This window comes from Xenopus tropicalis, chromosome 6 (genome assembly GCF_000004195.4).
Source record: "Xenopus tropicalis strain Nigerian chromosome 6, UCB_Xtro_10.0, whole genome shotgun sequence".
Taxonomy (NCBI): Eukaryota; Metazoa; Chordata; class Amphibia; order Anura; family Pipidae; genus Xenopus; species Xenopus tropicalis.
The window spans coordinates 112,342,505-112,470,791 of NC_030682.2; the positions used below are offsets into that span (position 1 = coordinate 112,342,505).

The window sequence follows — 128,287 nt, forward strand, 5'->3', positions numbered from 1 at the left end:
AATTGGTTGGGCAGTTACTGCTAACAATCTGCATGTAAGTCAACTCTAGGATTAATATCAGTGATTTCAGTCCTTGTCTTGTCCAAACTAAAAATATAATTTGCACCTTGTTGGCAGCTGTATTGGTAATGAAGTAGTAAAAGTAGCTGCAGCTCCTCTTTACTTTGTGTTGGGCTAAACAAATACAATAGTATGTGGGCATCACCATGTAGGGCCAATCATACATGATCCATCAGGTAACACAAACCAGCAGCTTGACACTTTTTTTAAAGAACATTTATCTTTCTCCAGCTCTTAGATATACATTAAAGGGGGCATTTACTAACACTTGATTTTTTCATTTCAGGTTTTTTGGTGCCAAAATACAATTTTTTGCGGAAAAGAGAAACACGATTTTTCACAATTTATTTTGCTACAAAACCAGGACAAATTCCAAATCAAAAATACACCATCAAAAACCCTTTACCATGTAGAATTCAATGGCAACTGGGAGATCCTTCTTTGCTTTGTAGTTTTAGAGGTTTTGGGTTTTTTTTGATACTGTCATTTTTACTATTAAGAAAAAGTCATGTTTTTGTGCAACAATACAAAAAAGTTGCGGTTTTCGTTTTTTTTCCTGATTTTTTTCCTTTGTGCTTTTTCCGTTCAGATCTTTTGATAAATGACTGACATTCTATGGGGCCCCAAGGACTGCAAGAATGAAGGGACAGGGCCATGACAGGCCAAGGAAGTAGACCCCAGGATATAGTGGGCACAAGGGTTTATGGGCGTGTGCAGATTGGTGAGAGGAGAAGGGGGTGGAACATGCAGGCTTCGGTGCCATTTTGACTTTGCAGCCCCATCCACCCTCCCTAACGTTTAGGAGGTTGGGGAGCAGGTTATTTAGTCACAGCCAGGCAAGGAGTGCAGTAAGGACAGAGAGAAAGTGATTAAAATCATGGCGGAAGTTGTTTTGACCTGAGGCTAGGGGTAGTGGATATTAGCCACTGTTAAAAGTGGAGGGGTAATAGGAAAAGGGTTAGCCTCAGGATTGCGAGGTGGGGGTACAGGGGTTCTCCATAAAAGCAGCCTTCAGTGGCTAGTTGTGGGGCTCAGGTTGGATAGTTTGCCTTAATGTTTAATATGTTGTGAAGTGTAATGTATCTGTTCATTTAAGTATGGTTAATAAACCTTGCTGCAGCCTTTTCAACCCCACAAAGAGTTGTTTGAGTGCTTAGTATGGTGAGGTTTGGAGGTGGGAAAGGGACCATGACTTGACACTGCACCTGTCATGGAAATGAGTTTAGTTGTGGATTCAGAAAACTCTAAAACCACAAAAATCCAAATGTTGATTAAATGCCCCCTTCAGTGTTCATTTACAATGGCAGGCAAAGTGCTGCAGGCACCATCAGTGTCCTAGTAAAATTTGCAATGCAATAACTGTCAGATGGGAAATATTACATTGCAAAATGCTAATTTTTGTTCTTATTTCTACAAACTTTATTACATTCATTCCTAAGTGACCTGTAGAAGTAATTTGGAGGATAATGTAACATTCACATATAATAATAGAACTGACATTTGCAGATACATTTAAACAGATTAGTATCAATAACCCATCTAAATACACAAAGCCTTTTCTGCTGGCCTGTGGATGTCAACCCACTATATAAATAAACTAAACTCGGGTACCAGAGGCTGAATTGTACTGACATTCTCCTAAAGTGGGTCATTTATTTTGTGTATAGAGTGATATTTCACCTTTCAGAAAATCTGGAGACTAGGACTGGTACCTCTGAGATGTCCAGCAGCAATGTCCTTCACATTCTGGTATTCTACACTTCCTGCGTACAACAACACAATCATTCTACCTCTTGGTTTCAAGGGGTTACTGACCTAGGAACTAGTTTTTTTAATTTTAAATGGAGATATAAAAATTTAAAATAAATATTTGAATAAACATAAGTAATTCAAGAATAAGATACTAAAGCCCAAATGCAAAGTTGTGGGTTTGCATTCCTCCCCTTTGGATTCTAACTTACTTTAAGTTGTTTTTCATTCTCCTGTCTGGTGTGTATTTGTGTCTCATAATCTTCCTTTTCCTTTTGTAAACGTTCAGTACACCTCTCAACTTCTTTAGTGATATGTTCTGATAAATCTTTTGCATTTTTTAATTTGGCCTCCAGTATATTATATTCTTCTCTAAAAACAACATAAAAACAATCCTTTGAAATATATATTTCTGCTGAAAATTATATAGTGAATAATTTGCCTAATGGCAAACATAAGGATATCTCTCTGGGGTATTCCATGACCATATAAAGGCATGAGGTCGAAGGGTGAGTGCTTTTATACAGATCATGAAACTCCTAAGTGACTTTTAATATACTCATATTATACAACAGGGGGGTACGTTATTTTTTTATAATATACAAGTTTTAGTGAGTCATGTGACAGAATTAACATCACTTAGCAATGATTATAACTAATGACATGACTAAGCACTTTTATAATGATAACTTACAGGATGTTTAATATATATACATATATAATTACAAACAGTTCATAAGCTGCACACCAAAAGTCAAAAAACGATACCTGGGTGCCAGGACAGAGTAAGTATGTAGAGAAACGGAATAGACCGGCACTCACAGGAAATTTCCACATCAAAACATCAAACGGTTTGTAGAAAAGTGAGGTTCTTTATTGATCTGAACTTTCATCAGGGACAGCATATATATACATATATAATTATTTATTTATATTTAAGAAAATATGACATATGTACGGGATCCATTACCCAGAAAACCATTATTTACAAAGCTCCAAATTACAGGAAGGCTATTTCCCATAGACTCCATCTCCCATAGACTTCAATGCAACTGTACGCAGTATTCATTACAGTACTTTTTTATTTATGTATCTGTTATTGTAGTGACCCCTCTGTTGTATTAATTTATTGTTCTGCTGAACAACAAGAAATGCCCCTGGGGTGGCGGCATGGGGAAGGCCATCTCAGAGTGGCCTGGGACCAGAAACACCCCTGCTGCTCTATGAACCTTTTAAAATCTGTGTCTGTGCGTGCTCCATGTTTTGCCATGGCCTGGTGTGTGTGTATGTGAGCACACTGACTCTGACCACTGCCATAAAACCTATACCACCTCCCCAACAAGGCAGTGCTAGCTTTGCTTACCCTTATAAGTGTGCCTTCAATCATATGTGACTATGATGAACATTTACTAAAATGTGTAAATATGTAATGCATACATTAAAATATTGAAATATTAGCATTACACGTGAAATTGAAATGTAATCAAGAGCCATGCAAAAATAAAGCCCTGTGTATAAGATGGGCCCTAAAATATGCAACACAACTTTCCAGGAAATGGAACGGCAAATATCTTACTGTAACTTTGTGACTGACGCTCTAGTTGATCTTTTTGCATTTTCAATTATAATTCCATACTTTATTAAATCTTCTGCTCCCAAGAGGAATTGATCTGTTTTTTCCATAGTATTTTTTATTTGCTCAGAAACCTGGGACAGCTGGTTCTAGAAAAGAAGAATAGGTAATAAAAAATCAATTCCAATTCTTTTTTTTGTTCATTGGTCATTCTCATTTATTCTTCTAAGCTTTCAAATTGTCTTGTAAACAGATTAATTCTATTTAAAAGAAAACACTATAATGCTTTTTTAAGTGTTGTTAGTGTAAAACTGTGCCTTAAAGGGCCTAGCACAAAACCTAACCTCCAGGAAGGACCGATTCAAGGTTCCAGTGGCCCAGGGCAAAGATCTCATTAGTGTGCCCCCACAGTTGTCCCAAAAAATTTGTAATAGGACTACCCTCAAGCAGGAGAACTTAATACAATATGGGAAGACATAAAGAAATAGCCTGTGATTACTAAAGCATGCATGAAGCCCAGGCTTCACACTGGACCAACAATGATGGGTGCAGATAAACTATAATTCCAAATTCAAGCTTTTTATTAAAAATATCCATTAGAAACAAAGGTCTAATACAAAATAAATAAGTATTTAATAATAATAATAAGACATGGTTGTTTGGAGATCTTCTCACTGATTAAAATGAGGGGTCTGCCATTTCTGGGGGATGCTTCAGTCAAAAGTCATAGCAGATGAAATGTCTGATGGAGGGCCCCCAGTCTTGGTGGGCCCTCAACACATGCGCCTTTTGCCTAGCCTCCAGGACCACTTTCAAGGGGCAAAATATCCTCCTTTTCAAAATAGTTAAATGAATATGACTTAAATTAAGGAATATTTACGTTTTTGTGTTATTTCTTGCACTTCACAAAACTAAATCTGCAATTAAAATCAAACTCACATTATCCGAGCACAAAGCAATTCCCTAGCTCACTGAGATCTCTGTATAATCTGCTCCTTATCTCCTTGTCTGTCAGGCTGCAGCAGGAGGAAGGGTAGGATTTGTTTATACTGAGGGCTTCTCAATGGGCCGGTGATTTGTTTTGATTGTACTCATATGAACCTAAAGTAGAATGTGACTTTACTTTCATATTCAGATGTGCAGTGTTTAGTGCACTTAATAATAAAAATATAGATATTGCCAATTAAACAATATGCAAAAATATCTTCAGGACAATAACTCCTATTCATTCCACTTCTGTTGAAAAAGTATACTGACCCTTTAAGAACTATTACTTCTAAAATGATTTAGACTTTAAGAGCTCTATGGCGGTAATTTGTAGATTAGCAGTGCATAACCAGTGCAATTCATATCAAAATCAAATAATTATCCCTATAGCATCAGTTTCTGCCCAGAGCACACTAAGCATGGGAGTGTACTTGACACTTAAAACAAAATACAAGATTGTGCCCCACCCCCGGTGAACAGCTTTGAAGGCCTAAATCCCTACTGTTATAGAGATTGTGAAACTGGTGGTATAGTAAGTTCAGTATATAAAATATAGCATTTCCACATCTTTCTAGCTTTGGGAAGCAGCATCACAACCTTGCCTTCTAGTATTAAATATTTTCAATTGTAAAATATGCAATTAATGGATATTATAGTTAACGTATGTTAACACAAAGTAAAACTCATTGTTATATCATTTTGTGCATGATATATATTTATGGCTATAAATTCACAGTGATTCAGTTTAGCAACTGATACAATCTGATTAAGAACAAAGTGGTTACCATCATTTACAAACAGGTGCCATCTGCTGAGCAAAAGTGTAATAAGCAGGCAATTTCCATTATATGTGAAATCTTTTCTTTTCTGTATTGATTTTTCTATCATTTCCTAAAGCCCTCAAGCAACCTGCTCTAGTTTAGCAAGTGAACAGAAATGCAGTCTCTCTAGTGACCCCAATGTCAATTTGTCTTTTATTTTACCCACTTGGAACCTCCATCGAACAAAAGACATGAAAACTGCAATATACATCTAGGGCAGCTGTGTAGAAACGGCATGCTCCCACGAGACTGAAATATAATATTATCCCAGTTGACTTATACATGTGAAATGTTTCACCTGTGTATCACTTAATTGTTGTTTCAGGGTGTCCCTTTTGTGTCCTAGCTGCTGACTTGTTACATTAAATTTCTCTTTGAAATCCTGCTTTTTCTGTAGTAAATGTTTCCGCTTCTGTAGAAGAAAGAGAAAAAGCACTTAAATTCTAAAGACAGCCTAAGGATGCTATATAGCTTTGTTACACAAAATCATTTGTAGGATAATATCCAGAAAGTATTCAATATGAAATAGTGCACACAGTGCATGTAACATCTAGGTACACGCTAGGTAAGATTGATTTTTAGTTTAGAGAACATGTAAGTTCAAACAAGTGGCAAGAGGAATTAAGTAAAACTGAAAACTCCGGATCCTATGGGCTGTTCTGAAACATATAAAGTATAATGTGCAATTTCAGATTCAAACTGCCATGTTTTTTTACCCACAATGCAAAATTTTCCCCAAAATCCATTGTGGAATTGTGGCAAACCTTTGTGTACTTTTGCCATCCTATCTGTGTCTATATGTTTTCACCATCTTTCTACCTATAGTGCTTCTTACCACAATTAAAGGATGTAGTAAAAAGTAAAGCAAGTCTTATTTTAAAATCCCCTGAAATTACTCTTAACAGCCCCCAGAATAACATATCCTTCTCCCTGCATGCAGATCTTTTTTGTTTCTCTATTACAGAACAGCAGCTTTTTGTTATTTCCTTGTCTAGCATGAAGCTCCACCCCTTTTGCTTTCTGAGCACTCCTTCCCTCTCCAACCTTAAAGAGGTGCCCACTAGGGTGGGGAATATATTTCCAAAACTTCAAACATTAAACCTGTGGGACTGGCTAATAACACAACAATTCTACATTGTAATAAATTTAATTGGCTATTTATTTCATTGTTGTGCGTCAGATCTCCATCAATAAAGCTACTGATTTAAATAAAAAATGCATGTCCTCATCTGAATATCTATTTAAACATCTGAGGAATAAACAGACTGCACAGTTCAAGACAAAGACATATACTTTACTCCACACCCCTTTGCTCTCCGAGACTAATAATGTGATCTTTGTCACTTTTTACTTCTATATTTTACTAAGGGAAGGGTTTGCAACATTACTCAATGACACTGCTAGCTTTAGCTTACACTAAAAATAAACCCCAGTGTTATTTATTCAGCTTTTATTGTTGGGTTGGTTATATAGTGCATAACATTGTTTATATTTTAGTATTTGAAAGTTAGAATATTTTACTTCTTATCTAGTTCTGTAGAGTATGTATTTTCTACCTCAGTCTTTATTGCTTCTGTCTCCAGGTTTAGCAGTTACTTGCAACCAAAGACGGAGGGAGGAAGCGCTGCAGCTACCCCGGGCTGGTGTTGTTCTCTCCTAACAGGGGCACCAGCCCGGGGTACAAGGTAAGCGATTTAAGTCACTTGGGGGTGGCTAATATTTTGGCTCCCCCAAGTGACTCTGTCTTTCCTTCTCCTTTAAATGCAGGGCAAACAACATCAAAAAGCATCAGAGGCATAATAACAAAGGCCTGTAAATTTGTAATACTGGCCCCGGCCATGGCTGGTATTTTATTAGCTAGGCTGGTGAAATACAGGTATAGGACCCGTTATCCAGAATGCTTTGGAAGAAGGTATTCCGGATAAGGGATCTTTCCATAATTTGGATCTCCATATTAAGTCTACTAAAAAATCAATAGAACATTAATTAAACCCAAAAGGATTGTTTTGCTACCAATAAGGAATAACTATATCTTAGCTGGGATCAAATACAAGCTTCTGTTTTTTTATTACAGAGAAAAAGGAAATCAATTTTTAAAATCTTATCTATTTGATTAAAATGGAGTCTATGGGAGACAGGCTTTCCGTAATTCAGATCTTTCTGGATAACGGGTTTCCGGATAACGGATCCCATACCTGTACCAGCCAGGTGGCAACCGTACATCCACCACACTCTTAACTGGACATGAATTTCAAGTCACTGTATTTAATGGGAGCAAAGTCTGGAGTTTAACCCTGTTTATCAGTTTCTTGGAAATCCTCTGGAATATTTGACTTTACTTGACAGTTTTAACGAATGGGAACATCTACCACATTTTTGCTCAACAAAAGAAAATGTTATTCCAATAAACTTTTAAATAACCATTCATTTAAAAAGAAAAATGGTCTTATAGTTATATGTATATATGTTTGCAACTGAAAGCAGTGAAGTATTAGTTTATCCTTTTATGTTCTTAATATAACATTAAAACCAGGGACATAATTTCTAAAGCAAAAAACAGATTTATTGCGAAGTACAGACCCCTTTGAATGTACCCAATCATAAGTAGTGAGTCGACTGTTTTAAGCAGTGGTTTGGATTTGAGTTTTTGTGATTGTGATTCAAGGTTTGTTTGCGTTGAAACCCACAAACTCAAAATAGATTTTTTGAAACTTGAAGATTTATTAAGCTTAAAAAACTTGAAAAAAGCATCTGCAAATGGGCAAGTTAATTCTTCAACAGGAGTTGCCATAGGCAAAATGTAAGCAGTTTTTTTAATTCAAATTTTTAAAGTTTTTCACATTTTTTTGAAAGTTGGCTCATTACAAATGATGAATAGAATGTGATCTTTCAAGTTTTTTTCCCCATGTTTTTAATCAATCAAGTTTCATAATAAATATGCAGATTTTTGAGTTTGGGGAGTTTCAAAAAATTCAAATTTTATGCCTCTAATATTGTAATGCAAAACATGAAGCTCTTTTTATATTCATTATCAAATGTAATCATTTGTGTTCATGTCAATCTATAGAGTACCTTGGTTTTACTTCATTACAATAAGACAGGATATACACAATGTTAAAATACAAGCGCTCTATACAACAATATAATCATACCTGTTTTATTAGCCTTAATGACTATTCTGGAGCAAAAATAACAAACAATACCTCAGACTTTATATTGTGCAGATCTCTTAATTTATGGATTTTGGGCTTCAAGTTAGCAGTGAGTGCTTCAACCTCTTCAACAGCCTTTTGCAGTTCTTCTCTAATTTTCTCACTTTCTTTTTTGCTTTGTTGCATATTTGCCATAATTGCTGTAATCTGTGCCTGATTATAAAATGTTCAAAATGTTAATGCATGCACCAGTGCAAATAAAACAAAAGAGCATCATTTGAACCAAATATATTGTATAAGACTAGTGCCACAGCAGGAGGATTCTTGACCTGCAGATAAACACAGGCTGGGAAATCTGCCCCGTGTGCCTGCTTGCAGGCCCCACAGTGGCTCCAGATGCAAACATATCAGAAAGCAGTTAGGAGCATAGGGGCCCAAAGGGTGCTTCTAGTCCAGCTGCTGAGGTGGCAACACCCACCTCACCCCTCCCGGACAGGGATTCAAAATGGATCCTGGCAATTTAAGAACATAGAGGCCCAAACAGCCCCACACCAGTATAATAATTAGTGACTGTCTATGGCATTTTATAGCAGCCCCCCCTGGCATTTGCCAGAATCCACAGATTGCCAATCTGGGCCTGCCCATATACCATAGAGGCTGGTTACAAATACAGTTATGTCAGAATCCCATCTAAGTCTCTCTAGACCTGTATGCCATATACAGTATTTTTATTGACATCATGGAGTACATGCATCATACAAATAAGTCAAATATCTTGGCTTTTTTTGACTGATTCTATTCAGTATATTTACAGAAAACATTTTTTAGATATTCTTTTACAGTTCATCCTTAAGTGTTAATGGGAAAGGTCACCATAAATAGTGTTTTTGTTCAAGATTAAATTGTACTAGCATTTGCAACTCAAGGTTTTCTTTCCAGAGAGGCAACAAATAAATACAAGTGCCAATGTTACTTTGATCATGTCCATCTGTAACAAAAAGTTAAAGGGGAAGTATATCTGTATACATCTTTGCTAAAAATTAGCACAAAAATAGGACTTGTATTGTACATGTATTCAATTTAATAAAAAAACATATTTTCCTAATGTTTTTGCCATTTTAAAGCTCTAATGGGAAATTGTTTTGTTTATTGGAGAACTCATCCATTCTTTCCCACCTATAAAGAAAGAGAAATATTAACTCTCTGTTTAAACAAGCCCAGTCCTGCAGCTTTTGTTAGGCTTTGAGATAAGAAAAATCTTATTATGTAGAGGAATTATCAAAGGGGTAGTAATTTGTTTTACTCGTGTCTTCTCTGCTCAACAGAACCAAAAAATGAGAAGAAGCCAGAAAATGGTTTAATAGTCACTTAGGTTGAGGGTAAGATCAAAGTAGTTGAGAACTGTAGCATAGATAGTTTTAAAGTATTTACCTATTGTGGGACTATTTTAGGTGAGCCACAAATCTTAGAAACAAAATGTACATTAATATTTCAGCTAAAAAGCCTTTACTTGATAAATAACAGAAATGTACAGAGAAATCAAAGAAAACCATGTAAACTTGTTTCTTATTACTGCACATTAACCATTTATTACCTGGGTCTGTTGGCTTGTTCTGGTTTGATCCATGATTTGTTTTCTTAGTACATCAAGCAGGTTCTTTAAAATAAGAATAATAATCGTCTTCAAAATTACATTCTCAACATCTGCTTTTTGAAATCACGTTGACTGGAATGAGTACATTAAAAATACAAATATATTATTGTTATAACAATATAAAAATGTGTCAAGTATGGAATCTATTATCCAGAAACTCATTTTCCATAAAGCTCAGAAAAATATTAATGCCATGTCCCACATATTTTAAAGGCCATTTTTTGTGCCCACTTTGCTGTGTGTCTGCAATGATAAAACAACACATTAATGGTAACTATTCCAGCATAAATCCATGCTGAGTTTAAATTTAATGTTGTTTAATGTTCAAATGCATTCAAATGATTCTAGGTATATAACTGATTCCAAGTATAACGGAAATAAAAATGGTGCTGCATTAACTCAAACCCAACCTATGTGTGTTAAAATGATATTACTCACATTTTTCACCTCAAACCATTCCACCTTTTTTCTGTTATTACAGGCATGAGACCCGGTGTTCAGAATGCTCAGGACTCAGGTTTTCCTGATAAGGGGTATTTCTGTAATTTGGATCACTATAACATAAGTATGCTGGTACAGACTTAAACACATCCTTTAAACACAATAGGAATGTTTTGCCTCAAAGAAGTATTATTGATATCTTTGCAAAGATCAAGTACAAGGTGCTGTGTCCTTATTATAACGAAAAAGGAAATATGTTTCAAAAATTTGAATTATTTGATTAAAATAGAATCTATGGGAAATGACCCTTCTGTGATTTGGAGCTTTTTTTTTGTTTTAATGGGTTTCCAGCTAACAGATCCCATACTTGAATGAGTGAAAGTAGTTTAATTGCCAGCACTGCTTCTAGTTCTTGTATTAGAAGCAGCTCTCAATATAATACAAATACCAAAGACACACATCCTGTAGCCAGACACACCACAAGGTAGAGAATTATTACATTGTAAAATTAACAAATTTACATGCTGCTTAAACAATCTGAATGATTTCTGAATTGTTTAATCACTTAGCCTCTTTTTATGGGTTAGTCCTTCATCTCCAATATGGAAGCCCAAGGTGAGGAACACAATGGACTGGGACCACAGCTGGGACTCATGACCCTAACAAATGTACCCATAATTTCGTCCTTTTTGAGGGAGTAACTAGAAATCACAGGGCCCCATAGCAAATATTGTATAACCCTGAACCCTGAGAGAATGATCTCTTTTACCTTTACATAGTAAAATGACACATGAACTGAAACTTACTGGGCCCTTCATTTTGTGGCCTTATGTCCATAAACCTCCATAATATATATCCCTAATAAATAACACTGTACTTCATGTTCACAGAAGTGAACAAATATGCATTTTGGCACCAAAATCTACTGTGCGTGTGTGTGTGTCTGCACCTAGTCCATTGCAATGGCTCTAGCTGTAGGAACAAGGAAAGGCTGGTGCCAGCATAAGGGCTAATTCTTGGCCATAGTTTTCCACCGGCTGAGAATCAGCACAATTGGCATTAGCCTAAATGCTTTATAGCACCTTACAGATATTTACATTATGTTCATTCTTTTCTGAGCTACAGGTGATATTATCTGCATGCACATCCTGTAAAGTCATCACTTCACTCCTAATCTCAATGTAAGCAATAATTAGAAAGAAATTAAAATCTGTTAAATGACTAAGCATTTGAAATTAGCAGGATTATAACAATTTAAACCAATTTTAATATCATAACTGACTGCACTACAAAGTTATTTGCATATTTAAACAGCAATAACAATTTTCCAAAATCAAAAGCCTTATTGCAAATACAGCAAATAACCGCTTAGGTGCCTGAAGCCTACCCTGGAAATACAGAGAAACATGTAAAAAACGTGTAGGACACAAGTTTTCTCAGAATTCCATCCATGTTTTTAATAAAGAAGGTATTTTAACTAGATATTTATTTATAATTATTTTGGAATATATGTTTTACAAGCGATTATCACAATATTTTAGGGTTGAAATTCAGGCTGATTTCTGGCTATGGCACATCATCAATAATGCTGCAGATGGCACCCATGATTGTGCAAACAATGCCATCTGAGCACCAGAAAACTCAAATATCTTGAATTTATGAGTTTACAATGAAAATATGCACAGCAAGGCAGTAACCATTGCACCACAATAAGTAGTGTTAGAATAGAATTGTTCACATTCTGCATGGCCTAATTATTCAGATATTAATTTGTGTCAATCCCCCATGAGTGTACAGTAGTAAATTGTAGCAGCAAGTTTAATGACACAATGTTGTTCAATGTTATACTACATTGTAAACAGTTTATTAACTTTAATTTTTAACTTGAATATTTCCTATGCCTTATTTTATTAATAGCGCTTTCTACATTTCTCATTAAACAAATGACATAGCTGTAAGTGAGAAATCTAATCTGATTTAGCATTCAAAATCGAGCTGGTGTGATAAATACAGTAGAGAGAAATTAATTGTGCTCAAGCAGCACTGCCACCTACTGGCTATTTGTACTAAGTGATATTATGAAACATTAAATTAAGGGTGATACTAAATGCAATTCATACATTTTCAGAACTTTATAAAAAAGACACCATTTACTTTCATGACGTGCCTAAAATATCAGAAAAGAAAAGTTGTTTTGTTTTTTTTTAGAAAATAATTTGCGCCTGATAGAGCACCTATTGAACAATATTGAACAATGGTTATAGACAAAACAAAAATCTATGCTGTCTGCAAATGACTAGACAGTGGCCCAGCACACCACAGTCAGGGGTTTAAGCACAGTCAAATCACAAACATTGTGTATTGCATATTATGCATGGTCCATTTCAAATACTTTACCCCCCACATTGTCAATGTACTTCATTTGCCAATGACAAAATCCATTGCGAATGCTTAAGATTTTGATAGGCCAGACTGACTGTATAGAAAGCTCAACACAAAGCACTCAAGGGGCTATTAATTATGGTGCTTAACAAATGTAAATAGTGCCTGAGCATAGGCTAAAACAGCCAGTATATCCCTTGTTTTTCCCTGAGCTAAACAGGGCACACACACACAGGCTAAGTCAAAGCATGCTGAACCCCTATTATGCAGGGTTATTATCTGTGCACTGGTAATCTAATTAACTGCATTTTGGCATAACTTTTTTTCAGTCTAAAAGCCACCCTGCACTGTGTGTTGGGTCATCATTTTTTGCTGGTAACCAGTTTTACCATAACTGATGCGAGAGCTAAAGAAAGTAAGCTATTATAATAAGCATATTTTCAAAGGGGACCTGTCACCCTAAAAAATAATTCCAAATTATGTTTTATTGCGTTTGTCAACCAAAATAAACACTACATACACTATATACATTATTTAGCTTTTATCACACAAGTAGGCAGGCGCCATTTTGTAAGCACCGTTATTAAGGCAAGCTTTACACCATCCCAAAATGTTGAATACAGGACCAAATGTCCATGACCATGCAATGGATGGTGAAAATGGAGGGACAATGTGGGGAGGACAGTTACACCTAGCAAGTGCTGAATGGAAAGTGAAAGTAACTGATTGCACAACTTCTATGCTTAAGGCATAGAGGCGAGGCAGGCAATATGATTGACAGCTTACATTTTTAAATACCTTTGGTATGGATGTTTTAATAAAAAAAAAATGTGGGTTTCATGTTTAATTTGAAAAGCACTTATTATACAGCTTTTTATGTCTGGGTAACAGGTCCCCTTTAAACTTAGTTTTCTTTGTCTTGCTCTTTTGTGTCAGGTTTGGAAGGACACATTTGTAATTTAAAGGTTAAGCTGAAGCTGTAGCACTAAAGACTGCAAAGTGGTCTAATGCTTATTTCTTATGTTGCTGCACTCTGTGTAACACTTATGTGCTGATTGAAGCCTAAGCTGGGACCATGCCACCAGGGGTTGTCCATGTGCCAGCCACTTTTACTTCTCACACTGCAAAATGGTATACTGTTTAATTTATCTTTCACCTTCAGACGTGTCTCTTCCCTAAATGACCGATCTTCTGCATCTGCTAGCAAGGTTTGCAATGCTGTGTGTCTCAGAGACAACTGAGAGAGATCTTGTGTCACTTTTAATATTTGTTCTTCATCTGCAAGGAGATTTTTTTGCATACGTATAATATCTGCTTCATGGTTGGCTCTTGCTTTGGAGCTGTTTAATACAATTCAGACAAAAAATTACATATTTACATATTTAAACATATTTCATGCAGCAATATCAAACACACAGAATGCAGAGATTCACTTTTCAATGGTTAAAGTAAGCGAGAAACCTATTTGGAAAGGCTACCAATAGAAGGCTTTACACTGGAGAACCTATAATTATACAGGGAGTTATGTAAACCTTGTTGTTGAATAACCTATAATTATATAGGCCAGTTCCATTCAACTGGCGGCCTGTGGGTCACTTAGGTGGTACTCAAATAAAGCTACTTTTTAATCAAGAATTCTGCCTGCGTGCCTGCTCATCAAAAAACAGAAATTCCAGCCCTCAGTACCTCGGTTGCATAGCTCTAATATAGGCTGTAATGTCAGGCAGATCATGGAGCTCTAAGGGGACTTATAATATCCTTATATTTTGCAACAAGAGGAACATTATTTTTATAATATACAACTTTCAGTAAGTCCTGTGACCTAAATTTCATCACTATGCACTGATTAGAATTGATAACATCACTAAGCGCCCATGGCTTGAGTATTATATATAAATGTATAGTTGAGTATTATATATACTGTAAATGTATAGTTGTCAATCTATTTTTGGGGAGGTTATGCCTTCCAAAATCTTTCGTATTTCCCCCAATGATTATTTGAGTGTAAAATTTTGCACCATTTAATAAGACATGACATAAAGTTTAGTAAATGCAATGTGCAAGTGGTGGCCATGAACTTTATGCCTGGTTTGTGGCAGATGTAATGTATCTTGCTTGCTCCTCTGCATGCCGTGCCTTGTGCCGAGCGCCTCATCATGTTGAAAGTTACTGGATACAATGGCACTAGGTGCAAGACAATTTAGCTGCAACCGCTTGGTGCATGGCATTTAAAGGGGTTGTTCACCTTTAAATTAACTTTTACTAATTATTTACCTTCTTCTTCTCTTTGCATAAATTGGGGTCACTGACCCCAGCAGCTAAAAAACTATTGCTAACAAAGTCAGTCCATACACTCACGGTTCCTTGTAAACTCAGTCCGTGCAAATCCTCCTGATGCACCTGGCCAGGTGCCTATAGTAATGAGCTACATGCTCTCTTCATCAGTGTGTACTTTTTACACTGATGAAGAGAGCATGTAGCTCTTGAAACGTTTGGTCTGTATGTGCACTCCGCAATAAACAGGTTGGAGGTATTTTTTTACACCAGCAATTTCTTTTGTGTGCTTTTTTCCCCCTCTTTTTCTTATGCTCAAAAAACTATTGCTCTCGGAGGCTACAGTTTTATTGTTATTGTTACTTTTTGTAACTTTCTTTTCTATTCAGTCCCTCTCCTATTCATTTACTAGTCTCTCACCAAACCACTCCCTGGTTGCTAAGGTAACTTGGACCCTAGCAACAAAAAAGCTGCTGAAATTCCAAACTTGAGAGCTCCTGAACTGAAAATGAAATAACTAAAAAACTACAAATAATAATGTTCCCTACTATTAGTGGGACAATATCACTTCAACTCCTTTTTGGCTTTTGAAATTTAGAGGAAATAGACAGACTGTAAGGACACTTATCTAAATCAGGTACATTGTGGGGATTACAGGTCTAAAGACACTTTATTTATGTGGCACAAACAAGTCTACACCTGTTTCTGAGCAAGCAGGTCCCTTTATGGAGCATTTGATGAGAAAACAGTAAAAAAAAAGTATGCGAAATAAATACACTTACGTGGGTATGTAATATAAGGTACTAAGTTTGCCCAGGAGCAGTAACGTATAGCAACCAATGAACTCTAGATCTGCTCTCAGGGAAGGTTCAGTAGAAGATAGTAGCTGTCATGCACATTGAATGGCAAAGAAGGTAGCAGCCACATTATACTCTGGGACAAGCGCAAACTATACCACATAAGGAACATGCTGAACATATACAATGGTATTTCAAGAAAGATCTTTACAAATATGTTGTTTCTTAAACCTTTTTTTAATTTTATCTGGCATCCTTCTCATACCTACAAAGTGATTTTTGTACTAGTTTTCTATAGGTTTGTCTATATATATATATATATACTTAAATAAGCCACATACAGCCAAATCTGGACATTTACCTTACTTGGTCACCCATGTGGTGGGCCAAATCAAGCTGATCTGATTGTTCAACAATCAGATTATAACAATAACCTATGTAGACATTAGCTGTCACCAACTCAGTAGTTACCAGCCAATGTGTATAGGGCAGATCAAGCATGTCTTCAGAATCCATCAGGTGAGGACAACATTGGGCTGGTAATGCTTTTATGCTTGCAATCAGCATATAATGCATCTGTTTTTTGTGATTATAGGTGTAATCTATCAAATAGATAGAAAAAAAGATTCCCATGCTTCTAAGTGACATCACTCAGAAGAAAGGATACAAATAAGAGTGCATAAATTATATGCAAGAAAATAATCTACCACTTCTACAGTGCAAGGAACATCTTCTAAAACCAAGCTCACAAACAAAAGAAAAAATAACCCCCTGTATGTGCACATCTGTCAGTTTGAGAACATCAGTTGTTGTGGCTGCAAAGTACTCAGCACGAAGGTACTGCATTTTATATATACTGTATATATTTTATAAGTCATAAGTCATGATTGTAGTGACCATGTTTCGGTTTTTTGGGGGGGGGGGGAGAACTACTTCCTTACAGCCTAACTCCCTTTACAAAAAGCATCAAAACCACAGATCCATAGCCCCAGATTCATTTTGACTTCAACAATGCAAGGACAAAACCATAGTCAACTGCATTTAGATAACCTGTTTTTTATTTTTGTTGATAGGTCTTCATTTTCCAGCATAAGTGTCCTATTCTGATATTCCAGATCTCTCATGGCATGAAGCTTGTTATGAAGAAGATTTTCAAGATGTGATAGTTGAGAATTAATATCAGATTTCTAGAAAAAAGTATATAATAAAGTTATAGGCGAGCTAATCCTTATAATGATGAATATATGATATGATTATATGAATATCAGTCTTCTACCCAAGCAGCAAATACTACATTTGGGAGAATAAAAAAAAAAGCATATGAAAAGGAGAGGAATTTAATGTCCCGTGGTATACAGCTCTACTGGTTATGGGGATCCAATCGCCTGGAGTATACTAGTGGCTTTTGGGCATCCAGTGTATTGTGGTATACAGCACTTGTAGTTAAAGGGGATCCAATCCCCTGGAGTATACTACTGTCTAATGGCAATCCAGTGCTTGTGTTATACAGCACTGGGCTAATACAGATATAATGTCCCATGTTACAGCACTGGTGGCTACTAAAGTCACTAAGAATATACAGAACACTGTTGCCAGTAATGCTTTTCTATTACAAATATTGTGTTTTCATTAGAATGAATACTTCTCTGCCCAATGCCTTACTGTGAGCTCAGCTTCTTGTGACAGCTTTGAACACTCAGTTCCAAGATCCTTGTTTTTAATTTCTTGTTCTTCTAACTCATATTTCAGATCAGTTACCTGCACAAAAGATGAGAAAAGATAATAAAATTAGGTGTTACACATTTCAAGTACTATAGGATTGTACATAAAATTTCCGAATTTCCGCTTTTCATGTATTTCAGTTTTGCAATCTGTAAAAATGTTTTTTTCTTTTAAATATAATTTTAAGAACAGCTAACAGGTTCAAAGGGTTACGGTAACAATAATACCACCGAGTATGTACACATGAACTGTTTAATTCTGTATGAAGGATAAATTAAAATGGTGACTCTGTGGCTGTACTCCAGTGGAGCAGTAACCAGCAATATCAGCCCAGATATAAAAACAGAAATATTCACTGTGAAAACAAAGTAATATAACTAGCAGGAATCGCTATCGATAAAAAAAAAAGGCAGATAACATTTTGGTTTTAGAATATATTAAGGGAAAAAAGTAATATTTAGAAAACTTTTCTTCTGAGCCTTTGCAATGATATTCTGTATTACTGGCAGATTAACATAACAGTGTTTTAAGCACATTTTAAATTTAATAGCATTAAGGCTACTGTCCCATGGGGCGATGTAGGCCTTTCGCCGGTGGAAAGGCAGATGCATCGATTTAGTTTTCCAAAGTCACGCAAACTTTCTTTCTGCAGGGAACTTTGCGCGTCTTCAGAAACATGAAGTTATGCATAGGCCTTTCCACCTTTATTGCAAGTGGAAAGGCTTTTCATGGAGATTGGTCACCCAAAATAGCAGAGATTTATCGCAGGTGACTGATTGCCCTGTGGGACATCAGCCTAAGGTGACCACACACAGGCCACAACCCATATTGTTCTATGAGTGATCAGCCTGCACACACAAAGGATGACATACGAAGGGACATACATATGTATGGCAGCTTTATTCTTTATGCTGAAAAAAACATACTTTTTTTTCTGGAAAAATAGAGCCCCCTGCCCTGTCCCCTGTCACAATGAGCAAAAGAAAGCATGGAAAGTATCAACAGACCTTTCTGCTTCAGTAAAAATAAGCTAGTAACAATTTGCCAGCCCTTGAGTGGAATAAACAGCAGCTCAGATAATACCTTCATGATATTAGCAGTGTAAAAACAACTATTTAAATGTAAAGCCCTGATTAGAGCTTATTCCTAGGAATAAAATATATACACTGAATCACCTAATGCAGGATACTTAGTGCATCTGGCAAAACACTGCAACGTCACCTTAAACAAATTTTTACTATGCTGAGTACATATATACTGTGAGAAAGAGAGAGATTATAGCCCTTTTACATCCTTTCCCTTGAGCCACCATTTAGTAATGGGCTGTGTGCTCCCATAGAGATCACCTGACCAAAACTAATGCAGCTCTAACTGTAACAGGAAAAAGCATGGAAGCAAAAGACAGAACTCTGTCCATTAATTGGTTGATGTGGCCTAGCATGTATGTGTGCCTTGGCTTGTTTGTGTGCACTGTGAATCCTATGATCCCAGGGGGCGGCCCTTAAATCTTCTATTTAGGATTACCCAATGGCACATACTACTAAAAAAAGGATATTTACATTTAATGGTTTATTTAGATGAAGCAGGGTTTTACATATGAGCTGGTATATGTAATATATTTGTATAGAGACCTACACTGGTTGGGGGGTATAGTTCTCCTTTAACCCAATGGTACTGTAAAACCAAAAAGGAAATTTCTTGTAATACTGTTTATTAAAAAAAAAAACTGTTTTGTGTATCACAGAAAAAAACAAAATTCTGTTCTTCAAAAGGTCCACCGTGAAGTGGAAATGATTGCTTACTGGACTTAATGCCTGTTGTTCTGTACCTAATTTAAATTGGTTCTCAGTCACGGAAGATGCTGTTAGCTGCTTTTTATCCTTCACAGCCAAATTATATAAAGAGTAACTCAATCAGTTGTAACTTCAATCTCCCCTTATTAAGGCATTATACACGTCTTGGGCTGCTGAAGTTGCTTTCAACCTTAAGCCCCAGATGTATTTCAAGGTAGACATTAAACAGGAATTTCAGTTTGTTATATGCCAAGTAAGCAGACTTGTACTTAGTAAAACAAATTAAAAAGAAAAAAGAAAAAGTGCACCTATACAGTAAATCTGTTAACCATAATGTACTGTATCCACTAATAATTTTAGTTCACAATCATTACGCAGGATATGAATAACATATAATATACAGGTTGCCAACATAAAATAACATTTCCACACCCTAAGCTTCTATTAGATTTAATTATAACAGCTAAGGGGTTAAACATTCTATTCAGCAGCTTTCTTTCAGGCATAGCCCAGTCTATTGCAATTTTATGCAAGTGACTTCAAACCCTTTTCAATGTCTTCTACAGTAAAGGCCTTCCACAAGAGCATTCACATCCCTGTAGGCTCCCATACCACTTTATTGTTCCTTAATTAGGCCAGGTTCCACTTCTCTCAAGGACAACTGAATCCTTCCAGCTCTCCTTCCGGTAACCTCTCACCCATAAAATCTTAATTGCTAGTTATGCTTCCCAGTAGCCCTTCCTATTCTCTCACTAGCTTCTTTAAATCCAATCTAAAAGCAAAATAAAATTAACAAAAACCCTATAAACAAAACACAGGGTTTATTGTATCACAAAATTAATAAACAATTAAACAAATGTTATTATAAATCACAAGTAAAGAATCCATCCCTGTTATAAAACAGAGGCAGCAGCATTAAAGGAACCTTAACACACAAAAATGTGTCAAAGTAATTTGAATATAATGTGCTGTTGCCCTGCAGTGGTAACACTAGTGTGTTTGCTACAGAAAGATTACTACAGTTTATATAAATACCCTGCTGTGTGGCCATGGGCCAGGCATTTAAGATGGAAGAAAATGTACAGATTACATAGCAGATAACAAATAAACTATGTAGATTACAATGGTATTTAATATTATATCTGCTATGTAACCTGTGCTTTTTCTCTTCAGGTTGAATGGCTGCCTCATTGGCTACACAGTGGAGTATTTTTTTTTTTAAACTATAGTAGTGTTTCTAAAGCAAACACACAACTTTTACCAGCACAGGGCAGCAGTACATTATAACTTTACAGAACAGGGCAGCAGTACATTATAACTTTACAGAACAGGGCAGCAGTACATTATAACTTTACAGCACAGGGCAGCAGTACATTATAACTTTACAGCACAGGGCAGCAGTACATTATAACTTTACAGAACAGGGCAGCAGTACATTATAACTTTACAGCACAGGGCAGCAGTACATTATAACTTTACAGAACAGGGCAGCAGTACATTATAACTTTACAGAACAGGGCAGCTGTACATTATAACTTTACAGAACAGGGCAGCAGTACATTATAACTTTACAGCACAGGGCAGCAGTACATTATAACTTTACAGAACAGGGCAGCAGTACATTATAACTTTACAGCACAGGGCAGCAGTACATTATAACTTTACAGCACAGGGCAGCAGTACATTATAACTTTACAGAACAGGGCAGCAGTACATTATAACTTTACAGCACAGGGCAGCAGTACATTATAACTTTACAGAACAGGGCAGCAGTACATTATAACTTTACAGAAAAGTAATCACAAATAGTGATGAGCGAATTTTTTCGCCAGGTGTGGATTTGCAGCGAATTTCTGCATTTCGCCTTTGGCGAATTGTTTTGCGAAACTTCCGTGAAAATTCGGAGCGAAAAAATTTGGCGCACAGAATATTTTTTTGTTGTGTGTCAAACTGGGTGCGGTCGCGTCAAATTGGGCACGACCACATTTGATGCGACCGCACACAATTTGTGACGCACAACAAAAAAATATTCTGTGCGACAAATTTTTCTGCTGTTTGTGCACTGTTTGTGCGGTCACGTCAAGAAAACCCCGCAGTTGTGTAAAAAAAGCGCGGGCAACAAAAAAATAGACGCGGGCAACACAAAAAATCGCGCGACAAATGTGTTTCTCAGATTTTTCACCGTTTCGCAAATTTTATGGCGAAACAAAACAGGACAGATTCGCTCAAAGTAAAATTTAACTTTGAAAGGAAATCAGGATTTTCAATCATTGCCATAGCTCATAGGTTATTTTCCTTTACATATTGCACATTTTGCAATAGACTATTGCAGCTTTTACCTCACTAAAAGATTATACAAAACACAAGACCACTGCATTATTAAAAATGGTTAGGTTTACAACCATATGAATTTTCTGCTTCTGGAAAGCTGCCATTCGATGGGAGGACAGACTAAATTAACCATGCGTCTTTCGCTTTTTAAAGTTAATATGTTATTTCAATAAGTCTGTAGAAATGCTGAATATGATTTATATTTATTTCTGGCTAATATGAAATTATCAATCCAAAACTCAAATTTAATGCTTGAAAGGAAGTTAATTCCGTTGAGCTATGCACTTAAATCAGTGCTCTGCAGTCATTTTGTTTTCCTCTTTTTCACACCAGTTGGCATTCAACATTTAATTTTTCGACAGTACCACTGAGAATTTCATGTTAGTAAATCAGACAGATATTAAACCAATGTATCAATAACAAGCTGTGAATACGGTGAACTTTGTTTTGGGTCAGATCCTTTGGTTTTTTTACCACTGATTAATAGATCTTATGGGACTCTTCTGTATAATTAAATTTTTACATACAAAACCTCCACAGGTTAGACAGATGTCAGAACAGTAGACTCCTCCCATTTGTTTCATTTCCTATCTTTTTTGCTTGTGAAATGCTTGACTACATACACAGAGCTAAACTCCACTGATGCAGTCAAAATATTTATTTAACTATTTATTTTATTAATTTCAGTCATGTTGACTGAATTGACGGCTTTTCCTTAAAGTTATAAATATACATATGAGCTATTAGAATTTAAGACACATGTAACTATATAATTATTAACAGGGGTGTGTTAAGCATTCACCCCTTAAAAGGAAAAATGGGCAAAGTACAAACCTCCCAGTAGGCACACAACGTTTTGTGCAATTTTTTTTTTTCGGACCATGTGTGGGTTTGGAATTATCTTCCCGATAATTTTTGTACCAAGGTGAATGGTTGTTTAGTTGATCGCCAGGTTAGGAAATTTTAGTCGGATAACAATAAAATCTGTGCATGTATTGTATATCTGACAATATCTTTGCTGGACCTACAATGCATTTCCAGGAAGTCACTTTACATTTTACATTACATTAACATTTATTTATAAAGCGCCAACATATTCCGCAGCGCTGTACAATAAGTGGGTTACATACATTGGACATACAGAGTAACATATAAAGCAATCAATAACCGATACAAGAGGTGAAGAGGGCCCTGCCCAAAAGAGCTTACAATCTACAAGGAGAAAGGGTTGAGACACAAGGTGTGGGAATGGGCATGACCAGAGTTGTGAGAGGTGGGGCACAGGGTATTGCTAAACTAGATTAGGGTAAGCCTCTCTAAATAAATGTGTTTTTAGAGATTTCTTGAAGGCAGAGAGATTGGGAGAAAGTCTGACAGTTTGTGGGAGCGAATTCCAGAGAAGCGGGGCAGCCCTTGCAAAGTCTTGAATGCGAGCGTGTGAGGAGGGAATGAGAGAGGAGTTGAGGAGCAGGTCAGTAGAGGAGCGTAACAAGCGGGTTGGATGGTACCTAGAGATGAGTTCAGAGATGTAGGGTGGGGCAGAGTTATGGACTGCTTTAAATGTGAGGGTCAATAGCTTGAATTTTATCCTGGATGGTAGGGGAAGCCAGTGCAGGGATTGGCAGAGTGGCATGGCAGAGGAGGAGCGGTTGGAGAGGTGTATGAGCCGGGCAGCAGTATTCATTATGGACTGGAGAGGGGACAGTCTTTGGAGGGGAAGGCCAATTAATAGGGAGTTACAGTAGTCCAGGCGAGATATTATAAGAGAGTGAATAAGAATTTTGGCAGCATCTTGGGTGATAAATGATCGGATTTTGGAGATATTTCTTAGGTGAAAGTGACATGATTTGATAAGTGATTGGATATGAGGGGTGAAGGACAGGGCAGAATCAAGGATAACCCCGAGGCACCGGGCCTGGGAAGATGGGGTGATAGTAGAATTGTTAACCGTTATAGATACCTCGGGAACAATGTGGGCGTTGGATGGGGGAAAGAGAACCAGTTCAGTTTTAGAGAGGTTTAATTTCAGGTAACGTTGGGACATCCAAGTGGAGATAGCGGACAGGCAGGAAGAGACGCGAGTTAGAAGCTCTGGGTTGAGATCAGGAGAGGAAAGATAGATCTGAGTATCGTCAGCATAGAGGTGGTACTTTCTTACGATTGGTGTCTGCCAACTATTTCAAGTTCAGAACATCCTCAGATTCGTTATCTTTAGGGCTTTATCCTACAATTTCAGTCTGAATGTTAGTTTTAGATCGTTGCATTTGAACTTATGATGATCGAAATCTGAAAGATCTGAATGTGTATGGCCACCTTTACTGTAACTCCAGTTACAGCACAGCACAATGCTTGTAATGATATCACTGTCAATGACATCACAGCAGACTCCACGGGGGGCCTGGAGGACCAGGGGATGCCTGGGTCAGAGGGTCTGCTGTGTGGTAGCTCCTTCTTATAGCCCAATCTACCTTCTAATTTTTGGACAGACAGCCAGCAGTGGCATGAGAGGGGCCAAAGGAGAACTCTGCATGTTGGGCCCTGCAAATGTATTTTCTTGCGGGGGACCAGCCCATAGTTGCTACACTACTAATCACTGTGTAGAAATAACCCAAAGAGTTATATAGAGTATCTAGAGACATTTGTTGTTTTAATACCCCCTGTTACTTACTTGCTGGTTCCATGATGTTTCGCTTCCATTTAAAGTCTGCTTTTCATTTGTCAGGTCAATGAGAAGATTTTTACTTTTAGCAATCTTTTCCTCTGTAAATGATATCTTTGAATTGTATTCATCCCATGTTTTCTTAGAGCACATTAAGTTATCCCTGTTTCAAAGAGGTTGTTGATTAAAAAATAAGCAAAAATATAATTATGTTAGGGATGTGCTTAAAGGGTAAGTATACACCTATATACACCTTTTTTTAATAAGAGCTAAGTAAGAACTAATGTTGATAATAATAAAATTATAAAGCAAATTGTTTATATTTAAAAAAAATGGACATTTGCTTAGTTTTTTTTATGAGTTTGCTTTCCCATATACTGTTTCATGTTCTGAAATAGTTTAACTATCCATACTGAGTTCTGTATAAATGATCCTCTCTCCATACTTTACATTGGTTTACAGATAAGCAGAAGTCCAAACATGGCGTAGCTCCCATTTCTATGTCTGCCCTGTAGCTCAAGAAATAACAAAAAAAAACATATTTTTCCTAAATAAAACAATAGGAAAAGGTGTGTTCAACACAAGCCTTATTCATTTTTGTTGAACAAAGGTGTATAATGCCACTTTAAATACATACTCAATATAGAAACTCATAATAGGTCATGTCTAAAATGCTGAAGAGTACATGAATAAATTCTCTGCACTAGTGCCAATATTTATTATGTTCTTACTTGCATGACTGAAGATCTCTCTCCAGTTTATCAAGTTCAGCTCTCATGTTTGTTCTCTCTTTGTTGGCTTCTGATGTAGCTTGGTCAAAGCTCATCAGAGCAGATGTACATTTGTCTTTTGCTTCAAAAAGCAGGACTGTTGCCTTAAAGAAATTAGATACATTATTTGTATTACAGTACAAGGAAACACAATCTGAGTGTTTTTTACATGCAAATCATTAGAGACAATATGAAATGTTGTCCTTTATAACAGTGCTGACAAAATGTTTCCAAGTACTGAGTTGATTATCTGATATACAAAATAGTTGTGAATTACTTTGTAATGCAATGACGATCATGCTATATATAAAAAAGCATGCAAAGCTCTAGGGAAGTCTAAGGCTGATAAACAGTCCTTGAAGGGCCACATCCAGCCCCAGGGCTCGAGCTGAATAACTATGCTTTATAAGACTTGAATTTTCTGAACTGAACTCTTACAGCACAGTAGTTATCTGACATAGTGGAATTCAATGATAATTGGGATGTAAAACAAAGTGTGACAAGCTAATTAGCCAACTGTTGGAGAGATGGAGAATAACTATATGCATATTACAGCGTACAGATTCAGCCACAGAAATATAAACATTAAAAGATCAACAGTCCCATGCAGCCTGCCTAATTAAATCTCTGGGTACAAAAACAAAACTTGCAGTATTACTTGTTGTTGTCTCCAACAGTACCCTATGCTTACCTTAATCTTTCTTATATTTGTTAAACTTCTACCGTTGCCATGAGCAAACTTTAATTACTGACTAACCTTTCATAAAGAGTTTTCTGACATTTTAATCATAGAGTAGTTCATTCAGAGATCAAAATGACAAAAATTTGTATTTATGATCCAGAAAGTTTCTATCTATCTATCTATCTATCTATTTACTGTATCTAGCTATCTATATATCATCAAATTACATATAGACCACAAGGCTCAAAGTACATACAGTATACACCCTATAGTACTTGTTTTGTATCATATTGTATGTGATGGTAACAATATAATGTAATGTTTCAGTATGAAAAGTCATATTTATGTTACTGTAGACCTTCCTTACAATAGTCTGGAACAATTATTTGGTTTTCAGAAGAAAATTTATATAAATGTGAGACGGTTATAATACACTAAACCTACCTCTGCTTGAGCTTGTCTTATTTTATTTATAGCTTCAGTCTCGAGCTTCAGCTTGCCTTCCAGCAGAGGGCTGTGTTTCTTAATAAAGTCGATTTCCTCTTGCATTCTTGCATTGACTGCCTCTGTCTTGGCAGCTTTGCTCTGTGCACTTTCTAGCTCTTGTTGTTTACATGAGATGTGCCACTGTAGCTCAGAGATATCCTGAGCACAGTTTTCATACTCTGAAAAGAAATAGTGATATGTGATTTGTATAGGACATAAATAAATAAAAAAGATACTACTCTAGCCAGTACATACTGTGAGTATATGAAATATCAAGCAGAATTATATGCTTACTAAATCTTAAACATTTCCTTATATCTATAACAAATTCTTTATACTCCTTGTTAATAAATCCTAAAATGTAATGAATAATTTGGCATGTAAATGCAAATTAACATGTAAGTGCCAACTACTGTTACTACTATTAACATGTAAGTGCTAACATATTCTGCAGTGCTGTACACAAACACTAAGGGGCAGATTTACTAATCCACAAACGGTCCGAAGGCGTTTTTTTCGTAATGATCGGTATTTTTTCGACTTTTTCGTCGTTGTCGCAACTTTTTCATATGTTCCGCGACTTTTTCGTCACTGTCGTGAAAAAATCGGATTGTTTTTTCCTTCGTTTACAATCGTTCAACACAAAAAAATCGCGATGGCAACGAAATAGTCGTGCAAAATACAATAAAGTCGCAGCGGCGACGGAAAAGTCGCGACAAATACGAAAAAGTCAAGCCGGCGACGAAAAGACGGCAAAATTTTTGTTTCTAATCTGAATTTTTGCCATTCGGGATTTGAATTCGTGCTTTGGTAAATCTGCCCCTAAGGGTAACAAACTGCAGGTCCCTTGCTCAATGCCCTTCACAGGACTGAAAAGTGCAGTGGTGACGAGACAAAGGGAGCCCAAGACAGCCCTAATGCCAGCTGACACATGTGAAGTCCATGATCCAAAACAAAACGTTGAGCTTAATGAACATGTGCCTTTTCTAACACCTTCCATGAACTATGTTTTATCTCAGCATCAGGATTATCAAAATGGTAGGCCATTATGAAATTATAAAAACAAGTACTCTAAAATAACATGCCTTGACACACATTTCCCTACACATTATCCACACATTTCTGAGCTCAAATCATTTGTAGGAAATTTGTATATGAATATAGAACCATTCTTTTTTTTATTAAAAAAGACCAGTTAATTCAGTGCTTTAACAGTGGGGCCTCCATTATTTATGTGTATAAGTGCTTGGCACAACCTCCCTTATTCTGTCAACACTGTCAGCTTCTCTGCAAAAGCTATAACAAAGTATTTTCTATGGTTGCGCAGAATAAAACATTTCCATGGAAATACATTCTCACTCATTCTCAGTCTAGAGCATGTGCAAGTTGCTTAGCAATACTCATCTACACCTACATGTGTGTGAGCCTTGAACAAAGAAAACTTCACACGCATATATTTTACATTGATTTAAGTTGTTTGATTGGTCAGAATTTGTTTATATTTAATATTTGAAGTTCAGGGCTGTGTACATGGGCCCTTCAATTATGCTGGTGAGTTTTTCTATTTTTGTTGTCATATTGCAGCTTGGGACCGGCATCCCTAGGGGATACAAGGGAGCCCAAACCCAAAGCCAATCATAGTAAGATTTAGGGATGAATGTATGTTTACAGTTTCAGTTATGGCATGAGATTCCTTATCCAAATTGCGTCTAGAGTCTATTGTTAGCAAATATTTCTAATTCTAAAAATGAATTTGCTTTTCTCTTTAGTAATAAAACAGTACATTGTACTTAATGGTAACTAAGTTGCCTGAATCCATATTGGTGGCAAAATACTCCTTGTAAAGGATTTTTAGCAGACACAGTGATCCAAATTATGGAAAGATCCATGATCCAAAATAACTAATTATTTAAGTAGTTTCAGATAACAGAACCTTTACCTACAACTGTGGCATGGAGACACAGATGACTATGTGTCTGTATATCTGTAACCATGTTTTTAGCTTAAGGGTGCCCTAACAACCTTTGGCCCTGATAAGGGTACCTGAGCAATTAAATATATAGTGTACAAATACTAGACTTTTTCTTGCTTCATCGTGGCTAATATGATGTAAGCCTTGATGTGTCCATTTCAACAAAAAGACATATTTACCCTTCTGAACAGCTTCAGGAAGATGACTGCATTTCCACAAAGAGAGTCCATCGATTTTTTCAGTAAGAGCTGTCTGCTTCTTTTTTTCTAGTTTCAACAATGCTTCTGCTTCTTGACGGTCAGCTTCTAAGTGCCAAATCAGTTCTGCAACTTCTGAAATTACATTTTCTGTGTCTCTCCTAAAAACTACATTTCCATCTTGTTGGCAATCTGAAATGGAAGATTTGAAAGAAAACTAAAGCTTTAATTTAATAATACCATATTCTGCTCACGGAATCCAAGTTCTTGAATTTTTTACTTTTCCTTTCAAATACTTTTTGGACTGAACATGCAGGACAAGTGGTAAACTTCCCCACAATGAAATATAGTACACATGGAATACTGGTTATATATGCAACTTGGTACTGGTATGTATATACAGCTTATTATATACATAACAATATCTGAGCAATGCAGTTATTCGCTATATGGCCAAAGGTATCCTAACATCCCTTCTTATTAGTGGAATTTGTTATCTAAGTCACACCAAGTACTTCATTTGGAATTAATCCATTTAACTGTTATCAACAAATACTGGCATTAGAATGGGTTGTACCGATGAATTCAATGGCTTTCAACATGGCACCATCATAGGATGCACTTTTTCAGCCCATTTGTCACTTATCTTCCCTGCTAGATATGTCCTAGTCAACTGAAAAATCAAGTGAAATCCAAGAGTTAAGGTCCCCATACACGGGCCGATAGTAGCTGCCGATTCGGCAGCTAATCGGCCCATATATGGGCACTCCCGACAGGCCTGCCCGACCGATATCTGGCCTGAAATCGGCCAGATCTCGATCGGGCAGGTTAGAAAATCTAATCGGATCGGGGACCGCATCAACGAGCCGACTTTGCCTATGCCTGTCATTATAATTCGATCGCTTGGCCCCAGGGCCTGGATTCTCCTGATATCGCCCACCCGTAGGTGCCCGTGTATGGGGACCTTTAGTCACAAAGTGGTACATCTCACATACAGCCTCACGGAAAGGGGCTGCCAAATGGCGAGCAGTGTAGCACATAAATAACGGCATGGCTACAAAAGAAAAAACACAATATTGCCAAAATCACGTGGATGCAGTGGCAAGTCAAAATTATGCAGGCTCACTGTCAATTACAAGACCTCAGTGCTGACCTACAAAATGTCTCTGGGAGTAATACTAGCACAATAAATAATAATTTGTTTGGAGATTAAAGAGATAATGCCGTCCTAAATGTACTCCCTATTTAATAATATTTTTATTACACTTTTTTTGTGCTTATTTAGTTGGGTTATGTACAAAAGGTGCATAAACACTATCCAAATAAAAATAATATATATATATGCCAGCAGAGAGAGCCGCCCACTTTTCTTGTTTTATTCACTCACTGTGCATTGATGAAAGGAGTCGATGTCTATGGCAATTTAAATGAATAATTTTTTTTTGTATTTTGCCATACAGAAAAATAGAAAATCATAGCACCACACTCTTTCCGTAATTTGGATCTCCATAACTTAAGTCTGCTAAAAATCATTTCAATATTGAATAAACCCAATAGGCTTGTTTTTTCCCCAATAAGGATTATTTATATCTTAGTTGGGATCAAGTACAAGGTACTGTTTTATTATTACAGAGAAAAAGGAAATCACTTTATAAAATTGAAATTATTTGCTTATAATGGAGTCTTTGGGAGATAGCCTTTCCGTAATTCAGAACTTTCTGGATCCCATACCTGTATATGTTTTTTTTCTTTTAAACAGACTGAAAGGAAATTGTAATACTTTGATGAATGATTTCCCAACATCCCTTAGGCTTAAAGTGTAATGCAAACCCTTCCTTGGTTTTTTCCATTGTGAAGTGATGCTTGGACATGACGTTCCTCTGCTTTCAATAAAGATTGGTTCACCATGGCAGCAAGCACTTAAAACCCCAACCCAGGTGTCGCTAATCTATAAATACAGATTGCTGCAACTCTACATAGTGCATAGGGCCTACTTAACCAAGAGTAGGCTACACAAAATTGATGCTAACATCTCTCCCCTATGCAACAGATGTGGGCATGAGGAGGGCACACTTATACACACACTATGGTCCTGTACCAAGTTGAATATATACTGGGCCGAAATTCTAGATTCTCTATCTGAACTACTACAATGCCCTATCCCAAGGTTACCGGAAATATGTCTACTAGGGGTAACAACATCACTAAAACTACCCACAACTGATCTGCAATTCCTGCAGAAAGTACTATTCATAGCCAGAAAAGGGATTACGCGGCTCTGGAAATGCCCTGATCCTCCAAAACACCACCAATGGTACAATTCGGTGGGGGACCTGTGCAAAATTGAAAAAGCTGCTTATACTAAGAACGGAAATTACAATAAATATGTAGCAATCTGGAGTAAATGGAACAACGCATACAATTCTGTGTCATAAAAATCAATGTGTTATAGCTTGCTATCTATGTATAATATGATGAAGCTCTGTAAAATATTACATCTGCAATGCCTATGTTACAAAAACATTCCAAGCAAATGTCCAATGTACCTATGTACCTTTTCAATAAACTTACCTGAGTAAAAAGAAAGATTGGTTCACCGATTCTCTGGAAAGCTGAAATGTTGTTCTAAGCAACTTTCTGTTATACATTTCTTAAAAATGTTAGTGGTTTTAAAATTATTTGTAAATGTAATTGCAATTGAAAGTAGTATTTGCTTATCCATATTAGTAATCTGGCTCTTGCTCTTAAAACAATATAGTTCTGCTGCAGGTCTGTTTATCTGCTAGCTTCTGTTACATTGTTTCAGCAGTCAAAGCCAACAGTTTAGATACAAGATATGCATTCTCCTTTCAATTGCAATTACATTTAAAAAACTGAAAATGAATAGCTAAAATAGCTAAAGGAAATGAAATGTTGGTAGAGGGAGGAGACTACAAGAATAGAGTAAAAAGGACTGATGAGGAGGAAGGGAAAAGAAAATTAAAGGGGACCTGTCAACCAGGCATTAAAAGCTGTATAATAAAAATAATAAAAGTCCTTTAAAGGAGAAGGAAAGGCTACACAAGAGTTAATCTCTAAGAGCAGGCTTACCATCTGTGGTCTCAACGCTGCCCTTAAGTCTCCCCATATCCGGATCGTTTTGGTGCACTAAATCCAAAGCGCTGCAAAAACCACTGAGTTGTGTCAGGAACGCTCCCATGATGCATCGCGCTTCTGAAGACTTCACGACTTCTAATCCAGGCAGCACATGCGCAGTCTGCAGAAGTCGTGGACGCGCTCAGGCAGGCGCGCTCTCCCTCTTCACCCTCTGAACCGGCCTCTAGGAGCGCGCACCATAAGCGCATGCGCAGAAAAGGACGCGCGCCTAGGCTGGGGGAAGGAAGGAAGCTTGCGCATGCGCAGTACAGACGCCGAAGGAACGGAAGAGGGCGAACAACTTCAAAGATGGCAGCGCCATTCTTTAGATAGAGCAAAAAGTTTAAAGTAAGATTTTATAAGTTTTTCTTAATATAATTGGCCCCAAAGTGTAGCGTTTTTGTTTATCAATACTAGCACTATGTAATGGTAGTATTTATAAATTTTGCCTTTCCATTTCCTTTAAAAATTAAATCATCCATACCTATAAATGTATTAGAAATTTGAGCTGTCACTCATATATTGCCTGTCCCGCCTCTATGCCTGAGACAGCTCTAAGTTTTAATTACAAGTACTTTAACTTTCCATTTAGCAGTTCCTATATATCATCTAGATGGCAAATGTATAAGATTTTGGGGTGATACAAAGCTTGCCTTAATAATAATGTACACAAAATGGCACCTTCTTGCTGGCTGTGACTGTAAATTCCAATACTGAAGGAAAAATAAATTTAACAATTTATATTATTATTATTTATATAGCGCCATCAATTTACGCAGCGCTTTACAGAATACAGGGGTACAAAAGACATAACAGTTAACATGTACATATAAAAATTCGCAAAAATGGTTTGCAGTTACATTGGATACAGAATAGAGGGGTACAAAAGACATAACAGTTAACATGTACATATAAACAATTCGCAAAAATGGTTTGCAGTTACATTGGATGAGTATCGGAGACACTAAAGGGAGGGCCCTGCTCGCAAGAGCTTACATTCTAAAAGTAGTGTAAGTAGAGTTTATTTTGCTCTACTAACATGATACAAAAGAATTTGGAATTATTTCTTAGGTTGACAAGAAGTTTTTTGCCTTCGCCAGTTCTTACGGTTTTCTATGAAAAGGTATTTTGGACATTTTGTAAACAAAGCAATTTTGTGCAGGTGACAAAACATCTTTTGTGACTTTACCCTTAATAAATAAAGTCAAATACTTTACATAACATTTTGCATTGTTTTCAGTTAAATATAGACACTCTTTATTCTGATGATAGTGGCCCTTTAGCAACATGGGTTTTTATGGGTAAGCAGCTACACACACACTAACATTACAGTGCACAGTGCCATCATTGCTTGTAATGGTGTAAATGTCACCACCATTGGCCTCAGTAGTAGCAAAACTAATTCTCTGGAGTGGTAACAAGGCAATCTTACCTTTATCACTTAACCCAAATCCTCTAATATGTAAGTATTGAGCCTCTGGTGAACCACTTTTGATACTGTCCTCACAAGCCACATATGAAACACTGTGAAAATGACATAATGACATAATAATAAAACTCCTGGTTTAAATAAACACAATGAATATACTAATATTTTTAGTTATGCAACAAAACAGTTTACAAAAACTTAAAGGGCAATTTGTTATGCATTTGTTATGGCTTTATATATAATATAGTATCTACCTCATTTTATATAAATATGCCACTGTGTAGCCTTGGGGGCAGCCGCTCAAAGTCGGCTATGGGACACACTTTACACAGTACATAATAGGTGAGCTTTGTAAGATAAAAAGGGGTTAACCTATTTTCACTTGTAGCTAAAAAAAATTGTATATTTGTAGGTCCTGGATGATACAAACTTTAAAAGTTAAAAAGATGTTTCTACTTTATGATGAGCCTTTTAAGCTAACGGCACACGGGCCTGTGTCTCTGCTTTTCTCCTCTTGCATTTACTATGCTTTCCCATCCACTCCTTTGTGTATCTGCACTGATACACACTGATACACACTGGCCTGTGTACAGACACATGGAGCTGCTTTTAGAGTGAAAATAAGGATGGAGAAAATTGCAGGTCCCTCAACCCACTCCGAGCTCTATAGGTAGGCACATTGGTGTATTAGGACCACTAAAATGTCCTTGCTTCTGCAAAAATCATTTGGTATTGAGGGTATCCATGTTCCTGAAACACAATATAAAATATAACAAACTCTTACCATTTATTGTCACTTTTCTGTACTCTGTATTCATGCTGTAATAAAATAATTAAAGACTTAAAGATTATCATAGAATTCAATAAATTAAAGGTTTAAGCACTAAAGATTTGTGTATTGTGAGCTTATTATTTAACCAGAAAAGTAAACTAATGTACAGTTATGTGTTATGTCATGCTTAATTTCTCTTACTAAGGGATATTTAATGAGGTAAACATATTTTGGCCACTAACACTTCATTTTTATAATATTCCATTTTATATGTTTTAAAGATAATGCATGCTATTTGCCCTTTGCTGGAACTAAGGGTTGGCACAAGGGGGGGCACTATGCACTTACTTCTTCTGTCTCCAAATCCTCAGTTCAGGGTCCCAGAGGATGGTTAGGTGCACTGTTGTGTGTGTACCACTTACACACGCACGGAGATTTTCGACCAGCATACACACAATAAATTGAAGTGAAAACGCACAATTCTGTACTTATTCTGATATGCGCACACCCGTTTTTCAAGAGTGTGCACGTTTTTAAAAAAGTGAGCACAAAAGTGATTTCTTTGCGCACACAGCTAAGAAGGAACACGGCTCAGATGTCGGAATTTTTTGCAGTTCTCATCACGCAAACCCCCCACTTATCACTGATCAAGGGCAGGTTGCCTTGGGTGCCCTTATTATTATTATTAACATTTATTTATAAAAAAATTCATATTAAATATGAAAATTTCTTCTTCATTTAGATAAAGATCCAGGGCTCCTGCATACCATAACAAATATATAATACAAAAAAGTAAATAATAACGCACTGTGGTTTATTGTTATTCAACTGAAATGTCTTCAGTGATTATTTTATGTATATTATGATATCATTTTATTACAGTTAACACTTTTCACCCCCCAAAACATTAAGATTAATTAATAAAGTTTCCAGCCAACCAGTTTATCTTCCTAGAGAGTATAAAGGTGGCCATACCCCGGCAGATCCGCTCGCTTGGCGATGTCGCCAAGCGAGCGGATCTTCACCCGATATCCCCACCTACGGGTGGCGATATCGGGGAGGCATGTCGGTGAATTCGATCGTTTGGCCCTGGGGCCAAACAATTGAATTCTGCAAGCGGCAATGGGGTAGTCGATTCGGGGACCGCATCAACGAGCTGATGCAGTCCCCGATCCGACGGGATTTTCTAACCTGGCCGACCGATATCTGGCCAATTTTAGGCCAGATATCGGTCGGCCAGTCCGATCGTTTCTGCCCCTACACGGGCCGATAAACTGCCGAGTCGGTCCAAGGGACCGATATCGGCAGCTTCTATCGGCCCGTGTATGGGGACCTTAAGCAAACCAGAATAAATGAGCATCCGCAAGGCTGTTGTAAAAAAGCTAACAGAGAAAGGAAATGTGGAGCACTTATGTTGCCAAGAGCTCCTGTACCCAGTGGCGTAGCGAGGGGGGTGCCGAGGGGGCCATGGCCGGGCGGCGTATCAGAAGGGGCGGCGGCGGCTCCTTCTCTCTTACAGGCAACAGGCGCTTTTATAAGGTTGCGCCCGTGCGTATGACGTCACACGCCGCCGATGGTCTGTTGGGGGTATGTACTATGGGGGAAATTGGGGGCACTGTGTGGGGGCTACTGTCTATGGGGAAATTGGGGCACTTCCCATGGGGGGGGCCAGGTCTTTGTGGGGTATTGTGTATGGGGGCACTTCCTATTGGGGGCACTGTGTATGGGGCAATTGGGGCTCTGTGTATGAGGGCACTTTCTATTGGGGGGCAAGGTCTTTGGGGGGTATTGTCTATGGGGACACTGTGTATGGGGCAATTGGGGCACTGTGTATGGGGGCACTTCCTATTGGGGGCACTGTGTATGGGGGCACTTTCTATTGGGGGAACTGTGTATGGGGAAATTGGGGCACTGTGTATGGGGGCACTTTCTGTGGGGGGGGCAAGGTCTTTGGGGGGTACTGTCTATGGGGGAACTGTGTATGGGGAAATTGGGGCACTGTGTATGGGGGCACTTCCTATTGGGGGCACTGTCTAAGGGCAATTGGGGGCACTGTGTGGAGGGGGCTGTCTATGGGGACACTGTGTATGGGGCAATTGGAGGCACTGTCTATGGGGAAATTGGGGCACTTTCTATGGGCAATTGGAGGCAATGTGTGTGGGGGGCACTGTGTATGGGGCAATTGGGGGCACTGTGTATGGGGGTACTGTCTATGGGGCAGTTGTATGGGGGGACCGTGGCCAGAATAGCGTTAGGGGGGCCTGGCCAGCATAGTGTTAGGGGGCACTGTGGTAGGGTGACCCTAATACTTTTTATGTCTGTGTGTCCTGTACTGATGGGAGGGGCCCCGTGATTTCTGATGGCGGCCCTGCCACCATGGGCAGCCACGGACGCACAGCTGAATCCACTTTTGACAATTATGACATGCGCACCGCATTTCAAATTCAATCAAAAAAAAAAAAAAAATTTAATGCTGCTTTTTTTAATTTGTCTATTTTTTTTAAGAATAACTAAATAGAGGGGCGGCAAATTTCCGGTCGGCCCCAGGCGACGAAAGCCCACGCTACGCCACTGCCTGTACCCCCTGGATACTGGAAGTCCTATGCATATGTTATATAGTAAAAAAATGTTTCAAATTCTATTTATATTCCAGTTAAATGCACAGAAAAACAAATAAAAAAAAAAGTGAATCCATATAAAAAAAAAAAAAACAATTTGCGTATTCAAATGAGAATAATCAATAACATTTTGTCATCAGAAAAAAACATGTTTAACAAAGTAATCAGTAAAAATGATTTGCATTAGAATAAATGATCTGGATATAGAATCCCACTCTGTATGCTAGCCAAGAACTTTTCAAATGTATGAACATTATACAGAAGTAATAACAGTATATACAATGTACCTGCAGAAAGCACTCTTTAATTTTTTGTTCCAGCTGTTCAATGTGAGAAAGAGCCTTAGTCACGCAGGGCAGTGGTGTGTCCACCAGCTCACAGCTATGCCTTTTCATAGGGCGTACAAAAACTCCATTTTCCCTTATGATTGTGAGCAAAGCTAGAAGTGAAATGATAAGTAATGTTCAAAAACCTAATAAATGCAGTAAAGTAGGAAAGGTAAAGTAGTAGTAAAGTAGCATTTAAAACAAAATTGCAGGCAACGTCAACCTTTAAACAGAAGGCTACAATGCAAGAAAAAGATGTAAGGGCTCTGGCGCACGGGGAGATTAGCCGCCCACGACAAATCTCCTGTGTCTCGTGCGACTAATCTCCCCGAAATGCCATCCCACCGGCGAAAATGTAAATCATCGGTGGGATGATTTACATTTTCGCCGGTGGGATGGCAATCTGGGGAAATTAGTCGCCCGAGACACAGGAGATTTATCGTGGGCGGCTAATCTCCCCATGTGCCAGAGCCCTAAATAAGCCACACACACTCAATACTATGCAGGGGGTGCTATCCCTCCCTTTGTCAGGATAAAGAACAAATGTAAACAAATATTTACATTGAATAAAGTCTCGCCTCTAATCAGATAGATTCCAGATGTCTAAAATGAGTCTTGGCACACAAAAATGTAAGTCGCCGGTGGGATGGCACACGCTGCGCAGGCGATTTCGGCAAATCGCAGAAGTTCTCTCGCGAGGCATTTTCGCGCAGCGTGTGCCATCCCACCGGCGAATTACATTTTTGCCGGTGGGATGGTAGTTCAGGGAGATTAGTCGCCCGTGACAAGGGAGATTTGTCGCGGGCGACTAATCTCCCCGTGTGCCAGAGCCCTTAAGTCCATTTAGATGTCATGGATATTTGGCTTCTAACTCATTAGAGGTGGGCCTTTAATTACCATTACCATTATCTTGTATAATGACAATGGGAGGCTTAGCCCTCCAAAACTTTGATGCATTGGTGGTCTTAGGGCTCTGGCACACGGGGAGATTAGTCGCCCGCGGCAAAACTCCCTGTTCGCGGGCGACTAATCTCCCCGAGTTGCCTACCCCTGTCATCCCACCGGCGAACATGTAAGTCGCCAGCGGGATGGCAGACGCGGCAGGGCGATTTCAGGAAATCGCCGAAAAACACTCGCTTTTGCCAGGGGGGTGCCTAACATTCTGCTAATGGATTCAGATTTCCTAGTCCTTAAAACAGACCCTACTGAATGTTGCCTTTGTGTTATATGGAACTTTATGGGTACTAAATGGATATCTATCTGTTTGCCTGTCTATCTATGTATTACACACAGTATAACTAAAATATTGTCTTTGTAAACTGCACCCACTTAGTAACAAATATTTCAAAACCTAGACACTTGGCACCTCCTCCAGCAAGATTCCGTCTATGAGAGAATACGCCGGTGGAAATACGCCTACCAAGAAAGAGAGAATATATTAACTGGGGGACCTAACTTAGTTTGCATAGTGCTGGTGAGGATAATTGTAGAGCAGATTAATGTAATGAAGAAAATACACAGGCAGCTTAGATACAAATTAAAATGCTTTTTCCTTTTAACCTTTACCTGAAAGTGAATCTGAATGGTCACTAGACAGCTTTAAATGCGACATTTCAGAACAAGGATCAGTCTTGTTTACCATCATCTCTTCCTCTGCTTTTGTCTCAAAGCTTAAAAAAAATAAAATAAAAAATGTAGTCAATAAATTCAGCAAGCATTACCTTACAATCCAGCTTTGCAATGTGTTCTTGCAAGCACATATAAACCACTGGTTACTAAAAACAAAACCATGATTCAGTTTAATCATTATTAACTGAAACGCTAATATGAGAAATATATGATCGTCAATATCGACAAACACTCTCAAACATTTTACATAACAACAGTTTAAGACATATAAGAAGCCTGAGAACAAGAAGCAGTTTTATATAAAGCTGACCATATATTTTGAGATGTGCTCATTTGGTGAGGTAGCTATCATGGATCTCTGACAAATTTGGCCACCCCTGAGCTGGGCCAAAGATCTATCATGGGTCACCAGGGCCAACGAATTATATTGCAGGCCTATGGAGACCTGGAGGCCTATTATGTGTAATTTGTATTTGCATTGTTAAACCATTAGCTAATTCCTTTGCCATATTTTCAAGTTTTCAGTTTTTGTGATAATGGCATCACTTCCAGTGTGCCAATGTGAGTGGCACCAAAGATAGCGTTACCATGCCATTTATTAGGTGCATTTGCAAGGGAACCATTGGGCCCCTAGGCCCCGTCTCGGCACATCACCCCACCCACTTTTCCTCTTGCGGCCTTGCCACAAATCCAGGCCTGGCTTGTGGTACTTTGCTCCTTGTGTGCAATTAATAAAAACAGGCTAAACATGCAAATTGGTGTACACGTGAAACATTTATAAAATAGGGCATATTGTCATGATCTATTAGGGTGAAGACACACAGAGCTACTAGTAGCAGCTACTTGTCAAGACTACAAAAATAAACAATGCTGCTAATTTACTTATAAGGGCTCTGGTACACGGGGAGATTAGTCCGCCCAGCGGCAGGACTCCTTGCTCGCGGGGCGACTAATTCTCCCCGTTGTACCAGAGCCCTAATTGTCTCTACGTGTGTTTTAGCAAAGCCAATTCTCACTATTGTCTATGGCTGGGTATTTTCCGGCGTTTAGTAGCTACGTTTAAGTAGCTGATACTAAGTAGCTCCATGTGCCTTAGGGCTCTGGCACACAGGGAGATTAGTCGCCCGCAACAAATCTCCCCGAACTACCATCCCACAGGCAAAAATGTAAGTCGCCGGTGGGATGGCACACGCTGAGCAGGCGATTTCGGCAAATCGCCGAAGTTGCCTCGCGAGACTTATATTTTCACCAGTGGGATGGTAGTTCGGGGAGATTAGTCGCCCGTGACAAGAGCCCCGTGTCCCAGAGCCCTTAGCCCATATATCAGGGGTGGGCAAACTACGGCCCGCGGGCCACATCCGGCCCATTAGCCCTTTCAATCCGGCCCGCAGTCTCCGGCCCCCTTAAAAGAATGACGGGCCCTGATTGGTTGCGCCCCGTGCGTGCGCACAACGTCAGCACGCACGGGGCGCAACCATATAAAAGAATGCACTGGGGAGCCGGGGAACAGAAGGACGGGACGGAGGAAGCAGCGGGTCGCTGGACGAGGGAGCCACAGGTTATGGCGGATGCTGGGGGGAGCTGGTGGGAGGATTTTGAGGAGAAGCTGGAAGATGCTGGGGAGTGGAACTGCAGGATGCTGGGGTGGGGAACTGCAGGATACTTGGGTGGGGAACTGCAGGATACTTGGGTGGGGAACTGCAGGATACTTGGGTGGGGAACTTCAAGATGCTGGGTAGTGGAGCTGCAGGATGCTGGAAAGTGGAGCTGGGGGGGAGCTGAGAGGCCCCATAATTTCTGATGGCAGCCCCGGGCGTAACGCTGTCCCGGCCCGGTCCGGCCCGTCTGTTAGTCAATGTGGCCCCTGAGCCAAAAAGTTTGCCCACCCCTGCCTTATATGCTCTGTAGGCAGGGCTGATTAACAAGTGAGATAACTGCAGCCCCCTAGCTAAACATATCACAAACATTAGGATAATTAGGATTACTTCGGATACTAAACAGATGAAACGCAACCTTGGCCATATACACACCGATATTATCGTACAAAATGTTGTTTCCTACCATATTCGTTGCGTGTACGGTGGCTTGACGAGGCGACTGATATCGCAAAAGGCTGTGGATATCGGTCGACTCGCCCAGGTTAAAAGATTTTGATCAAGCAAAATCTACGTTCAGGCAGAATTCCTATTGTTTCTACCTCCATATCTGACGATTCAGCCCTAAACGTCTGTGGAGGGTGGGAACGATCTTTCGTGCGACCAATGGTCATGTATGGCCACCTTTAGGCTAGTGTCACACAGGGCTGATTCTCGGCCTGTGGATAAACACAGGCTGAGAATTCGCCCCTACACTTGAAGAATCTGAAAGTTGTGGCTGCACCAGGAGTCACTGCTTTGGCCAGGGTGCAGCCACACTAAGAGGAATTCTGCCCAAAAGTGGCTAAGCAGGCTCAAGCAATGAATCTGAGTGCAGCCACAAGTATGTGTGTTTAGCCACTGGCCGAGAATCTGCCCTGTGTGGCACTAGCCTTAAAGGGGCAGTACACCTTAAAATTTACTTTTAGTATGATGTAGAGCTTAGTATTCTGAGGCAATTTGCAAGTGGTCCTCATTTTTTTTTGTGTTTTTTGAATTATTTAGACTTTTGTTCAGCAGCTTTCCAGTTAAGAATTTCAGCAGGCACTTATACTGTAAGGTCACCCACTGTGACCTACAGCACCTACATTCGCCCATTTGTGTCTGTTAGTTACCCCTCCCATATAGATTGTAAGCTCTACGGGGCAGGGACCTCCTTCATCTTGTGTTTCTGACTCTTATTGCAACTGTACCTTGTATTTATTTGTTTGTATTGTTATACTTTGTATTTATCCATTATCTTTAACCCCCTGTCTGTATTAATGAATTCTACTGTACAGCGCTGCGTACATAAGTAGCGCTTTATAAATAAAGATATACATACATACATCTGGTTGCTAGGGTTCAAATTACCATAGCAACCAGGCAGTGGTTTGACTGAGAAACTGGAATATTAATAGGAGAGGGTCTGAATAAAAAGCAAAATAATAAATAATAGCAATAACAATAAAATTGTAGCCTCACAGAGCAATAGTATTTTTGAAAGCTGGAGAGTAAGAAGAAAAGGGCAAGTACAAAAACTATAAGAAATAAAAAATGAAGACCAACTGAAAAGTGGCTAAATATCAGTCATTCGATAACATACTAAAAGTTAACTTAAAGGTGAACCACCCCTTTAAGCTTTGCAATAGTTATCTTATGTTCTGCAATACACCTGAACTCGCATTGCTTAGAATGTATGTATATTTGTTTATATCTGCTACTGAGCTGTGCTAAGCCCTGTGTCACACAAGCTCAATGCAATACACACAAACTGCATGCTGCGTAAACATGCACATGAAAACTACTCAGGCAAAAATAACGCATTATTATTAATCAGAAAACTAGTTTGTATAGCAGCGAGTATAACTTTAACTTGCCTGCGTCTGAGCACATAAACGTACCGGACCCGAGAGAATTGCCTAGCGACCCCTGCGATCCGCACTTGGGCGTACGTGTAACCAGGCAACACACCGCGCATACAAACTCCCGATTGGACGACGCAGATACAATCAAAGCATTTGCAACGTATCAGCCAATCAAGCAAGTCCTTCTGCAGATAAGGTGAACTTGCCAGGGAGCTCGGGTTTTAAACGCATGTTGGAGCCTGAGGAGAGGAACGGCTGGAAATTAGCTGTGCGAACTTGAAGTGGCAAAAGGGTTTTACTGCAAAATAAGAAAACAAATCAGAGCTACTTCTAATCATTTGCTTCTTATAATAAAAGCTTCTGCAGCAACCTTCCAATATACACTAATTACAGATTTTCATTTTTTTGTAAATCTAATTGCACTTGAGAGCAGTGCTGGGTCTGTCTCTTAAAACTTTTGCTATATTGTTATTATAAGTCAGAAATACCAGTGTAGGTAAAAAATGTCAGACCTGCTGCTTTCAGCAGTCTTGGAGGAGTGTTGATGAAAAAGTTGCGCAAAATACAATAAAGTCGTGACAGCGGCACGCAAAATTTTCGTTTCCAATACAATTTTTTCACTTTCAGGATTTGGATTCGTGGATTAGTAAATCTGCCCCTTAGTATAAGGCGGTCCAGTGGCTATGAAGAAGAAGATGAAAATCTTTTTTATGAAACAAAATACATGTGAAATAATTCATTTATAGTTATGGTGCAACTGCAAACAATTTACTGAATGGAAAATATATTAAATAAGTTCACATCCAGAAGAATATTTTCAAAATAGTATACCAAAAATCAGGGCAAGAACTAGGGATAGGCAGAAGAGGCACTTGCCTAAGGCACAACGGTGGGGGGGCTGCCAGGCAGCTACCTCTTCTTTTATCTACCCTTTCCCCCCACTGCAGTGGCCCCATTGGGCGCTTTCTTGCACATGCGTGCGTGCACAGACAGGGAGGGGGGGTGCAAGGGTCTGGTTTGGGCAGCCCAAGCCACCGGCACTGCCACAAATAATGTTAGTAGTGTTTAATTAGAGGGGATTATAGGCAGTTGGGGGATGTTCTTTTTTCCCATAAAAACAATCAGCGCACCAGAGGTCACCCCTATAGATTAGAGGAACAGAGCTTCCATTTGAAGCAGCGTAGGTGGTTTTTCACGGTGAGGGCAGTGAGGCTGTGGAATGCCCTTCCTAGTGATGTGGTAATGGCAGACTCTGTTAATGCCTTTAAGAGGGGCCTGGATGAGTTTTTGAACAAGCAGAATATCCAAGGCTATTGTGATACTAATATCTACAGTTAGTATTACTGGTTGTATATATATAGTTTATGTATGTGAGTGTATAGATTGGTTAGTATAGGTTGTGTGCTGGGTTTACTCGGATGGGTTGAACTTGATGGACAATGGTCTTTTTTCAACCCTATGTAACTATGTAACTATGTAATTTGCTATTTCACTTTTTCTTCTAAAATCTAGGGTATAAAAATAAATTAGTCCATAAGGACATTAGGTTGCTGGGTGGTGGAAATGTATATTATATACTGAACTTTCTGTACTAGACTTGTTGTACTGCAGCCCTATAACAGTTATGATCCATGCAATCAAAGTTGTCCAAAGCAACTCACCATCTTTTGATATTGTTATGCCATGTTTTGAGTTTCCTGTAAAACTAGACATGCTTAGTGTTCTCTAAGCTGCTATTAAGAGGCTAAACACAGTGGTTGTCCGAAATCATGAAATCATTAGCAGAAAATCATGTTACATATGCTAGGGTACATTTGCTATAGAAGCTGTTGCTACAAGGCTGATTATTATTTAATTCTGATGAAGAATGAACTAGTTAATATGCTGCATGAATTAATTACTAATCAGTCTATTACATATACAGTATATTGTGTGTTGGTGCCCAAGCTCAGCTATATAAAAGCAACCCATAACTTATATGGTGATTAATCAGAAAAAGTTGTCGACTAGGAATGATTTATATGTTGTGAATTACAATTTTATACTAAAAATTATAGCACAGTAAAATAATTCAGGTGTACATTTTTAAATCTAAATTGTTATGTTTGTAACTCATGTGAGTAAGACAGTTAAGTCATTTTCTTTAATGTTCTCAATTTTGTTTTACATTTCCTTAAAAAATATTTTCCCCTTTATCGCTCATTTTCCCCTTGTCTTCTGCCACAAATTTCTCTAAATGGACAAAGTGATTTCAAAGACGTTCATTAAAAAAGGTTATTTTCTCTAGGGAATGACGACAACCTAGGAAAGTAAATTACAGTATTGCCAGAATAGAATTGTAACACATTAGAGAACTTTTGATTTTTGAAGTAAACATGGAAGGTGTACATGCCTATTTAGGCAGCCAGAGGTCACTCTCTAACAAGAATTTGAGATGCTGCATATTTTTATCTTCAAAGACAATAGGGCTCAAAAAAGAAAAAAGAAAAGTGCAAAAATCACCCTGTTGTTTACCCAAATGCAGCATCATTTACGAAAATTCCAATGTGTATTTGGGCACCCACCATACCACATTAAATATAATTTACTGACACTAATTTGCTCCCGCGTTGGTACATTGCATTCGTGATTGCATTTTAGCATGCGTCTTTGTTTTTGGAAATTGCATGAGTGCCTGATCCATAATGTGCAAAGCAGTGGCATGTGTAGCTTTACCATGCAAATGCTGCCCCAGAAGTAACAGCTTTTTAAGGAAGGATTTAATTGCAGGGCTTCCTTGCAACAACACCAGTATTTTGGTGCGAGGCACAAGTACAGGGTAGCATGTATTGCCATATGGATCTCTGTGAATAGCATTAGGATGACTCTACTTGGTTATATAGTAGATCTCACATTTGTGTCATACTAGTCATGTCAAGCAGTGAAAACTGGTTTCCCAGGAAACCCCTGCAGGGCTACTATATATTTTAATATAACTGCCACTATATATTTTAATATAATACAGGTATAGGACCCATTATCCAGAATGCTCGGGACCAAGGGTATTCCGGATAAGGGATCTTTCCGTAATTTGGATCTTCATACCTTAAGTCTACTAAAAAATCAATAAAACTTTAATTAAACCCAATAGGATTGTTTAGCATCCAATAAGGATTAATCATATCTTAGTTGAGATCAAGTACAAGGTACTGTTTTATTATTACAGAGAAAAAGGAAATCAGTTTTAAAATTCGGAATAATTTGATTAAAATGGAGTCTATGGGAGATGGGCTTTCCGTAATTCGGAGCTTTCTGGATAATGGGTTTCCGGATAAGGGGTCCCATACCTGTAGTACATTTGTGAGCTACAGGGAACATGACTTAATGCTTGAACTGATGTAGGTTATGTTCACTTCTGCATCAGCTTTCAGCAGTATTTAGGCACTGCAGTTGATAACTCCAGTTTGATAAGCCAGATGGCCCATTGGGACCACATACAGACCAAAGAACACAGAATTTGGTCATAAATAACATAAACATCAGCATTTGTGTGGCTGGCAAAAAGTAAGCCAACAGTCCATGGTGGATTTGATTTATATATCCAAGGGAATGTGTTGCCATTCAAAGATCCTTGACAAAACTGTTGAATTTAAAAAATAATCCACTTTTTAAAACTGTAATGTGTCTCTTACATAGGCACTAATAAAAATCAAGTTTAAATAGAAAAAAATGATTGTATATATAAATTATTTAAATTAGCATCTGTACCCTTGGGACTACATGTATGTCACATTAGTACTTTTGGTCCCACTCAGGTGGCATTGTGCAGCAGGTTTCCAGGAATGGCAATTGACTCTTAAATCTTAAAGCTACGTTTGCATTTTTGAAAATGGAAATTTGGCACTCCTAATGCAGAGAATGCTATTGTGATGGTGGTGGGGGGGGCATATGCCATCCCACCAGCGACTTACAGTCTTGCCGGTGGGATGGCATTGCGGGGAAGATTAGTCGCCCGTGGCAATGAAGATTTGTCTCGGGGTGACTAATCTCCGTGTGCCACTGCCTATACCATAAGACATTTTGAAGTTGCCTCAAGAGGTAACTTTGGGCTACTCTGCAAAGTAGCCCAACTGTGTATGTTTTACCACCGGTTATTTTTATTATTGCCAGTGGGAAAGCATTTAAAGGAGATTAGTTGACTATGGTAGACGAGATTTATCCTGGGAGACTAATCTCCTCCTTTATAATTGCCCTAAGAGTGATTAAGTGATTAAAATAGAACATGGCTAAGTAAAGCAATTATTTTTGTCTTTGTTTAGTAAAGGTTTAGTTCCAACAGCCAGTGGGTAAGCTGGTACATGATCTGGCAAAAAAATTACCTATACATGTGCTTAATGTGTAACTTGAGTATTTAGCAAGATGCTTTTGTTACCTACACTTATCACATTGTATGTGCACATGGAAAACCAAAAGATCCTGTTGCACGTGTGGTAATAGGACTGAATGGGAGCTTCTTTCACTGTGCACAGTGCAGACTTCAGCCAGAAAAGCAAATTACATTGTGTGACATTAGCCTCAGTATGCACTTCTTTTTCAAAACAAAAATTGTCTTCATTTAGAAAGTGCAAGCTTAACTACGAGCATTAAAGTTAAGTAATGGGTGGCAACAGTTTTGGTACTTCAGGTGGCAGAAGTTCACCTCTGTTTGTTTAAAATCATTTTCTCTATAAACATTTTTGTTCAAAGCTTATTTAGTTATTAAAAAATTATGTATCATCTTTTAAAGGTAAGGACGAACTACCCTTGTGCAAAGCTAGGGTCCTGCAATGAGTTTATAGCAGTAACAGGCCAAACCAGCTAAACTGCCCATCCCGCGTGCAGGCAAAGTGACAACAGGGGGAGTAGTAAGTGATGAGTGGTGGGGGGAACAAGGGCCTGGACCAGGGATGGGCAGAGAGAAGAGATATTTCAAGTACACCTAGCTCTGGTCCTGGCTTATAGGTTCTTGCCAAGTATGACTGACGCCTGGCCAGTATTTCACCACCCTGGTTGGTAAAAATGATGCTTTATGTTAATGTTTTTATAGGGAATAAAGATAAAAATATAGGATGTCTGTTATTTTTTTTCCAGAATAGGCAGAAAACCTGTCCTTGAGTCTGAATAGGTTTTCCCTCATCTCTAAAAACATACAGGCTCCTGATAATAAATGACACAGGAATCTTGCGTAAGCAATGAAAAATAGCCACAAATTATCACAGCAAATAAAGAATAACAAAAAATGAAAGTAATGAAAGGGCAAATCCTATTATACATTTACATAGCCAGGGAACAGGGTACTGCTGGCAAATCACGAATCCTAGGCCCCTATCTAGGATGGAATAGATAAAGCAGAGCTAGTCATGCCCATTCCCACACCTTGTGTCTCAACCCTTTCTCCTTGTAGATTGTAAGCTCTTTTGGGCAGGGCTCTCTTCACCTCTTGTATCGGTTATTGGTTGCTTTATATATTACTCTGTATGTCCAATGTATGAAACCCACCTATTGTACAGCGCTGCGGAATATGTTGGCACTTTATAAATAAATGTTAATAATAATAATAATAATAATAGCCAGCCTGCAGTATCACCACCTAGTACTGCACTTGTGCTCCCACTAGCCCACTGTCTTCCTTGGAATGCGGCAAGTTATATTGTGACAAAAATCAGAAGGCTGCAACTTTGCAATCCCTATTATATATAATGAAAACACCACACACTTGTTTATTACATATTGGTCACTTTTTATTCTGCAGGCCCCAGGGGCAAAATGCCCTACACTAAAATCCGCCCCGCACACTTACTAGCCACCCCCCAAGCTCTTTGTGTAAGGCACACTTGGCTCGCCGCCCGCACGTAGCAATACGGAAGTGAAAGGAAACAGAGGCAGCGTGAAGCCGGCTGGAAGTGGGTGGGGGCAGGGTGGGATTTGCGCAGGGGAAGCCCCGGCATTGCGTGGAATTCCTGGCCCTGCTGTGGGAGAAATCGCGAGATTTGGCATCTCTCGCGAGAGGAGCTGGTCGCCATTCTGCGTGACGTCACTGTGTATTGTTGTGAGGGGGGACGGGAGCATCCCAGAGCTGTCAGCTGCCGAGTCTTACCGCCACCGCCGCACTCGCTACCTCCGTAGCTGTTCCACCCGCTGCCGCTATCAAGGAGGGAGGTGTGTTGTTGCACAGGGCGTCCCTGCATTACTCTCAGCCATTGTTTTCATTCGAAGCCCCCCGAGTGCCCGTGGAACGCCCACGTCGTAAGAACCATCAATGAGATGCAAACATGAAAGACAAGAGGAAGAAGAAGGACCGCACCTGGGCCGAGGCTGCCCGCCTGGTATGTACCTCGCCACCCGCAAACCACTTCGCTCCTGCACCTATGCAAGGATTTGTCATAGATGCGGCTTTGTTGTCAAGTACTTGTGCAGCACTCACTAATGCTCTAGCATTCATTGTAGCACTACCCAGAGTGCATTGCAATATAGTACAGCAGGGCCAGGGAACCTTGGGCTCTGCAGCTCTTGCAATTGGGATATATTACAAGTTGCAATTCTGCAAACTAGTCTTTGTGTATCCTCTGTGCAGCTAATAATAGTGCAGGTAGATAAGTAACACTGCTTCCCCTCACACATAATATTATAGTGTATACATACATACAACTTGTATCATGCACTGATCATTAGGCATTTGTTCCTACTAGTCAGTTATTTGTGAGTGTACTAAAGATGCACACACTGGCTGAATAGATGGATACCATATGAGGGCCCATACGCAATGTAGCCACCTCTCTATTGTTCTGTTCATTCAGGCCAACAGCCCCAACAATCAGAACAGCAAGTGAAGCGGCTCATCTGGCAGTGTACCGTATATTGGCCAATTTGGTGTATCACCTAATGAAGGTTTCAAACTGCTGGGTGTGTCGAACAGTATTTCTGGTACAGAGTTATTAGTTGGTATTATGGCCTCAACATACAGGTAATGAATATTCTATAAAACTTTTTGTATGATTTTTTGTGCCTGTATGTTGGCCAGTTCAGGATAACATGATTTTGATTTGTTTGTTGATGGGACATGTTAGAAAGTTCAATTGCTGCATGTATGTCCAGCTTTACTGGCAGCAGTGATTATGTACTGTATGCCATGCATTTTGCTTTCCAGTTTCTTCACTATACATACAGCAAACTACAGGGAGGCTTTCCCCTTAGCCTGATACTGGAGCATTTGCCTCTAATCATAAAAACTGATTCTACACACAATTACTGTGGGTTTATGGGCAATGTCACACAGGGTGTTGAGTCCGCTGCTGCTGCCATCCAGCGGCAAGCAGGTGCAAACAAAATGTTGCTGTCCACCTGTCACTGTAGGAGTAATAGAAGTAAATGAAAAGCACCGTACTGACTGTACATGCAGCTGTGACAGAGGGATCTCTGCACTCCATATATGTTCAGTATGTCACTTTTCATTCATTTCTGTCAGAAGTGTTGTCAAATGGAAAGGGGCATTTTGCCCACAGCTGTTCTCTACTGGAGTACAGCCACAGTTAAAATACACTTGCCTGAGTTGAGTTCATAATCTGAGCTGCACACTAGGGTCTTTTTTATCTGTAGTCAATTAACTGTATGTTTTTAAAGTGCCCAGAGGAAACTCACACAGACAAAGAGTTTTTGTCAGGAATTGCCTAGGCCAGAGTTGAGTCCTGTTTGAGTGAAGGTCTCTCACCACTTCATGTGCTTCTCATTCTGTAGCACTAACTAACAGACAGGGGCATTTTGACCTGCTTTTTTCTACCAGTGGTAATCAAAACACTGTGTGTCATAGGCAATGGTCTCCTCGGGGAGTGATGGTAACTGGTGAATTGTAAGTATAAATTTTGTTCAGGGAGTTCAGAGTTGCAGTCATATTAGGCTTTTAGAGAGTAGTGGATCATGTCATCAGGTTTTTTAAAACGGACTAGGTAGCAGAGGTTTTGTGACTGCAGGAGTTCAGGGGTATAAGGCTAGAAGACAAAGGGGTAGCTAGTATGTAGCTGTCATTGAGGGCATATGGTATATATTTATTACGTATAGCATATGGTGTATATTTCCTAACTGCAGGAAAGCAGTGAGGACAAATAACTAGTACTCATTTATGTTCTAAGAAGTACTCTCCACTCTGCATCAGTCCAGTGTTTCATGAGCTGTAATTCACAGTGGTTGGTCACTAACTTATTAACCGCTTTACTTTATGGTGGGAGACATGGATGCTGAAGGCAAATTAAATAAAGGGGTAAATAGATTAAATCTGTCTTTACATCTGTCTATATGGCACTGCTAGTGCCAAAGGGGATGATTTTTGGCCTTCAGAAAAAACGCAGACCATAAGTCAGCCCCTATGCTGGCACCAGCCTGCTGCCTTGCCTACACCTGGAAGCACTGTCTGCACCCGGTGCAGGCAAAAATGGTGGATATCGTCAAAGAAATGTGAGGGTTTGCATTTCAAATCTGATTTCTGCTGCACCTGCCTGCACTTCCCTGCACCCAGGCAGAGACAATGCTTCTGGGTGCAGGCTGTTTCCACAGTCTGAAAAGGGCCCATTTTTAAATTGCCCAAGCTTTAGTGTTCATGTTTGGTTTGTGCCGAAAAAAGCTATCATTAATAGACCCCTAAAAGTTAATTATCATGATGTGTATCTCAATTACTTTTTTTTTTCTCGAAAAACTCTGATTTAAGTCATGTAAAATTTCATATGATTTGATTAGGCTGGTTGTGACAGGTAAATGCCCATAGTGTGAAAGAGGACTAAAGATTAGGGCCTGGGCACTTGGAGCATTTGGTCTATTTCTTTTAGCCTGTGTTTTTCTTCAAAGTGAGAGAAGCGGATCTGCTTTCTGAACTGAGTGCAGGTGCACAGAATGGAGTTAAGGTCGCCCCAAAAACGCATGCTTTCACATTTTTCTGCCCGAACTCGGCTTAGTGCAGGCACATGTGGAGGATTTTGGCGCAGAAACATGTGAGTATGCATTTTGCCCTGAAATTCAGTGCCATGCTGACTCAATGGTTCTGGGGCTGGCAAGAAAGAAGGCTGATGCCAGCTATGTACTGATTCTTAGCCTGTCTTTTTCCCCAGGCTGAGAATCAGCCCCATGTAGTATTAGCCTAGGAGGAGGTTGATGGTCTGTAAAAGGGACTCTGATCAGACATGAGAGGGAGCTGTGCTGCAAAATGTCATAACCGTGAAGCATTAACCTTTCCATACACTGGATTGACATACAAGGCCATTCCACCGGACCTTTTCACCGATATATCTACCCAAGGTGGACGATATTGGCATTATCTCGGCATAGAAAATTCAAATCTGCCCGATCGTCACCTGAACAATTATCGGCTAGATATCAGTTGTGTAGGCTTTTTGGGGGTCCCCATACACAGGCAGATAAGCTTCCGAATCGGTCTGAAGGACTTGAAACGGCTACTCGAATCTGCCTATTTATGGCCACCTTTAGCTGATCAGTCTGATTTAACTTCACTTTGGTAGGCCTTGCTTTCATCTTGCTAGTTAGAACACAGTGAGTGGAGTGGAAAGAAACCCAAAGATATTGTCATTGTTTTAGTTCTGTTGGTTGAACTGCCCCTTTTCCCCTAGACCTTTAGGGCTCTGGCACACGGGGAGATTAGTCGCCCGCGGCAAAACTCCCTGTTCGCGGGCGACTAATCTCCCTGGATTGCCATTCCACCGGTGAAAATGTAAATCGCTGGTGGGATGGCATACGCGGCGCGCAAGTTGCCTCGAGAGGAAACTTGCGCGATTTCACTGAAATCGCGCCACTGCCGCTGCGTATGCCCTCCCACCGGCGATTTACATTTTCACTGGTGGGATGGCAATCTGGGGAGATTAGTCGCTCGAGACACGGGAGATTTGTCACGGGCGACTAATCTCCCTGTGTGCCAGAGCCCTTAAAGAAAATGAAGAAATACAGAGGATAAGGTTTAAGTACAGAGAACAGGAATAAAAATCTCCATTTTTTTTTTAAATACATACATATTCAGCTAAATCAAATGCATTTCAGTGATAACACCACAGTATTCAATGTTCCTTAAAGGAATATTGTCACGGGAAAACATAATTTTTTCCAAAACACATCAGTTAATAGAACTTCTCCAGCAGAATCAGAATCCTCCTTTAAAATCCATTTTTTAAAAGCGCAGATTTTTTTTTTTATATTTCATTTTGAAATTTCACATGGGGCTAGCCATGTTCTACATTTGTTGGTTCAAGAGTGAATTATTTGCTATGTAAACACTGTAATTTAGAAATAAAATGTACACCATAAAAATAATTTATTAATTAAGCAGGGTATATGCACAGTGCAAAAAATCGTACTGTGCTTGCCCAGGATGGCATAGGGAATGCCTGGGAAAGCAGAAAAAGTTGACCGCTCACTGGGCTGGTGATTTTATTTTTTAAGATGAAGCTTTGCACCAGGTAGCAGGTTACCAATTAGAATCTCTGGAGGAACCTCACAAATTAACACCACCTCTAGTGATCATATCTTTACTTTTACTCTAAGGGCTCTGGCACACGGGGAGGTTAGTCGCCCGCGACAAATCTCCCTTGTCACGGGCGACTAATCTCCCCAAACTACCATCCCACTGGCGAAAATGTCACCGGTGGGATGGCACACGCTGCGCAGGTGATTTTGGCAAATCGCCGAAGTTGCCTCGTGAGGCATTTTCGCCCAGGACTCATTGGGCCATAAATAAAAGGTGCAAAAATGCATTAAATATGTATTCCATTTATTGCACAATATTATCCAATCAGAATAATTATATGTAAGAAAATTATGTAATGTACATAAGTTCTTAAGCAATTACTAACTCAACCACATTTTTACCATACATTTCAATAAACTCTGCCAAGTTTTTTGTCTATAATTTTGTGCATTCAGAATAACTTAAGCATATGCACCTATAAATAGCTCACCCAGAACTCTTACTTTCAGAATTTACCCTAAAGGCAAATCTTGTTTAAGTTAAAGCCTTCCAATCTCAACTAACGTTTAGTACAGTTACCTTTTACCTTACAAGCTACAATTCTTACTCATCCTTTTGGATTTCTTCACAGCCTTTGGTACAGTCGATTACCCACTCCTCCTCTATAATAATAATGTTTACGCGCTTGGTGTTCGTTACTTTGCTCGTTTAGATCTTATTTTTCTGACTGTTTTTTTAATGTAGCTTTTTCAGATTCTGCCTTCAAATGACTTCCTTTCTCTTTTCTTAGAAACAGCCAAAACACTTATGCTGTTATTATTTTCTGAAGCTCCACTTTGGACCTTCAGGGTTGTGCGATCCCTTATCTGATAACCTTTTATCCAGAAAACTTTGAATTATGGGAATCGCCCATCATGATTTCCTTTTTCTCTATAATAATAAAACAGTAGCTTGTACTTGATGGTTGCTAATCTGCATTACCAATATTGGTGACAAAACAATCCTGTTGGATTGGAAGGTGTGAATCAAACTACGGAAAGATCGCTTATCTGGAAAACCCCAGGGCCCAAGCATTCAGGATCGTAAATTCTATACTCATAATATACAGAGATGACAGCACCAGTTTGATGCACAGCTAGAGCATGCCATGTCCTTGCATAAACCACAATGGACTGGTGACCTTACCCTTGGGTTACCATTCTGCCATAGATAATAGAATATCTAGTGCAGGGCTGTCCAACTGGAGGCCTGCAAGCTGGATTTGGCCCTCCAAAGGATTTTTATGGCCCCCAGTCTGCTCAAAGGCTCATTTTAATTCAATTTGGCCCTCAAACATGCTATATGAGGAATAATTGACCCACTACATGTAATAAGTTTGGACAACACTGATCTAGTGTTAACCGTCAATCTCAACCTATTTGACCATCAGTCTGGGCTTTCAGGTCTATATATGAGATAAAAAATACATCCTCCCTCAATCTCACCCTAAATGACCTTCAGGATGAGCCCTCAAGGTAGGCAGACTGTAATTCCTTTTTTTATTTTGTCCTGCATTGCTTTACTTGTTTTTGCCCCATGACAGTTTTGTGCTCTATATTTTCATTTAGATGCCTCACTTAGTTTGTAAAATCTATGCATATTGGGCATCGAACTGTTCAAAGACCCCTGGGGGTCATATTTACAATTTTTTATACTGGTACTTTATGTACACAGCATATAATGGGGTAGAATAGATTTTCAAAAATGTCAAAAATAAACTGCAATGTTTAAGCTTTGCAGTAGAAAGATATATTAACAGTTTTGGATTAGTTTATTCTGTGCAGTTCAACTGTGCTTGTGGTCGTAAATGACCCCTAATATTTTGATAGTTGCATTATCCAATCAAGACAAACATTTTTTTTTTTTTTTTATAGTTTGTATTCTACTGTACAGGGCTGTGTAGATAAGTAGCGCTTTATAAATAAAGTTATACATACATAGAATATTTGCCCCTGTAATCCTCTCTGTAGCCCACTAAACAAGTTTTTGGAGCCACTGATGCAAAGATCTTTTCATTCTTCTCTATTTTGATAGAAATACATTATCTTACTATCTAAAATTACCCATTCATGTACATATGTAAGTAAAGGCTTTTTGCCTTTAAGCACTTGAGATTACTTTAATTTGTCTGCTAGACTAAAAGTGGAATTTTGACCCAAGACGACCGGCCAGCCCAATCACGTTCATGAAGTTTTCATTGACTTAACATGGTTTAAATGCACAGAGAGAAACAGAATTACGTCTGTGTGAAATGTAGCACATTTTTTCCACTTAACCTAAAGCGTCTTTGTCTAGAAAGACCAATCAGTTTCAGTAAAGGGTACAAAGAATTAAATCCTTTGACCCTCTGAATTTAAACTCATTAAATATCCCTTCAGGTCATTCATTGTATTTCAACTCTTGCTGAATTAACATATAAACCAATAAGTTAACCTGATTCAGGATTTTTTAACGGCTTATAAACTGTCTTTGTCATCAAATTACATTAATACATGAAATTACATTATTATGAATTCCCATCTTTTGGATTGTTGTCCAGTGCTGTATATATATATATATATATATATATATATATATATATATATATATATATATATATATATATATATATATATATATATATATATATATATATATATATATATATATATATATATATATATATATATGACATCATCAAAAAAAACCACAAAAGGGCATCCATAAGGCTGCGGATCACAGTAATCTCTTTTAGAGCCACATACTACATAAGGATGCTGTAAATATTACCCCTTCCAATTCATTTGGACCTTAAAGAAGAAGGAAAGTCATTTGGGCGTTTTAAAAAATATATTTTTTTCTGCAGAAGCCATTAACATAAACAGCTATAGAAGCTTTCTCCCTTTGCTTAAGATAGCAGCTGCCATTTTAAGTAGCTTCCTGCCTGCAGCTCAAGCCTTTATAGCTGAGATCACACATTCCTAAGGGAGATGGGAGGGAGTTCTTAGCATTCTAGTGGGAGGGGGAGCAGAAGATAGGAGAGAAATGCACAGACTCTGGCCACAGGAATTAAGGATGTTTCTGAGAGAGGAAGTAAACAAAAGGAATTTTTTGTTTGCTTTTGTCTGTATGAGGCAGTCTCCTCAACCTTATTTATTTGTTTGAGAGAGGAAGTCAGACACTGGGACATCATGTTTACAAGAAAAGAGACCAGAAATCCTGTGTTTCTTATTATAGAGGACTAGTGCAGCATTACTGTAAGTGCTTATGGCTGTATTTGCCCTTTCTGATAAAGCTTTCTTAGTTTTTACATTTTCTTCTACTTAAACATATCACATTCACACACGATGGGGTGTTTTCATTAGAAGCCCATTAACCTGCCTGCATGTTTTTTGAAATGTTGGAAAAAAAAAACCCATGGAGAGCATACACACTTCTTGTAGATCTTGTCTAGGCCAGAATTGAACTTAGGACCCCAGTGCTACAAGTCACCGTGGTGCCCATCATTCAAGCATGCAGTGCTACAGTGCAGAGTACAGCCTTTTTATCTTGGAAGTGAGTTCCCTTTAAATTGTATTTTAACTACATGAACAATAAAAATGGCTTTTTTTCCCCATTAATGTAAATATTTTTCCTGTTTATGCAAGATTTAGATAAAACAGTAATTAAGCAGTGTCTATATTTCCCTCAGTGTTTAAAGTGCTTAAAACCATTGTATTATATGCCTGTGCAGTATAGGTATGGGACCCGTTATCCAGAATGCTCGGGACCTGAGGTATTCCGGATAAGGGGTCTTTCTGTAATTTGAATCTCCTACCTTAAGTTTACTAAAAACAATTATTTAAACAGTACTTAAATCCAATAGGATTGTTTTGGTTCCAATAAGGATTAATTATATCTTAGTACAAGGTACTGTTTTATTATTACAGAGAAAAAGGAAATCATTTTTAAAAATGTGACTTATTTCATTAAAATGGAGTCTATGGGAGATGGCCTTTCTGTAATTTGGAACTTTCTACATTATGGGTTTCCGGATAAGGGGTCCGATAACTGTGTCTAGTTTTTTTAAGCAATATATTTACATTTTGTTTTGAAGAATCACCAAAAATATTTTGCATTCAGGTACATTTTACAAAGGTTGTCTATGGGAAAGTGACATTTAAACTACCGAAACCCCCCCGAGTGAAAACCAAAAATTCTTTAATCAAATGCTGGAAAACATCTAATCTTCTGGACTGGGGGAAAGATTGCATAAAGTTTAAAATTTCATAAATGGAGAAAATTAGTTGCCTTATGGGAATGATTTTTTATATAATATTGTGAGACAATTTTAAGGTTGATTTTTTTTTATTTTGCATTCTATTCGGCATAAATTATATGTAGCAAATTACAAACAAATTTCAAATGGTCAATTAATTTTGAATCAGGTCCACGGTACTTGCTGTGCCAATAAATTCCCTTTTTTGACAAATAGTCTCTAGCATTTCTGAAAGAAAGCATTAAATGTAGAACTCAGGTTAACATAATTGGCTGGGAACAGATGTAATGTTTCTACTGTTGTACAGGTTATCTCTTCATTAATACCTCATAGTATTACAGCTTTCTGGCTTGGCCTTGGGCATCCACTGCACACTAATGCTGAGCTGATTCACTGCAAATGTTAATTATATTTTAGCCATTCCACTGTGTTGCTGTATTTTTAATTCATATGTAGGTACCATCTGCTGCCCTCTGGCTAAAGCAAAAACGCAACTTGTGTTAGAATTCATTTCTGGCTTCCTGTGATTTTGTTTGCATTGCAGAAGCTAGCTTTAAGCAGAAAAGCAGAGATTTTAGTATATATTGTCATTTGACCGTTAAAGGAAAATTGTGATTTTATGTATATAATTGACAAGAGAAAACCAGTCATTCAGGTTACATGTGTCTGCTTTACTGTATAACCCATCAGGCACTGAAGAAAGACAGAGGCTTAATTATCAGATATTAAGTTTGTGAATTTTCAAATGGTTTTTAATTAGTAAAAACGTTGCCATCTCGAATCTTTGCTTTTGCAAAGTTTTGAAAAACTCAAATTGAAAAACGTTTGATAGTGCAAAAACTCTAATTTGAGAGTTGTCAGTTTTAGCACAAAAAAACTTGAATAGCAGTAAAAACTTCAATTCAAACGTTGATAAATCTGCCCCAAATGTATTGCAGGCACATAATTAACTGGTGGGTATGAGTTAACTAACATTTCAAAGTAGTTGTCATATTTTTAGGTGTTTTAGGAACATTAAAGGGAAATTAAACCCAGAATCTATTTTTTGCAGAATAAAAAAAGGTAATTCTAAGCAACTTTTCAGTACACTGTAATTTAGACTGTTCAATGGCTTTGACGTTATTTGTAAATGTAATTGCTATTCAAAGCATTATGTTTATTCCTTTCTTGTCTCTCATTCTGAAACTTAAAATATGTAGTAGAAGTCAGTGCTCCTCAAGGTTGGTTATTTATGTTGGCTATTTGTTTGGTTTCTGATGCCTTGTTTCAGTAATTAGAACTAGCAGTGCAAAGGACATGAACAGCCAGGCAGGCACTGTTACTCATCAAACACACAGAGTATACACTTCACTTAAAAAACATCATGTAAATACATTAATTAGTTAATCTCAAAAGGCAGGTTAAATAAGAAAATAAATTTCACCATTTTACTGTAAGGGTGGATCCCTAAATACTTTGGCTGCATAAACTGGTAGCCAAATGGGTTACTACCAGCCCAGTTTATCATTTGATGCTAAAAATGGTAGATATTGCTGGAGAACCCACCAACCTCTACCTATCATCCATCCATCAGTCATCTATCCGTGTTCAGAAGAAGCCACACTCATTAAAAAAGCACAAATAATTTACTCATAGCTCCCAATTGTCCCAATTTTCGCGGGACAGTCCCTCTTTTGACTGCTCAACCTGCAGTTCCGGATTCTAAGGGCTCTGGTACACGGGGAGATTAGTCGCCCGCGGCAAAACTCCCTGCTCGCGGGCGACTAATCTCCCCGAGTTGCCTTCCCTCTGCCATCCCACCGGCGAACATGTAAGTCGCCGGCGGGATGGCAGACGCGGCGGGGCGATTTCGGGAAATCGCTGAAAAAGCCTCGCGAGTCTTTTTCGGCGATTTGCGCGAAATCGCGCCGCCGCGTCTGCCATCCCGCCGGCGACTTACATGTTCGCCGGTGGGATGGCAGAGGGAAGGCAACTCGGGGAGATTAGTCGCCCGCGAGCAGGGAGTTTTGCCGCGGGCGACTAATCTCCCCGTGTACCAGAGCCCTTACTGAAAAGACCCTCATTTCCCTTTGATCTCCTGCACTAAACGCTAAAAAAGATACAAATTTAATTAAAAAGTAACTTTTGTCAGAGAGTTAACAAGCTTCAGCTGCGCTTAAAAACATTGGTTCTCACATTTAATTTAATTAAATAAGTGCCCCCCCTCCGCACTGAGATACAATTGTAACTAATAAACTAAACAGGTCTCTTGGGGGAACTGAGACTTGCAGTTTAAAGAGACAAATCTCCCTGTTCGCGGGCGACTGATCTCCCCGAAATGCCATCCCACCAGCAAAAATGTAAATCACCGGTGGGATGGCATACGCGGAAGCACCATTTACATTTTCGCCGGTGGGGTGGCATTTCGGGGAGATTAGTTGCCCGCGAACAGGGAGATTTGTCACGGGCGACTAATCTCCCCATGTGCCAGAGCCCTAAAACCATAGTAACATAGTAAGTTGGATTGAAAAAAGACATATGTCCATCACGTTCAACCATAATGACTATATATAATCTGCCTAACTTCGAGTTGATCCAGAGGAAGGCAAAAAACCCCATCTTGAAGCCTCCCTAATTTGCCGCAGAGGGGAAAAAATCTGACCAGTCCCTGGATCAACTTGTACTAAGAGCTATCTCCCGTAACCCTGTATTCCCTCACTTGCTAAGAATCCAGCCCCTTCTTAAAGTTATATAATGTATCAGCCAGCACGACTGATTCGGGGAAGGAATTCCACAACTTCACAGCTCTCACAGTAAAAAATCATTTCCGAATATTTAAACGGAACCTCCCTTTTTCTAAACGGAGTGGGTGCCCTCGTGTCCGTTGGAAGGACCTACTGGTAAATAAAACATTAGAGAGGTTATTATATGATCCCCTTATATATTTATACATAGTTATCATGTCACCTCTTAAGCGCCTCTTCTCCAGTGTAAACAGACCCAACTCGGCCAGTCTTTCTTCATAACTGAGACTTTCCATACCCTTTACCAACTTAGTTGCCCTTCTCTGGACCCTCTCTAACTCAATAAGGTCCCGTTTGAGCACTGGAGACCAAAACTGAACAGCATATTCTAGATGGGGCCTTACCAGTGTTTTGTAAAGGGGAAGAATAACCCCCTCCTCCCGTGAATCTATACCCCTTTTAATACAGCTCAAAACCTTGTTTGCCCTTACAGCTGCTGCCTGGCATTGCTTGCTACAGCCAAGTTTATTATCTACAAGGACTCCAAAGTCCTTCTCCATTATGTATTTGCCTAGTGCAGTCCCATTAAGAGTATAAGTGGCTTGCATATTTTTACATCCCAGGTGCATGACCTTACATTTATGCACATTAAATCTCCTCTGCAAGGATGCCATATCCTGGATAGAATTGACTGGTCTGGAGAGTTTTGTGTCATCTGCAAACACTGATACATTGCTTGTAATACCCTCCCCTAAGTCATTTATGAACAAGTTAAACAAAAGTGGACCCAGTACAGAACCCTGAGGGACCCACTGAGAACCTTACTCCAAGTAGAGAATGTACCATTAACAACCACCCTCTGTACCCAATCCTGTAGCCAGTTTTCTATCCATGTGCAAACGACTTCACTAAGACCAATAGACCTTAGTTTAGAAAGCAGTCGTTTGTGGGGAACGGTATCAAATGCTTTGGCAAAATCCAAATAGATTATATCTAATGCATCCCCGTGAATAAACTCATCTCCACTAAACCCAATTAGAATTATTTTGCGCTTACAACGGGAAAAAATTAAAACACTGAAAACCTCCAAGACCACTAATTAGAAAGAGGTTGTTACAATTTGCCTGGCAAAGTTTTTTTTGTTTTGTTTTTTTTTCGCTTAATAGATCAGATTTTCATGTAATTAGTAAAAGCTGACATTTTTAGTGCTAAAAACCATGATTTGTGAAAATTTTCAATAAATACGAATGTTAGTAAATGGGCCCCTTAGTAACACTAATTATGATCTTAAAAGCTTTCACATGAAGCACTGATGCTCTGTTGTAAAGTCCATTAAGGCCAATACATAATTAAACAATGCATGGTGCATTGTAATATCGTTTAAGTATATGACTGATGTGATTAGTGATTACATGAGCAATAATTGCTCTATTATAGCCCCTATTAGATGAATATACTGCTATTTTTACAATGCTGTAATCTGCAGTGTATCATTCAAATCTAATGTCATACCAGGTGGAGAAGATGCAGTACACTGTTACCTGCCATATGGGCAGTTAGCATAGACAGGAAAGGTATCTGTACCAGTTATAGCCTGCATTTCACATAAAATGTATTATATACAGGTATGGGATCCATTATCCGGAAACCTGATATCCAGAAAGCTCTGAATTACGGAAAGCCTCTCTCCCATAGGCTCCATTTTAATCAAATAATTCAGATTTTTAAAATTGATTTCCATTTTCTCTATAAAAATAAAACAGTGCTTTGTATTTGATCCGAACTAAGATATAATTAATCCTTATTGGATGCAAAATAATCCTATTGAGTTTGATGAATGTTTTATTGATTTTTTAATAGACTTAAGGTATGAAGATCCAAATTATGGAAAGACCCCTTATCCGGAATACCCTTGGTCCCGAGCATTCTGGATAACAGGTCCTATACCTGTACTTTAATATTGATATATGATGTTCCAAAAGATGCATTAAATCCCTAAAATATGATGGTTATTGTGTAAATTTGTAAAATATTTGGGTAGATTGACCCCTAGGGGCCACGATAATCATGTGCATTTTTCACTTGTAATAAAGGTACAGAATGTTAAGGAATTGTCATATTAAAAAATATTTCTCACAACTTGACTTGCGTGTGCATACTAAGCTTCAGATGTTCATCCTTTAAAGATATTTAATTTCTGTTTTTTTCTATGCGTGCTGATTACGCTAATGTGCAACATTTCAGCACTCATTGGATTGTCTGTACATTGCTCCGTATGACATGGGAATTTTGCATGTCATAAACAAGACTGCAGTGCAGTCACTGGCATATATAGGTCACATATCCTAGAAATGTTTGTTTGGTATTTGTGGGTGGCTCAGTGTCTTTAGGATATTGTCACTGGAAATATCTCCTCTGCTGCAAAGGGTAATGGCATGTGTGTCCTAATTGTTAATTCCAGGTTGTGCTGTTAGCAGTCATTCTACAAAGTGGCTTATAGATGGGACATCTGATTTGGGCTAAAGCGGCTGAACTCCATTGACAGCTTTATCATTTTAAAGCAGATATTGTTAAAATGTATAACCATGTTTTAAACAATGCAAGCTCCATGGTATCATAATCCTCTATTTTAAACAAACAAAAAATGGATTGTTGCTTGTAATGGTTGGATAGGGCTCATGTCATTAATTTTCTTTTTTTATATTATAAATATATATGTATTAATTTAGTTTAGTAGAGGGGGGATTTGTGAAGTGCATGAGTTGGTGCAGTGTAGCATAGCGTATTTCAATAAAAGCCAATAAATTCTGATGTCCAGGAAATATGAAACCTCAAAGTGGATGATCATTTACTGCTGACCCATTGCCTTGGAGACCAGTGGCCCCCACCATTATTTGTTACTCAATGTACCCCCTTTGTCATATGTCTTAGAACGTTATTAATGTCAAATCCTGCTTGGTATTTTAGGTCTGGCTGTATAGCCTAGTGTATGTATAGCCTAATATTATATTTTGAATTTGGTGTAATCTTTTTTTTTACTGTATTGGTTGGGTTGGAGTTTTATCTGTTAACATTTATTGTTAAAACGAGAAGCATAATAAAGTTTTGTCAAGCAGGTCATGCAGTATAGTGCAAGTTACTAATTGGTCACCATGGGTACCTGCTGTTTCATTTAAGCCACGTGCCAAATGTGGCATTTTCCTTTTTTTTTTTTTTGCTTCCAGTGTAGTATACACTGTTTCTTGGCCGTAGAGCAAATCATTCTAGTGGTATGTTGGGGTCTGTGTTGACATAGTGATATTGTACTTTGCCATGACATCTTGCTAGGTACGTCTTACTAGGTTGCATAACTTGTAAATTTCTTTAATTATTCTTTTCTATTTCTATCTATCAGGCTTTAGAAAAACATCCCAATTCACCTATGACTGCAAAACAGATCTTGGAAGTCATTCAGAAAGAAGGTCTAAAAGAAACCAGGTGTGTATTGTATTACGTACCAACGTGCTGTATTGGAAAAGATCTGCTTTAAAGAGATCAAAGAAAGGGGTGTGTTTTTTAAGGGACTACATAATGAGCAAGCAGTTTTCATAAGTAAAGGTGGCCATACACGGACAATTTAAGCTGCCGATTTGAGTCCTTCAGACAGATTTGGCAGCTTATTTGTCTGTGTATAGAGACCCTCGACGGGCCTCTCTGACCGATATCTGGCTGAAAACTAGCCAGGGGTTGATCAGGCAGGTTTGATTTTCCAGCCACATTGGGGACTGCATCGGCTCATTGATAAGGTCCTTACTCCTATGGCTGCTATACCCGTCATTGTAATTAGATCATTTGGCCTTACTGAATTAGCCTGATATTGCCCACCTTAGGTGGCTAGGTCGCCAAACAAGCAGATCTTAACGTGTATGGCCACCTTAAGTCATAGGGGGCTGCCTTAAATTGACACCATGTAATACAGAATGATACTTAGCACTTTCTTCATCATCATTCATTTATTTATTTATTTATATAGCATCAGTAAGTTCATTTATAACAAACGGGACTTAATTTCACATACAGTTACAGAATAAAATGGAATCAGTGAGACTGTCTACAAAAGCTTACTATTAAAAAATACCTTCAATAAACAAGTTCTTCTTTTGTATTTTACTAAGATATTCTTATTGCATAAAAGGGAAGTTAAAGATTATTGTTTAATAATTCATTTTGAATAAAAATAGACTTTAAAAGCCATAATTCCTATGGCAGGTTCTGGAGTGATCCAAGGATTGGTGCACAACCAGTCGACCAGGTTTAAATCCCAAATGCAGGAGCCGTGCAAAGGCAAAAAAAAAAAAAATTATTGCGGCTGAAGTTTTTAAGCTACTAATAACTGCTCGCTTGTAACATATTTTCATTCTTTTATAAAATGATGTATGATAGGAAAGCAATGGAAATGTGTGCTTTCTCTATTATTCTTTTATTGCATAATATATTCATTCATTGTATAAGCTGCGTTTCTTTGCTTCACTAGCTCCAAGCAATTGCCAGGACTATTTTATCGTAATATGTTGTTCAGAACTGTGATGAGATGGGTTATGCTTGTGTGTGATCTTATTTGTTTTAGAACCAGAATACATGTACAAGTGTAAGGCTTTGTTATACAGAATGCATGAAATCTGGGGGTTTTTGGATAAAGGGTCTGTAAGTAGCACCATAATACCAAAAAAAAAAAAAAAACATTAAAAAATGTTGAGAATGTACAAATTTAAATACCCATGGTATTGTACTGTCTTCAACATGTATGTGTACTAGTTAAGCTAAAGGTGCAGTATATTCCCTTGTACAGGTATGGGACCAGTTATCCAGAATGCTCAGGACCTGGGTTTTCCGGATAAGGGGGTCTTTCCATAATGTAGATCTCGATACCATAAGTCTATTATAACATCATATAAATGTTAAATAAACCCAATAGGATTGTTTTGCCCTCAATAAGGATTAATTATATCTTAGTTGGGATCAAGTACAAGGTACTGTTTTATTATTACAGAGAAAAGGGGAATCATTTTATTTGCTTATAATGCAGTCTATGGGAGGTGGCCTTTACATAATTTGTAACTTTCTGGATAAGGGGTCCTATACCTGTACAAGAAATAGAGCTTGTATTGAGCCAATTTTTTGCCCGTTTTAATTAAGACATATGTGTTGTTTATTTTCTTCACCAAACAGGGCAAAATCAATCAAAATAAGTCAGCAGTACCCTAAGAAACCCTAATGAGCAGCTTCTTATTTCATGACCTGTTACATCAGGTCAGCAAATTGTTGTGTGCTCAGAACAAGAAACTGTCTGATATTGAAAAAAGGGGTCTACTGCTCGGTTAATATCAGGTATAGGGTAGAAGACTTGTTTTTATTTTCTGTCTGGATAATGGATTGCTGGATGTGCGATAATGGCATAGTTTATTTCACACAGACCCAAATATGATTGACGTTTTAACATGTGTAAATTTGTGCCTATGTTGGTAAATGAGATTCTGAACCATAAGCCTTATCTTCATACATTCACCTCCAGATTTATATCTTCCTGTTTCCCCAACTGCAACATACACAGGGCCCTCCTTTGTCCTGCCACAGATTTAGCCACAAGTGTACGGCTGTAAGGTGGGGGATTTTTTTGTTTTTATACATAGATGCTGCTATCGAAATGTGCCCTTTGATCTAAAATGCAACCCTGTGTAAGTGGGAGTTGCCATACTATTCTTAGGAGCATAATGTCAATTGAAAACTCTAACAAAACAGGGTCATCCAGCCCCCTTATAAATTTTCAGTTAAAACTGGGTTGACTTTGTTACTGTAGCTCAAGTCAATTGGGCCTCAACAGTAAACCTTCTTTTAAAGGGGCAGTATACACCCCTTTTCATGAGGAGCTTATTAAGTAGGGCTTCTATTTCTGGCCCTTAAAGGAGTAGTTCAGTGTTAAAATTAAACTGGATAAAATAGATAGACTGCGCAAAATAAAAAATGTTTTCAATATAGTTAGTTAGGCAAAAATTTAATCTATAAAGGCTAAAATGGGAAGGTGTCTAACATAATAGCCAGCAACACTACTTCCTTCTTTACAGCTCTCTAAGCTGTTAGCAGTCAGTAACCAATAAGTGACTTGAATGGGGGACCATATGGGACATAACTATTCAGTTAGTTTGCATTTGAATCTGACCTGCGTGCGCACAAACTAACTGAACAGTTATGTCCCATGAAGCCCCCCTCAAGTCACTGACTAACTAAGAAGTTAGAGAGCTGAAAGCAGGAAGTAGTGTTCTGGCTGTTATGTTAGACATCTGCCCACGCCAGCCTTTATAGATTACATTTTTGCCTAACTATATAAACAATTATTATATTTTGCACAGTCTACTTTACCCAGTTTCAATTTTACACTGAACTGTTCCTTTAACAAGAATATGAAACTGGTTTCCTTCTGGTTCCAAAGAACTTTGAAGGAGCTGCTAAAACTAATTACCTGTCCACTGAGAAGCCAAAATTGCCCTGTTTATAAAGGAAGGGTGAGAGGTTCAATGAAAATAGTCCAACTTTCACATTTTCAAACTTTCAAATTTTATAATGGCAAAACATAGAACATGTTTTTTTTTAATTAAAGCAATAGGCAGTAATTTCAAGAGAAGGCCCATTTGTTGTGCCCAATTTTAGCAAAGATGTTTTTAGGTGTATAGTGTCCCTTTAAAATCATAGGGGGCTCCTTGTTTATCCATGGCAAGTGACAGCAGTGGAGAAAACACATGGACCCTCCCACCACCACCTCCTCCTCCTCCTATTTATACTACTCAGTTTCTACAATTCTCTGTTCAAACTAGAGATTTAGCTAGAACACATTCTGCCCATGCTATTCTGCAAACTGCCCCTGTACATGACAGGAGTGTGTGCAAGCATGGAGCATTGCGTTTGCTTCCTGAGGGTCTATCATGCGAGCGGACAAAGGCATGCAGGCAGACCTTTTCTTGTAGTTACCAGGCAACCAAATTGCTATGTAGTGTGAAACAACTCGGCTATGACATTGAGTAGCGATGCTGCTACAGAATTACATATGCCTTATAATAAACAGCGACTTTATTCCAGCAACCCAGACCTATATCCGAAACCCTGGTTATATGTCATATCGTATTGTAATATATGTCTAAAGAATCCAACAGACTCCTTACTTGTGACCCATGTTTTTATTACAAAAGCACAAATTGTTTCTCTTTTACAATACACCAATATAAGTAAGTCATTGGTACAGGTTTGGGATATCTCACCCAAAAATCCAATATCCAGAAACCTCTGAACTGCAGCAAGGCCGTCTCCCATAGAGTTCATTTTAAATAATATGGATGGGTTGAACTTGATGGACACTGGTCTTTTTTCAACCCTATGTAACTGTTTCTCTTTTACAATACACCAATATAAGTAAGTCATCGGTACAGGTTTGGGATATCTCACCCAAAAATCCAATATCCAGAAACCTCTGAACTGCAGCAAGGCCGTCTCCCGTAGAGTTCATTTTAAATAATAGTGTTAATTATTTCCTTTTTTTCTGTAGTAATAAAACAGTACATTGTACTTGATGGCATCTAAGCTGCAAAAAATCTATATTGGTGGCATAACAGTCCTATTGGGTTTAGTTATAAGGAAAACTCAAGCATTCCAGATTACATTCTGTGTTTTGTCTCAATAAAAAATTTTTTTTTATGTAAAATTACTGTAAAGGGGGAGGGGCTTTAAAATCCATTAGCCTATGGCAAATGCTGCAACAGGAGCCAGAGAAAAACCACATATTTTGCAGGAGATGGCAAACTTTCTGCAATAATGCAGAGCAGCCAGTGGCACTAGGATTTCTGTTTATCTGGTGACATGACGATTGCATTCAAATTGAATAGCATGTGACCAGTTGGATGCAGTTTGGCAAATTTGCACTTGGGCATCAACCCATGGCAACTAATCAAATTTTGCTTTTGAAAAGCACCTTCAGATGGCTAAAAAAAAGATAATCGCTGAATGGTTGCTATGGGTTACTTAGTGCAGAAGTGCAAATTTGATAAATGAGCCCCAATGAATACACATATACCTATCCTAAACATATACCCACAAATACACAAACAAGTATCGCATCACAAAGCATTTATCCCAAAAACACAAAGAAGCAAACCATTTCAGACCAAAATTAATGCCCAAAACTGTTCACTTCTAACTCCCACCATGTGCAATGCATTTTCATTGTTAATAATATACAAGAAGATGAACAATATTATATTAACCAGGAAATGATGTATAAATACAAAAGGATTAATTATAATCAAACATGGTTTAATGCAATGCTGTTAATTTGTCCTGTACAATTTCTGTGGGTGTTTGCTTCAATCTCTTGTGCTATAGCGCCACCTGTGTTGGCTATATAATATTTCAGGTTACAAATGTTTGTAAATTTGCTGCTTTTATCGTATATGTGAGATCAATATTGCAGACTTTCAAAATATTCCAAGTCTGTTTTGTACGTGTGTGTATGAGAGGGGGCCGAGAATGCTTTTATCCAAATGCACCTCACACTGATAGCACTCCTATGGTTCATTGGGTCTGACTTGCTGATCATGTGTACTGGTTTGTGATCTAATGCTCAGATTTTAAAGGTGTACATATGTACTGTGCCTGGCTAGCTGATAGACTGAGGGAGTTCCTTGCTATATCACTAGACATGCATATTACTGTACATAGTGTTTTTTTCTTTTTTGTTGTTGTAGTAAAAAAAAATGTAAATATGCAGGTTCCGCTAGATAGATGAATATAACAATATAATAGCACCGTGTCACTCTCAATGACTTCATATTGCAGTGAAAACATCTAACGTTTATTGTCAATATGATATATATGACATGTTTTGTTTTTTAATAATTAACCATTGTATATGAACTAATGGTGCATTATTTTCTTTTTTTCTCCCACCTGGCTTGGATTGTGGATGTTTTACCTTTCCAGAAAGTAAGTTACTTATATTGCTGTAATTATTTATGATATTCTTGTATATTCATTGATATTTTTCTATGCAAACTGGATTGTCATTATTTGTACTGTGGAAAAAAATGTAATTAAGAAAACAGACATCCTTATTATATTCAGTACTCAAGTAAAACGTACATTTTTTTTTTCCTAACGTTTCAGTGCGTTTCTACTCTTATGTTTATTAATTGGAATTAACACCATGCACACCCTGGAGCAGTTTTGTGTCACACTTATGTTTAACCTTGCCGATTTTGATGAGCTCAGCTACTGTACTGTTCTGCTGATGTTTTCCTCCTGCTGTTTGTTTGATTAAGCAAATACCAAAACAGCAGGTTACATATGAACTGTATTCCTTTATATTTGGTGCAGAAAGAGTTTAGAAAATAAATGTAATGTTAAAGTTGGAGTATATAATCCTATATGTATATAATTTTTTTTTATTGTGCATAATCCCGCACATATTTGTTTAAAACTGCACATGAAAGTGAAACTTCAACATAATTGTTACTTATAGATGGCTAATCGAAAATTATTTCCAGTAATTGGAAACACAAAATCCCTTCATGTCACTCACTAGACAAAAAAGTTCTGTAGTGTATTTGAGTGCATTCAAGAGTTTCTGAAGTTCTAATTGCTCATTCGCCGCTTTTCTAAAAATAAATTTTAATTTGACTATTTTAGCAAAATAATGTTGCTTTGGTGAAGCTCTGTGGCACTTGTTCTCTTCTCTGCTTTTTCTTAGCCATCTGTTTCATTTTTTCCTTCTCATCTTTTTCTCTTTGATCTTCTCTCAGACTATTTTTCTAAAATATATTGTGTTTTTAAGAGCACACTCAGTCCTGTGACTTTCCCTAATTTATTATCTATTTAGTAGTATTCTGCAGTAACAGCTGGCAGTGTTTAACATGGCATCAGGAACAGCAGCAAAGATGGGCACAAATACTACACTAGAATGATTTTAATCATATCACTGAAAAAATATGAGGAATTTCTTATTTGTGCATCTGAACTGCCTTTCTGCCTAAAGTGGTCTCAAAATTTCATATAGATATGGAGGTTATTTTACCTTCTTTTTGTCCACATCTAAGAAAAATAGAAGTTATGGTATACATTACATTTGGTAAGAGCAATGAGAATTTATCTGTAAAGAAAAAAATCATGGAGAAAAAGAGTCAGTTACTCATAATTCCTAATGGATTCAGAAAGGGACAGGCCCCTACTGAAAGAACACGGGTTGGATTGTGAACCACAGTTATGAAAGCCTACAATATACAGTAGGCAGGAAGGTTCCCAAGGGGTTGAAAGCCCATTCAACAAAAAGAGTCCAGGGTCCAATTGTTGAATTTTTTTTTCTGTCTTTCCCCTTTCATCATGTCATCCCAACAAGTAATCCCATTATTTGTTTTCTGCTCTCTTGTTTCCATCCACTTGTTTTACATAAACTTTGCTTTACTTTTTGCTCCTTTTTCTTTTCCATGCTTTCCTTCCTTCTCTCCTATTCTGTCTTTGTCATCTGGATCCCTTCATTTCATATCTATTACATAGATGCAAAATGGTTGGGTTTACAGGAAAGTGCTCAGCAGGCTCAGCCTTAAAGTAGTGATGGCATTTACACCAGGACACCATTGTCATGCAACATTAATGATGTCCACACAGTATTAAAGCTCTGCTTATCAGCCATGGGAGCAGCATTTCTAACTTACTTTATGATTTGTTGTTTGAGGTCTCTGTTGCTGTCTGGTCTTCTGGGAAAATGTTGTGTTCTTGATCGTGCTTAAAGGAAAAGTAACACTAAAAAATTTTAACTAAAAAAATCTATTCTACCCTCCCCCAATAATTGCCCTATCCTGAAAACCATTTGTTATTTTGAATGCTTTAGAAGAAAATACCTGTTAAACGTGGCTTCCGGTCATTTTAACAAAGGCGATACGGCGATGCAGGGGAAGTATTAGGGGAAGCATCAACTATGCGGTGATCGAGCCTAGCCTGACTCCTTCCTATACAGAAGGAAGGCTAGGCTCGATCAATCAATCGCCGCATAGTGGACGCTTCCCCTGAAACTTTCCCTGCATCGCCGTATCGCCTTTGTTCAAATGAGCGGAAGCCAAGTTTTTTACAGGTATTTTCTACTAAAGCATTCAAAATAAGAAACTGTTATCAGGATAGGGCAATTATTGGGGGAGGGTAGAATAGATTTTTTAGTTAAAAATTTTTAGTGTTACTTTTCCTTTAAGAACCCCATCTCCCACAGCAGTAAGAAAAGAAAATATCTGTGCCCTATAATCTTTAAACCCAAGTCCACTGTGGCCTTATGCCAACTCCCTTCCTGAAGAAAACTAGATTATAAATTAGGGCACAAGATTACAGATATCAGCAAACATTGTTATACTGAGTGCTCTACCACTATAGAAAACGAGAACCAAGCGTAACAGTGTTGATGCACATCTATGTATCTTAAAATCTACACTGCTGTCTGTCAAGTACCTGAGTGTCGGTACCATAGATTTTATTCTCTCTCTTTGATCTCTGGCAAGATCAAATTTGTCTGGCAGAAAGCATAATACATCTTGATTCCTGCCAAAATGCCTTTACATGATTCATAAAAGTGTGATTTAATGATATGCCATATGGCTATTTAGAGTATTTATAAAGAAAAAAGGGTCTTCCGCCTCATTAGAAAACATTTTGCTATTGAGGTGGAAAATAGTTTTTTTTTTTTGTTTTTTTTGAAATGCATTAGTGACTGGTTTTCCAGCTGCCTGCTCCCTTAGGACACTTGATGCATATATTCTGTATAAAGTATTTAACCATGTGTCATCAAGGTTTGCAATGCTGCGTATGTTTGCATGATGAATTGAAACTATTGACTATTAAAGTGTCTAAGCTAGGAATGCTAGGGTTTATAATTCAGGAAGATCTGCCAAGTATTACTTCTGTTAAATGTTTCATCTGACACTAGTAGATCATATCTTGGCAGGCTGACAGGAATGGGTGGCTATTGTGTAACAGACAATAGCAATAAGTAGTATCCCAACCGCTGTTTGTAACTTAATAAACTTGTAATTTATCACATTAAAATACCCAGTGACAAGTAATATTTGTGTAAAATTGGACAATTAACAACATAATGGACAAATTGTCCATTAGTTCACTGCAATTATTTTATTGCCTGCTTGAGCTTTATATAGTGCTTCGATATTTGCAGGTGCCTGGGCCAAAAGTTCATAGTAAGTATCTTAAAAATTTGTTTATAAAGGCAACAGGTTTACAATATTTTAAATCCCAGAAACTTTTTTAATGTATCTTTCTCTTTTACTTGTGTTCCCTATGCTGTATACAGAGCATTGTGGGTTGACATGTCATTTTGGCTACCTTAGCATTCAGATTAATAGGTTTATGAATAGCCCAGACACAACTCAAAATCTAGAGTTAAAGATACAAACTTGTAGGAATGTGGTTTTAGCCTTGTTTCATCTTAGGCTGAAGTGGAAAACGCATGAAAACGCAAGAGAATGCAAAGTCTTGCGTTTTCATGCGTATATCGGCTACATGTGCCTGCACCTGAGCGTATTCCATTCATTCGGGTGCAGGCACAAGTAGCAGGCGTTGGGCTGAATTTTCGGCAAGCGCAAAAGCTTATCCGTTATAATGGCTGCACTCACCACCTTGCCCTGCATAAGAAACCTGGCACAGAGAGAAGAAGAAAATAGGGTGAGGAGAAAAACAGGCCATGAGATTGGGGAGAGAATGGGGAGGTGGCAGTGAGGGCACAGAGAGGGGGCTTGAAGATCGAGGAACGGGAAATTTGATTGAATTGATGCTTATTGATATATATTGGTGTATGTGCATTATAAATAAATAGTGTGAATTAGTGTATAGGTGGCCATACATGGGCAGATTTAAGTTCTGATTCAGGCTCTTTAGACCTATTTGGCGACTTATCTGCCCCCTGTATGGGGCCCTCTATTGGGCCTTTGCGACAGATATCTGCCAAAAATCAGCCAAGTGTCGATTGGACAGGTGTGATTTTCCTCTATGATCAATGACAGCATTGGCTCATTGATGCTGTCCTCGCTACAACTGTTTGTATTCCTGTTGGAATGGATCTGCTAGTTTGGCAAGGTCATATCACCAAACAAGCCAGCTTAATAATGACTCTAAAACCTCAAAGGCAGTGTACCTATGTGCCCCTCATGAGCATGTTTTAAAATCCATCAGCATGTTCTGCATCATTGCACAGAAAAGGCCTGTCTGGATTTGTCCTTATCCTTTCACATTTAAAATACAATTCTTTATAAACACCTATTACAGAATGAGCTCTAGGACAAGCAAATTGGTTATGCCTAATCATTTCTTTGGTGAAGCATTAGCGTATTTGTTTGAATGTTCAAAAATGTATTAGGTTCATAATCATAGACAAAATCTCCTATTAATTATTTAATACAAATAATTATCAGAAACCATAAGCAAATTTATCTGCAGTAAAAACGCACATAGCAAATCATTGAATTGTTTAACAGAGTAGTAAATCTTCTTATGTAACCAAGAGTCAAGTTGCAGATTATTTGTCTTGTACATGTTTTATTGTATTGCAGTCGTACTAAGTATTTATTTGTGTAATAGTAAGGAGGCATCTCTACCTTGCAAACAATATCAATCAGCCCAGATTGTTGTACTGTCTGTGCTGCTCACTATCCAATAAATTTACAATTTGTGGTGGTAATTCTTCACATCGTTTCCACATTAGGCATGTCACATATAAAGAATTGCTGAGAGTAATGGCAGTTTACATTTCATTGCAACAGACGTTCCTTGGTATTTCGATAGAGAAGGGATATTGCTTTTCTTTAACCTCTTGTTACGTTGGATATAAATGATCCTGGTGCTGTTGACCCTTTGTTGGCCAAGGTTTGTCTCCCGTGATTTTGCCTCCAACTTTAAACTTTCTGCCTGTGACAGTAACTTAATTCTAGCCCTCAAAGAGAATTCCTCCTCCCCCAAGCCTGAAACATAACCACTTGTAACTTAAATCTCTTCTTCCGGGGCCTTTTCTTGCTGTTCTTTTGTGCCTTTTATCCCACTGGATACAGCTGCCCTTGAACTTGCTTTTTTCCTTCTGATCATTCATGTGCATCAGTCACATTGTCTGCTGCATTTTATAACCTCAGCTTTCCTGTGTTGTTTATTGACTGATTTTACTTAAATATTTGGATTCAGATTTTTATTTCTAAAGTACAGATTTCTGTTTTTTTATGTTTGGTTTTGTTTTTGTATGAGAAAGCATAATTATAATGCACAGACTTTTCCCCTGAAGCCTATGGAGCAGATGCATTTGATTAGGTTTGCCAAAGCTTCTCTTTATTGTAATGTAGATGCTTTCAGGCTCAGAAGAATTTCAGTAAAGAAAAGCATGAACAAAAAAACAGAGAAAAGTGCAAGAAGGCTACGGCATTATAAGACGTACTTGAGTTCTTACATGTTTTACAGTCATTTCATGTGCTTTATTTTGTTATTATCTTGCGTTGTAGTGGTACCTCTCCATTGGCTTGTCTCAATGCAATGCTTCACACCAATACTCGTGTGGGAGATGGAACCTTCTTCAAAATCCCTGGGAAGGCAGGACTTTATGCTCTTAAAGTAAGTTTCATTTTTATTAACTGACAGCATCATATATACTATATTTCGAGTGTGAAAAAAAAGTATCTGAGAGAGGGAGAGAAATGGTTTACTAGCAGATATGCTTTTTATTGGACAGATGTATTTGTATTTGGATCCTTTTTCTAATGAGATTTTTCTAAACATTTTGACAAATTTATTATCCGTGCGTTAGTGTAACCTCTGGCTTTTAATTACAAAATATATTTGTTTTTCTTATTTTTATGGATGATGTTGGTTTGAACAAAATGTTTGTTTTTTTTTTTCTTTTGTGTGCTTCCTTGTTTAGTTATGAGATGAATACACCATTAATTATACACTGTAGTTTAAATTGCAAAGTGCAAATATGCTTTTTAAATATAATAGTTGTTATGCTGATTTAGATAAAATTTTTAGCATAAATTTTAATTACAAATCAAAAGCAAAACATGTTGCATGACAAACACATAACTTTTGTCTTGCATGCCCTGGGCCTGAGTGTCTCAGACATCTGGACATATAGCAGTATGAATGATTTAAATAATACTGAGAACATTTGTATGTACAGGTATGGGATCTATTATCTGAAATGCTTGGGACCTGGGGTTTTCTCTGATAATTTTTTTTCCATAATTTAGATTACCATGCCTTAAGTCTTCTAAAAACACATGCAAACATTAAATAAACCCAATATGATTGTATTGCTACCAATATGGATTTGTGCAGCTTAGTTACCACCAAGTACAAGGTACAGGATTGGGACCTGTTATCCAGAATGCTGGGGACCTGGGGTTTTCAAGATAAGGGATCTTTCCATAATTTGGATCTCCATACCTTAAGTCTTCTAAAAATCATTTAAATATTGAATAAACCCAATAGGCTTGTTTTGCCTTCAATAATGATTCATTATATCTTAGTTGGGATCAAGTACAAGGTGCTGTTTTATTATTACAGAGAAAAAGGAAATTGTTTTTAAAAATTAGAATTATTTGCTTATAATGGAGTCTATGGGAGATGGCCTTTCCGTAATTTGGAACTTTCTGGATAATGGGAACTTTCCAGATAAGGCATCCCATACCTGTAATGTTGTATTTTTAGAGAGGAAAAAGGGAATAAATAAAAAAAAATTGGGGGGGGTAAAAATTGAGCCTATGAGAGGTGGCATTCATGTAATATGAAGCTTTATGGATAATGGGTAATCTAGAACATTTGTTTAAATGACATGGGAAACAATTTTTACTACATCATACATTCCTCCAGAGGCTCCCTTCCTGAACCACGGCACCCACACTCCCCAGTACTTCCTATTTGTGATTAATATAAGACTGAAAAGCACAGCGGAAATGGTAGCTGCCATGTTATGCTGCTTTTTCATTTCCTTTCCCTACCTCTGAGGCAACAATCACTGACTAGCGGAATCCACAGTTGAAGTCAGGACCAGAACGTCTTCATGGCCCGCCAGAAGATTAGGGACTGGGCATGAAGATGCCCCAGCATGGCCACTGCTAACCCTGCTACACTGTTCTGCCTTTTATTACAGGCAAACAAGGCAGTACAGGTATAGGACCCGTTATCCAGAATGCTCGGGACCAAGGGTATTCCGGATAAGGGGTCTTTACGTAATTTAAGTCTACTGAAAAACCAATAAAACATGAATTAAATCCAATAGGATTGTTTTGCATCCAATAAGGATTAATTATATCTTAGTTGGGATCAAATACAAGGTACAGTTTTATTTTTATAGAGAAAAAGGAAATCAATTTTAAAAATCTGAATTACTTGATTAAAATGGAGTCTATGAGAGACCAGCTTTCCGTAATTCAGAGCTTTCTGGATATTGGGTTTCTGGATAAGGGGTCCGATACCTGTATTGGTAAATACGGACCAGTAGGGATCCTCTGGAGGATATATAAAATCTGCATGCAATTTAACTGGAATGTTTGTAGATTACAGTTCAAGTAACAATTCTATTTACTGCTTGACACAGATTTTGCTATTTGTTTTTTGCATTGTCTGTCAGAAAGAAGAATCTGCTTGTCCCTCAGATGGAACACTGGAAATAGGGTGTGAGTCAGAGTTAGAAGGGACAGAAATGGCAGAGGCTAGCAGCAATGGAGAAGAAAATGAAGGTAGGTTTTAAGCCTTTGAATTACACTTGTTCTGGGAAATGACATACCATGTGGGCATAGCTCTAATATGTATGGGAAAAACTCTGCAGATAGATGCTCAATGAATTAAAATAATTGCAGTTGTAGTTGTGTTGTGATAACATCTTCTGGTAGTGCAGCTCAGTTTAACTTTTACCATTTGCCTCATTTCTTTTGCAATGTGTATTTTTTTTAATATCCTAAATTGCTCTTAGAATAACACCTCAATATGAACAGTATTTTAATCTGGGGTTTCATTGATTAAGGCATATACTTCATACAAATGGTCTTTTGCTTGGAAATGCTTAAGCAAATTATGCATTATAGGGTTCCTTCAACAAGGCTCATTTTCCTTCAGAATTGTGACAATAAACCTCATAAATGCTGTACACTTTATTCACTTTATTTAATTTATACAACTGTTAATGACACACTAATTAAAATTAACTTTCTCCTGCATATTGCCGACAGCAGTTCTCTATTGATTGGCTTACCACTCCTCAGACTGTCACCACTACAGCCCATTAGGGCTGTGGCACACGGGGAGACTAGTTGCCCATAACAAATCTCCCTTGTCGCAGTCGACTAGTCTCCTCGAAATACCATCCCATCGGCGAGTATGTAAGTCGCCGATGGGATGGCATATGCGGCGCCGCGATTTCCCCTGATATCGCGGAAGTTGCCTTGAGAGGACTGCCTACACATCAATATTACAACTAAAAAAAAAATACATTTATTGGTTCAAAAATAAAGTTTTAAATGTCCTGTGTAATATAGTAATAAAAACTGTACCATAAAAATCACGACTGAGTACCTTTAATGTTCAAAGCTCGTCACTAGTCTGCCCCACTCATTGCAGTGGTCCAGCACTCTCCCACATAGCTAAACTAACCAGAGCGCTAATTGCCAGTTCTCTTAAGGTGGCCACACACGTGGCGATCTGACGATGTTTCGTGCGACCATCGGCCACACACCGTTCAGGGCTGAAACAGCAGATAAGGAGGTAGAAACAATAGGATTTCTACCTCCTTCTGCCGATTCAGCCCTGACGGCAGATTTTGGTCAGGCGCCTTCTATGGCGCCCGATCAAAATTTTCTAACCTGGCCGATCGGCGAGTCGACCGATTTCAGCAGCTTTCTGCGATATCGGTTGACTCGCCGACATGCCATACACGCACCGAATATCGTACGAAACGAGGTTTCGTACGATATTACATGTTCGCCGTTGGGAACATGTAACATGTTCGCCGGTGGGATGGCGGGTCATGGCAACTCGGGGAGATTAGTCACCCGCGAACATGGAGTTTTGTCGCGGGCGACTCATTTCCCCGTGTGCCAGAGCCCTAAGGGAGTGCATCAGCTTCTCTCTGCCTATGGAAAGAAACTGAGGCACAGCCCAGTATGGCCCTCGGTCTAATCCTCTGCCACAGCATACCTGATTTCACAGATTGAAGAACACCATAATATCTCCAATGAGCTATTTCCCAAGATCCCTTAGGCTAATGCCCCACAGAGAGATTAGATGCTCAGCATCAAAGTGGATCGCCAGTGGAAAGGCATATGTGTAGCTTAGTTTTTCCAAATACATTTCCAGTGGAAGTTGCCTGCAAGAGGAAAACGTGAAGCAACACACATACCTTTTCACTGGCAATGGCGCATTAGCCTTATGCTGAGAGTGTACTGCTACCCCTCACTCAGTTTGTTCCATTGTACTGTACAGTGATGAATTCTGGGACTTGAAGGTTTATGTTCTTTCCATAGTGGGTGATGCATAGATGTTCTGGCAAGCAGGTCCCAAGGATGGGTTGCATTGCAGTGAAACTCTGAGTACGGGTGGAAAAGGCAAAAAAAAATGGCTTTTATGGGGGTTTTTTTTTTAAATGGAATTAAGTATGTCTGTGTTGAAATAAAATACATTAATATTTATTTCTAGAAGTTTGAATAGTGTTATGCATCTTTTCTACATAAACCCAAATGAATGAGCTCATGTCACAATGGGGGTGGGGGGCGGTTTCCTTTAAATAACTTAAGGTAACCCGAAAAGGTAATTGGAGGTTGATAAATACAAGGCATAATAACGGAAGCGTTCTTTAATAACATACTGAAATATTTGTTTTACTATAACATTAAAATAACATTTACATATATTCTAGCTCCATGAAGAAAAATGTATTTATCTGTGTTTCTATAAAGAAGAAACAGGCTTGTCTTGATATCAAAGAAGATAGATTTACCTAGCAGATGTGTCTATGAGAACTGCTTATTTGCTTGCATTCTCAAAGGTTGCAACAGCATTTGTGAAGGACAAGAAGAAGTATTAGAAAACCAGTGCTAACTGAAAATAACCAGTGGACATATAAAAGGATTATGTTAAAAAAAAAAAGAGAGAAATTAATGGATTTCAACCATCAGCTAAACTCTTTGAAATGCACCTTTGCCAGGAAAAAGTTAGATGAGAACCCCTGCTAATTCCAAATCATGTATAATGGATAATAGAGATAAGCAGTAAAAGAAAACTGTACTGATACTGTAATTGGCGCAGAGATTTGGCACCAAATGAACAGATAATCTTAACTTTGCAATTTTCCCAACATTGGGGGGAAGGGTTAGATTTATGTCTGATGAGGCACAAGGCTGGCTATTCTGTCTACTACCGAGTTCAGTGAAAACCACTGGTATAAGTTGCTTTAAGGCCAAAAATGTTATAAACACATTTTGGATCAAAAAACGCCTGTTCCAGTGTTTAAAGAAGTTATCATAGTTGGTCATCCTACCCACATTTTGCTGGTGCTAGGCTATAATAGGAAGCCACCAACTCTCAATTTTTTGACAGTCGCATTTGGAAAAACTGTTTGGAATCAATGTTTATTAATTTTTTTCAAACGTTTTCAAGTTTAACATTTCTGTGAGCAGTTTTTTTCTCAACAACTAGCTTCCATATTTATCATCAGCTACAGAAGTAAAGAAAATAGTCCCAATCCAGTGGATATTTATCATCAGCTACAGAAGTAAAGAAAATAGTCCCAATCCAGTGGACATAGTAATACTACTCTGTTTTTAAAGGAGACCTGTCACCCAGACATAAAGAGCTGTATAATAAAAGTCCTTTTCAAGTTAAAAATGAAACACAAATTCCTTTTTTTTTTTTTTTTTTTTTTTTGTTATAACACACTTATACCCATTATAAAGGCATTTAAAAATCCCAGCTGTCAATCATATATTGCTTGCCCTGCCGCTGACAATAACTTCAGCTTTCTGTTCAGCACTACCTAGATGTCACAGCACATCTCACTTTTCCCCTCCTTCCTTATCGTCTAATTGTGTAGCCAGTGCATGGGCATCAGGTCCCCCCTTCTGGCACATACACAAGATTTTGGCATGATACAAAGCTTGCCTTCATAACAGTGTCCACAAAATGGTGCCTGCCTGCTTGCTGTGATTGAGTAATTCCAAGACGGAAGGAAACAAAATTGATATTATTTATATAGTATAAGTGAATTTTATTTTGCTCAACGAATATAAAAAAAAATTGAAGTTATTTCTTAGGGGGACAGGTTTCCTTTAAATACTTTAGCTGGGTCAAGGTAATTTAGTCAACGGTCATATACCATCTAACTGTTTAAGATCCCAGTGCTTTCCTGTTATACATAAACATCTTTGATTTTTGATGCTTGTTTACTAGGTGTTTAGGCTATGGCAATGAGTCAATGTGACTTTTCTCTATGGGGCACATTTACTAATCCACGAACGTCCGAAAGCGCTGGAATGCGTTTTTTTTCGTAATGATCTGTATTTTTGCGACTTTTTCGCAGCCCTCGCGATTTTCTCGTATTTTGCGCGCCTTTTTCGTCGCCGTTACGACTTGATTGTATATTTCCCCCGACTTTTTTGTTGCCGCCGCGAAAAATTCAGAATGGTTTACCCGCGTTTACAATTGCTCAATACGAAAAAATCGCGACGGCGATAAAATAAATGCGCAAAATACGATAAAGTCGTGACGGTGACGGAAAAGTTGCGCAAAATAGGAAAAACCTGCGACATCGACGAAAAAGTCGCAAAATTTCCGTTTCCAATCTGTTTTTTTCCCATTCGGGATTCGGATTTGAGGATTAGTAAATGTGCCCCTAAGTGTAGTACCTACTATTATATGAGAAAAGAGAACCTAATATTCTGTGAGAGCAAAGATAGGTTATTAAAGTGGAGACCGTGCACTAAATAAGCAGATAAATGCCATTAAATATATCCCCTTTTCTTCTGGCATTTTTGCTGTTCTTTCTTTAGCTTTTTGCTACCTAGTTAAGGCAGACATACACATACAGTGGCTAACCCTTTAGGGTACTCGATTGATCAGCTGTGGGCCAGACGGATGAATGCAAATAGACTGACCATACATGTGGATGGCCACATTCATTTGTTACATTTGTTAAGGCTGACAACTCAAATGATTGGAATTGAAGATGATGGATTGTGAGGGTCTTGTATTCCTCATCTGATGCGCCCACAGACAAGACATATATTATCAGATAAAATTTTGGTTTCAAATGGACCAATTGCAGTCATGCAACAATAAAATAATTACTGTAATTAGATGACACCTAAAGTCATATTTAGTGGGGGAGGGTGCCAATTTGTAGGCATTGCTTAGTTAATTTATTTGCTACCTTTGGACCCTGGACTAGTGCTCTTACTGGCCAAGGGAACATTCTATAGCCGCACTGTACTGTCATCATTGATAAATTTCCTAACCGTTACTTTCACATTAATTCCCTTGTATGCTATTTGGTGGTTTGAGGCTGGGGTGATGTGTTATAAAATGCCCAACAGTCTACGATGCATGCTCCAGTCCTGGAACCGTTGGGAAATTTATTAAAAATTGTATAATAATACTTGCATATTATTTATACAAGTATTATTTGAGTTTTTTTCAGCTAGCACTGACACCACTTAGCAGTATGTTTAATGCAGTAAATACAGTTCAGTTGTAACTGGAACAGTGTCTCAGGGAATCAATGAACATAGATGCCTTACTAAAAGGATTTATGCATTAATATTGTATAGTAAAGAGATTCAGTGAACATGAAGCACATCCCAGAACATCTTGCATAAAGTAAGGCATCAAGAGATCCTTGATAATGAGAGATGATGCAACTAACGTCACTAGATGTGAAGGGCAGCGAGGCAAGGCAGCCAGCTGTGTCCTTTATATCTAGAAAAGATGGGCCCTTAGGCCTTTCTTCTTTAAACACTGTATCCACAGACGGTGACTGACTTGTGTTGGCCATCACCTTTCTGTGCAGCTTGTCTTTCATTTAAACAATCTCATGTTAGCCTGTGAATTTATTTTTACCTCAGCAAACATCAAAGTAAATTTATGGATTAAATAGGATATGCATAGCCCATTCTAGCTCTGAAACACTGTACAGAGCATCATTATGTTAACCTTGTTCAAAACATTTTCAACTGCATAAATAAAGTGGCTGCAGATTGGATAATTTGATGATTGGTCTGAATCATGTTACATCTCGATCCTTACATTTCTTTTGTCTGCAACTAAAAGTCCAGTCAATAATAGACTTAAGATCTGTAGGGTTTTTGTTTGAGGCTGTTTCTCCCAGGTTTCCCCCTTAGCTATGTTTGCATTGAGATTTAACAGTGTTGGCAAAAAACTATTATGTGCATACAAAAATAACTTTGCCTTGCCACATTGCTTAATTTAATTGTGTTCCCTTTTTCCAAACAGATATGCGCTATAAATCAGTAATATTCTTTATATCACACCAACATGTCCTGTAGCTCTTTATAAATATTATATATCATTCACACCTGTCCCCAGTAGAGCTCACACACCCTATGGCCAGTTTTATCAGAGCCATTTAACCTTCCTGCATGTTTTTGAAGCGTGGGAGGCAAATTAAACAGGGAGAATATAAAAACTCCTTGTTTCCTTGTGCCCTGGCTGAAATTGAATCTAGGACCCCGATGACAGAATCCTTGCAATAAACACTTATTAAATGTTTACAATTTAGTGACAATAGTGATGGGGAAAAAGTTATTTACTTGATTGCTTAAAAAGTTATATCCATTTATATGGTACCATAGGGAGGTATATTTTGCACCTTTCTGCAGTACAGACACAACAGCTTATTTACCAATAGGAGGGGGAGGAGTAATAAAGCCACAATGCAAATGTCATCCCCAGAGACTGACACAACCCTCTTGATTTTCTGGCAGACATAACTTGTGCTCATTGACTATTATTGCCCCATCTGCCTTTGCCCTATAGAGCATTGGAAGTCGCGCTGATGCTTTTTTTTTTCTTTTATGGAAGCACGTAGATGAATCGGTGTGTTCAGTAGTGTGAATTGGAGTTTGCTTTAACTGCTATCAGAACAGATTTAATTCTAACCTTCTATGTTTAATCTTTTCTCTTACAGTTTGCCAAAAGCAGGTATCTGAAGAAGCGTCTTCCAACCGAGACTCGAGCCTTAGTAATTCCACAGTGCAGAGCAAGCTAGTGTCTTCCTTCCAGCAGCACACCAAAAAGGCCCTAAAACAGGTAGGGGTTAATCATTGAACTTTTACCTGATCCTTGGTAAAGGTTTTGCGTGTAATGTGTTAGTCAGTGGCTGCAGGTTGGACCTACCTTTTTACTTTGACAATAGGAAGATTTCATCATAAATTATGTTTATATAGAATTTTATGAAATGGAACATCTTATTTTTTTGGCAAAGTACTATAGTATGTGGCTCAGAAGTTTTTTTGGTACTGATTAGCTGCTGACCCTTGACCCGCAGTGTAGAATAAAAGGAAAATCTTTAGCCCTTGATACTCGGTTGTACATTTTCTTGGAATAAACCCTCTTTTAGCATCAGCAGTTGATGTTTGAGAGGCCACTCTACCAAGCATTCTCCCTCTCTGTGCCATAGCAGGTGAACATTATCCTTGTTTTACAAACAGTAGCTTGCTATTTGTTAAACCCATTTACTAGGGGCCAGGTGGGAATTTAATGGCCTTGACCTAGAAAGGCTTTGCCCAGTGCAAGGTAAAACATTTTAACTATTCTACAGCACATGTTGCTAACTGTCAAATTTTCAGTGTTTTGAAAATCCATTGTGTGTTAAAGTATAAAAGTCAGCCTGCAGGTGCTAAAACAGGTTTAACATAATGATAAATTGCCAACAAAAGATTTTTTTCACATTTTAGTCTTTATTTTATGTGAATGTGAGTTTATATCTGCAAATAAAATCTCTTGTGCGGTGTGGTGAAATGCTAACAACATATTGTAACAGATGGATGAGCAGAGATGTAGAACTCATTTTGCTGGAAAATTGTTTGATCTACTACCAAATAGATATTGTTTGTGTTATATAGTGATTGTGTGTACACTTAATTTAGTGCATTTAATTTGGATGATTAAGTTACAAATCCCCAGAAGAATTGCTGGCAGCCTTTGTTTAGTTATAAAGGGTTATGTCTTTTTAGCTCTGAACATGCTGGAATTTATGGGGTATCTTTGAGGGGCAGGGTATGGGTAATATCTATATATGTATTAGTTCCACAAACAGTTATATGGTGCATATAAAGAAATCCAATTAAAGCATTGTACCATACCAAGCAGCAGAGGTGTATCAGTGCTCCATGACTCTGAAACCGTAGTTGCCCTTTAAATGACTCATTTTAGATTGTCAGCTGCTATAAAGCTTTCTTTGCTAATCTATTTTTATCACTTTTGCAAACAGAAAACTATACAATGTAATAATAATTGAAATCATGCTGTACATAAAAACAGACCCCTTTCCCTTTTACAGATGACAGTTAATACACCAGGGAGTTGCACTTCATGCCAGATATAATACATCAGTGTCCACTTTTATATAGAAACAGCTGTAATCTTAGCCGCTTGCAAATTGAATGGACCCTGAGAAAAAGACCATGCACTACACAATAAGCAAGTAAATGAAAATGTTAAAAGATGTGCCTTGTGTTAAAATTTAATAGGGATTGTTCACAATCAAATAATGAATACTTGCATTGGTGGCAACACAAACAATAGCTTTTTATTTTTTAGCGTTATCATACCATTATAAATAATAATTATATAATTAAAAAACTATAGTCTGTAAATATACTATAACTATATTCTGTCACTGTCAATAAAATACTTCAGAGAAGAGGTAATGGCACACAAAGTTATTCTGGCACTTTGATGCTGCTTTTTTCAATAGTCGAAAACTGATTATTTCTATCTAACCAGAATGTGCAAATATAGGTACAATATTTTTTATTTAATGTATAAATATATTAATGTTTTTCACTTATTTAATATAAGAGAAAGCTAATTAATAAGGCCTTTGACCATTGCTTGTTTCCGTGATTAGATGTTTTAAACCCTGTAAAAGTGGCATGATATGGCTTGACTTTGCCTATGACAACTCCTATTGACTTCTATAGAAACTCGCCAACATTTAAACGCAAAAAAACTCAAATTGAGAAAAACTTGACCATTGATAAATCACCCCCTAGCAGTATAAAACTTTTCCCTTCCACATTTGATCATCTATGCACTGGTTATATAATAATCTACTTCCGTTTCCTTATCTGCCCTGTTTATCTCAAGAAATACCAAAAAATAACAACCTTTTTGTGATTAAAACAATAAGCAAAAAGTATATTTGTCACAGGCCTTTTCATTAAACTCAAGTTGAACAAGGGAATATAACATCCCTTTAACTGCTTGCTATTTACTGATTTTAAAGGAACAGTAACATCAAAAAATTAAAGTGTTTTAAAGTAATTAAAATATAATGTGCTGTTGCTCTGCAAAAAAACTGGTGTTTTTGCTACAGAAAAGCTACTATATAAATAAGCTGCTGTGTAGCCATGGGGGCAGCCATTCAAGCTGGAAAAAAGGAGAAAAGGCACAGGTTATATAGCAGATAACTAGTAGATAAGCCCCATATAATGAGGGTTTATCTGTTATCTGCTAAGTAACCTGTGCCTTTTCTCCTTTGAATGGCTGCCCCCATGGCTACACAGCAGCTAACTTATATAAACTATAGTAGTCTTTCTGAGGCAAACACACCAGTTGTACCAGTGCAGCTCAACAGTACATTGTATTGTTTTTACATTTATACACTTTCATTTTGTGGTGTTACTGTTCCTTTAAATTGAAAAACTTGCAGATCCTTTATATTTTAAATGAATGCTTTTGCTTGCCTGGAAATGTCTGACAGCCAGTTGGATCATTACAATTTAGTCATTTGTTCCTAATCTTTTGTGTCCTTGAGGTGTGAAAATATGCTGTTCGTTTTTGTAACTCGAGACCCAACTGGATATTTTCTAGACATTTGTCTTTTTTTTTTTTTTATTATTTTGTATAAAGAAGTCTGATATTTACTTGTATGAATAAAATTGCCATATCTATGTTTCTGTTTTATGGTGATAATGATTAATGTGATGTGTTGTTTGAAATGGCATGCGCTTTTAGCAGAGGTTTTATTCTGAGCAGTGAAACAATGATTACCTCTGTAATTTACAGTTTGTTCTATGCATCTTTATAATTGGTTTGATGTTACAAAATGTGCAATAAAATCAGAGTTGTTGCAATACAAATAATAATAGAACCATGATTGAAGTCAAAGCCATGGTGAATTCATTCTCTTTTTATGATTCTACAAAATGAATGACTGTGCCGTGTTCTTCTTTTCCACTGATTTACTTTCAAAGTACATTGCTCTGTGTTTCTGTTATTTATTTAACATGGAAGAAATTCCTCAGCTAGTTTGAGCTCTTATTCATGTGGCTGGATAGATTGAGTTCCAACTGCTTTGTTATGACTTTTTGTCTTTGATCGGTTTTGTATTACATTTCAAAGGTTATCTTACATGTTGGGAGTTCCAGGATATACCGGTAAATGAACATTTTCTTTAAACCTGGTTTTAAAATGAGAGGTTAACACTACAAAATTGTGTCTTGAAAGGGTTAAATACGTATAAGCCATTTATGATTGGTCTATGATTTATAATATTTATTTTTGTACTATATTTTTTTGTTGAAAGACTGTTGTGTTGTCAGTGCTTATCACAGGTCCATAAAAATAACTGATCTACAACATAATAATCTAGCTGTCAGTATAGTCTTGGGAATGTTAGGGTTTTCTAATGAACAGTTATTCTGTAAGTAATGTGTTTTTTGGTTAGCTGTTTCCCTCTGTAGCTTGAAAAACATTTGTCTGTTCTTTTTTTATTAATCTGTGTGAGTTTTAATATGTGATATTTCATTATGCTGTATTGTTCCTTAGTTACAGTGATTCTGACAAATACATTGATTTGTTGCTGCTTATGTTACAGCTCTAAAGCTCTAATTATCCCTCGCTTGAAGGATAAAGCACCCTATTCCTATTTATTTAGAACTAGATAATGCCACATGTGGCAGTTTGTCTGTGTTTTGTCTCTTCAAATGCCCCAGAGAATTTTTGCAAATCACTTTATTACTATTATCTGCTATTTATATAGCCCCTACACATTTATGGGGCAATTTATATTTATATTGTTCATCATTTACAACAGTCCCTGCCCCAGTCCACAACCTACCACTGGCAGCACTGATTGTGCGTGGTAGTCGTGGAATCTTGGAGTCCCCGGGCAGAATATTTGATAGTTGCCCTAGGTTTTCTAAAAAATATGAAACTTGCAAGTGTTTAACGATATATAAAGGCCTTGCGTGAAAACAAAAGCTTTACAAATGTGAAATTTCTGAAATTGTTGGTGTGTGACTGTGTGCCTATTTTAGTGTTTTTTTTTCTTGCCTCACTATTGTAGGGGACCCAGTTTAATTAAGGGAATTGATTATTCGTTTCTGACCCACAGGTTAAAAATGTTTGTTGTAGGTACATAAGGAAAGTATATTAAAATGCATCAGTTGAGTTCTTAAGGATGATTTTAATGATTGCATTCCTTCACTCAGTTATAGGATTTTGAGGACCTTGAAAGTATGGAAATATTAAATGTATTAAAATACTTTTTGTCAGACTTGGAGCTCAGAGTCTGGATTTCCCTAGGGCATATACATAATTAACCATGCGTATAGTTTGGACTTTTTGGTGGGTGGGTGAATGTAGTGCTTCAGGGTAGCCTTCAAATTTTTAGGGACCCAGAAGTGATTATGAGAGACAGCTGTAATATATACCTTGTTTATTATGGTTTGCATTTGCTCTATTAAGGACTGTAAAAAGGAACCTAAGAAAATATGATGTTTAGAATTGTATTTCTTTAGGATGGTTGCTTATGAAAAACACATGGTAACAAACTGAAGTTGCTTTTACATTATTGTTAAGGGGAGTAGATATTTATTTTTTATTTGTTCTGCATATTAGAGCAACTGTCATACAATATAAATGCCTGTGTTTTTGCAAGATACTTGGTTAAGTTGGTAGATGAACGGACACTACTCTCTGGATAAAATGCAGAGTAAATCTGTTGTTGTTCTTGGTGCTTCTTACATATTGCCTTCTGTAAATGAATCTTGAAAAAATTCTTCCTGATGGTTAGCTTATTGGCTGCTAGATGCGACCAAATTTTGCACTAGTTAAGTACGGTATTAGCAGAGCTTTTGAAAGGTTAGCACATATTTTATATCAGACTATTGTCTCTACTAAACTGATGTTTAACCTGAATCATTTGATCTCATACATTAATACTGTTTTATACTCTTCAGATTTTTAATATAATAGGTAGATAATATTAAAATGAAAATGTTTTGGGTTTTTTTGCCATTAGAATATTCCATTCAGAATAACACAGGGAAGTGCAATCTTGTTTTAATAGAATTGCCTTGAGCTTCTACAGTTTTTATTTGCATTTTTGTTATGCCTTATTTTAATAAACTTTAATTACTTCTTCCTTTAAAAGAAATTGGATAATATACTTTAAAACAAGGTGAAGAATTAAAGGGATACTGTCATGATTTTTATGGTGTACTTTTTTTAATTTCTATATTACACTGTTTACATAGCAAATAATTCACTCTACCATTTAAAATTATATTCATGAACCAACAAATGTATTTTTTTTAGTTGTAATATTGGTGTGTAGGCGCCATCTTAGTGCATTGTGCCTGAGTCTGAGCTTTCAGAAGGAGCCAGCAAGTAAATTTGTGTTCCTCCTTTTACTCTCGTCTCTCTGGTACCAGTGTTTTTTTTTAGCTTGAAGATCCTAAGGCATTGTGATTAGTGAAATCATGTATTTTGAATTTAATCTGTGTAATTTTTGGCCTCCGTTACGCACAGGCCATGCCCTCTTCTCTGCCCCCATCAGGGTATAAATATGGGAGAGCTGGGAGGTCTGATGCTAAGCAGACATGAACCTACCTGCTTTGGTCAGTCTCTTTTTCAGGGGACCTAAATATAGTCTGGAATTGAGCTTAACATTGGTTTAGAATACGTTTTCTCTCATTTAATTACTAAAGAGTATTGTAGGAATAGGCTTTATAGTATTAATCGGATGATAGGGACCATAAATGTTAATTTATTTGATGCACATTATATACCTTAGGGTAGCTATACATGGGCAGATTTAAGTTGCCGATTTGAGTCCTTGATGCTGGTCCTGATCTGCTTGTGTATGCGGACAGCCGATGAATCTACCCAACCAATATCTGGCCAAAAATTGCCCAGGTGTTGATCAGACAGGATTGATTTTGCTTTGGATTGGGGATTGTATCGGCTCATTGATGCATTCCTCACTCTGAAGGTCTTCTCCTATTCCCACCATGTAATCTAAAATCGCCCACCTTAGATTCACATACCGGGGAAAAGATATTCTCGTTTGGGATCTTGCCAAATAAGCGAATCTTATTGTCTGTGGCCAGCTTAAGATTGAGGTATAACTAACAACAAACAGGTGCTTATAACTAGAACTCCTAGTGTGTTGATTGCCTCACTTGAGGATCACGGGGACCTCTTTTTGGGTCCTGGCCTAGGTTAACAATCCCTGTTAGAACCAAGGTAATCAAGTTTTTACTCCCGGTTTCACCCTAATGGTCTTTTAGACTGGTTTCCGTCTTTCATTAACTTGGACCCTCGAAGTGTGACCAGCCTAAGCGTTTGGGAACCTATACTGTAGAAAGGGGTAGGGGTGTATTACTTCTTTCTTACGCAGGTAACCATATATTACAATTATATGAAAAATATATATAATTTTATAATATATATTATTTTAAAATGTAGTGTAGTTTTCCCACAATGTTTGTTTATGTATATTTCTAAGACATAAAAACAGAAAGATAGATTTTTTTTTTTTGCCCATGGTGTGATCAAGGGAAGTATTTAATGCCTCACCTTAGATGCCCCATATGCCAAGCACTGGCAACATTTTAAGGTTAACAGTCATTAATGTTTTTACTAGAACTGGCCCACAGTGGACTTTCTTTTGCCATATTACTAGTACAAAGTTCCAAAGAATATCCATCTTAAACATTAATGGTACTGAAGTGTTGCAGTACTCTTTACTGAATCTCTTGCATATAACAATACATATGGGGTCCAGAAGTTGATCTTCATTGCATTAAAATAAACTGGCAGGGGGTAATTCTTTTTTTCTTTGACAAGAATAAGATCAAATTGTTGCCAGGATGTTTTTTTGAGACGGATTTTGGGTGGATTTTGCTGGGTATTTGATCACTCTGATCTGTAAGCGTTTTGTAACTGCATTTTTGTTGCTTCTACTAGCAGTTACACTTGTCTAGGACATATCATTTTCTATAGAGATACCAGAAGCATTACAAGCGATTGTGGCACATAGAAGTTGCTGCATTCTTCTTCTCCATCCAACCATAAAAATGAATAACATGAACATCAACGCCACTAATGGGAACAGCTCTTTTCTTTTTTTTTTTTTTTTTTCTTCTTAATCTGTGCCCTGTAGTTTATTTAACCAGATTCATTCCCTACTATAGGGATGCCTTAATGTGGCTTTTGTTTTGCTATTGCTGTTATTAGACATCAATAACAATTACATTTTTAATCTCAATGGATTTGTAATTATTATGCTGGAAATCTACCAGATCCACCACAATAAATTAGTCCCTGAAAATATAAAAGAACACTAATGTAGTTTTATTTGGTAAAATGCAACATTAGCCTTCTAAAGACAAAGGAAAGACAGAAAAGGACTCCACCTTTTTTCTAAGGAATATTTTTTTTTCCCCTTCTTGAGATTATCGCGCAGCCTTCCTGCTGGTGCCTCGAAGGTTAATCTCTGGAGTCAAAACAGACAGAAGTGCTGCGAGTATTCTGCGATTAGGAGCGATCCTTCTCTTTCATAGCAATAAACGATTCCTGCCATGTTCAGTGATTTTTGTGCAGCACTCCACACGGCTGAGCGAGTGCATCAATACTGTAGTCCTTACATGCTGTACATACTGATGACACTCTGTTTAACTTGATTGACTGAGCAGGCTACCGGAGCAGATGCACCTGCAAGAGATGTGCACACACATATTTCCAGCCTGGTTTCTAGCACTCCTCGCTTTCTATTTGACTTGGAAATCATGGTCTGAAGTCCTTGATGTGGTGAATCTGAGGTAGTACAATCGGCTACAGATGCCTTTGTTGTCATAGGCTGTGATGCAAATGCAGTAATGTGCTGTCTTGTTTGCCTTTTGAACTACAAGTTTTAATTGTGCTTTTTCTAAGAATGTTCAGTGCGTAATTTATGAGGTCTGGCAGCTGCAAGGCAGATACAAATGATGTGTTGTGAAGATATTTCATGTATTGCTTACACAGTGCTTGTGGTAATGTATTGCTGGCTGATACTGGTTAACCTTACACTGTATTCTGTCTCTTTGTTTAGGCTTTGAGGCAGCAGCAGAGGAAGAGAAATGGGGTCTCTATGATGGTAAACAAGACTGTTCCTCGTGTCGTCCTGACACCTCTTAAGGTGTCTGACGAGCAGTCGGATTCACCTTCAGGTAAAGAGAGAGCGAGAGAGAGGACTAAGCAATTTAAGAGATACCAATGCACAGGCATTGTTAGGGAAAGACAGTGATAAAGGGAAGGCTGCAGAACCACGGGCTATTTCAGCTTTCCTCTTGCCACTGAGAACTGATAAAATGCATGTATATAAGCTATCAATATTTCCATCTGCCTCCTTCCAAGCACAGATAAAAATAGGTGTTAAAATGCAGAATGTCTTGCAGAATGGAAGGACTGCTGCAAATAGATGTAGAAACCCTGGCTTTTGTAATTTAATAGGAGCCCACATGCTGGGCAAATGTCTGCAAATATGACTGTTACACAGTATTTATTCTTTTGTTTGATATTAAATATATTTTTTTGTATCAATAAAATAGAAATATAACATTTTATATGCCTTTATAGTCAGACTGTTCTTAGTTTGGACTATTTTAGAGTGTATTTGGTTTTGTTCTCTTGAATGTTTTAGTCTTTCTGTTTGAGTGTACCAGCCTTTTAAGCTTTATTGACTTATGGGAGTTGTAGTTCAGTAACAGTTGCTTTAATTTCTACCAACTGAAAGAAATGTCCATTGTTACTGATACTGTCCTGGTGTTTGTATTGTCCCTTTAGTTATAATGGTATTAATCATGGTTACTTTTCTGAGTTCTCTCAATTGGAATGGGAGTTTTGTTTACAGATTTCAACACTAGGGGAAAAAAAAATCACTGTTTCAATTGCAGAAAATCTTTTTTCATGTAATTTTGAAAGAACTGAGTGAATCTGCAATGTAACATCACATGCAGAGATTATAGAGCCCTTACTGGGTTAATGTTGATAATTCCAACTTGTGAATAATTTCAAAAGCAGGGTACAGCCTGCCTCTTTGGGGTTTCTCTTCAAAGCTCTGCATTAGCTGAATACTATCTCTCTTATCTATTGTAATGCTCAGCAAGTTATTGATTGCATTCATATCTGATTCAGCTTTCTACTCTTCCTTTTTCTCATGTGTTGAAAGGGGTATTGCTGGGAAAAAAAACAAGCTTTGAGCTTGTTAATAGGGATAAGTGTTCTGTTACTAACTTGTGTTAGTGATATAATAACACAAATATATATATATATATATATATATATATATATATACACATACATACATATATAAATAATATACTTTATTGCTCTAAGGTTCTGAGTCTAAAAACGGTGAAGCAGACGGTTCTGATAAAGAAACTAAGCAAGGGCAAAAATCACCTCCTGGCAAACAAACAAGTCAGCACTTAAAGCGGCTAAAAAAATCAGGCTTAGGTAAGTAGAATTGTTTATTGTATTTGTGTGTGTTTGTATATATTTTGCTGCTTTTTTACTATTATTTTTTATTTATTTCCTTTGTGTCAAACTATGGAAACCCCGGCTTGGTTAAGGCCATAATTGTGGCATATTTTCATTAGGAGCCAAATAAATGCCACTTTTGTTAAATATGTCCTGTGTTTGAACTTTTAACCAAAATAGTTTGTGTTTGTTTTTTCATTATAAAGTACTAATGAATTGCTGTGTTTTTACTGGTATTTCAACAACACAGAGGCCCAAACAGCCCCCCACCAGCCTACTAAATAGGCATTTCTACAGCCCCCCACCAGCCTACTAAATAGGCATTTCAACTACACACAGGCCCAAACAGCCCCCCACCAGCCTACTTAAATAGTGACTGTCTATGGCATCTTGCAGCAGCTCTTTTGGCATTTGCCAGAATCCACAGATTGCCAGTCCAGGCCTGCTGTCTTCTTCATCAGCTTACAGGCTGAATAGACAAAGAGCATTTGAGGGGCCACACACATTATTGGCACTTTGCTTCTGTTCTTATCATTCCTGCAAAGAGCACACATAATCAGAGGTGCAGCAATGGAAGAGGAACTGTGTCTCCTCTTTAATTCCTCATTTGCCAAGGTGCCATGAACTGGGCAAAATGGTGAATCGGCAGAAAAAATTTCAAACCTCTCTTATTCCCAAACTAACCAATACATAGATATTGGACAGGATTGGCAGGCAACCATACACAAAACAACATTAATGGTACACGTATGGCCAACTTAAAAATCATAAAATTTATTCAGTTTTGGTTTTACCGATCTACATTGTCTGCTGTTTTCTGTCTTTCTAAAAAAGTTTATGTATTAATCTCAACTTTTTTTTTTTTTTTTTTTTTGTAATTCTAGGGCATTTAAAATGGACCAAAGCAGAGGATATTGACATAGAAACTCCGGGATCAATTTTAGTGAACACTAATCTGAGGGCTTTAATAAACAAGCATACATTTGCTTCTTTACCACAGCATTTCCAGCAGTACCTTTTGCTTCTACTTCCTGAAGTGGACAGGCAGGTGGGAATGTTTAATATCTCCCCTTTAAAACTATGAATTATGTCCTACTATATAAATGTAGCAGTGCAGTTATGGATACCTGATGCTTGCAGATTTTGTTATTTGATGGCAGGCCACTTGACTGATGGAGCAAACTTTATCAAGACATATTAACTCTCATAATAAAACAAAATAATAATTTGCTCCATCGCTGCTAGACATATGAGACATAGAAACATATCTTTATATGGGCAATCCTGATCCTCCTCCCACCTATTATTGTGTGTAAGCTTTTCTAATGTTATGAAGACAACCCTATCAGTCACGTGCAGACATCCAAATTTGTTTGTTAGCCAAAAATCAATATAAGTTGTTAGTGCCCATTCTACTGCAGTACATGATCCATAAAATGCGGGGATTTCATGCTTATATCAGACAGGCTTGTCACCATAAAACCGGAATGCTATAACCAAAGGCTAATAAGTGTTTTAAAGCCTTACATTTAACGTAACCTCAACGTTTACTTAAAGTGGACCTGTCACCCAGACATAAAAAGCTGTATAATAAAAGCCCTTTTCTTTTATTACCACATCCATACCCATTATAAAAGCATTTAAAAATCCCAGCTGTCAATCATATATTGCCTGCCCTGCCTCTATGCCTTAGGCATAGAGGTGTGGCAGACAGTTACTTTCACTTTCAATTCAGAACTTTTTAGATGTTGCTGCCCTCCTCACATCCCCCCTCCCTCCTTACTATGTAATTTTGTAACCAGTGCATGGACATGGGTATTAGGTCCCTCCATACTGGTACAGAAACAAGATATTGGCAGAATGCAATGCCTGCTTTGATAACAGTGTCCACAAAATGGCCCTGCCTGCTTGCTGCAATTGTGAATTCCAAGGCTGAAGAAACTAAGATTAAAATAATTTATATAGTGTAAGTAAAGTTTATTTTGCTTGAAAACCACAATAGAAAACAATTTGGAATTATTTCTTAAGGTGACAGGTCCGCTTTAAGATTTAGCTTTTAGTATACTATATTGGCCAGTAGGTGGTGAGCGATTGATTCCAGATACCAATACTGTATATAATTATTGTCTGTGAAGAATACGGTATATAAAAAATATGTTGAAAATGCAAGGTTTATTTTAAGCCTGTTAAAGAAAGGAAATTGCCCGATATGGTTAACTTATGTTCCCCCACATAATTTAGTTTCAATGACAAAATATATAAACTTACATAGTAAATTATTCAATCAATGATGTTGCTAATTACATTGCATAAGACATTACATACAACCTGTTAGATATGACCTGCGGCATCATGTACCATTGCACACTGACATCAAGAGCTGTAACAGTAATCAACAAAATGCAGTACAACAAAATAGTTGTTCTTGGACATTTATTTTAAATAACTGGCACACAAAAATGGTTTTATATTTCCAAAAAAAATCATTATAAACAATTCCAGCAAAGCGTTAAGTATTTTGTGCTTAGTATGTACCAGAGTAATTTTGGCCTATTCTTTAAGATTTACTCAAGGTTGTTGGTTTGCGTGCCATTGTAGGGCAGTCACCTTTTCTTTTTTCTTTAATTTTCTTAGTAAATTAGCCCTATTTTTTAATTTTAATGGGTGGAATTTAGTCTCGTTATTTAATAAATTAGAGAATGGGTCATTTTGCATGGCAATGCATTTTGCTGTAAATCCATTTGAGGACAATCTGAAATGCATTTGACTACTAGAAATTTAAACATAACTTGAAGACAGATCATATTTGACAGTACAAAAATATTTTGCATAGACAGCAGCTAGTCATATAATGTGTGGTGTTATAATGTACTGCTAAGCAATAGCAGTTGTATACAGTACAATTGTTTGTATTTAGTTACTGAACTTATAGTTGGTATGTACAGTGTAGAAAATATACTGTTTGTTAGAATTACTGAATATGCATTCATTTTGGCATATTTTTTGTTCATATATAAATCAAGTCTGGCTTACTTAGGTGTGTTAGTGAGAAGTGGTGTCATGTAAATAGGAGAAGCTTTGACCCTCACGTTTTGTTTCCTGGTTACGACTGCGGTCAATATTCTCCATGTGGAACATTTCCAAGCAGCCTGTATCCACAAAGACTAATACCCTTATCACTCACCTTCCTTCTCTGCAGTGTGAAACTGTTGCCAAAGCACAGCCAACAACAGCTCTGAATAGGATAAATACATTCTTCCACAAGGTGTCATTAATTCTATTTGAATCCATTGTCATTGAAGCTTTTTTACTTCCATAACTCTCTATTCATTTTAATTCCTAAAACACAGCATCACTAATACTGCTGTCTAAAGCTGTTCTTTTCTGTATCTTTGTCATCTCAAGAGGCTTTGCACAGTGAATTGCCTCATGATGTACTGAATATTTGCTAAGTGACTGTAAAGGCAATGCCCAGCATTTTGTTACTCGAGTATTCTGTAGCTCCTTTTATTTCAATGTTTGAGTTCCCTAGATCCATGCAGTGCACCTGCAGGTCAGGCAATTGAGGCTTTGGGAACGTAGCAGTCACAGATTCCAAGCTATTGTCCAACTACAAAGTGCTCAGAGTGGCCTTGTCTGACATTGACCTAAATGTGTATACTGATATATTGTGTAATCTACTGCACTTTTCCCCATACAAAATGCAGCATTAAAATTCCTAACATCATAACTACTGCCATCTTTGCAAGATAGTTTGGGTCATTTTTAGGCATTTTGACAGATGGACATATTTTTTTTTTATGCTAACTGGTTGCAATAATTAACACATAGAAACCAAAAAAAGTGATTTTCAAGGTTGAAATGTTTAACAAAAAAATATTAAGTAGTACCCTGAGTGTTTTCCTGCATTTTACACATTTTTTTTTTTTTGCGGTCCCACCAATTTATAATAAATTTCAAGAGGTGTTTTTACATAACAATTTTGTTCTGATGTTATTAGTGAAATGAAGAAGTTGAAAATACTAACCAAAAGAAATGCTATGCCATTGTTCTGTCTATAGTCAATCACAGTCAGTGTTCCCCCCCCATACAGACATGCACAACTTATTACTTACGTTACTTTTACGTATCACTTATTACTTTAGGTTGTGCATGTGACTGACAGAGAGGTCTTACACATGCCCCCCGCCCCAATAGCTTAACATTAAAGAAGTACTGTAGTGATGTACGGGCCAGCCCCATACCAGTGGGACCCAAGGGTCGGTTGGGTTTGGGCCAACCTCAGTACATCACTTGCGGGTCAGGGGCGGGTTCGGATTCAGCTCACCTTCCCCTCCATCGACCTAACACTGCTGGTAGCCACTTCTGGCTTGTGAATTTATAGGCGTGCGTCTGATGCGCCCCGCCCCTTTTGTGACATCATTGTGGGGCGGGGCAGGCTCGGGTCTATAAATATAGGGGAGAAGCTGGGTGGGGTAGGATTCAGGTTGGGAGTGGGCAGGTTATGGTTTGGTGCAGGTTGAGATTTTCTATACCCGAACATCACTACTGTACTACTTAAACCTTGTCATTAACCCAGTAAATATTGTATTTCAAAGTTAAACTGACTCCTATGCTTATATCTTTTGAATACTTGAAAAATAAGTTGCTTTAACAAATATCCCTGATTTTACATTTTTACGGGGTTCTACTGTAATTAAAAACCAAAAAAAAACATCCAGTTAGAAATGTTCATACAATTCTGCAGTCTAAACCATACATAAACATTCCTTAAAGGGGACCTGTCACCTTAAAGGGATACTGTCATAATTTTTATGGGGTATATATATATATATATATATATATATATATATATATATATCAAACTCAACAGTAGAAAGCACTCACAGCTACAGCATCAATCAGGTCAGTGATTTATTTCAGCATACCATCTACGCGTTTCGATCACCACAGGATCGTCATCCTGATGACGATCCTGTGGTGATCGAAACGCGTAGATGGTATGCTGAAATAAATCACTGACCTGATTGATGCTGTAGCTGTGAGTGCTTTCTACTGTTGAGTTTGATGTATTTTTTTTGTCAGCACCCAGCTTGTGCCCGATACTGGTGAGTGCCGATTCTTTGCAAGACTATATATATATATATATATATATATATATATATATATATATATATATATATATATATAATATATATATATATAATTTTTTTTTTTTTTTTTTAAGCATATTTCAGTGCAGGATTCTGCTGATTCCATTAAGAAATAGTTTTAAATCCCTTTTTATCATGTTAGTTGAGCAAAATAAACTTTATTTGCACTACATAACTTCTATAAATCTTGTTTCCCTCAGTAAGTACACAATCACAGCAAGCAGGCTGCTGGCATTTGTTATTAAGACAAGCTTTGCATCATCCCAAAATCTCGTTTTGTTTTACAATCTGGCACCTGATGCCCTTCCCCATGACATAAATGCCAGTAAATGCTAGAAAGTGCTGAATGGAAAGTGAAAGTAAAAGCCTGCCTGAAGTATAGAGGCAGGGCAGGCAATATATGATTGACAGCTCAGACTTTTAAATACAGACTTTTTAAATAACCGGTTTGGATATTTTAATTTAAAAAGAAAATTGGGCTTTATGTTTAATTTGCAAATTACTTTTTAATACAGCTTTTTATGCGCGGGTGACAGGTCTGGGCTAGCTCTTAATTCACAAAAGGCCTGTGATTGTTAAACCCTTCTAATTAATCAGCAGCAGGGTACTTTGACTGAATACAATAAAAAGGGTATCACTTTATATTAATCATAATCACTACTGCATGCATTTATATTCAAGCAGCAAATATAGTATGCATTGTTAGTTTTCTCTCCAAAATGCACAGAATTGCACATATTTTTGTGTGTAGAACAAAGCATGCATGTCCACTTTAACACCACCTATGTAACAGGTATGCTTATTAATTTACCCTCTATACATGCTAGTGTGGATAATTGGTAAACCATATAAAGCTCCATCTCAGCAGGATAGCCAGAGACCTTAGTAAGCATCACTACCTTATAAAGGGTTATACTTCCCAGCAATACCTTTTATTGCTGCATACACACCAGCAGTACAAGGCTAAAAAAGCCAATCACTGATTGGTTGCTGTGGGTTACTGCCCATGAGCAAGTTTACCCAGTGTTGATAAATGAGCTCCAAGCTTGACTTTCCTTATGCAGAAGTCTCAGGCATGCACCCAGCTTTGCTTGTTTTCTGAACCCAGTCCAGGGATGTCACAATCAAAGGCTCCTATAAACCTAACCACATTAGAGCTCCTCCAGTCAGGCAGCGCAATTGACAGGGAACTGCCTTTGCAAGTTGTTTGGCAGAATTACCACTTGATATGACTTGCACAGGTTTACACGGAGTATTCTGGTTTCCTACCGCACAACAAAAAATAAAGCCCTAAACTTAAAGCTCCGTTTATGAGAAAATGACAAAGAATAGATAGAAAAAGCCACCACAAGGCAAATATGACGAAAAAACATGTCAAATCTTGTGTAAACCATTAATTTCTACTATATAGGTAATTGTGTCATTGTATCTTTTGTCAACACACATCAGTGGCAAATTTCCAATTACATTTTGAAGCTGGGCAAAGCTATAAAAAGCTTTCCTCCCTGTAAGTGAGCAGTCAGTTGGGTTGTGTCTTTAATCAGAGGCAGTCATGGATTTAGTTTTTATTTATTCAAGGGCCACAAAACATTCATTCCGTTTTAATCTTGCCATTTAAAAAAAAAAAATGTTTTAGGATGAGAAATGTAAATTACATTCTTAATATTTCCATCGTGGGGTTATAAATGGAGAATACAAATTTAAAATGTACTGTTCCATTTTAACATGAATCTCTAACCTTAAAATAATAGATAGTAACAGGCAAGCATTTAATAGCAAAAAAAAGATACTAAAACTCCTCATAGAACCTGTGTAAGCAGCTTTTTCTGGTCCTGTCTGAAACATATGTATCACCTAGATCTGCTATCATGAATATCCGGTAGTAATGCCCTATAAAACGTACTATAAGGGGGAGATTTATCAATCCACAAACTCTCCGATCGTTCGTTTGATCGAACCGTTCGTGTTTTCAGCGTTTTTTTTTTTCGTTATTTAACGCGACTTTTTCGTACTGTGCATAAAAAAAGCGACAAAATCGTATTGTCGCAACGAGTTTCAGATTCATTCAAGCTTCGGTATCATGACTTTCCTTGGGCCATGTTGGAACTGCAGAGTGCCATTGAGCCCTATGGGAGGCTTTCCTTGGGCCGGGTTGGAGCTGCAGAGTGCCATTGAGCCCTATGGGAGACTTTCCTTGGGCCAGGTTGGAGCTGCAGAGTGCCATTGAGCCCTATGGGAGACTTTCCTTGGGCCGGGTTGGAGCTGCAGAGTGCCATTGAGCCCTATGGGAGGCTTTCCTTGGGCCGGGTTGGAGCTGCAGAGTGCCATTGAGCCCTATGGGAGACTTTCCTTGGGCCAGGTTGGAGCTGCAGAGTGCCATTGAGCCCTATGGGAGACTTTCCTTGGGCCATGTTGGAGCTGCAGAGTGCCCTTGAGCCCTATGGGAGGCTTTCCTTGGGCCGGGTTGGAGCTGCAGAGTGCCATTGAGCCCTATGGGAGACTTACCTTGGGCCAGGTTGGAGCTGCAGAGTGCCATTGATTCCTATGGGAGGCTTCCAAAATCGTGCACAGAAGGATCAAAGTCGAAAAGGTTTTCCTGCATTTTACGATCGTTCTGTACGAAAATATCACCAATACGATATTATCGTGACTAATACGATTTTTTCGTTAGCATATTCGTGATATTTGCGATCCTAAGAAATTATCGTATCCAATCCGAATTTTTCCCATTCGGAATTCGAATTCGTGTCTTAATATATCTGCCCCTTAGTGTGTCCCAGCAAAGTTTTATTTTAGAAAATGAAGTCTATGCAGCCAAATGACATTTATTTCTGTTATGCTGATAAATTATTCTTGGTTTATCACAAGTTTTGTTGTCTTGCTGTCAGCTCATGCTACAACGCTCCTTTTAGAAATCTTAAGTTAAAGAAATACTGTCATGTTTTTTTCAAAATATATCAGTTAATAGAGCTTCTGCATTGAAATTCATTTTTCAAAAACACAAATAGAATTTTTTTTTATATTTAATTTTGGAATTTCACATGGGGCTAGCCATATCCTTCATTTCCCAGGGTGCCACAGCCATGTGACTGGTGCTCTGATAAACTTCAGTCACACTTTACTGCTGAGCTGCAAGTTGGAGTGATATCACCCCCCTCTCCTTCCCAGCAGCCGATCAGCAGAACAATGGAAAGGGGGCAAGATAGCAGCTCCCAGTAGATATCAGAAAAGCACTCAATATTAAAAATTTTTAGTCCGGCTTGGGACTCCTCTAGTTACATGGGAGTTGGAGAAAAAATAGGTTACCTGAAAGCAGTTCTAATGTGTAGTGCTGGCTCCTTCTTAAAGCTCAGACTTAGGCACAATGCACTGAGATGGCACCTACACACCAATATTACAACTATAAAAAAATTAATTTGCTGGCTTAAGAACAATATTTTAAATAGTAGAGTGAATTATTTGCTATGTAAACAGTGTAATTTAAAAATGAAAAGTGCACCTTAAAAATCATGACAGAATCCCTTTACTGTCACAGGGTGCAATTTTTTTTTTCATCAAATGCTGATACTAATTTAAACCATCCATGCAGGCAGCCTATGCTTTAATTTCAACTGCCTGTCTACTGTAAACAGCTCAAATCTGTTAAGACGAAACCATGAAATATTGTACTGATTTCGTAGGTTTCCACAAAATAACATTTTGAAATGCATGTTTTACCAGATCTGTATGGATTTGATTTCAGCTTGGTAATCTATTACACAGTATATTCTTTGCTTCTTTTCTGACACTTTTGCAATGCCTTCTCTACTGATTTTGTAAATGAAGCTGTAATTCTGACACACCGGCAATGATTAACATATGGCTCAGGATGCAAAAATCTTGTTTGGGGGGAGCCTTTGTGTTCTCCTTTAATTTGGTGGCATTTATCCAACCTTAGTTATCAAAAAGAATTTGATTTCTAAAAAAATTCTGTCATTGTTTGGCTCCCACATAAAATATTTAAGGAACTCTAGCGTAAGAATGATCATACTGCTAGCAGATACAGTAAGGAATGCAAAAGCTTAAACAAATTTTTATTAACTTTCTGACAAAATATACTTTCATTTAACAATACAGATTTCATTATTAATCCTTCTCTTTATTTTCTTTAATGAGTACAAAGAAAAATTACAGTTCAGTCACCCATTAATTGGAGGGGAATATTTATATGAAAATAAAAAAGTGGAACACACAGAAAGGACAGTATAAGGACATTTAAATACTGGATGAGTGTCTGCTTAAAGTACTTTAATGTATCATCTGACTGTTGATGCCAATAGGATAGAAGAAGTTAAAATTAATGAACAGCTTGTTTGTTCAATGAAAGTTCAAAAAATGTTTTCTAGGTATATGCTTTATACAGTTAATTTTTTAAGTCAATCTATATTTATTTTCCTCCAGATGGGAAGTGATGGGGCTTTGCGCCTTAGTAATTCTGCTCTGAACAATGAGTTCTTCGCATATGCTGCACAAGGTTGGAAGCAGAGGTTATCAGAAGGTAAATAATGGAAAAGATTAAACAAATACATTTAATTTTTAAATTTATTCTGGATTCCAACTGATACGGTCATTCCAGGAAATACTGTCCAGCTGATATCTATAGTATAGGCATTTAAAATGGCATTGCATTGATTTTTCTGTAAAATATAAAGAATATTGAACTGTCTAATCTAATTTTTTTGTTGGATTGTCTTATTTGTTGCATGTAAAAGTGAGCACGGCACCGAACATTTTTTTTCCTCTGTGTGGCTGCAAATGAAAATGAAAATATTCTGATTTGTACTGCAGCTAAAGTACCAAGATTTCAAACTGATAAAGTTGAACTGACAGTCACACAAATGGCTGAGACCTTGTTTAAATCGGCTAGAATAGCTGTGCAACATATCACAGGTAGAGTAGGCCAAAACCACAGTTAGATATTATTTTTAAATGATGCAGCATTTAATGTTATAAATAAAGTTTTATTTAGAAAGATATTTCTCATGGTATAGGTATAGGCTCTCTTATCCAGAAACCTCTGAGTAAGAGAAGGCCATCTCCTATACAGTCCATTTTAAGCAAATAATTCTAATTTTTAAAAATGATTTCCTTCTTCTTTAGAATGAGTACAGAATGAGCTACATGGATATTGGGGCAAAACTATCCTATTGGGTTTATCATATGTTTAATTTTAAGTAAACTTAAGGTATGGTCATCCAAAGTATGCACCTTGTTAAAACACGCATACACAAGAGTTTGGGCATATGTGGAGTAGACATGAAGGTAAAGTTTGCAGCAATGGCGCTCTTACTTGGTACATACAAAATACTGTAGACAATGTATATGCACAATTTAATCAAGATAAAGGTGAATTCCAAGTGCTACACAATACTAATTTGCTTTATTACGGTGATATACAGATATGTTTCATTAAAGAAGAATGCAAGTCAAAATTTAAAAAGCATACTGCCCAATATAATAATATAATGAGCAACAAATAATGTAGATTGGAGCAAGTATTATAGTTTACTCTGTTATACTAGCATTATCCTTTTATATATATATACTTGCAAAAGTAGTTCCTGTTGGGCAGTCATGGATGCATTATATATTTATATATAACTAACAAACTAAATCCATTTCTGCCCAACAGGTACAACCTTTGCTACTATATGTATAGTTAACAGGCTATGTGTTTGTAACTGCAGACTTTTGCAGAGGCTAGAATTCTGTAATGCTTACTTCAAAAACCTACTGCTTAGCTCTCTATACAACCACATATTCCTGTTACATATTACTGTTACATCATTTTGTATGGCTTGGCATCAGTAAACACACTATAGACCTCTGTGCTGAAGGAGAAAAAATGCTGGGCTCAGCATTAAAATAATTGGCTTTTTTGTGACTTGTATATGTTATCACTGAGCCAGTAAAATATTTAATGACAATAAGTACCACAGGTTTCTGAACTGTACATTGAAGCAGCTTATATATAAACCTATTTGGGGATGCAACTGTCTCCTGTTTCAAAGCTGTAGAACATTTGTTAGAATCAGGCATTTAGTGAAGATGTTTTGAGTATTAGGTTAATGTTTGCGGGCTCACATATGTCTGTGAAGTACATAAATAAGAGCAAACTATTTGTGTACATTTTTGCTAAGCTGGATATCCAATGCAGGATAGGCAAACAGTAAGGTATTGTCTTGCTTACTGTTTTGCTGTATTGCTTTTAGAAAGACTGCTTTCTTATACGCTGGCATCAGCTTTCTTTCTTGCCTACACCCGGAACCATTGCTTTGGCCCGGGTGCAGGCACATACAGCAGATTTTGGCATGGAAATGCATACTCGCATGTTTCTGTGCCAAAATATTTTTAGTGTTGTTTTGTTTTTATGTGCAAATTACAGTTTTGCTGGTTTTGGGCCAAATCTTTTGCTAGGGAATTAGTATTCATCCTAATAAAAATAAGAGATTTTTTTCAGTTGCTAAAATAAGGAAAAAATAAAAATTACATTTTTTTTAGAAGCAAAATTAAAAAATGTTTTGGAAGCTGCAATGTATAGTGTATTGCGCATTGCTTTCAAGTACAACATCCATTTAATTTGTTCTTCTGTTATTATTATTAATTTTTTTTTTTTTCAACAGGGGAATTCACACCAGAAATGCAAATGCGCATCAGACAAGAAATTGAGAAAGAAAAGAAAACTGAATTGTGGAAAGAAAGGTTTTTTGAAAGGTTTTATGGAGAAAAGTAAGAGAAAACTGCAAAAATAGCTGATAAGAAAGGTTTTTAAGTAAAATCATAAGCTTCATTGAACAAGTCTTTTTACTCAGGTCTTAAAGGAACAGTAACACCAAAAAATGAAAGTGTATAAAAGTAACTAAAATATAATGTGCTGCTGCCCTGCACAGGTAAAGTTGTGTATTTGCTAGTAACAGTACTATAGCTTATATTAATAAGCTATTGTGTAGCCATGGAGGCAGCTATTCAAAGGAGAAAAGGCACAGGCACATAGCAGATAACAGATAAAACACTATTGTATTCTACAGAACTTATTTGTTATCTGCTATGTAACCTGTGCCTTTTCTCCTTTTTTCCAGCTTGAATGGCTGCCCCCATGGCTACACAGCAGCTTATTATATAAATTACAGTAGTGTTACTGTAGCAAACACACCAGTTTTACCAGTGCAGGGCAACAGTGCATTATATTTTTATTACTTTAAAGCTCTTTCACTTTTTGGTGTTACTGTTCCTTTAAGTTGGCCATACACTGTAAGAACCGCTCCTTTGGCATGGTTGCCAAACGAGTGGATCTTTTCCCAATATTGGGCTAATTCGGTTGTTTGGCCTTAGGGCCATTTAATTAAACCTGCGGGCATAGGCGACTTCGGCCCAAGGACCACATCAACTATGCGATCTGGCCCCCAATCTGACGGAAAATAACATTTTGAGATTGAAATCTGGACCATTTTAGGCCAGATCTTTGTCGGTTAGGCCCATTGGTGGTGCTCATACATGGCCTGATAAGCTGCCTAATCGGTCTAAAGGGCCTAAATCAGCAGCTAAAATTTGTCCGTGTATCTTTACTTTTTAAAGTAAAAGTTGTATTGTGACCAACCCTCATTTGCAAAATTATTACTGCACAGTCTGATAAGCACACCTCTTATTTAACATATGTACATCTTTTTGAACATCACAGTGGTGTATTCAAAAGACATAGGTAGACATATTACTACACTTAAAGGGATACTTTCATAATTTTTATGGTGTAGTTTTGACAGAATCACACTGTTTGCATTGCAAATAATTAATTCTACCATTTAAAAATGTTATTGAACCAATAAATGTATTTTTCTTAGTTGTAATATTGGTGTGTAGGCAGCCATCTCAGGTCATTGTGCCTTATCGTGTGCTAAGAGCCAGCACTACACAGTGGAACTGCTTTCAGATAAGCTATTGTTTCCCCTACTCAGTTTAACTTGACTTGGTGTTTTTCTATTGAGTGCTGTTCTCATATCTACATCTTTCCCTTGTTATGTTTTTAAAATTTAATGAAATATAATGCACTGTTGCCTTGCGCTGGTAAAATGTGTGTGTTTGCTACAGTAGCACTGCTATAGTTTATATAAATAAGCTGCTGTTTAGCCATGGGGGCAGCCGTTAAAGCTGGAGAAAAGGCACAGGTTACATAGAAGATAACAGATAACCTCTGTAGAATACAATAGTGTTTTATTTGTTATCTGCTATGTTCATGTGCCTTTTCTCCTTTGAATAGCTGCCCCCGTGGCTGCACAGCTGAATTCTTTACATAAACTATAGTAGTGTTTCTGAGGCAAACACACCAGTTGTGCCAGTGTAGGGCAGCAGTACGTTATATTGGAATTACTTTTATATACTTTAATTTTTTGGTGTTACTGTTCCTTTAACAAGCAAAAAACCCAACCCTTTCCCAATACAACCCTGTTTGCCCTACTTATTCCCAAAATACAGAGTCATGCAGCAGGATATTCATGTGCCATCTCTTGCTGTCTAACCTCTCCCCCCCCCCCCCCAATACAACCCTGTTTGCCTTACATGTTTACAAAATTCAGAGCAGGGCAGCCAAGCAATGCTGTGCACACTCAGTATACTTAAAGAAAATGGAAAGTTACACTCAATGGGGGTGCCAAAATGTAAGGCACCGCCAGAGATTCTAATTGCTTACCTGAAACCGCTGCCCAGTGCTCCTGCTCGCTTGCACTGCCTCGGGTGTAAGCGAGCGAGTGTTCCTCTTCTTCCTTCAGTCTCCATGCATGCGACAAACTGAACTTTTAGAAAAAGCCAGCTTTTTCACTCAACTGTGCACGTGCATCGCTGCGAAAGGAGAAGGAAAGGAAGAGGATTGCTCCTGGGCCGGTGTAATTTCCATTTAACCATTTGACCTTGGAATAGAATTGTCTGCACTAGTGATGATTTTGTTGTGCCATATTACAGGGTTGTATTCTTATTCAGTCAGGTTTTTCTTTGTTAGCAAAGATCTGTTGAAATGAAAACTTCCGAGGGGATAAATATTTTTTTATAGGCACTGTACTTGTGCACACATGCTATTTTCCACTTCCACAAGAATCGGAGACAAAGTAATATTTTGCAAAGGAGGCCTCTGTTCATTGGTTGCTACCAGTCAATATTTAATGAGCTTTTCAGAATGCAGCCTATACCTAGAAACTACAGATCAGATCTAGTATTTCAGCAGAACCTTACATATTGCATGATCATCCAACATTTCCACAGTGCTGTAGAAAGTGGCCTAGGCTCCATTACCTAAAGAGAATGTTCCTTGAATGTGACCTTAATTGGATTCACTATAGAGGAAAGCAAAAGACATACAACTATAGTTATGTCACAAGTCACCTGGCTGTGGCACCCTGGGAAATGAAGAACCTGGCTAGCACCATGTGAAATTTCAAAATTAAATATAAAAAAAATTGCGCTTTTAATTTTTATTTTTTTATAGAAATAAAAGTTAAATTTGAAATTAATCCTAAAAGGAGGTGATCTATAATTGCTTGTCTTTTGCATTACTCTATGGTGAAACCACACAGAACAATCCTTGCAATTTTTTCTTTCTTTGCTTTGTTTGTTGAACTAGAATTATTTTATGTATTTTTCAGGTCTGGGATGTCTAAAGAAGAATCCATAGAATTAGCATCTGGGCAAAACAGTAGTGAAGATGAAATCAGCTCACTAGAGACATCTCTGAGCTTTTCTGGTCCATCTACCCAGTGTAAGAAGAGTGCAAAAAACAACAATGAAACACCAGTTTTAATTGATAAAGGTGTGCTAGAAGAGTCCACTGGAACTCTGAAGGATGTTCCTTCCAAGGGGCTCATAAGTGAAACAGAACTGGAAGATATAGTAATATCTGAAGAATCTGTTATCCAAGAGGAAATTGCTGAGGAAGTGGAGACTACCATTTGTGATTGTCAGGAAGTGGACGAAAGGACTGAGACTGAACTACCAGAGGAACTGGAAAATCAGGACACTAAAGAGGAAGAAAAGGGAATTCTTGAAAATGTAGAGCCATGTGTTGTTATGGAAGATGATATATTGCCTAATTCAGATGTTAAAGTGAAAGGAGAAGCTAAATCTGAAGATCTTGAATGTGATATGTTGGAAGAAGCCAATCCGATGGCTAAGTGCTCACCCTCTTCCCCAGCTCTTTCTTCTCATGGTTCTCCCAGTGAATCAGTTGATAAGGATTCACAACCTTTGCCAGAATTAAATATATCGGAAGAGAATGATAGCTATTCTGCGCTAGTTCAAGCTGAGTGTTCTGAAGAGGCTACTGCCGTAGAGATGGAACTAATCAGTGAACCAGATGAACAGTTCTCAGAAGCGGCATGTGTATCAGAAACATCCTTTTCCTCAGAAAGCCCAGAAGAGGCATGCAATAGCATTCCATCACCATGTGGTGACACACAATCTGCATCTGAAGATCCATACACACCTGCATCTGTTGAGGCTGCTTTTCTGTCAGAAGTTTCAAGCTTCGAAAATGTTGAATCAGAAAGTCAGCAAAAACATGTAGATGAAAGCCCACCAACATCGCTGACTTCTGATATTTCTCCAGTCTCATCTTCACCTATTAGGTCAGAAGCATCCCCTTCTTCAAACCACCCTCTCACATCAGAAGCATCCCCAGCATCTAATTTACCATTAACCTCTGAGGCATCTCCAATGTCTGATGTACCTTTTACTTCAGAAACCTCTTCAGTTTCATCTGTAGCTTTGGCATCTGAAACAGGTCTTTCTACAATTGTACCTCCACCTTCTGAGGCATCTTCTGTTTATAGTCCACCTACAAATGAGCATCTCATGCTTCAGCAAGACGTTTCACCAACATCGTCAGATGAATCACAGTCTCCCACAAAGGATGAAACAGATGATTTCTCCGAGGCATCACAAGTAGATGCTATTAGTGAACAAGAAATCCCTGAAAATCTAAATTATCTCTCAGAATCCCTTAATGAAGAAATTCTAAATCAGAAACATTGCCCATCTGCGGTAGAGAAAGATAAACCCTATACTTCAGCTTCATCAGAAAAATGTCCAGAAATCATAACAATAAAAAATGATTCAACCCATTATCGCATAGTTGAGAAGAAATATTTGCCTTCTCATGATGACTCTCAAGGATTTTTTTGTAAGAAAACTGACTCCACTCAATTTAAATCCCATGAAAAACTGCATGCTACAAATGTAGAAATGACTGGATATGTTGAATCATGCAGAAGTAAGTCACATAAGCAGCAAGGAAGTTCTCAGATGTCTCATACTAAGTCATCTGAACACAGTAAGCAGGTAGAGCCAATAAGGACTGAAACCCGTGAGCCTGAACTCTCAAAGCGAAAGACACTGGAATTGCATAATTTTGGTATATTAAAAGAGAAGCGACCACGAATAGATGATGACTATCATATCAGAACATCATCTGTTTCAAGTCAGGCAGAGCGAGAACCACCACCACCTAGGGAAGAGCCCAAAGTTCCACCTCTCAAGGTATGGTAACAAGTAGTGGCCAAAGATAATATAATAGACCATTTTTATTCTCCTATTCTGCATTTTCTGCTCCTTTCATCTTTCTTCTCTCTTTCTTTATCCTCCATTGTCTCTCTTGTTAATTATCCACATGATTCTGCTTGTGGAGAACCAGCAACACAATGAACTTATCATTTTCTTAATATCTATATTCAGTGTTATTCACATATAGCATATTCACCATCAATATCGTTAAATATCTTCTGACCAAACAGTTGTTAATAATGCACATATCCATATATATTCAGAGATATAAACTGTGACGCATATTTAACAACAGGAGGGTATTGCAGTGGAGGGGCCCAAGGAGATCTGCACTCATAGCTGGAATGGAATGAAGGTTTGATGGGTTAATTGAGATCCTTGTAATGCCTACCAGTACAGTTTAAGGCATACAGTCTGTACACATCTTCAAAATCACTGATTTAGGCATTATTGATTGTAGTAGCTGTTTTTCTTTTCAGTGCCTAAGATCCCATTTTTAAAATAGTCACAGCCTTGGACAGCATTGTATTATTGTTGACCACCAGTTTACCGTGGCCCTAGACTAAAGCTGCCTGTGCATGTGGAAGCCTTCTAGTTTAGTTAGATTAATAAACAGGCACATTATTACCTGATATGACTAAGCCACAAATCAGGCTCGTCTGCATTTTTTCCCCGCATTGGGCCAAGAATAAGGTCACCATGGGTGTCTTTCAAAATTCTATCAGCAGATAGACTGTGCAGATTTTCGTTGTTCTTGGCCTACTGAATTTTACAGCCATCGAGATTGATATATGTATGAGCTGCAGTCCAATACATATTTCTTTTGTACTGTTTATGGACCAGTAAGTTATAGATTTGACCAAGAATAACTGGATCAACACCTAGTATCTGTAAGATATGGGCACCTTAAGTAAACCTTTAAGGAGAACTAAAGTCAAAAAATGAATATGGCTAAAAATGCACTTATGTACTTATTGCATCAGCCTAAAGTTTCAGCATCTCTATAGTAGTAATGATCCAGGGTTTGAAACTTGTCACAGGAGCTCCACGTGCTGGAAAGTGTTTGCCACACTCACATGCTCAGTGGGCTCTGAGCAGCTGCTAAGCTTAGGGGTTGTTGCAAATTATCAAGCAGAAAATGAGTTTGGCCTGTCATATAAGATGATGCTACAGGGCTGATTATTACATTCTGATGCTCATTGCACTGGTTTCTGAGCTTCCATGTAGTAATTATCTGTATTAATTACTAATTGGCCTTATATCATGACTTCTATATTGTATATATATACAGTATATTGTATGTCAGTACCTAAGTTCAGTAAGTGACAGCTGCACAGAGCATGCACAGTGAATTAGCAGAAAACAAAATGGGGAGCTACTGGGGGCATCTTTGGTGGCACAGATCTTAACTGCATATTTTTTTTATATATCTTGGTAAATCACAGGGGCAGAGGGGTTGCTTGCAGCTTAATTTTCCCCACTGTCAGGAAAGTTTATTTATAAAAAGCTGATACCTACATCAAATAATCAGAATGTGTTCAACCCATTTTCAATGGGCTATTAATAAGCACCTGTCCAAATCCTTGTTCACTAATGCAAACTACATTCAAGGAGAAAGGTTTTTGGATCATTATTTTCCTTGCAGGACCAATTCTTTTGCCTCTTCTGTAAAAGGGAACTGAATGCATATGCACTTTATTTTTAACTTATCTTAGTAAAGACTGATTAGGGACCATTTTAAAGTTTATTTCAAAGCTGCATCCTAGCAGTAAATTGTGCTACTTTGCATTTTTCCTTTTATCTGGAAACTAATATAACTGTTCGCAATTATTTTACCCTGTTTTTGAAACAATCTTTTATAGCAGTGTCTCATATACTTTTTCAAAAGGGACCTAAATTTGCTGATAATCATCCCAAAAATTGGATTAGAACCAGTGTTGCACCTTATTATAGGAGACTATTTCTATGTATTCAGTGGGATCTTGGAGACCCACACTGTACAGCTTGGCTACCCACTTTAGAGTCCCTACCAATAGGTTAGGAATTTCTTTTTTTTATGGAACTTAGGTGCAGGGATGAATTTTCTAGTGGAACAAAATTGCTTCCTTTGGATCTGGTCACAGTCCACAAGTTGTTGATGAAAGCCTTTTACTGCAGTGTTCCTTCTACCTATTAGCAGGCATTACATTCTGCTTTCAGAACTTCTTATCAGATGAGTTGGAAGGACCTCACTTTTACAGAGCAACTGTATATAAATGCAGGCATCTAACTTAATAAACACTACTAGTAGATATAGTATTCAGTCACGTCTGTATAATGCAGGCCATTAAAATATTTTTGCACAGTCTTGCTCAATTACTAGGAATTTAGCATTTGCATTGTAATTTCAGTTTTTTTAATATACGATCTAATGGAAAACAAATATTTATTATTACATTCAGTTTAAGAAAACTGTTCTTTACTTTTCACTGCTTTTCAAAGATGAACAAAGATTTTTTTATTTTACCTTTTAAATTTGAAATATACCCCTGCTTCATATTTGTAGGTATAATTTCCTTGTTCCTCTATTTTGTTATATAGACTATTATATTCCAGTGCATTCATGTAAAAATGGCATAACACATAGCAGAGAAACATATTTGATACAAACAATTGATCATTTTTGCATGTATAAACCCACCTTTACATGTATTCAGCATATGAAAAATGCAGTGCTGTAATATCCTAATTGATTTGAATTTTTGTACCTCTTAAAAATATAATGTATTAATATTGTGCTTTTTCACTTTTCCCAGATTCAGCTTTCGAAAATTGGACCCCCATTCATTATTAAAAGTCAGCCTATTCCCAAACTTGAGTCAAAAATGTCCTCAAATGCATCTACTAGTGGAGGAAGGAACACTGGTGCACGAACTCTTGCTGATATTAAAGCAAGGGCACAGCAAGCCAGGGCACAGAGAGAAGCAGCCGCTGCAGCTGCTGTTGCTGCTGCTGCAAGCATCGTTTCTGGTGGTGTTGGAAGTCCATGTGAAAGCACCAAGACAAGGACACTTGCCCATATTAAGGAACAAACCAAGGCCAAACTTTTTGCAAAGCATCAGGCAAAAGTCAGTGTACAGCAGTCAAGTAAGGAGGGGAAAGCAAAAGAGAGCCATCCAGTCACTGATGTGCCATTGTCTTCTGATGGGAAGGTTGAAAGTTCCACTGGTGTTATTATTATTAATCCAAACTGCAAATCTCCCAACAGTAAGTCCACCTTACATCGAGAGCTGCCTTCTACTCTACAGAAGTCACTTAGTAATGCATCATTGTCTGAAACAGATTCTGATGCTTCTGTCCACAGTTCAAATGAAAACATCCATGTGCCACATTCCAGTGACAAAACAATTACATCTACCTCCAATGATAATTGTGGTGTCTCAACACATTTTAGTAAAAACATAGGTCCTGTCTCCTCTGTTGACTCTTCTATTACAAATACACTTGAGAAATCATCAGTTCTGATGTCCATTGATAATGAAAACACTACAACTGTACGCTGTGTTCTAAACTCTATTCAGCAAACTAACATTCCTGGTATAGGTGTGGTACCAGTATGCTCCAATAACACTAGCAGCCCAGCCTTAGCTATTAATTCCACTACATCTAAATCTACGGATGACATGAGAGTGTCAGTAACAAACAGTAATGCTAACCAATTCACCTCTGTGCCAGTTACATCCATTGGGAACAGTATGCTTAATCCTTCTCTGTGTAGCTCTTTCCTTAATTCCCTAAACTCCACAATGAGCACAGGCAACAGGCTTCCCGAGAAAGTGAATCTACCCGGTTGTGAAAAAGAAAATGACATAAAAGTCTGCAGTTCCGTAAAGAGAATGTCAAGCCAAGAGGATATTATCTTCAATTCACTCGATAGGTCTCAGGTTCCATTATTTACTAACAACAGGAGAACTTTAAGCTCTGATTCCAACCAAATTAGCATTGACAATTTAGATAAATCTTTGTGTAGTGTTGTATCGGACTTCCACAATAAAGCTCTGCCTGTCACTTTATCACAAGCTTCAACAAACCGTTCTATACCATGCAAAGTGATTGTTGATCATTGTACAACTCCAAATTCATCTTTTCCTTTCACTGTTGAAAATTCAGAAAGCTGCATTGATCCGCAGAACATGCATGGAAGAGCAGAACTTTCAATGCAAAATAAAGCATGCCCCCAAGTATCTGTAATAAGCAGACAAGAAAGCCTCCCTTCTGACTCTTCTGAGCACAGTTCTTTCTCAAATATTTCTTCTAAGCTAGCAAGAGATGAAAGGAACGCCTCTTGCACAGGCCATTTGAAAAACAGTTATTTTCAAGAGAAATCCGTTGCTTGTCGGGAAAACTATAATGAGCAATTGAAGTGTCCTCCATCTTTGATGAGTTGTGCAGATAATAACTCAGAGTATATATCCAACAATAGAATATGCTGGAACGAGAAAGATAAATCTGTTGGCAACCATTTAAATATGAGTAAGCACATTGGGTTCTCGGGAGAAAACATTCTAAGCAGTGTCAAGAGTGAACCTGACAGTTATCATCAAATGGCGAAGGTCAACACTGTGACCCCAGTGCCAAGCATCACTGTATCAATAAAATCAGAAGCAAGTGAAACAACAAAGTGCTTTGGAAATGATGGATATGCAGGTCAAAGCGCTCTTTCTCAAACTGCTAACTTAGACATAGGCGCACAGTCCTCAGATATACCTGTCACTGTTTCCCGCGATGAACCTTTATCTTTGACAACGGAAAACTTGAAAAGGGTAACAAACGCAGGAAGTTCCAGCTGTCGTCTTTCATCTGTTGAAGCAAATAACCCATTAGTAACTCAGTTGCTGCAAGGCAACTTACCCCTAGAAAAAGTTTTGCCACAGCCTCGGTTAGGAACAAAACTAGAAATTAGTAGACTCCCTCTGCAAGCTACCTCTATGTATAAGGCAACTGCATCTGATAGAACTGCTTCTGAAAACCCATGCTCTCCAACACCAGATGGTAAGGTATACCCTTTAACTCCTCTGCAAATAAGGAAACGAGAAAACCATCCTAAAAAGAGAATGGCAAGAACTGTAGGAGAACAAACGCAAATAAAATGCGAGTCTGGGAAGCTTTCAATGGATGCTGATCAAGCTTTGTCTTCTTGTATGATGGGTTCTAATATGAATTCACTAGTACAAGGCCAGGGTTTTAAACAGGAATGGATGAACAAGCACACTGTTCAGACCAGGATTGCTCACAGCCCAGAGATTAAACAGCAAAAGAGGCCACTGCCTTCGTGTAGCTTTCAGCAGAACTTATATAATGTTGAAAAAAATGGCAGCTATCATCCAGAAGCTAGTACCTCACATAGACAGCATTTTTACCAAATGTCATTGGCTCAGAGAGGGTCAGCCCCATCGGTGTATTTACCGCAAGGTTCTGTAAAAGCTCAACCCAGCGGCAATGCTTTTGCCTTTAGTAGGCATCCAGAACAGAAGGCTTTGGCAGAGATTAATTTGCAGCCTCTTTCTCTCGGTTTAGGCAATGCTTATTCACCAAATCTTCACATTAAAGAAGGTGATGACCTTGGCAACCCTTCACAGACATTGCAACATAAATTCTTAGTGCATCCTCCTTTACCTAATTCAGAAGTCCCCCCTGATCAAAAACAACCAGCAGTTGCTATGGAAACCACTAAAAGACTTAGTTGGTCTCAACCTACAAGCAATATAAAGACTGAGCCCAACTCATACGAGGATGGCTTAAATAACAGCTGTGAACTGACCATGAAACAAGCTTCCTATGAACAGAATGAAGTCAAAGAACAGTTAAAAGCATTTGCCTTGAAAAATGCTGACTTTTCTTCCTATTTACTTTCTGAGCCACAAAAGCCTTTTTCTCAGTTAGCTGCACAGAAAGTACAAACACAGCAGCTGCCACAGCAGCATCAGGGTGGGAGTTATCCAGCGATACACTTTGGTAGCACAAGCTTCAAAAGGGCAGCATCTGCTATTGAAAAATCTATTGGAATTTTAGGGAGCAATTCTAAATCTGCCTCTGGACTGAGCAGCCAGAACACTCCAATCCCTGTACAGAATTTTGCTGACAGCAGCAGTGCAGATGAACTGGAACTCAAATGCTCCTGTAGGCTGAAAGCCATGATTGTGTGCAAAGGCTGTGGAGCCTTTTGCCATGATGACTGCATAGGACCTTCAAAATTGTGTGTAGCGTGTTTAGTTGTACGATAGGAAAAAAATCATGGATGGAGCATCCCTTCAGTTTTACCGCCAAAATGGCTGCGCCAAAAGCAGTAACATTATGTCCCATGTTGTTTTATGTAAGTTAATTTTGTTGCAACCAGATATTTTCAGTGTTAATTTGTCTTTCTGTGTTTTTTTAGGGGAGAAAAAAAAATTTGAGGAGCGTTTTTCTCAATATCTTGTCACCCCTCTTATTTATTCATAAAATTTTAACTGTATTAACTCAATTTGTGAGTTCTAAAAGCACTACATTATGCATTATGTGTATACAGTGTGCAAGTAGAGCTGTTTTAAGACAGTTTGCTGTACCATTGTGAAGCTGGACTGCAGTGCACAACCATTCTACAGTATACATGTGAATTGGCATGTAATTCCATTTTGCAATGATCCCTCTTGCCTGTCTTAGCTTTTCTTTTCACTTCTTAACTTGACATATTTAGTATGTTGATTGCCCAGCTCATAAGTGGAGTGTTTGATATGCTTGCACAGCAAGATATCTGCTTACACAAACTCAAAGCTTACTGGAAATTAATTCACACAAGTTCTGTATAATCCACATAAAGAATTTATTTTGTAGATGTCTGGGAAGTCGCCACAGTATCAACGAGGGGAATGAACAAATGTACAGAGAAGGTGTCCTAATGATTTTGTTTTCATTTGAATGTTGAAATGTTACATTTTTCAGTCATTTTTTTCCCATGTTTTATTTGTAGCTGCTATAAAAGACATTTCAAAATCCCCATAGGGTGGGGTGGATTAGTACAACCAGTGCTCCACGCATTGCACCTCCTATTTTCCCAAAATTTCGGCAATACTTTGATAAAAATGGAATCGTCATTTATGTTTGCAGCTGAGGCTGAGAATAGAAAAAAAAAGTTTGCATTGCCAAATTCTCCATTGCTGGTAAATATTCAACTGAATTAAGAACTACAAAGTGCACTTCAAAATGTTTTGGGGGGGCTGCCCAGCTTGAGGCAGTTGTTGCTGGCAGATCCAGCTCACTGTCATGGATTTGGGGATTGCTAAACCATTAGCTGACAGGGAAAGTTTATTTTTTCGGGGCAACATTTGCATTTCAAGAGGTTCTTGGTTGACTAATATAAAAGATATTTAATTATATACCAAAATATAGAAATTTGCTTTTGATATAGCGGTTCTCCTTTAATGCTATTTTTGGACAATACTATTTGTTGAGGTGCTTTTCAGTTGCTTGCCATAGTAGAGTCTTTTGAGTTGGAGGATCCAATAGACTTCATACTGTTGGGCATAATTTAACTTCTGTCTTTTGCTTGTCATGCAGTATGGCAATGTTTGTATTGCAGACAAGAATCTGTAATTTATAAGCTATTGATTTCTTAGAATTTTAAGCCTTTATATGGGATCCACATTTTAGTGTAACTATGTCAGTTGTTAAATATTTATCTTTTTAATCATGTAGCCATATTTTAGATGATAAACATAATTTAAGTGTTAGGTAGCAATATGATTCATGGAGGTTGAATGCATTATAGTTTTTTGTTGTGTATTAAAACCCAGTGTGCAAAAGTTTGATTCTGAGGTACTGATTGGGTTGGATTTCTGTACCTGGAATCAACATTTTCTATTTTACTTAATAGAAACATTTTTAGGATTATTAGGGACCCCTATATTGCTTACAAACATACAATTTGCTGCTATAGAAGTTTGTTACTGTTATGACAGAATCAGGAACACATGCATATAATTGTATTTAATTTGTTAGTTTATTTTCTCTTAATAAAAAACTTAATTGTCGTTTTTATCAGTTTGCACCAAAACATGGTGAAAATAGCCAATTGAAATGGAAATATGGCCTAATGTGTCAGATGCAAAGCTTAATTATAATGGAGTTTTAATTTAAATTTTGTTTTAAATATTTTATTTAACACTAACTCAAAGTAGTTTATTTCTAAATATTTAAATAGCCAATTTCCACAAACAGATTTTAAAGAGACTTGAAAAAAGCTGAAGAAAACCACACACACCACACGAAAATAGATATTAGCTAGTCTTTTTCAGCAGCGTGGACACTTGCCATTTTTCATAGTGACTTTCAGTATAAGCATCTGAGGTCAAAATAGGGGTTTATAAGCATATTTGAAGGGGTTTATATAAAACTGAACAGTTTTGCACCTTGTAGAGCAACGCGCTGTGTACATGATGAGCACAAAACCCTTACACATGTTTTGTCTTCAGTGTGTGGTTTGTTAAAATAAATGTACGATTTGCCATTTTAGGAGAAACCACAGGCAGCAAATTAAAAATATTATCACTTCGGTATAAATTCAGGAATTGGAAGCAGGCTAAAGCAATCCCCAATGCAGCAGCAATGTAACCACCCAGTATGCCATAGCCTTGTAATTCAGGTGCCATTGTACTTATTTAATCCAGCTTTCTGTGTGAGGAGCTGCTTTCTCTATTTATTTTAGAACATGTTCGAGAGCCGTAGTTCTCACAAATAAATCTAACAACTTCTTGAGTCATCCCTCTTTTTGGACTATATGAAGCTTGCAGGCCTCCATTGGTTTTCAGTCCTATCTTTACCAAACGTTGTTTTGTGTATATCCATACAGTGGCAAAGGTGGATTTGTCATGATTACATTTTTGCCTAAAAATCCCTCCTTGAAAAGTAAATTTAACTAAGCATAAGATGTAGATTACAGTTAAGAAAACAAAGTATACATGTGTCATAGGCAGAATGATTCCCATAGAGTGTTATGGGAAGAGACTGCAGTGGATCAGTGTGCCATAGCGTAATTCTTCCCCTAGACTCAATCTCTCATCACCAAGCTCTCCTGGATTTCAGCACATGACATGATTTAGCGTTGGTTTATATTTTCGACGCAGGGAGTCAGACAAAGTTGGTGGCTGCACAGGGGAATTGTGGATTTGGGGATCACAGCTGCCCTACTGGCTGCCCAAGAGATCAAAAACTTCTCCATGAGACAATGATCATATATTCTGGTTTCCACCCATTAAACTATTTTACGTGCTATGTAAAAGTTTTCCAAGTGTGAGTGCTCAGGTTTGTCGCTCCTGCTGAAATATTGCTAAATATAAACCTTCCACAAGGAGAGCCTATTATTTTCTGGTGTTGTCATCTTTATTGACATATATATGGCTTTATGTGGCATAATCTTGTCCTGATATGGGCCCTAAACTGCACTTCAACAAAAAAGTTGGATAGCACTGGATTAGATCATGTGCCATCGTAAAGTTTTTTTCATAAGAAATGGAAGCTACCTTTATATAAGGTAACTATCTATTGTTAATCATTCACTGTAATATAGAAATGATTCATACATTTGTTTTTATGTGGAGTTTTCACTTTACCTTCTGGCCATTGTTTCTACACTTTTTTACATGAGTTTGGGATATGTTTTGTATATTCCTTAGGTAGTATGTTAATGTAAACTGAAAACTAAATTGGAAGAATAGCAGTGAAAGCTTGCCCTCAGCATATGTTTTATGCATCTTCACTTCAAATTGAGAATGTTTGGTCCGCTTGCAGTGTTTTAGGATGTGAACGGAATACAAATTCACAAAATTAAGAATAAGTTTATCGCATTTCACAATGTAATAATGTCCATTAGATATTTGTAAGACCAGCTTGAAGGTGCTGTAAAATGGCAGCAAAACAGTTACTTTTCAGTAAGAAATGTTACTACTTATAGTGCATTGTAGCACATACAAAAAGTGCGATCTGTTTTTCTGGTTGTCTGTCCGTTTTCCATTAACGCCATTTATTACATTCCCATTCTCTCTGAAGCTTTTGAGTGCTTCTGTTATGGACTATCAAGAGGCAAATTGCATATTGCAACATTTAAAGAGGTTTTTTTGTTTTTTTTATTGTATACATGACGCTGCTATAATTCTTTCATGTATAGTTAATTGTTTTTCCTTCAGTACTGCCCTCACATCAGACATTGCTTTCATACCGCTTAGCTGGACATGACAGCCCCAAACCCAGTCCAAGTGAATGTGGCCAGTGTGTACAAATAAGTAAAGACCAAAAGGATCAGTACTCAAGGATTATATAGGTGTCAACTTGGAAGAAGTAAATTAAGGATCCACTGACAAAGTGATGTCTAATGAGAACATTTGGGAATAGTGTATATTTGCATTGAAGTGAGCCTGCCATGTACAAAACGCACACAAACAGCTGGCTGGGTTGGTAGCATGACAACCAAAACAGAGTGTTTGCTGAGCCTGGTGTGCCAGTCTAATGCTTGTATTGTTTTGCGGCCATTTATATAAAGAATCTCATTTTTGAAGTTTGACATGACCGGAAGGAACAATGCACACCTACAAGCACAAGGGAATGGACTGCCCTGGCTGTTTGGTTAAACGTGCCATCTTAAGGTGTCTATACATGGACCAATATGAGGAAAAAAAGGTCTGGAGGGGCAAAGTCAGATAGTTATTGGCCCAAGGAACCAGTATCTGTCAAAACATTGGCCCCTAACGCAAGTGGATCTTGCTGTGTATGTCAGCTCTAGTTTTTGCTAAATTTAAATCACTTTTTCTTTCAGTACTGTTTTACTTAAAATTGGTAAATGCTTTCGTTTCAGTTTTTTATTGGTTGTGTTACTTATTTTGAAGTGGTGGCGATCTTGTTTCATAGGCATAACGGTCAGCTTGTATCATTATCAAGTGTTATACATTGGCACTCTTAGGTTCATTGGCTTAGTTACAGATTGTGTTATCAAAGTTTAAAAGATGTTTAAAAGTTTTATAAAAGGTATTTAGGGATCTCTAGTGCTGTCAGGGATCAGAAGGGATTATATTGTCCCTGGGCCCCTTTTGTTTCAGATGACAATAGTGAGCCTATTCTAGCCAAATATAATTGGTGATAGTGCCATAACTGTTCTTCACTAAAAGTGAGTGTCAGTGCAAATCCCAGTACTTGTAGCACAATGCTGACATCATGTGGGGGTGCTGAGTTGTGATGTATTATACAGCTTGATACAATTTATCTCACTTAACCAGAAGATTCTTTCAAAGTTGTAGCCTATGAAAACCCTTAATTTGCAAAACATTTGTCAGTAAGTTTTCACAATACTAAACCTTTATGATTTGCACTGTATTTTTTAACATTGTGAACCTTTGATAAGACTGTGTAATGGGGAAGCATTGCATTTTATTTACTTTCTAGTAGGATTGCATTACTCATTACATCATATTGACAAATATTTGGTCATTTAATTTCAAAATAATGCAAACTGTGCACTGCCATCAGTCAGACCTCACAATGTTTTCTTAATATAATGCCCATGTCGTGTATAGAAGCAGGAATTCCTAACTTAGAAGAGACACTGCACTCTTGTTTTGGTTTTCCAACATAAAACCATTCCTGCTTAGTCCATGCTAACCTACTCTGTATTCTAAATGCAATTCTACCAAGTCCTGCAGATTTCCCAGTCATACGTTGGTACTTTCTGTATTATCAGCTCTGGTTTAATTCTCGCTCCAGTCACTCCCCTATTTGCCTTTAGGGCAAAGTCAGACCTGCCATACTGTCCGCTCCTCTCTACCCGGGTTTTGTAGGCGGCGGAGAGAAGTGGATCCATTCTTACTATTAGCTCCCTGTAGCTGCAGTTACAGGCACAGCCTTGGCCTGAGTGCAGCTACATACGCCAGGTCTGACTTTGTCCTAGCAGTCACTGTATTACTTTTGTTTATGTTGCACAAAGTGTTAATGTTATGTGTATATCCATAGTCTTGATTTACATAATCTGGTCTCTCAATATTTATTGACCAAAAGAATGAAAAGGAAAATATGTCATTTATAATGTCAACATTCAGTCAAAAGGGAACTTATTTATGAATGATAAACCTAAAGAGCCCCATTTTGGAAGAATTATTACTCCTTAGTGTTACCTTTGCATTCTGGTCCCAGTATGTGACTGGTGTGTTTGCTGAAGGTGCCTATTTTGTCTTTGTTCCTTCTCAGAAGAAAATGAGTGACAACATGTCAGCAGTTATGTCAAATCACTGCTCATTATTGTTAATGGAAATCTTTGTGCCTCGAGAGGAAACTTGCGCGATTTTAGTGAAATTGCGCCGCCACGTATGCCATCCCACCGGCAATTTACATTTTCGCCGGTGGGATGGCAATCCGGGGAGATTAGTCGCCCGTGAACAGGGAGTTTTGTCGCGGGCGGCTAATCTCCCCGTGTGCCAGAGCCCTAAGAGTACCAATTCTCTTTGATAACAAGGGGCGCTTTGATAACACTTTGTGATGTGTTTTCTGACAATGAAAACAATTTAAAAAGTGCTATGCGAGCATAAAATCCACAACAGGAATACATAAGTAATGAGAAAAGGTTATGCTTTTTCATTTAAAAAAAATATGCTAAATTTTAAAATGTTATTTTCCATGCCATTCCCCTTTAAAAAAAAAAATCAATGAAAATGGAAGTAACCTCTGATTGATTGCATGGAACATTCCTTCTATGCATAACCTACATTTCTATATATAGGAGTGGGGACTGCCATATTGCTTACCACAGCACAGGAATCATTCTTGGTTTTTTAGCATTACACCATATGCTGTGCTTTACCACTAAGTTACCCTTTATTTAAGTACCTTTTTGAGACAAGCACTATGGCAGCTCATATTTATGCAAATATGCAAAAAAGGAATGTTTCTAACAGACTAGGGGGTATATTTATCATGCTGTGTAAAAAGTGGAGTAAAACATTACCGGTGATGTTGCTCATTGCAGCCAATCAGATGCTTTGCATTGGATTTCTAACTGTTGAAATCTAATTGCTGATTGGTTGCCCTGGGCAACATCACCGCTAATGCTTCACTCCACTTATTACATAGCATGATTAATATACCCCTAAATCTTAGTATTGGATAATACAAACCACTTATTAAGAGGGTGTCATTTTCTTTTAAACTAAAAAATGATGTCACTGTTAAAACTGTTGTCAAGATTTCACAATGCAAAACCAACAACCTTATATTTCACATGTAAAAAAAGCTGCTTATTTTTTTATCATTGTCTGGCTTTTTATTGTATTTAATAGTTAACTGTGTCATTTAGTTTAAAAAAAATGTTTCATGATGAGTTCAGAAAATGCTTCACTTTTTTGCCATCTTTGTACCGATGTAAAATATTCCTTTTTACAAAAATAACTGGTAGAAATTTTCTTTCAGCACAGGATTTTAATGCTTTTTGTTTTGTTTTATTTTTGCAGTATTTTTGAATGTTTACAAATTTCCTGTAAATGCCTCCTTGCAAGAAGTATTTTGCAGCTATACATTTTATTAGTGATGGGCTATAAGTTTCTGCAAGAATATGCTGGCGCTTAGTAGCAAAGACGTATAGCATTTTATCTTAGGAATAAGCAAAGTAAGCTTTCCTGACAGATCTGTCTCATCTTAAGGGGATATGTGATTGTTAGGTAACCTCTGGTAAGCCTTACTTTAGTACCAGTTAATCGTTAGGGGGATAAGCAGTGGCGCCATACAAATGGAAGACGCAAATGTGCCCCTTTGTTTTTCTACCAAAGAACTACTTCTCACTCTACAAATCCATTGTTGCTCTAGTTTGGTTCACTTAATTTTCAAAGCTCTGCTTCTGTCTTCTTTTTCCCTTCCTTTGCTACCTGACTAAAATGTGACTAAGTATCGCAATCATGATATTACCTTAACAGCGAAAAACGTGACAGTATTTTATTTAGATATCAGGGATCATGCTTTTTCCAATGGTGCTTTTTCTTTTTTGTTCTGTTACTGGTTCTCAAACATGATGCCGAATATCAACAACTGCTCATAATGCATAGGACTTCTGTACAAGTCTCTCATGTTATCTCCTCTTTCCTCATCTTCCATCAAGAAAAAATGGGCTTCTGTATAAAATATTCAGAAGAAAATAAAGAAATGAAAATATGAACGTTGTTCCTGTTTTTGTTAACTAAAAATGTCTAAATCTTTTTTTTTGAGTGGTGAATGGATAAAGCAGGTTTCAATTTATAAATGTAACATCCCTCAGAGGGATGTTGACCGAATATTAAAGTGTTCTATATTTTTGCACCTATAACTTAATGGGCAGGTTTATCAGAATGTTTAGAGCAAAAACTCAACTGTGCTCTCTTTATTCCTATGGGATTCTCAGTAGCATATTTATCAATGGGTGAAAGGTAGAACTTACCATTTGATAAATATTCTTCTAAAATCCCATAGGAATGAATACAAACCTCTTCACTTAATTTTTCAGGATTCATTGAGGTCTGGCATGGTGCCGAGAGACTGGCGGATTGCTAATGTGGTGCCATTATTTAAAAAGGGATCCCGTTCTCAGCCTGAAAACTATAGGCCTGTTAGTCTGACATCAGTAGTAGGAAAACTTTTGGAAGGGGTAATAAGGGATAGGGTACTTGAATACATTGCAGTTCACAATACTATTAGTTTGTGCCAGCATGGTTTTATGCGTAACAGATCTTGCCAGACTAATTTAGTCGCCTTTTATGAGGAGGTGAGTAGGAACCTCGATGCTGGAATGGCAGTTGATGTCATCTACTTGGACTTTGCTAAAGCGTTTGATACAGTACCTCACAGAAGGGTTATGATCAAATTAAGGAATATTGGCCTAGAACATAATATTTGTAATTGGATAGAGAACTGGCTGAAGGATAGATTACAAAGAGTGGTGGTAAATGGAACATTTTCTAATTGGACCAGTGTTGTTAGTGGAGTACCGCAGAGGTCAGTCCTTGGTCCTTTGCTTTTTAACTTGTTTATTAATGACCTGGAGGTGGGCATAGAGAGTACTGTTTCTATTTTTGCTGATGACACAAAATTGTGCAAAACTATAAGTTCCATGCAGGATGCTGCCGCTTTGCAGAGCGATTTGACAAAATTGGAAAACTGGGCAGCAAACTGGAAAATGAGGTTCAATGTTGATAAGTGCAAAGTTATGCATTTTGGTAATATAAACGCGAATTATCTACTGAATGGTAGTGTGTTGGGGGTATCCTTAATGGAGAAGGATAGGGGTTTTTGTTGATAACAAGTTGTCTAATTCCAGGCAGTGTCATTCTGTGGCTACTAAAGCAAATAAAGTGCTGTCTTGTGTAAAAAAGGGCATTGACTCAAGGGATGAGAACATAATTTTGCCCCTTTATAGGTCCCTGGTAAGGCCTCACCTTGAGTATGCGGTGCAGTTTTGGGCTCCAGCTCTTAAGAGGGATATTAATGAGCTGGAGAAAGTGCAGAGACGTGCAACTAAACTGGTTAAGGGGATGGAAGATTTAAACTATGAGGTGAGACTGTCGAGGTTGAGGTTGTTTTCTCTGGAAAAGAGGCGCTTGCGAGGGGACATGATTACTCTGTACAAGTACATTAGAGGGGATTATAGGCAGATGGGGGATGTTCTTTTTTCCCATAAAAACAATCAAAGCACCAGAGGCCACCCCTTTAGATTAGAGGAACGGAGCTTCCATTTGAAGCAGCGTAGGTGGTTTTTCACGGTGAGGGCAGTGAGGTTGGGGAATGCCCTTCCTAGAGATGTGGTAATGGCAGATTCTGTTAATGCCTTTAAGAGGGGCCTAGATGAGTTCTTGAACAATCAGAATATCCAAGGCTATTGTGATACTAATATCTACAGTTAGTACTAGTGGTTGTATTTATAGTTTATGTATCTGAGTGTATAGATTGGTAGGTGTGGGTTAGGTGTGCTGGGTTTACTTGGATGGGTTGAACTTGATGGACACTGGTCTTTTTTCAACCCTATGTAACTAAAGTGGGTACGTTTTTATGCATTAAGCTCTAACCCTACATTTTAATCTGCCCCTATATGTAGATTTAGGTGATGTAAAAATGTGATAAAAAAAAAACTTATGGTAGAAGGGAGTAAAGTACGGCAGTTCTGCTTTTCCCATTTGGTCATTTTAAACTAGGGATGCACCAAATCACTAATTTTTGGATTTGCCTGAATACCCAACTAAATCCAAACACTAATCTGCAAATAAAAATTTGGGACAAATCAAAAAATTCCGTCATCCATAAACAAATATGCATTTATGGTCGTATTCATTAAATCCTAAAGATTCAGCAAAATCACTTTAAATCCTGCAAAAATTCCAAATATTGGATTCAATGCATGCCTGTTTTAAATTATATTAGCCGCCAGTTGCTCCATGTCTTGAGACTAAAAAAACCATGCCTCAGAAATGTTAACTGACTGCAGCAGCGCTAATCATTTTGAAAGTAATTCTTAACTTATGCAGTTTGTTGTTAGGGTTCTTTTAGAGGAGAAGAAAAGTAATTTTGGCATTTTACTGCCAACAGATTTGCCACATTAGTGCCACCAAGAACAATATATTTATTCTGCAGAAAGCTTTACCATACCTGAATAAAGAGCCCTAAAAGCTTTCTGATAGCAGCTGCCATTTTAGCTTGGTCTTTGTAGCTTTCGTTCTGTAGTTTTATCTCACTGGTAGTTCAGATCACACATTCTTATGGGAGGGGGAGCAAAAAAGGGAGAGAGCTGTGCAGACTCGTGCCCCAACCCTGAAGGAGCCCTAAAGGAGAGGAAGTCTGATACTGAAGAACATGTTTACACAAAAGAAGACAAAAATCATGTTTCTTTTTATGTGTTTATGGCTGTATTTACATAGACCTTTCTGATAAAGCTTACTTAGTTTTTACCTTTCCATCTCCATTAAATGCTTGCTTATGATCTTTGCCTTTATACAAACTGTTTTACTTTATATTATCTTACAGTATATATATTATATTATCTTTATATTTCTACCTAGAAGTTTTTTTTTGTTTGCTGTTGCTGTTGACTTTGGGATACATTTCCTGATAACGTAAAAAAAAAACAAAACCATTAAACCATCTCCCTTTTTAGAGTGCAGGATAAATCAAAGCAACAGCACTCATTAGGGCTGTGACACACGGGGAGATTAGTCGCGGGCGACAAATCTTCCTTGTCACAGGCGACAAATCCCCCCGAAATGCCATCCCACCAGCTAGAATGTAAATCGCCAGTGGGATGGCCTACGTGGCACCGCGATTTGCCATCCCTCCAGCGATTTACAATCCCTCCAGCAATTTACATTCTAGCTGGTGGGATGGCATTTCAGGTAGATTAGTCGCCTGTGACAAGGAAAATTTGTGGCACGGCGCCTAGCCTTCCTGTGTGTCAGAGCCCTTACTATATTTTCAAGCTTGTTCAGTTGTCTGTCCTTACTGACATAATTAACAATAATATATATATCTTAAATATAGTAAGGAATGCTGTTTCCTCACTGATTCTTGCATTTCTCTTTAGTCTGCGCAACCTGATACTGAATCTTTTTGCTGCCAGGCATTCTAGAAAGTGGTTGCTGAATATATTTTCAACATAATGCTTTCTTGCACATATATATAAGTTTTTATGAAAACATGAGAGACCAAGCTAAAATGGCAGCTGCTATCAGAAAGCTTTTAGGGTTCTTTATTCAGTTATGGTAAAGCTTTCTGCAGAATAAATATATTGTTCTAGGTGGCACTAATGTGGCAAATCTGTTGGCAGTAAAATGCCAAAATGACTTTTCTTCTCCTCTAAAAGAACCCTAACAACAAACTGCATAAGTTAAGAATTACTTTAGGGAGCTGGGAGCAGCTTGGCTGGGGGTAGCAGCTTGGCAGTATAGCAAGTTAAAGTATAGCAAATTTAAGTATACTTTAATGAGTTAGACAGAGTTGAACAGCAGTTGGAACAGCATTGAACATACTCCATCTGGGACTTCACCTGAAAATGACAAAACTCACTTCATTCCTGTTGATTGTATGCATTGTGCTCCCTAAGGTAGTCTCTTCCTTTAACCCTCCTGTGGCCTGTCCATACTCCATCCACATATCCTCCTCCCTGCTCCCATCTACATACTCCGGCTCCTTTACCCTCTATAACTACTTACGTCACCTCTGTCCCCCGGTTAGCCTCGAGTCTTTTTCGGCGATTTGCGCGAAATCGCGCCGCCGCGTCTGCCATCCCGCCGGTGGGATGGCAGGGGGAAGGCAACTCGGGGAGATTAGTCGCCCGCGAGCAGGGAGTTTTGCCGCGGGCGACTAATCTCCCCATGTACCAGAGCCCTAAATCATTTCATCTCCTCGCACTAACAGAAACCTGGCTCTTACAGGATGACACCGCCACTGAAGCTGCGCTCTCTCATGGTCGTCTGTCTTTCTCACACACCCCCCGGACCACTGGACGCGGTGGGGGAGTTGGAATTCTCTCCCGTTGTCAGTTTGCACCTATTCCTATTCCCCCAGCTTTTTCTTTTAACTCATTTGAGGTGCATGCACTTCAAATCTTCCATCCTCTCTCTGTACGGGTGGCTGTCGTTTACAGACCCCCGTCAGCCTCCTCCCCAGCTACCTTCCTCTCTAATTTTGAAACCTGGCTCTCCTTTTTCCTCTCTACTGACGGCCCTGCAATCATCCTTGGGGATTTCAACTCCCACATTGATGATCCCTCGCAACCCTGGCCCTCACGTTTTCTCCGCCTAACCTCCTCCTTTGAACCCTTGCAGTGGACAAATGCTCCGACTCATAAGGATGGCCACTTTCTGGATTTAGTATTTACTAAAAATCTGTCCCTGTCTGATTTTAACAGTGTCCCCTTCTCTGACCATCACCTGGTTACATTTTATGTCTCTCACTCTCCTTCCCAACCTGCTCCTTCCCCCACTGTATTAATTAGAAATACACGCGACGTAGATCTCCCAGCCTTAGCTTCCTCTTTCAGGTCCAGTCTGTCCTCCTTTGATGAGATGTCGGACCCTGATACACTGGTTAGCAAGTA

General features: G+C 37.9%; 2 protein-coding genes across 2 annotated transcripts in view; one reads left to right on the forward strand and one right to left on the reverse strand.

The window, feature by feature from the left end:
• Window positions 1-42,005, reverse strand: part of ccdc178 (coiled-coil domain containing 178) — a 153,884-nt gene extending 111,879 nt beyond the window's left edge. Inside the window, exons 1-17 of the mRNA XM_004915647.2 lie at window positions 41,929-42,005; window positions 38,349-38,452; window positions 36,744-36,895; window positions 33,851-33,885; window positions 33,070-33,161; window positions 28,485-28,694; window positions 26,292-26,512; window positions 25,127-25,269; window positions 24,405-24,558; window positions 17,553-17,648; window positions 16,941-17,077; window positions 13,976-14,159; window positions 9,937-9,999; window positions 8,394-8,555; window positions 5,489-5,602; window positions 3,386-3,531; window positions 2,022-2,181 (exon numbers count right to left, since the gene is read on the reverse strand). Of these exons, the coding sequence (XP_004915704.2) occupies window positions 2,022-2,181; window positions 3,386-3,531; window positions 5,489-5,602; window positions 8,394-8,555; window positions 9,937-9,999; window positions 13,976-14,159; window positions 16,941-17,077; window positions 17,553-17,648; window positions 24,405-24,558; window positions 25,127-25,269; window positions 26,292-26,512; window positions 28,485-28,694; window positions 33,070-33,161; window positions 33,851-33,885; window positions 36,744-36,895; window positions 38,349-38,452; window positions 41,929-42,005 (2,250 nt within the window). The remainder of the gene's footprint in view (window positions 1-2,021; window positions 2,182-3,385; window positions 3,532-5,488; window positions 5,603-8,393; window positions 8,556-9,936; window positions 10,000-13,975; window positions 14,160-16,940; window positions 17,078-17,552; window positions 17,649-24,404; window positions 24,559-25,126; window positions 25,270-26,291; window positions 26,513-28,484; window positions 28,695-33,069; window positions 33,162-33,850; window positions 33,886-36,743; window positions 36,896-38,348; window positions 38,453-41,928) is intronic.
• Window positions 42,006-47,871: 5,866 nt separating this feature from the next.
• Window positions 47,872-121,325, forward strand: asxl3 (ASXL transcriptional regulator 3). Its single transcript, XM_004915200.4, has 13 exons — window positions 47,872-48,236; window positions 62,763-62,845; window positions 68,372-68,374; window positions 73,924-74,032; window positions 76,050-76,158; window positions 82,611-82,732; window positions 91,026-91,143; window positions 92,312-92,431; window positions 93,340-93,503; window positions 102,049-102,145; window positions 104,271-104,376; window positions 107,277-109,164; window positions 111,984-121,325. The coding sequence occupies exons 1-13, from the start codon at window positions 48,183-48,185 to the stop codon at window positions 115,449-115,451; spliced, it is 6,441 nt and encodes a 2,146-aa protein (XP_004915257.2). The 5' UTR covers window positions 47,872-48,182; the 3' UTR covers window positions 115,452-121,325.
• Window positions 121,326-128,287: the final 6,962 nt, after the last annotated feature.

Coding starts and splice junctions, on each gene's coding strand:
- asxl3 (XM_004915200.4), top strand. CDS start 48,183: ATGAAAGACAAGAGGAAGAAGAAGGACCGCACCTGGGCCGAGGCTGCC. Junction 82,733..91,025: donor CCAAAAAGGCCCTAAAACAG/GTAGGGGTTAAT, acceptor CTCTTTGTTTAG/GCTTTGAGGCAGCAGCAGAG. Junction 92,432..93,339: donor GCTAAAAAAATCAGGCTTAG/GTAAGTAGAATT, acceptor TTGTAATTCTAG/GGCATTTAAAATGGACCAAA.